This window comes from Pelecanus crispus, chromosome 1 (assembly GCF_030463565.1).
Source record: "Pelecanus crispus isolate bPelCri1 chromosome 1, bPelCri1.pri, whole genome shotgun sequence".
Classification (NCBI taxonomy): Eukaryota; Metazoa; Chordata; class Aves; order Pelecaniformes; family Pelecanidae; genus Pelecanus; species Pelecanus crispus.
Window position 1 is genome coordinate 80,484,803 of NC_134643.1, and position 115,403 is coordinate 80,600,205.

At 39.4% G+C, this 115,403-nt stretch overlaps 4 protein-coding genes across 4 annotated transcripts; 3 read left to right on the forward strand and 1 right to left on the reverse strand.

The window, feature by feature from the left end:
- The first annotated feature begins 2,871 nt into the window (after positions 1-2,871).
- On the forward strand, positions 2,872-9,728 carry UPK3A (uroplakin 3A). The gene is made up of 6 exons (XM_075727685.1): positions 2,872-2,926; positions 3,753-3,908; positions 6,592-6,871; positions 8,099-8,181; positions 8,645-8,777; positions 9,641-9,728. Exons 1-6 carry the CDS (start codon positions 2,872-2,874, stop codon positions 9,726-9,728), a joined length of 795 nt encoding a protein of 264 aa, XP_075583800.1.
- A 37,064-nt stretch (positions 9,729-46,792) lies between these two features.
- FAM118A (family with sequence similarity 118 member A) lies at positions 46,793-57,896 on the forward strand. The gene is made up of 8 exons (XM_075725347.1): positions 46,793-46,842; positions 48,055-48,307; positions 49,578-49,799; positions 50,421-50,549; positions 51,297-51,582; positions 55,014-55,046; positions 56,572-56,655; positions 57,703-57,896. The coding sequence occupies exons 1-8, from the start codon at positions 46,796-46,798 to the stop codon at positions 57,894-57,896; spliced, it is 1,248 nt and encodes a 415-aa protein (XP_075581462.1). The 5' UTR covers positions 46,793-46,795.
- A 2,844-nt stretch (positions 57,897-60,740) lies between these two features.
- SMC1B (structural maintenance of chromosomes 1B) lies at positions 60,741-98,743 on the reverse strand. Its single transcript, XM_075716797.1, has 25 exons — positions 98,635-98,743; positions 96,621-96,809; positions 95,969-96,081; positions 94,607-94,810; positions 93,992-94,230; positions 92,560-92,818; positions 91,000-91,140; positions 88,616-88,698; positions 87,386-87,593; positions 84,403-84,588; positions 81,869-82,048; positions 80,698-80,844; positions 79,949-80,086; positions 79,322-79,438; positions 76,057-76,163; positions 74,210-74,351; positions 72,076-72,221; positions 70,672-70,825; positions 69,152-69,250; positions 68,104-68,260; positions 67,199-67,353; positions 64,681-64,832; positions 64,364-64,433; positions 61,119-61,229; positions 60,741-60,851 (listed from the first exon to the last, which is right to left on the reverse strand). The coding sequence occupies exons 1-25, from the start codon at positions 98,741-98,743 to the stop codon at positions 60,741-60,743; spliced, it is 3,717 nt and encodes a 1,238-aa protein (XP_075572912.1).
- Positions 98,744-99,116: 373 nt separating this feature from the next.
- Positions 99,117-114,820, forward strand: RIBC2 (RIB43A domain with coiled-coils 2). Its single transcript, XM_075727568.1, has 7 exons — positions 99,117-99,233; positions 102,729-102,810; positions 104,369-104,713; positions 105,363-105,481; positions 111,817-112,044; positions 113,598-113,764; positions 114,739-114,820. The coding sequence occupies exons 1-7, from the start codon at positions 99,117-99,119 to the stop codon at positions 114,818-114,820; spliced, it is 1,140 nt and encodes a 379-aa protein (XP_075583683.1).
- Positions 114,821-115,403: the final 583 nt, after the last annotated feature.

Genomic DNA, 115,403 nt, shown 5'->3' on the forward strand with positions numbered 1-115,403 from the left:
CAAGATAATAATAGCTATGCAGATAAATAGTGAGTATCAACAAAGTACTTTAAAATGGGTCCTATGTTTTATTTGTTTTTTATTTGGTTTTGTTTTATGTGTTCTAATCTCTTTATTAAACACTGTAATGCTCTCTACATGGAGCTGGGCTTGCAAGTTGCCCATAAATTTTAGCTTGTGCAGTGGACTGGAGAGATGCAGCACAGCAGATTATGGAGGGTTATCTCCACTGTGCTCACAGCCAAGCACGTAAAGGTTTGGACTTCAGATCCTGGAGGGTTCCATATATTTCAGGGCCTTTCAGGTCTTCAGGCCCCATCCTCCCCAAACATGAGTTTCACACAGCCCTGGAAAGCCAGAGCTACAGGCAAGGTTTGTTCTCATGGAGCCATCAATCCAAACTCACTCTGGAGGCTTCTATGAATTACTCCAGAATTGCCCACAAGGTAACACAGAGCAAGAAAATTGGCATTGTTGCTTAAACAAAGACATAGGAATTTACATTGACGTCTTCACTTGTGCTTCCTTTAGGGAACTCTGTAATTATACTGAGGTTAAGTTTGATCGTGGTAACACCCTTTAAATCCAGACCAGCTCCCCTGACTTCAGTGGAGTTAATATGGATTTACACACGTGTAAGCAAGGATGAGATCTGGTCCTAATTTAGGACACATCTGTCAGCACAGATGGAGCTGAGAGAGTTTATTGTCATGTAAATTTTCTACCTTTGTTTGAGATTCTTCTGAACATGGAACAAACCCAACAATTTTAAAATCTTACAACATAGACAATATTATCCCCCCTTACTGTGGCCAGTGAATTCCACCAGAGCGCAAGATGGCCTTGTACTCAACTAAATCATGATGGCTTGAAAAATAACCTCATGAAAAATAATGGCTAAAATTGTCATCCTGTAACCACTTTTTAAGATGATTAACTTTCTGTGATGAGCAGCTCTATTGACATACTCCTGGCTGTTGTAAAATTAATTGCCTGAGTAACAGTTTGCATGACTGTAGCCCAAGGAGCAGTTTGCCACACTCTTCATCCAGGCAAGACTCCAAGAAGGCCATGCAGAGTTTTGCCTGAGTAATGAGTGCTGAATTTATTGCTTGATGGCTGTGAAACTAAAAAAAAAAAAAAAAAAAAAAATTGCTACCTTTAAATAAATTTTTTTTTGTGATTCTGGGCCTTAATCTGTTGATTTTTAAAACTGATATTCTTTTCTGTCACCTGTTTTGATGCTTTAGAAAGTCAAAGAGGGAGCAGCGCTTTCTTATAAAACTTGGAGGACTATTCTGTAGTACATGCAAGTGGCTTACATGCCATGAAATAGAATAAATCTTTTTCTCTGCCATCCAATATGGCCTGGTGCCTATTTTTTTTTTTTAATTAGGCAAATAATGTGTCTGTTTTCTGTCTTAAGGGAAAAAAAGCCACTGCTGATTACTCTGGGAGGGTTACTTGTCTAAGGAATTCAGAATCTGATTTTACAGGAATCACTGTTTAGAGAAAGTATTGATTTTATGATGGAGAAAGATCTTGTTGTTCTTAAGCTCTGCTCTTACTGTGGAGTTAGAAACCTTACAGGTTTTGTGCATTATTATATTGCTTTAAGGGATAAAAACACTCTTGAGGAGACCAGTACCAAGTTTGAACAACTAACCCCCCTAGTGTAAATGTTAAAAATCAGATTCCTAGGAATAAAAGACAGAAGGGCAAGATCTTTTCTGGCTTAATCTGATTTACCTGAGTATTTATGCCAGCACAGGCTTCAAGTGCATTGTAAAGTGAGAAGGAGTAATACAACTCATTCAATAGCAGTGCAAATCTAGGGTAACTCCTGTATTCAATAATATTCAATCCCTCAAAAGTAGTGTGAGAAAAAAGTCAAACCGAACACACTGAAGATGACATGCAGAATTTGAAACAAAATGACACACATATGGGGAGGAAATTGCATTATAATCATTTGATTACATATTTCAAACAGATTTCTGGGGCCCATGGCATATCCATAAAGGAGATGGGTTTGGTAATATAACTGTAGTGATATTAGTATAAATTTGGAGTTGCTGCAGTGACATCATGTTAGCCCCATTAATTCTATAAAATTTTGATGATGCTTTTGTTTTCCCCTCAGCTTATTTTAAAGGGGTGATTATTAATTTTGTAACCTGAGCTGTTACGTAATAGACCATTTGTAATGACAATTACTTATCAAGAATATTCTCAGCTGAACAATTCGGTACAACAGGTCAGATTCAGATTTCCCAGTGGTTTGCTCTTCATGTAGTTGCCCTGAATCACATTAGGGTTAACCAGAAGCAGAAGGCTTATGTTTTTCAGGATGTAACCCAGGAAACCCAATTCAGAAGGCAATTGTAACCTCTGTTAAGGCTGCCCAAATGTAGAGCTCTGATTTAGAACCACCCATGATGCAGACCGGATGTAGGGTTCAGATATTTGGCTCCAAATTTTCCCTACATGAGAAATTTCAAAAGTTTTTAGACAGAAGAAGGTAAAGAACAAAGCCACCTATTAATGACACAGGTGGGGAAAAAATACTTTTGACACCCATAACACTGCTGAGAGCTGTACTGATGCCCAGTATCAGGTGGAAATGAAAGCTGCAACACCCTTCCTCACCCAGGAGCAGATAACAGCTGGAGGGGGCTGATGACACCTGAGCAGGAGAGGCAATAAGCATATAGGGAGGTGCTGAGGGGGTGGGCAGCTCCTAACTACAGCGACCTTGTGGAAAGGAGCAGGTGTGGTTGACTTCAGGGAGGTGGATGTGGGAGCTCTTTAGTGGGGGCTCCCTCCCAGCATTGTCTTTCCTTTCGTGGCAGGTTTCTGGAGGGGTCAAGCATGTGCAGCCATTGGGTTGTATTCACCTTTTGCTGCTTGGGACAGCTGTGTGCAGGTAAGAGGCATCTATCTGCAGTCTCTTCTCCTTTTTTGTTGCTCCTCTCTTTGTATCTCTTCCCTTTCTGTTATGATTTATTTTATTTTGTCTGGGTGCCAACTTTCTGCTCTAGGGTCTGTATTGGGAGGGGAGTTTAGAGCTTCAAACATATATTCTGCTGGAAGATTGTTAAAGTGCCTCTACTGCAGCTAGGCTGGGAAGGAGGAGGAGCTGCTGAATCTCTCTCCTCGTTCTTAGTTAATGTTCCCCAGGAGACTGGAGATGGGATGAGCTTGTGCAGGGAGGGGGGAAGTGTCTGATATAAACTTTATTCTAATACCACTTGGTTTCTCCAGGGCCTCTCCCAGACAGCTTTCCTCTCTGCTAAATCTCTCACTCTGTATGTTAACAAGCCTGGTCTTAAAAACCTTAAGACTCCTTGCTACTAAAGGATTCAAGAACCGACTGTGCTGCTGCTTCTGGTGCTGCTGCTGGGGGGGGGCGGGGCTGTACATGGGAACCTAAAGATATAGGTTCAAGTCTCACATATAATGGGGCTTTGCCTTTGTCCTTCTGAGGTGATGTGACCAGTACGTTTGAGGACAACATCTCTTACCCCCCTCCCTAAATCCTTACATTCCCCATTTTGCATTAAAGCAAAATCCCGAACTCTCAAAGTTTCACTGGGCAGGTAGGCTGTTTCCTGCTCAGCTGCATTTCACATCCCCCTTTTATGCTTTAATGTTGTTTGTTAGCACTGCCAGATCCTCCCTTCTGAGTCACAGCTTGCAGGGGGAGAGGAGAAAGATTTTTCATATGCTTTTTTGGTAACTTCCTCTTCTAGATCAAAGCCTGAAGCCTCAGATTGCAGCCCCTCAGCTTGCTACAAACAATCCCACTCTCACTACAGTTGCTTTAGAAAAACCTTTCTGTATGTTTGACAGCTCACTGCGTCCAAATAAATCTTACATCATCTACTTGTATGCGATGAAGGAATCAGGTGAGTATCCAGCATTATGCCTCTCTGGGAGATAACTACATGATGTGGCCATTGCATGCAATTCTTCACAATTTGATGGGAGTGGGTCTGAATAGAGGAAAAGAGAAAAATCTGTAGCTGTAAGCTATTTACAAGCTGAGCCTCTGGTCTCTTTTTTTTCCAGGGTATTATTATAAAATATAATATAAAACCCCATAGTATTTCAATGGAGCTGATTAACGATAGCAAGTGTTAGTACTATGCTAGCTGACTCCCAGTGGGTATGGAGCAGCACTATCACCTACAAATGTTTGCCCAAATCTTGCTAATGAGTGGTGGTCCACAGCCCAATACCTTATCTTTGTCTAAACACAAATGCCTTGTATGAAAGCCTGAATTCCCCTAAGTAAACCTGCTGAGAGTACCCGGGTAACTGCTGCTGCTTGCTTCATAGTTAGGGTAGCCAGTCTTTTTTTTTTTTTTTTTTTTTTTTGTTTGGTAGACAAAGGCAAGTCATGCTAGACTTGTGGTCAAAGGTGCCTGGCCCACGGGTTCATTCATAAAATGAATTTCATAACTGCTTGGCAATGAAACATTGCTGGCAGTGACCAAGAGCTGCCTTCTCTGTTCCCTGCTGCTCTGGCAGACTGTTTTGAATGCCAGCTAGAGCTACTCTGTAAGCTGACAGAAATAAATTACTTCCTTATATCATGCCTTCTCCCCTGAAGGCTGTATGCAGCCTCCTTTTCTAAGAGGCACAGAGAAGAGATCTTGAGTGGGGCAGTAGAGAAACTGGCCAACACACAAATCGGTATAAAACTTCCACTGTTGATTGTTGCCGCTTTGGACAAGGTGGGAGGAGGAGGCCTTGGATGTGTAGAAGCCGTAACCAGAGACACCATCCCATACAGCTAACATAGGCAATTGTGAATGCATGGCCTTCTGAGACACATCCCTTGACTGAAGTGCACATCTTTACGTGTCTAAAACAGGCTATAAGTGTATTATAATTCTATAAAGGACTACTGATTTCTGTGTTAGAAATTACATCAACCACCCTACCTTCTTTAGATTCTGTGGAAAAAAGCTTCCTACACAGATGGGTGAATCTACAAAAGGGATATGTATATGTATATATATACAGAGAAATCTCTTCTGCTGCTTTTAAGGCAAGCAGATGCAAACTTGTTACTTGGCAGACTGGGAGGAATTCTGTTTGGATTTGTCTCTGGTCTGCAGAGAAGCACATTGGCTCACCCTTGGATGCCTCCTGGAGCAGGGAGAACAAAAATTTAAGAGAACTTAATTTTCTTAACACCTTATGTTCAGCTCTGCTGGTAAGGAAATGTGTCAGCATACTACAAAGCTGAGGGTGTAGCAAACTCTGAAGAAGTAATGTAACTTTTAGCTCTATTCTTGTTAATGTTGCTATCGGACTTGATCTATCTAGTAAAGTTTAAAAAAAAAACAACCAAACACCCCCCCCCCCCCCCCCCCCCAAAAAAAAAAAAACAAACCCACAAAATGAACTTGCTTAGGCATCAGCTCTTACTTGCTCACCAGAGCCAGGCTGAGTTATTGAAGTGGAGACTGGGAGAATAGGAAGACCCGGCTGTGAGAAGTATTATAATTTGGGGAAGCAAGCCTAAGAATAGAGCATGTCTTAGCTAGTATCTGCTTTCAGGTTATTGGCTCCCATTGAAGAGAGGGCTGTCGGAGCTCAACTAACTTGAGCACTGACCCTTAAGTTGTATTTCTAACCTGTGCTAGAAACTTTTCCCTTTTAAAACAGGTTTAATTTTGCATTAGATCATAGTTAAAGACTTCTTGTTACCAGCAGTTGCAAGAACTCTGCTCCAGGAGTGCAGCAGAAAGCTTCCAAACTGAAGTAGTTCCAAATGTACCACAGCTTTGGAAAAATGGGCATTCCTTCACTGCTGACAGCACTGAACAGCTGGAGAGGGCTCCCAAAAAAAAATTCAGCCTGCAGTTGCAGAACTTGGGAGCATCTCTTGGGACTTGTGCCTTGGCTTTCAAGCAGACAGGTTTGAGAGCTGCAACAGAGCTTCCAAACTGCTGTAGAGCTGGGCACAGATTCACACTTTGAAGCTGTGAGGACTTTCAGACTTTCTGAGGCATGCTGCCTGGAAGCAGTGACATGCCTGACTGGCCAGAAATGCAGACACCGCATCTGTTCATGCAGCCCCTACACACTGGTCTGCATACTGTGTGGTTCTGGGAGGTCCAGCTGCTCCATGACCAGAGGTCTAAGGGGTTTTGCTCCAGGAGACAGTAAAGTTGTGCCTCTATAGGAACTCTGCCTTGGCTATAGTAAGAAATCTGAAATGGCAGGATTTACTGGATAGTTATTGGAGCCACGTGTGGCATGGGGGAAGAGCAGCCTTTGCCACCCTCCTCCCTCGGATTCTCCTTGGAAAAGAGGAATTTGGGGAGGGTGGCTACTAAAAAGCATTGCTCTGAGACACACTGTGGATCCTTCATAGTTTCTGAGGGACAAGTGTAAAGAGCTTCATCAATAAATAAGGAGGAAGGGGTAAGGATCACTACACAGCCAAACTGGTAGATATTTTGTTTCCCTTTTGAGTGTTTTGGGATAGAAGAGCAAGTTGCCAAGTAAATATAGGGTGAAGGGAAAGGGCTGAACTAGTTCTAACAGCCTTGTTAAAAAACATCTCTCCTGCAGCAAGTGCAATAAGCTCCCTGGTGATGGACAACAGCAGCAAACCACTCGACAGCACCTTCCTACAAACAAGCGGGGGACAGCTTGGACCTTACAAGGTTGCCTTGTTCAATGCACCCAATTGTGCATCACCTCCCAGACTTGCTGATGTAGGAGATGTCAACAAAGTTTCTGATGTCCTGAAACAATACCTCTTCAGAGTTGGGGATGATGGGACTTGTTTGTATGACCCAAACTTCCTAGCTGTCTGTAACCCACCTCTTGCACCAGACACAACATACAGGTATAATTCTTATTTCCTACAAGGTGATTGCTGCTCTTAAAACACAATAGGAAGAAACATTGAGTCTGAAATGTTCCTTTGTAATGGTACGATGTGAATTACCAGTCCCTAACTGAAATACTCTATTGCAAGGGTAGTTATGAAGATGGCTTGGCTTTGGTCTAGCACCCTGCAGATGGTGCTCTATGGTGCCCTAGCAGTGGTGAGCTCTATCAGGTTAATTTCATGGAGCAGTAGGAAAATTCATGTGTGAACTGCTGGATCTATACCTATGTTGGAGTAGGTTATCCAGTGACGGTATCTGATTAGAAACTGCTGGTAGAAAAGGATTTTGACTGGAAAATGCTGTTGAGATTATTCACCATGTATTTTGTGTTAGATGATTTTGCCAAATTGCAGATGCGGATCTGGCTCTGCCTGCTTTGTTTTGATGGGATTCGGGGGAGCCAAAGTTCTCCTTGGTGTCCAGCTCCAGGAAGCCCCTAATGTTACTGGAGACTTCACAGTGAGGGCCAGGTGGCTTGCAGACTTGTCTGACCCCTGTTTTCTGGGGAAGCTGACTATCTGGGGAATTCGGACACCCTGACAGCTATTACCCAAACACTTGTTTTGCTGTTGCCAGCTATTTAAAAGTCATAGTAAAAATGGCAGTCACACAGAGCCACAGCTGCTGTGGAGACCTAATATGCTTCTGAAACAAAACACTATGGGCTCTTAGTTTTGCAAAAACTGTCTTTCCTATTCTGTCTCTTCAGGAAATTTCTGAAAACTCAAACTATTGTGGAATGGAAACTTAATTTCTTTGCCAAATCTGATGTTGGCCTGTCTCTTTGATACTCCTCTCTAGCAGGGAAAGTGCCAAAGATCTCTATTGTTGGACAAAATCTTTGACTTCCATATGGAAATCAAAAACACTTGCTGTCCTAAATAATAAGGCTCTTCACAACAGGGAACAGCAAGCTGGGAAAAACTGTTGTTGGAAATCTATCATCTGCCAAGGCTTACAAGAACAAAGGGCAAACTGTGCATGACGTAGCACAGAATGCTTTTCCATGATTAATTCTATTAGTTCTTTATAAGGTCTCTGGAAATAGCCAGTTACCTTTGTCTGTCTTCATCTAATGCTTTGACAAACCCTGAGGTCTGACCAGCTAATCCAGTAGCTTAAAAATACTAGCAAGGAAGCTCAAATTTGAAATACTTAATTTAACGCTTTTTCCCCCACAGGTTTAAATACGTGTTGCTAGATAGCACTGAAGGTATCATGAAAGACCAAAGTCTCTGGTCTGATCCAATCAAAACCAGAAGAGGTAAGTCTGTGGCTTTGCTCAGGTCTTCTGAGTAGTTGTTGCTTGCCTTAGGACACTATTGCTCTATGAGCAACACTTATTCATTTCCTACAGTTTTAACAATTTTGTCAGCCTTTCAATATTGGACTAACACTTAAATATGGAATATTTCTGTACTTTTGCATACTTCAAAACAATTCTTATAGTAAAGATAAAGTTTGTACATGCAGTTTCAGATTTGATGCGTATCGTGGTATCTGGTGCTGTTGACACTTCTCAGTAATACAGATACTTGTCATACTGGCTAACCTGCTGAGGAAAGCTTTTAAACTCTAAATGCTGACACTGAGTCTTAAATCTGTTTCCCATAAATCATTGAAGACTTCAGATATAGACATAATCTGTTTGCAGCTCCTAAATCACCAGCTTTTCCCTATTTGGCGGTGGTGTTCATCATAGAAACATTCTTTCCATGCTTTTCTAGTTAAACTTCCCTTGAAAATTGATACCTGGCCTGGTCGAAGGAGTGGAGACATGATTGTCATTACATCGATCCTAAGTGTTCTTGTGTTCCTTCTGCTTGCTGGCTTTCTTGCTTCTGTGTCCTCTGCTGTCATGTAAGTACTGCCAAACTTTACAACTTCCAGTAAAAGTACCTAAACCCTCACTCATAAGCCCCTTCTTTCCTATGGCTCCAAGCCACTGTTGTTGGTCTTGTTTGAGATGACAGACCAGATGGTGTCCTCCAAATTTTGAAGTTGGTAAAGGGAAAAGACTACTTTATCATAATCTTCCCTAAGATCAGCAGCTCTTGTACTTATTACACAGCCTTAGGCTTACTAGCTGCCAGACCTTAGTAAGGACTACTGGAAAAAAATACAGTAGAATTGCACATACTTAAAGCTTGTATATTCCTTCTTACATATCACAGCTTTCCATCTAGTCAGGAGTTTGGAAACTGTCTTAAGGAGTGCAGGCATTTGTAAAGATTACATAATGTCCTAATCAATGGCTTGATTTTAATTGATTTGCCTCCTCCCCAGGAGAAATAAGTTAGCCCTTTCAATTAATAAGTGAGGCTTTGCTGGAGCTCTATAACTCAACTAGTCTATGCATGTTCCCTAGTCTTCTGTGCCCCCTGCCCTGGGAAATCAATGAGGTCCAACTGATTCCTAAACTGAACTTTTGGAGGGAATGAACTAAACTTTAGAAATGGTGAGTATCAGGGCTGCTAACACCCACTTCTTTCATTCACTTGAAAATGATGCAAGTGCTCTGTATTCAGTTAGCTCTGCTAGGCTCTCCTGGATTAAAGATGTGGAAAGTAAAAACTGCTTTGCAAATGAAAAATTTAAAAACATCTACGGGCTTCTCTGATGCTAAATTATTTAAGCAGCAATCAGCCTTTGCAAAATGTTGTGACAGTAGGCTCCACTCAGTCTCTACTGGAACTTAATAAAGCCTTTCACTTGCTCACCAGGGGATCAGAAGAATCTTCTGCAGAGACAAGGTGCGTGTCTCAGACTATTCAACAAAGTGAACTGAGACCACAGTTAAGTGCTGAGTGAATGACCTGATTCAAGTCAAGGGTGGAAATGCAACTGAATTGCTACATGAGCTAGACCTATGGAACTGTCTCTTCTACTCAACACTAGTCCAAAACAAGCTACAGAACGCAACCAGGCAACTGAAGATAAATGGCAGAGCTGAAATAAGGACAACTTTTTTGAAGACTTGCAGTACATGATATCTTGTCTTGTCCTAATCAAATTGGATTTAGTTAATTGCCTTGTATACCACATATCAAATGCCTGGACTGAAGAAAGAATCTTCACGAGATCCTTCAACTTCAGTGGTGTGATCAGAGGTTGTCTAGCACATACATCTCATCTGGAGTAAGCGTTACTGCAGACCTCTCATCTGCTTCTCACGATCAGATGAACATGATGTCTCAGCCTTTCTTTATAGTAACTGATGAGGATTAAAGAAAAACAGGCTGCTTTAGAAAAAGATCTTCTTAGAAAAAACTAGGGATTAAAAGGTAGACAACAGGGAGCTACTGCTGCTGCCTCAGGATTTTAGCAACTATTTGTGTCATAAGACTGCCCTTTTTTTCCTCTCCTTCTCTAAAAGAAAGCAAGTTCTAATTGCCCTGTATGTAGCACAGTAATTCTGATCTCAAATACTTAAATACCCTCAAACAGCTTTGCAGGGATGAAAACTAAAAAAATTGCTTCAAAGAAGGTGTGTTCTTTCAGAGCTCCATACAATTTGCTGGTGGGCTAGTGAAGGGGAGATGTTGCTTTAGTGGGACACATGAATATATTCATTGTTGTCAGGCTTAGCCTCATTCCTGACCTTTACCTCAGGCAACTGCAAGTCAGCACTCTTCACATCTTAGTATCTGGGCTGGTGGGGTTTTTGAGCTAATTCTCTTCCTTCATTTCGTGATCTCAGTTGGTGACTACAAATAAATCTTTGCCCCAGGTTTGAGTTATGTACTGCTTTTTTCCATTGATGCCAACTCCTATATACAGTTTTGTGTCTACAAAAGACCTGAGGAAGATCCAACTTCAAAGCCCTACCCTATACCTCTTGAGTATGTAGAAGCAAATGTTCTATTGTAGCAAGCACTTGCTTGTGATAAGCACAGAGCTGCCACTGGTTAGTGTTGATGTTTTCCTAGTTTATCAGTAAATTTGTTAAACTGTCTCAGATTATAAATAAATAAGGATTCTGTTTTGACATATGTAGTTCACTATCACTGTCATGACTGGATGATCTCGCGCTGATACTTGTTTCGGGGAGTGGGACTTATTCTTTTCAGATTATGAAAATTAAACAGTTTTGTGTAAAGTCAAACATTGTCAGGATGGAGCGTTGAGATTGTAGGTTGGTGATTGCAAAATTTGCCTTCTTAAACTTCAGGACTTGGGCCCAAGAGATTTGTACATGAGCTCCCAGTGTTTGGGTATTCTAACTACAGCATGTTAAAGCTTGCCTGCTCCATCTTGGTTTCAGCTATGCAAGGGCTGGCAGGGAAAAGGGAGAAAGCACTTTAAGGGAGAGACGGGTGCTGTGCCTTCTGACTAGAAATGGATGCTGAAATACCTGGAATGATATTTTTCTGGGTTTTTGGCTATTGGTGCCTTCCCTGTAATTTTCTGCCATACAGGCTGCTGCAAACATCGTTCTGAGGTGCCTTCTCATTCATGTATTGGGTACTAACTTGGAAGCGATGGATATTTGAAGAAAAAGCGAGTGCGAATTCTAGGTGTGCAACGCTGAACATTAGAGTATGTGAGAGATCCTTGGAGTGTTTGCCTCCTTTATAAAGCCCAAGTAGTGCTTCATTGCTATAGAGGGCTCTAACTCCTTGCTCTGGACCTAGTGGAAAAGGAGGCTATCTACCAGTAGGATCAGTAAAATTAATAAAGCCAAATAAGTATCCTTTCAATGGCAGACAGTCCATATGTCATATTGGATGCCACAACAGTTAATTCTATTACTGGAATAAGCTCTCCTTCATTTTGTTTAAAGGGGTTGCTTGAGACTGTATGTCAGCATGTACAGCTATCATTTAAAACACAGCACTAGAATAATCCAATCTATTTTCTGCCAGTATCTATTAAGACATTCAGACATTTGCATCAAGCAGTTTGTCTCACTCAACAGATAACTGACTTTAGTCAGTTTAATCCTGCTAATGGGCCTAGTTGAATACCTTGTTTTTCTTCTTCTGCTTCTCTTATGTCTTTCATTTAAAAGTTCTTAACTTTATCTCTTTATGGAAAAATCCAGAATGGATTATTTTTAGTTTTGGGGTTTTCTTTTCCCCTCCACACAAATGAAGCAGAATTAACCATCTCAGTTGTTCCTATATTGCCATGCATACAAGCTTTGAGTTTTTTCACCTTAGCTTTTCAAAACTTCCCCAGTGTTCATAAGTTTGTGTGAAACAGAATTCTGCATTTCACCAGCTTCAGATCTTAGGACAACTCTTCCTTCCCATGTTCTTTGAGAAAGAAAAAGTCTAACATCATACGATTTTTATCAAAATTTCCTGTTGAAATATATTGTTGAAAATGACAACTCAAACTACTTTTTCTATGCAACCCTGCATTTAGACAGGGAGAACTATGCCTGGAGCAGCTTTAGCTTTTCACAGGATCTTGCATGTCAGTACCCATTCATTATGCTGTGAACTGTATTTCAGGACTGTGCCCAGAACAGGGTCACAACTACTTTTGCCTCTCCATAGGGCATTTCCATTGACCTAAATACTGACTTCGTTCTGGTCTGCTTTTGAATCCTTACTGAAGAAAGGGTATGAAAATTCCTGTTTGGAGCCTGTCAGAGGTATGTCCTGATCCTTATCCTGGTCATGCAGAAGAAATATAAGGTATCAATGATCAACAGCATTTCTTCAGTACGCAGACTTAAGAAAGAGAAAGGTATGGGGGTGCAAAAAGACTACATTAGGCTCTCTCAGGAGTTGTTGCCAACCTTGTCTGTATTTTTGTTCAGATATGCCTTTCACAGTCAGCCTGCCATGCTGAAGGAAGGAATATGTATGGATAAAACAAAAAGTTCCTGAGCCTTATGTATTTACATTAAAAACATTCCTGTATCAGGAATAGTGTGGCCAGCAGGAGCAGGGAGGTGATTGTCCCCCTGTACTCGGCACTGGTGAGGCCACACCTGGAATACTGTGTCCAGTTTTGGGCCCCTCAATACAAGAAAGACATTGAGGTGCTGGAGCGTGTTCAGAGAAGGGCAACAAGGCTGGTGAAGGGTCTGCAGCACAGGTCTTATGAGGAGCGGCTGAGGGAACTGGGGTTGTTTAGTCTGGAGAAGAGGAGGCTGAGGGGAGACCTTATTGCTCTCTACAACTACCTGAGAGGAGGTTGTAGTGAGGTGGGTGTTGGTCTCTTCTCCCATGTAGTCAGCAATAGGACGAGAGGAAATGGGCTCAAGCTGTGCCAGGGGAGGTTTAGGTTGGATATTAGGAAAAATTTCTTTACAGAGAGGGTGGTCAAGGATTGGAACAGGCTGCCCAGACAGGTGGTGGAGTCCCCATCCCTGGAAGTGTTCAAAAAATGGGTAGATGTGGCACTTGGGGACATGGTTTAGTCTAGTCTACCCTTGATTGGTTTAGGTGGACTTGGTAGTGTAGGTTAATGGTTGGACTGGATGATCTTAAAGGTCTTTTCCAACCTAAACAATTCTATGATTCTATTCTATGATTCTATGAACAGAAATGAAACAAAATTGAACAGCGATATTTGCTAGGTGTTTTCTAGGTATTGTTCCTCTGTTCCTAGCTGTTGCTTTGGGCACTGAATGATAGTTATCATTCCTTCAATGACCCTGCAAAATGTATTGAAAATGCTCATTGCAAGTGCTGCTATGTGGTAGAAAATAAAGATAAAAATCATGTCTGTGGAGAGAGTCCAGGAACCACTACTGAAGTCCTGCTTACATTTAAGACTTCAAGGTTGCACTTAGGTTTTTATCAGCGTTACATGTGATGGTTGTAACAAGTTGAACTTGAGATCACTTTTCAAGAGAAGCTCTAAGAAGACTTTGACCCATGCCTGCTGGTCTGCACTGAGATGAATGTAACCTTAATAACATTAAGTTACCAAGAGTATAGTAGTATACTCCATTTCTGATTATCTTCTACTTGGGTCCTGGTATTTCTCTGGGCAGAAAGTAATAAATAATACAAACTGTGCTGTGGAAAAACTAGTGCTGGGATGAGGTTATTGTACATATTTTCACCTGTACTCTAGGTTAAGATTCAAATGCCTAGTCTCCAGGACTGAAAAATAAATTTCATTCAATTCTCTTTGCATAATTCATTCCAGCATGGTCTCAGCTGAGGCCCTGGCAGAAATGTTGTTTTAGGCCTGTTCAGTAGATGGACTGACTGCATGTCCTGGTTTCGGCTGGGATAGAGTTAATTTTCTTCCTAGTAGCAGGCATAGTGCTCTGTTTTGGATTTAGTAGGAGAAGAATGTTGATAACACACTGTTTTTAGTTGTTGCTGAGTACTGCTTATGCTAGTCAAGGACTTTTTCAGCTTCCCATGCTCTGCCAGGCGCACAAGAAACTGGGAGGGGGCACAGCCAGAATAGTTGATCCAAACTGACCAAAGGGCTATTCCATACCATATGATGTCATGCTCAGTATATAAACTGGGGGGGGTTGGCCGGGGAGCAGCGATCGCTGCTCGGGAACTGTCTGGGTATCGGTCGGCGGGTGGTGAGCAATTGCATTGTGCATCACTTGCTTCGTGTATCATTATTATTATTATCATTATTATACTGTTACTATTAGCATTACTGTTTTACTTTATTTCAATTATTAAACTGTTCTTATCTCAACCCAGGAGTGTTTCTCACTCTTACTCCTCCAATTCTCTCCCCCATCCCATCGGGGTAGGGGGAGTGAGCGAGCAGCTGCGTGGTGCTTAGTTGCTGGCTGGGGCTAAACCACGACACTGCACTAAGATTCAGTATAGTTGAACACTTGTAGTTGTCCACTAGCAGCTATGTGACCCAACTTGTCTGTGGAGCTGCCTGAGCTTGTATGTGGAAGGAAAGTGGCAAAAAGAGTGAGAGCTAGACAAGATTTGTGTGGTTTCGAGCACTTCCTTGCTTGTGTGGTTTGTTTGGTCCTGGGGCTGTCTGCTGCTAAAATATGGCTGTGCAAGTCTTGAGTTAACTAAAAGACTCCTTTCTGTGCCAACTGTACTAATTTTTGTGAGGCATTTATAAGAATATTGTTAAACTGTAGTATACCAAATAAAAATAACTTTTAATGGAGGATAAATGAGCACAAAGATGATAAAGACATGAATATGGACAGATGTTATTTTGCATTTCTTGAACAGTGTGTGTTCATGAAGATAATGCCCTCTGCATCTTCAAACAAGTCTTTTCTGCTCCACTTTCACCAGGACAAATGCATAATTAATCAGAATTAATAGATGGGCAGGGTGAGGGAAGAGTCATTTCCTTCAGAACTACTTGTCTTTTATTCAGTAAGTGATTCTCCAGATTATTTAATTGACTGGTCATTAGTAACATTAGAGACTACAAAAAAAAAAAAATCCCTTCTAGATAAAGGAAGCAGCAGCTTGTTTGATTGTAACGTGATGTTTTGGGACAGACTACAGAAAATTAGCATTTTCAGAAGCTCATGGTAAGAAACTCTTATTATGCTCTCAGTTGTATGAGAACTGGGCTGGGAACCTGGTAGATGCAATATTTAATACTTTTTTTCAGTTAAGCTGTGGCATATAGCATTAGGTTGTTAGAATGCTGAAAGAACCATGGCCTGAATTAGCTTTGCTTTTGTTTAGCTTGGGCATAAATGCAGATCATTTGCTAGATATGTTTGGAACTGGGGAATGAGCCTGAGGAAAAGGATGCTAGTGAGAGCTATACTGTAAAGCAGTCACAGTACTTTTTATCAATATTTGTGATAGATCTGCTCAGCTGTGATCAGGAAACCTATCTCAAGATCAGGACCAAACTGCAAAAGGCAATTATCAATGCCTAATGGTACTGAGCATCTGTATAGTGCTGGATGCTTTTACTAATGAGCAAAGAACCTGACATTTCCTACTAGAAAGAGTTTACAGGCTTGTTCAGGAAAGAAAAACAATCAGTCAACAGAGTACAAGTTTGCCTGTGGGAGGAAAACTTGCTGTAGAAATTAGGTATTCAAAAATCAGTAGCGTGATTTTTTTTTAAGTAGTCTGAGCACTCAGGAGCTCTTATTTCTTTATGGTTTGTAATGTAAATGAAAATGAAATGTAAAAACCCCTCTGATTTTTTTTTTTTTTTTAATGTGTGGTACTTTCTCAGAAAAGTACTGACTTCCAAGTGTAGCTCTGCCACTGGTCACTGCACTGAGCCATCTTCATGGTTCTGACTGCTCTTTGTATATATTTTCCTGCTTCTACTGCTTAGTCCATGCCTATGTCACTACAGCCAATGTAGTAATGCATGCACAATGTTAAGGTCCATCACTCACTGGTGAATCCCTGTTTTGACCTGACCTACCCTCTGATGCTTGGAAACAGGACCAAGATGGAAGATGTTGGTCTCAGCAGTATATACAACCTTATTACTAAATTTCTTTTCTTTCAATTTATTTAAAGTGTGTGGGGGGGTGTCCCCCAAATTCTGGAAATTATTTGAGAATTCTGGCTGTAACTTCATATATAGCCTGTTGTTTCAGAGATGCTCATGTATTTTTTGTTCTGCTTAGAGGCATGGGCCTATCTCTGGGAAAAAATCTGAGTGCTGTTGCGATATAAACTATAACAGTGTGCTACTGAACTACTGGCACTAGTTTTTCTACTTCATTAGAGTTTAGTTCTGTCTTTGCAAGGTCACAGTCTGATGAGAGATCAAGATAACTAGCGGCTACAGAGAAAGTGTAACAGTATGGCACCAACACCCCCCAAATCTAAATCCTAATCAACTGTAGAAATGAGGTCTTGGCCCTAAGTAAACAGCTGTCTTCTCACTCCCCTCCCTTCCTGCACCTTGTTCTTTCTTACAACATCTGCTTGGGTAAGCTTGAGGTTTGGATGTTCTCAAGAAAAAAGTATGCTGGATATTATCTGACTGTGAAAAATAGTAGCAGGCTGGCAATTCTTTTATGTACAGTTCATGTATAGCTGAAGCTGATTGTGACCAAAAATTATTATAATCACCTGGCTGCTTTTCTGGGAGACAAGTTTGAGTTTCAAGCCATTCCCATTTGAACAAGTGTGCATATACTACACATCCTCTCCTGTACTTAGTACCATCTTTCACTTTCACTGGCACAAGTCTCAGCAGAACGACCAAGTTTCAAATGGTTTTTAAATGGCATTCAGACCCTCTTTGGCTATGCTTGGTAAAATGCACTGGCCTCCATATATGATTTATTGCCAGTCCAAACCCTGACAAAGTCAAGTATAATAAATTTCAATCCTAATATTGACAGTGCTCCTTGAAGAAATGCTCTGACCTTTTACGTATTTGTCTGCAGGGGCTACCTGCCTATCTAAGCAAAATAACTGAACTGAAGAGTGATCATGTCTCACACATATGGCTGTCTCTTGCAGAGTGATTCAGCTTTCACAGTAGGTGAGTCAATGTATAAAGAGCCTTTGAAATTGTTTGGCTTAAAAAATAATAGTTTGGTGTATGCTGAAGGCTAGGTAGAGTTCCCCCCCCCCCATATATAATATAAAATTCATGGATAGGCCTCTGAAGGGTTAAATTGAACCTGTTCTGATTCCTTGTTCTAAAGGGAAGTTTGCAGCAAGCACCTCTATACTAAGCCAGTTAAGATTCGACAGGAAAAGGATGGCAGTGTCAACACACTGAGATCACAATTACTATAAATGTCCTTTGGTCTGACATCATAAAGGTGATTTTAAGCCATGGTCTCATGTCTTGAAGTTAAAATGTATGAACAAACGTTGCCAATGGTATTCCAGATGTTACATCTACAAAAACATTTTTGCTTTCCTGAGAGATATGAGTCACGCAACTAAAAGTTGTTCTGAATCTGGGAGGATAAGAGTATCTTCCTTCTTTGCTTCTATCCAATGAATGTAAATCTATCCCTCTCCTATGATGCCAGCTTAACAGCCCCAGAAATACCTCTCAATTGATGGACAAGCTGGACTACTTCCCCCACTGTCCCCTAAACTGTGTTCAGTTTAGACAGTGTCTGTAGGTGCCCTTTTGTCATCTCAGCAGTAACAAATAACATTTGGGTTTTATACCATAATACACACCAAATTACTATTTGGGGGTTTGTTAAAGAATACGTTGTAACTGAGTAATTGAAATCTAGACGACAAGGAAATAGCAATAGTTTTTATATTCTGTAGTTTTTTAGTTTTTATATTCTGTAGCAATTCTTACATACCTAGTTTTGTGTGTGTCAACAGCTGTATTAGAAACTATCATTTATTTCCATTGAAAATAATTATTTGTAAGAGACGTTTGTATGCATTATAGACTTCACATACAACCAAATTCTAAGAAAACTGATCTGAAGTATTTCTACTGATGTCAAATTAACTAGCAAGCTGAAGAAGAAATTCTAGCACATATTTAAAAAGTAACTTGTACAATCGTTCTCATGGTTGCTCCTGATGGTACTAAAATCAATAATATTCACTTAATTGAATTATTCTGTATACATCCAGCTATAACGCATATTGAGCTTTCAAACTGCATAATAATAGCATACACTGAAGAACACGAAAGGACTGAGATGATATGTGACTAAAAAGAAATCATAAAAAAATCTTTTACTTTCCTAATAACTATGTTAATTTGGCCTGAATACAGGAGCTTCTTTCTTCTGAGGTAGCTTGCAAGGGTAAGCTTGTGAAAAGCATGTGCTGCCATATAACCATTTTCCCCAGTTCAAAAGGAATTCAACAGTAGAGACCTGAAGGTTTAAAAGCACTAGGATTAGTTTTCCTATGATGAAGGAAGGTGGAAAGGAAAGTTGTTTACAATCCCTAGTTCTGCATCAACAGGTTCAAGACTAAAAGTGGGTACAGAGGTATAAAGGTGTAGCATGTAGGTTTGCTATTTCTATTCACCTGAATAGTTTTATTTGTGATTTTAATATGAGACAGAGGTGGTATTATATTCTAGAAGTGTGATGTTTCTGAGGGTAATGCTTTGCTTCCTCATTTATCCACAAGCTAGTATTCATAAGCAGGATCTGTGACATTTCATTATCGTATTTAGTCATGTGGTGCTTTATGGCTAAAATGAAGCACCAGCTGAATTCAGTTAGTCTTTCCATTGTTTGTTTGGTGTTTTGGGGGTTTTTTTTAATAGGTCTTGTATCATGACTTTGGAGAATGATATATATTTTCTTCAAAACATTGTAAATTCTTTCCGGATGAAAGCAGTTATTTAAATACAATGGATTGTTATTATTTCCTTAATGGCATGACTAACTTTGGGATAGATTCTGTTCCACATTTGCTAGCATAATCCAAGCCAAATCTATTGAAGCCTTTCCATTTTCTCTGCATTTACACAAGCATAGCTTAGCAGCAAAATGCTTTCCAGGACTGCAGCCCTTTCTCAGGAAACATCCCCACTGAGATTTGCCTAAGGTTTGAAATATTATGCACAGTTGGAATCAGTTTATCAATATACAATTCATCCCACATCTCCTCCCACCCCCTGGCATCAGCACAACTGGCCAGAGCCCAGCCAGAGCACACAAGGATTAGTCCCATAGAAGAACATCACTCTGCAGTCTCACTGAAATGGTGGATCTGCTCTTGGCAGCCATAGGACAACCCTAGGGTTTATCTCAAATTTGGCTCAGGGGGAGGAATTCTCAGTTTAAATGCCAGTAAAGATTCATGAATTACTGATTGCATATGAGGCAATTACAAGAGAATATGATGGGGCTAATTCTACGTGTTCTTGTATCCCTCTTAAAGTCCAGTTTAATGAAGAGTTTGAGCCTGAACCTAGTTTTAAGCATGTGAGTATTGGAAAAAGACTTTCAATTCACAGAATTCTAGCAAAAGATATAGTTTTAATCAGAAATGTGTTTTCACAAGGGAAAAAAAGAACCTTAAAAGTGTCAATGAACATCAAAACACTTTGTCCATGTTGCTTGGGAGTTTTGGTTGGTTGGTTTTGGTGTTTTTTGGAGGGGAGGCAGAAATAATTTCCTAACCAGTTGAAATAGAGATGTAATACTCTTCTTTTATTAGATTTCCTGCCCATCATACATTTGTGTGGAAAATAATTTGCTCTAATGTTGCCTCTTATTTTCAGCATTGCCTTTCTGTCCACTAATGAACAAAATTATAGCACCAAGAATGGTTATTTCTTATGTTGGTCATATTCCCAGAAGTATTTCCCCCCCTCCCTTTTCAGTTTATACCCAACACCAGCAGCAGCAGCAGCAGCAGCTATGTTTGAAGATTCGATTGCTGCACCCCTCCCTTTTCAGTTTATATGCAACACCATCAGCAGCGGTAGCTATTCTTGGAGATTCAATTGCTGCACCAAGTACCTCATGTTTGTCCTGTTTATTTTTGGATTTGCAGGTGGTTTTGAACTTATTGGAGCATTACTGATCAGAAACATGGGAAAGTATTGCCACCCTTGTAAACACATTTCTGATCTTCACTGAGAGTCAAGGCAATGGGAGTGTCTTCCTCATCTATGACTTCTAGCAGATCGCCTCTACATGGAAAAGGTTAGTTCAATGTCTGTGTCCATCACACCTTGCTGCTTCAAAGGATTTAAGAGCTAGTTATAATTTGACAGCTTTCTTGCATACAGCTTGCAGTCTACCAGGAACTGGATGAAAACTATTTAGGTAATTTCAGACGTGAATGACTTCCCCTTGTTCCCAGTAGTATTCCCAGGTAAGCTTTAACTAAGAACATGCCCATAAGACTCTACAGTCATGTTCAGTGTACTATTCCGAGGTATCTACTGCTAAAATCATCGCTCTGTGTAGGAAGACTGTGGGATCATGCCAAAGCAATGCTAATCATTTACTGTCACAACATCAGTTGTCCTCATATTTAACCCAGTCCTTTTTAATGCATTGGTCACCAGTCACCTCACCCTGCATCCTGAGATCAGAATAGGTCTGTCTATGTATGTCTGTTCTTCATTTTTATCATTAAAATGCACAGTTAAACTAAGTTAACACCCTGCAATCTTTCAAAAAAAAAAAAAAAAAAAAAGAACAGCTGGATGCTATCAGAGGAATAGTGACTGTATGTCTTAGTCCGTTGGAGCTGCAAGCAGATGACTAGATCACTGATTAGGCCCTGGCCTGAGGTTAAGCTCACTCAACAAGATGTGAGAAACTACTGAACATGACATGAGAAATTGTTGGACATGACAGATAACAATGTGAGAAGCTGACAAAAGTTACAGATAGTGCTGTGAGGAGCAGCTGGACTTCACATGCAGTTAAAGGGGGAGTTACATGAGAAATGAACAAACTTCATGGGCGATTGCAGAGCAGTGCTGGGGACCTTTAGGGGAGCAGAACTTGGCGAGGTCATCTCAGTAGTATCATAAAGCCAAGATAACCTAGGAAATCATATCAGAAATTACACATTTGGGTATGTGTGTAGCAAAACTGGGACTGGTAGGAAAAAGTGAGACTACTTATTTAGGAGGGAGCTGAGCTGGAGAAAGGGATGGCTAAGAAACACAGAAAGGTCACTAAGGCATGCAGATACTGTGACTGGGGCTGTCCGTAGCTCACAGGCAGCACTGTGTTTGATCACTGCAGTTTGGAGCAGGACAATAAACCAAACCTGTTCTGATGTTGCCACGCATGTCAAGCCTGCTTCCACAGTTAGGAGAGCTGCGGTGCCTACCCTTGCTAGCTAGGAAACACCCAGGGCAGACAGATACTAGTTATCACTGTGTAGGAGCCCTTTCCAGGCCTGACAGCTTGGATTATGCTTTTCCCCCATGTCAGGGGGGATATAACATGTGACAGCTATCTTCAGCTGGCTTCCCTCCTTGTGCCAATGCTTACCCAGCCTCTGTTTGTGTCTCGGAGGAACAAAATGTATCCCAAGGGATGCTGCTTCCCCCCTGTGCTTTGACACCTTCAATGTCTATACAAAAGATCTCTTCCTACAGCCACCTTTTCCTGCCACTACTACAATTTATGTTGTGTCCTGAGCTAAGGCTTTCATAGTATAGTATAAATATTTTTTTGTGCTCCTCCAATTGCACAGTTAACACTTTTGTTTCCTGCTCTTCTTTGCAAGCTGTGATGGACATGAATCAGATGACATCTGTGCATAATTTCTCTACTACACAAATATACTCTTGGGGAGAATCCCAGTGTCTTGTGTTATAGCAGCTAGGGATCTTTTTTTTAAATGGACATTGATGGGAACTATAAAGCGATGACTGTTATAAGCTGTTAGGTGGGGCTCTTCCACAATCACATCCTTAAGTCATCATCATTTTAAATGTATTGCACCAGCCAAATGAAATCATAATATTGTTGTTTCATGTAACGTGTTTAGAAGCTTTTACCTCTTAAAAAAATAACCCTTATGATAGTACTGATGATAGGAAGGTACAAGGTTTTGTGGTAGACTGGTGTTATCTATTTGCCTAAAACTAAAACATCTTTTCCTGATTGCATTCAGTCCTTACGTAGAACTAGGAGATGTACTAGAGAATGATAGGAACGAGTAGTCCACAGGCAGTAACTTTAAAACAGCAGAACTGGTAGTAACAGAGTCAGTTCATTCTTAAAATCAGAGATGTTTTCTTGCTATACAGTCACAAATTGATACCTGAACACTCAATGCTCATGTATTACTATGTGACTAGGATATGTGGTTTTTTTTATGTTGCACCATTTCAGGTAAGTCTAAATTCTACCTGGAATGTAATGCATCAGCTTCACAAACATCTCTCTTCTGCCAAATATCCTGAGTAACAGCTTCCAACTTAAAGCATGTGAGATTTCCAGCCTAATTCCAAACACACTAAAGTCCATAGGAGTCTTTCTTATGATGGATGGCTTTAGACCAGACTCTTAAAGTGTCTTGCTGGTAGAGTGATAAAAAGGCTCCATTTAAATGGACAACCTAAAAACAGACTGAGTGAATATATTTAGGATAAACTTAGAAGCACAGGTACAGATTTAGGGTAAGTTTGAAAGTAATACCAAACATTTCTTAACAGGAAAAGAAATAGTGACAAATCTAACCCAAATTCTGTTTCCAAAATTCCTTCCTCTAAACAATGGTAAATTGAATCCTGTGCAGGGCTTTGATCTAAATTTTTCAAATGACTGATATCACATGGTCTTGCCCTTTTCAGTCTTCGTCTATTATAGCAATATTTGTTACTGTTTGGACTGGACTGACATAATATATAGAAAAAACATAATGCAGAGCTAATGCATAAAACAAATACAGTATGCTAATTTCATAGGACTCTACTAAAGTGTACTCTCTTTGGTCTTTCCCAGGGTTAAGTTCTTCATTTTGGATGAAGGAGCTACAATAAGTGCTCACAGAGATTGGCCAGTCTTTAGGATGATAATGTTATCTTTCAGCTGTGCTCATCAATTCTCTTCATTTGCCCTCACCTTGCACTAACCCCATACACACAGTACTGAAACCTTTCTCTAAACCACAACCTAACAAAATTTCTACCACTCTATTATACTTCACTTTGCATAACTGTGTGCTATACTCACATGGCAACATTGATTTTAGCCAGGGATCTGACTCCACTTGTACATCCATACTGGTAAAATAAAACATCACAACATTTTCTCTGGCCTTGCAGGCAAGTGATGCAGCACATGGCTAAATGCTTTCCTCTTGAAACAGAGGGGTCTTGTACATACTGCTGTTGGGAATGACACCTGACTAGTGCTGTCCCCCAGATTCTGTCTGGATGTTGATTTCTTTTTTTTTTTTTTTTTGAGTGTGCTATTTGTCATAAGCCAAAACTCTGCTGGGAACTAGCCCAGCAGTAGAACAGTATAGACAACCATGGGGCAGAGATCGGGTCCATAACTTGATCCTGCTTACTAGTAAGGTCACAGCTGGTAGTTATGACTGCATTGATATCCAGCATTGATTCCTGCCCATCCAAGCTGGTATGAGCTCAATCAACATCTTACAGCCTGCACCACAGCTCCTACTGCAGCTTAGATCAAACACAGAGGCCTTTCAGGTGTCACTTTCTCTTTTCCAGCTGCCTTTGTTCACAGGCAATAATAGTGTCTATATCCAAATTATAAGGCCCAGCTACATCCAGCTCTATGTTGAGGTGAGACCAATACCCATCCACTCTTCCCATCTTTCTTTTCTACAGGGAAAGAAAAAAAGTTTTTACAAAGTTATAAGATAAGGTATAAAAAAAAAGTTCTAAGATAAAAAATACAGTACTATATATATTATTATAACTACAATATCATTATATTATTATAATATATGTTATTATATAATATATTATTCTAGTTATAATATTATTATAATACATTGTATATAACATAATATTACAAGATTTTAAAAGAGTGATAAGTTTTTAAAAACTGGTAAGTTTTAAAAAACTGATAAGAGCTGCAGTGTGCCTTGCCAGTTCTCCAGTCTGTGGGATGAGAAACCATGAGTGTGTCCTGGAAAACATGTGCTTTGTGGCACAAATGTAGCCAGAGAGAGAAAAGCTGTGGAAGAACACAGAAGGAAGGCAAGAGCTGGAGGACTTCACAGGCTCAAGAGGTGACCCGTGCCCAGGGAAGCTGCTGACCCAAGACAGTGAGGAGCAGGACAGGAGGTTGAACACTGACAAAAATACATAGAAATTCTGAACAGCTTTTGCATCTGGGCAAGATTACTCCAACGGGTTGATGAAGAGACTGAATTTGCAAGACACACACAGAACACACACATGTATGTACATATGTATGTGGCAAACTTTTCTATCACAGTAGACTTCCATTAGAAGTCTGTACTGTAATTATTTTAGAGATAATAAAACTCTATTTTGGTTCAGTACTTTATTGATCTAACATTTTTCCTCAGACATCTAAAAGCTTACCTGCAGGCAATATATTACACTGGCTTAATTATACAGACTTTAAAACTGACTTAGTCAATCCACTGCAATATCTTAATGAAAGTAGTCTTAGAACAATTACATCTAATTTTACTAAAATAACCCTGAGTCCCTGCTGCATTGACTGAGTCCAATCTTACTAAGCTTAATTTCTGTAGCTGACATAATTCATCTAAAGACATACCTTCAGCTAAATTGTAATGAGTCTGAATGCATGAGTATTTAAATGCATATAAAATCTTACATTTAGACTTTTAAATACTGTTTATATTCTTACACTAAGATATAAAACCAAAAAAGGCAGCATTGAACATCTGCTGCACCTTCTTTAATGTCTTGTAGTTTTACGGTTTTGGGGATTTTTTGCCTTTTAGTGGTAAGTTTCACATTGGATGGGTCATTTGAAGAGCAAGTAGCAAGAACATCAGTGAGTGCTGTTCTGCTTTTTGTTGTTAGATGCTTCCTGTTGTTTGGCTTAATTGTAGCAACATCTCATGAAAGTAAAAAAACCTAAGCATAAAGCAGTCAAATTATGATTTCCTTCCAGATTGTAGGAACTGCAAATATAAAAGAACTGGGTTTGAAAATAATATGATGGGAAGAGTAGTATATCATGGAGGTAGCATAAAGAATTAGAAACAATGCAAACTGGGTAGTGAAGATGTGCAGTTTATGAAGTGTGTGCAGTGACAGTGTTTACCTCAATTCCTCATGGAAGAGATGAGCCAAATCAAATCTCTAGGCCCAAGATGAACAGTGATAATTGCTTTGAACATTCAATTAAAATGTCCTCTGGAGCATAATATGAAACTCACCATTAATTGAGATATTAATATGGGAGAAGGCACAACTTCTAATTTTTTGAGAAGTAGTGTTTCTGACAGAGACAGACTGGACTTTGCATCTCAGACTTCATACATGTATGATGTGTATTAGCCAACTATGAGCATACCATCCTGGGTATGTATCCTTTGCCATTCTATTTAGAGCCTTGAGTCAGAGGTCATCTGCCCCAGATTCAAGTCTGATATTTTGTATCAGTGGGGCCATTTATGATACACTGTAGTGGTGTCCAATCTTCAGAGTAGCTGAACATCAGTTATTCTGCTGACTCGGCTCTGCAGGCTCCTTACCAATACTTGAGAGCTGCAGGCCTCAGCCCATCTTCAAATCCAGACTTATAGCTGTGCTGTAGATGACCTGAGGAGTTGCCTGCTTCTTGTGCCGAATTACAGTATCATTTAATCTCCTAAACGTTCTGTGACCATTACCACTTGAAACACTTTGGCTGAGGCTACTTAGACTTCTCACATACCTCCTTAGTTTTCACCTGGAATAGTTTTTACTGCTTGTAGATCTGATCTCAGTGATTAGAATTTATTTTGGTCTTGTAACAGTTGCACTTGCATCTGAAAAGCTTCTGCTGTGATCTTAAGGAGGAAAGATGCTAAATAATTTTTGCAAAACAAAGCAATGCTGAAAAATGTTACAGTGATGCCTGAGTGAATAAAATAGCAATATTGCAAGCCTCTGCAAAATTCTGTAATAACTTTCATATAATGTATTGTCTATAATTAAGTAGAAAGGTACAGAAATCACCCTCAACTTCAATTGACCATTGTCAATTGAATTCTATTCTCAGTCCAACCCATGAAAGGCCCATTGAATTCATGGGACCTCACATGTTTAAGCACAAACAGACTATTACTTTGGAGTTGATCCAAAGCCTATTGAATTCATACAGAAAAAATCTGTATACATGCAGTGGACTTAAAATTAATCTCTTTCCAGTTTTTATCTTTCAGGAAATGAACTTTTCCAATACCTAAGAATTAGCTAAAGACAGTGACTGGTGATTACTGTCATAAAATGACAATGGTATATCAAAGTGCATGACAACCCACAATAAGAAATAAAAAAGAATTATGATAATAGAAATGTAGCTGTAGTTCTCAGATAACCCATACTGACGAAAAGGATGCTCTTCTAGCCTATGCCAGGGGAAAAAGAGCTCTGCAGCACTCCATGGAATGTGCTGACTGATTTAAAAGCAGTAAATACAATGTGAATTTAGCTTACACCGGAAATATATTAACAATGATCTATTGGCAAAGTTGTCTTGTTTCTAGTGATACCATTATTTACAATTTACTATTTCACTACTCTTAGATTCTCACTAGGCATTCACATTTTTAGCTGAAAAATGCACAGTAATCTACTTTTTATGATCTTAATAAATTATGATGTTTGGGCTTTCAACAAATGTGATTTCTTTTCCTACCTCTCTCACTCCAGTTTTCTTTTTTTTACCCCCTATTCTGGCCATTGCTTTGAGTGTCAAATAAAAATGAGTGATGTTCATAAGCTAAAGATAACCACAAATGCATCCTGATTCAAATTGCAGTAACACTGAATCTTGGTTGAAAGGAAGACTATTCTTTAACAAAGAAAAAAAAGATTCAAATTACTTCCTTGTACAGGTGAATTACTGAAGAAGCCAAAAACCATGTCATAAAACATTTAATAAGAAATGTTTAGTACTTTCTATATGCTTTCCAAATTCGGCTAGATCTGCTCAATACTTGAAAGTTACACCTACATTAAAGTGGGCTATGATTTTTTTTTTTTTTTTAAATCCTATGGAAGTATATTTACAAGCTAAAGTCCTTGTGTGTACGTAACTGCATATTCACACCTTGGGTGACCGCAGTCAGTAGTAGCCTAGGAAGTGTACTTGTGTGTGAGAGAGTCTGAGAGTACTTGGGAAAACAGTGATTGAAAAGCAGCTTTGACAAGCACTGTATCCCAGCTGGTAGCATCTGCTGTAGCATAAAGCATGGCAAAGGCATGGGTGAAGCAGAAGTTGGTTGTTATTACAAGTCTTAAATATAGATACATTTTTAAAACATGGTATAGAGATCACCTGAACTCTCCTACAATGCAGTCAAAACACCAGTGATGGGTCAGTTTTAGCCACCTATGACAAGTCTTGATACTGCCTTCTGTTTGATAAAGAAAACCTGAAGATTAGCCCTGGAGTACCCAGATAATTTATTTCCTTGGTGGTGAAGGCAGGGAGGCCTACCCAAAGCCAAAGGTGCAACTGACACTCATAGCACTGATCTGGAATCAGAGAAGTGGTGGTACCTAAAGATGGCAAAGATTTACTCGCACGTCACATGAAAAATATGGTCCACTTAGGTGCATAAATGTGCATTTTAGAGTCTGCAGGGAGGAAGGTGCCTCCTCTACTTCTGAGACTCACCCAACATTCAGGTGTGGGAGAGCCCAGCACAGTGATTTGGACAAGTGAGACCCACGTAGGACCATGGCATCTGTGCCAACAGGTGGAGCCAGCGTGTTGCCTGCTGGGGCCCTACTTTGTGCGCTGGGAGCCTGGGCACCTGCCCTGGATGGTGCAGCTGCTGCCACGAAGCAGAGATTTTGCAATGCTGGTGCTGAATGTAGCAGAGCAGGAGCATCTCAGTGGTTCTCACTCCGCTTAAAACCTAGGCCCGAGCTCTGCTGTCTGATGGCAAAGGCAGAGCTGGCTCTTAGTCACTTAAAAACTGTCACAGTTAGAGTATGTGACTTGGCTGAGAAAACTGCAAAGGTGATGAAAAGGCCTTCTCCCACAGAAGGCAAACAGAAATAGGGCACAGCAAAAGAAAAATAATGTAAGGTAAGGCAACAAGATTATTATAGATTAGAATGTATATGCAATAATATTACTGAGACCTAGAAGTAAGCTCTTATCAAGCCAATGGATGAGAGCGACTGAACTGGTGAAGGTGTGTTTGATGTGGAGGGGAAGTGAGGGGTGCTCAAGCCCCTTCTTTCAGTACGAAGGTGCCACTGCAGTTCCCAAGAACAGAGACTTTTTGAACAGTAGAGAGACCTAAAGTGTGACTCTGAAAAGGATAATCACCTGAAGGAAAGAATGTATTTTACTGATACAGCATAACTTTTCCCTTGCACCCAGTTAACTACAAGCACCTTTAGAAGTTTTTTGAGGCCTAATGTGAGGCAAGTTGTATTCTGTAACTTTCTAGAAGGATTAAAACAATCTAAGTTGTACTCTGTGGGAAGATCAAAGCAACCTAACTTTCTGTTGTAGTTGAGGCTTTATTCTATGTCACGTCCCCCTCATCTCATAGTCTACACGTATTCAAAGTGAACATAAACTGTTAACCTAACCACGGTGTGTGGAAGATACTTCCACACGCACGCGTACAGACCTTTGTTTCTGCACTCCTGTGCTGCACAGGAACTTGGTCCTTTGGAATACAGGTAGCCATGCTAGCACAGCTCTGAACGTGTAATGGTATGTCCTATTTCCCAGCTAATTCACAGGCCCGGAACCAGATGTGGCTGGTGGCAGGCCAGCTCAGAGTACATTTGCAAGTAAAAATCTCAACTACATTTGCTCTTGTAGATATACCTTAACATCATGCTAGTATAACTTTCTATACTACATACAGGATAACAGAGGCCAAAATATTTTATTTCAAGCAGATGAACTGGTTTTAGACCCAGGAAAGATGAGTAAAAGAAGGCACTGTAGCATTTCTTAGGCTTCAAGAAACTTTGATAGTTCAAAATATTGCCTTGGAAGTTTATACCTGCAGTCTTGCTAGCTTGTTTCTCTAGCGCTTTTAGGCGCTAACTACTTAGACCATTTTGAAATAAATCATACACAAGTCTACCTGTATACTGTTAATTAGTACCGGATCCTGGAGAGCAAAGAATTTCTCCAGAGAAGTCTAAAAGGTTCTCAATTAATAAGGAAATCTGCAGATATGTCTCTACTCAAAGTTAAGTCAAACAGGACTAAACTGTGTGGAAGAATCTGTGCAGTGCATAAAAAAGCCACACTAGAAGACAGTTAATTATTTGAATTTCATATAGATGTTTTTAATAAGAGCTAGCTGGGATTTTTAACGGTATAAAATACTACGCCTACAATTAGTGGCAAAATGTCCATTAGCTTCCATTAATTTAAGATTTCACTCTTTTTTTACCTCCAGATTTTCTTTCCTGTTTGTGAAAATGCATGGTGAACTCTATCTTTGTTGATGATTGGAAGGTTTGTCTACTATACAAGGTGAGAGAAGGGCACCTATCCTTCTTTTCACTGAGAAACTCGATACAGGGCATATTTCAACAGCTTTAGCAGAGTAAACCGCCAATAAATTACATGAAAGTATCAAACCCTAAATATTTACTAATAACCTGGATGATAGGATGCAGTATGCTCTCAGCAACTTTATGGACAACACCAAATTAGAGTGAGCAATCAATATACTGAGGGGCAGGGCTACTATTCAGAGGGACCTCGACAGGCTGGAAAAAGTGGCTGACAGGAACCTCATGAAGCTCAGCAGAGGCAAATGCCAGGTCTTGTGCCTGAGATGGAATAACCCCATGTAACACTCCAGCTTAGATGATCTCCAGAGGTCCTTTTCAACCTAAATGTTATGATATCATACTGTTTACATGCTCATATATATATACACACACACCAGGAACCAAGTGTGTATTGGTTTTGTAATACAGAAATAAACTACCCAAAAATGCACAATTATACAGTTAAAAATAAATATGGTACGAACAGAGTACATAAGCTATACAGTAGAGTTGCCACACATATAAACTATAATACAAAGTGCATCCTCTAAACAATTATTATCACAACACATGATCGGTTTTACTTTTCTCTGAAGACCATCTGACAGATGCCTCAGCTGCAGGGCATTATGCCAAGCAATGCCTAAAATGTCCTAGAAGTCATAAAGCACTTTGCACAGAGCTCATGTCTAAAGGGAGTTATTTCTGCTTGAATATGCAGTTATGGTTCCTAGGAACCATTAAGATACACAAGGCATCAAGAGTTGAACTACTTGTGTATATACTGTTGCCCTTATTTGCATTGTACAACATTTAAGAGATCCTCTCTTGTAAAAACAAGAGCTAATTGTGCTATCTGTTCTGCAGAGAGCAAACCTGGCTCAGACTGTAGGATGGCCCAGTGCTGCTTTGTTTGGTACCACAAAATCTGTTCCACACAACAGAGAAAAGCTCCAGATCCTATACCTAAAAAAGACTGATTTTTGCGAACTGCTGTACTGTTACACACCAGGTTATTAGTATGGAATTAAATAACATAAATGGAACACAAGATTCCCCTTATATTATTCAAGATACTTCACCCCAGGATGAAAAACATATTTACTTAAAGGTAAACATTTATATCATACATTTTATTACTTCAAGCCCATATATTCCTCTTTTTATTCCTCCACTATGTGAGAAACCTGGGGTATTGCATATGCCTGGCATGTTCCCAATGTTATGCACCATTTCCTAAGAAATGAAATATTTACGTCATTATTTACAAAGACTTATCTACAGTCAGAACTGAATCATCTGTAGCTGAAGCAGTGTATATTGTTTCAGTTACAATGCCCTCTGGGCACTCACCCTGCAAGTCCTGGATTTGTGCCTAGAGAAGCAGTGGGTTCTGGGAGAATTTTAAAACCACTTTTGAGCTGTTGGACAACAGACAAGCAAGTAAAATTTTAAAATGCATTTAGTTAACAGGATAGAACTCCAGGAGAAGTTTAAATTTTTTGTTACTGGTAGTGTTCTAGTTTGATTTGGTAAGTTATATCCTGCATCAGCTTCATGCATTACCTATACCAACCTTGCTCACATACAGCAGAAGCACACGCATTTTCAGTACACAATGCATATTATTACTGATCAGCTGAAAATAGGTGTCAGGTAAAATATCTCACTGTTTCTTTCTGGCAGAAGTTTCTTCACAAGTAATCTGGAATTTCTACATTGTCTCTATTCTGTGGGCTATCTTTTTTATAATAGCACTGATAATAACATATATGGTTAAGTTTTCCCACCACTTTCCATTAAAGAACCCAGTCTTTAGCCTCTTTATGATCTTCCCAACATCTAACCATTCTGGCTGATGTTTTGCAATAGGCTAAAAAGTACTCCAGAAAAAAGACTTAAACAATTCAGCACTTTCTAAGAGCAAGGCTAAGGAAAATAATTTGGTTTGTCCCTGTTTTTTCCCCTTGAGTGCCCGTAGCACTTCAGTGTTTTCTGCCAGGAGCTTGAAACTTCATGTGAGAGAGAAAGTGAGGGGAAAAGGCATAGCATATGTGCAGAGTAGGAATCGCCTCACCTTCTTCTCCTCATAAAAGTAAACCGTAACAAGCTAAAACATATTTCAATACATTCCCATGTGGAGAAGGCTAAGCAAGTCCCCAGTAAGACCTAGCAATCTTCCATCCTGTCATCCGATTCTGCTCTCACCTTTCAAGTGACCCCCTCTCCAAAATGGGGAAAGAAGTGCCAGCTGGAGACACCAGAGGGGCAGCAATGGCTGCCGGCGGCAGGGGCAGTACAGCTGTCACCAGCACTGGGCCCAACAAATCCAGCAGCCCGGGGGCCAAAGGCGAGGCAGCCCCAGCCCTGCCCTCCTCTATGGGCCCTGTGCCCAGCTCCTGCATAACCAGCTTCCACTTGACAGTATTGGGGGGGGGCTCTTTTTCGGGTGTTTGGGATAAGATAGGGCTGAATATACAGGCATCTCCTGGAGAACTGGGGGTGAAGCAGAGCTCGGGGGCCGCAGGGCGGGCTGGCTGGGACCCTGCTTCCCAGGCGGGAAGGGACGGCCGAGGCAAGATGGCGCTGCTGCGGCTGGGGGAAGATGGCTCCTCGGGACTGCCACCGCCCAGGCGCCAGGCTGGGGTGTGGGTGCTGGTTTTCAGGCAGATCAGCACAGAAACAGTGAGGGGACTAGTCTCATAAAATGCCGTTTTCTCCATTAAGAGAAAACCACTCCCAGCTACGTACCCCTCTCTAGCCTGCTGCGGCGGCCGAGCCCATCCTGATAGGAGAAGGGTTGAGTTTTCCTGAGCGCAGGCAGGAGAGCCGTGCAGGCCGACCCGGGCCCCAAGAGGCAGTCACCAGCTGTGGTGGGCAGGGCCCGCAAGCTCTGGACCCGCAAATCTCCCAGGGCCCAGCTCAGCCATCAAGCCCCCAGTGCCCCTGAGGGGCTGGCGGCTGCGGGGGGCAGCTCAGGGCCACCGTGCCCACACCTGCCTATGGCCTCTAGCTGGGAGCTGGTGGCCACTGTGGCTGAAAGCGTACCACAAAACAGCTGAGCCCTGCTGGGGCAAATAGTATCCGCCAATATCTGGGCCAGGAGCTTAACTGCACTTTTATTTTTCAGCTTGACCACCCGAGGAAACAGGCCAGCTCCTCCAACAGCTCTTGAACCTGCTGGGCACCTCCAGCCAAATTTGAGTGAAGTGTGGTGATCTCAAAAGATAATTAGGATTCCACTTAATTAGCAGCCATGGTAGCAGCTGGGCAGAGGTAAATGCCTGGCTTTAGGGAAGACAGGCAGAAATTGTTACCTCTTCCTTGGCAGCAGAAGCAGCATGAATCTGGCTTTAAACCAGCAGCTGCACTGGTATAACTAGCCATTGGAAAGGCACCAATGTATAGGAGAGCAGGTTTGTTAGTTCTGCTGGATAACAAGTAATTTATTGCAATTTATTTTCATCTGGTGAATCGAAAAGGCGTTTCATTGACCTGCGAGGTCAGTGGTAGCTGCTTTCGTTTGCCGTTGCACCCTATGCTACGGACCAGGGTTTGCCGGTAGGTGGTTGCATGGAAGGGTTTGGATGGGTCATGAGATGTTTCCCACAGGACCTGCCTGATCCCCCGGCTAAGGCCATGGCTGGGGTGGTGGTGGCCTTGGTGGCCCCGGTGCAGTGCATGCTGCCCCTTTAGACTGGGAGATAGTTCGCAGCTGGGAAAGCCCAGCTCCTGCCTGCAGCAGGTGTCCATGGGCCTTGTCCTGTTCCCCACCCTGAGTGGGCTGTGAGCGAGCCACAGAGGGTGCCTCGCCTCACGAGTACAGCTGGGAGGCTGCCCTTCCCTGCAATGGTTGCTCAAGGCCTGAGGTTACACTTGCAAGATTTCCTAAGGGTGATCTTGTCTCCGTAGCTAGGTGACTGCAGAGGAGGGAGGAAACCATTTGGTTTAAATGTCTCAAGGGGAAAAAGTGCATAATGGGTGAGGAAGGAAGAGATAAGGGCAATACAGCCTGCTAAAACTGGGATTGATTGGTAAAACTACGCTGAAGGGAAGGTTGGAGAGTGATTGTGAATGGGATTTATGGAGCAAACAGACCAGAACTAGGCAATGGGGGGAAAGGGAGGCTGAAATGTGTTGTGCCGAGTAACTAAGATGGGAAGAAACCATGAACTAGGGTGATAGCAGAGAAAAAGAAGAGGGGATAGCCAGATCTAGGTGTCTGTAAGTAAAACAGAAGGATGGACTCTGTGACTGTGAGGGAAGCAGATGCCCGTGATGGGCAATGAGCCTGGGGAAGAAACAAGTCTGGCCGGGAGCGAAGATGCTCAAGGAAAAGGGGGTTGTTGGGCACAAAGAGCCAGAAAAGGGACAAAGTAGGACTGCACCTCATTGTGCAAAGGAAGGACAAGAAGTAGGGTAAGTGCTGAGGGATAAGGAAAGAGGAAACTGGTGAAACTATATTGAATGTACTAAGAATCAATGACTTTCTCAAAATGAGAGTACAGCTGGCTGGGTAGAGAAATCAATATTGTAATAGGAAGAATGAGAAACATAGATGGAACTAGGGACAAAGGATCAACTTGGAATAGAGGCAGGACTCTCGAACAGACTGGCAGGAACAGAATGGAGGTGGTGCTGTGTGCATAAAATTGGAAATACAGAATATAAAATGCTTCCCTGCAAACCTGAACAGGAGCCCAGGGTTCCTGAATCTCACCCTTCCTCTGCTGTTGCTGGTACCTGTGAAACCCACAGGGAAAGAGCTCCACCCATCACAAGTATCTGTGTATTTAGAGCATGTTAACTTTTCTCCTATTATCAGTTCCTTTCTTCACTTAGGTGACAAAGGTCCTTGAATTGCTTCTAAAGTCCTGGTCCTAAAAACACATAATGGAATTTCATCTCTTTGTCTTTTACTAACATTACACTCATAACAGTGTTAAAAGAACGCTATGGCTGCAAAGTCAAGTTAGTTAAGAGTGGAAATCTGTATTACGGATATTTCTGCAATATTAATTTAGCATCTTACTTATAGGTGTTATGGTACTGTCTTGAATTACATAGTCACAGATTATTTCTTCCACATGCTTCTGTCTCTGCAGATGAATCAGATCTGTATGCCAGATAACACCACTGCTTTGCATCAAACAAGGAATGAAAAGAAAATTACAATCTCAAAGTTCAGGCAGCCCATCCCCGCTCAGGAGGTAGATTTAGTCTCTTCAACTATCATAGAGTTCTTGTGCTAATCTGGACAAAAACACCTCAACAAAAATTTTTAGTGTGATCAGTAGTACCTTGTTCTTTGTTATCCGAGTGCAAAGTTTGAGGATCCAGATCTGATTTGGACAAATACTTAACACTCCCAGCTACCGCTGTAGTCAGTGGAAACTGTGCTTTGAATATTTAAGGTACTATAAAATGCAAAGCAGTAGAACAAAACAGATTCTAGTAATTTAAAAACAGGCAATCAAATTAATAAATATCATTTTACTTTAATTTCTACATGCATCATTTTTTCTCCACCAGTGACAGAGATCATATTTCCTCTAATCTCACACAACGTTTAAAAATAAATGACAAGACATTATATAAAGAGAATATTTAATTGTAAATAAATAAGTAGCTTCATCTTCAGCAATGGTTTAGAGAATCTGCACTACATTAAGCACAAAGTTGTACATTTGACAATAATGAGAAAAATTTTTGAAGCAAGCACCATCCATCCTATGTACTAAATGACAGAGAGGTAGGACAGGGGAAAGAAGTCTGAGTTCCTATAAAGTAGCATCATAATGCAAATCCATGGATCCATGGTGAAGCAAATCAGGGATGCACAGGCTATGTTTACTTTTATATTTCCTGGCTTCTTAGCATTTGGGCTTGAACCTTAGTGTAATGTTCTTTAACCCTTTTGCAAGTGATTTATTTAAATTTGCTTATATTAACGTACAAACCTTGCAGTAGGTTTCTTCAAGTTAGTCTGTAATGCTCCTCAGCCTCTAGTTAAATAGTTTATTCTGCTCACTTTCAGTCACTTGAAATAAATTACCCTTTTTATATTAAGTATATTTACATAATGCTTTCATTCCGAAGCATTTAAGTCAGATAGTGACTGCTATGCCCACCAGTGCAACTCAGCTTCCTACTGTTTAACAATACAGCTAAAATATAGAACTGGACTTGTAAACCCAAGGGATTCTTTCTAAACCTACTATGTTCCTGTATAAAATCACGGAACGGTTTAAGCATGTGGACAGGAGGTATCTAATTAAAACTACTAGAGGAAGTTAAACAGAACTGAACTATTCAAATAGGGATTTGGCTAAGTGTCCTGGTTTCGGCTGGGATAGAGTTAATTTTCTTCCTAGTAGCAGGCATAGTGCTCTGTTTTGGATTTAGTAGGAGAATAGTGTTGATAACACACTGATGTGTTAGGTGTTGCTAAGTACTGCTTACACTGGTCAAGGACTTTTCAGCTTCCCATGCTCTGCCAGGGGCACAAGAAACTGGGAGGGGGCACAGCCAGAATAGTTGATCCCAACTGCCCAAAGGGCTATTCCATACCATATGATGTCATGCTCAGTATATAAACTGGGGGGAGTTGGCTGGGGGGCAGCGATCGCTGCTCGGGAACTGGGCTGAGTATCGATCGGTGGGTGGTGAGCAATTGCACTGTGCATCACTTGCTTTGTATATTATTATTACTATCATTATTATATTGTTATTATTACTACTATAATTTTACTTTATTTCAATTATTTAACTGTTCTTATCTCAACCCAGGAGTTTTCTCACTGGTACTCTTCCGATTCTCTCCCGAATCCCACCGGGGCAGGGGGAGTGAGTGAGCGGCTGCATGGTGCTTAGTTGCTGGCTGCAGTTAAACCACGACACTTAAGTCACAAGTATTAACACTTACACCAGTTAAGTTTCTGTGTCATCAGAAGAACAGCACAGTTTGTTGTTGCCTTCCTTGAATTTGATTTTAGTACAGGCAAAAGAAAGATCGTACTGACTTACCTATGGGCACCAAATTCCATGTACACTAACTGTTGTTTTGGATCCCCTTGCCCAAATACCAATTTCTGTAGCTTCTGCTATGTAACAGGAAGACAGCCCACAATAGCCCACAGACTCAATTTGATCTTTCTGCGATTAACAGCCCTGCATTACTACAACACATTCTGATGCTTTTCCAGGAAGTATTTCTGGGATGCTTGTCTTTGCAAATATTCTTTATAAACGTTAACCAGGCAGATATTTGTGGTGTGTATACCCTTATGCTGTCTAGTCTAGCGATAAGACAGATTTTCTTTTTTGTTTCTACAGATCTTTTGTTGTAGAAAAAAAAAATCAAAAGACTGGCTTTTTAGTTTGCCGAGAAGTTGAAGAGTAAAATATAAAAGGCAATGGTTCTTTGTACTAAAACTCTTTGAAAAGCTTTAATTACAGGGCTTGTTCACTTCAAGACACCAAATCAAATCTTAGCCTTTTATGTAGCAGTAATAAAATGCCACTGCACCGGCTTTCTTCTGGCTCTGGCATCTCACAGTGTGCAGTGACAGTATTTGCTCTAGCTAGCAGGTGAGGAGATACTGAGTGAAAAATGAACAATGAGCCTGAGCGAGATTGAAATCTTGGGAAATTTTTGTTACTCAAACCTTTTAACTCTCTTACCTTTCCACAAATAAACCAGACTAACACCTAGGTGAAACCACCTGGAGGTATCTGGATTTTCTCATAAGGAAGTTTTTCAGCCTCAAACACCCTGCATAAGTAAATTGGTTTTGATTTTTTTTTTTCATCTCTACTGCTAAAAGTCACTGTAAGGGATGTAGCATCCCAAGAGAAGGCAGCCTTTTATTAGAAAGCTGACTTTTTAAAAGTTACCCATAAACTAACTAGCATTTGCTATAATCAAGATTGCATTAGTAGAATAAACCTAATTTGACTTTTATTGTTTCTTATTAAGAAAGGAATTCTGGGGAGAGCCATATATTGCAATATGAGTCAGTACTGGAGTTGATAACTTGCACAATAAATCCAGTAAAACTGGAGATTATGGAGCCTTTTATGCCTCATCTAGTTAAAGAGACTTGGAGCCAGTTAATAAAATAGCAGACTGAAACTTTCTTACAGAGATTTCTTATTGTAGTATATTCTAGTAAAATATTAAAACTCAGAAGTAACCTAATAGCTTTTTTCTTTTGTAGAATGCAGGACCTTCATATTATAACTTTTCAAGCGTTTATGGGTTACATAGTATTCAAGTAGTTAAAGCTGAGGCCTGAAGACATTGCTACGGTAATTAGGCTCAAATGTCTTCTTTCTGTGATACAGTACCTATGAGTTTCTGCACGAAGGCCCAGATTCTCAAATGAAAGAATGGAAGGTACAAGAAGGACATGGAACTGCTGGAGCGGGTCCAGAGGAGGGCCACAAAAATGATCGGAGGGCTGGAGCACCTCTCCTACAAGGCCAGGCTGAGAGAGTTGGTGTTGTTCAGGCTGGAGAAGAGAAGGCTGCGGGGAGACCTTATTGCAGCCTTTCAGTACTTAAAGGGGGCCTACAGGAAAGATGGGGACAATCTTTTTAGCAAGGCCTGTTGTGACAGGACAAGGAGTAATGGTTTTAAAGTAAAGGATGGTAGATTTAGACTGGATATAAGGAAGACATTTTTTGCAATGAGGGTGGTGAAGCACTGGAACAGGTTGCCCAGAGAGGTAGTGGAGGGCCCATAGAATCCCTGGCAACATTCCAGGCCAGGTTGGATGGGGCTCTGAGCAACCTGATCTGGTTAAAGCTGTCCCTGCTCACTGCAGTGGGGTTGGGCTAGATGACCTCTAAAGGTCCCTTCCAACCCAAAGCATTCTATGATTCTGTGATTCTAAAGTAAGTATCCAAATATCCCTGGGCTGGGATCTGCAATCTTTATTGGAATGATAGCATACGTTATAGCAAAACACTTTGTAACAACATGCGTTAAATGGGATTCGTAACCCAGATCTCACACCAAAAATCATATATGATACATAATATGGTTTTCATCTGTTATGTTAATCCAAGTAAGTGTAACGTAAATGTGGTGTAACGCTTCATTTCTCTTTAGGCATACTACAGGGTACAAGGCATGGCAGCTGGCTGATACAAAGAACTTTGCTTCTTAAGTAAGATTTCATTTGGCTTGCATTCCTGGACTAAAGTGATATATTCGCAGCTTCCGATGTAGACTTGGTCCTGACTTCACAGGAATTACAATTATAGATAACCTCAGCTATATTCCCAAATTAGCAGTTAGGCTCAACTATTTAAGCTACAGGAGAGATCGTATCACCAACCACCTACAAAGCAACGGTTTACTAGAAAATCCATGAGATCTGTTCAGTCAGTAGCATTATCATGCAAACAATTCCCCAGTTGATCAGTACATCAGACAGCCAGTCTGACTGGCCACTGCAGGGTCATGGGGTTCCTGTCCTCAGGGCTTCTTTTTGCTGCAGTTCAAGATAAGTCCAAGATCTTAAGCAATGCTTTTCTACTGCACTTCTGCACTGCATACTGGACCCATGTGCTAGTCACCTTTATAGCTCTCTGCTTGCTGATCTGTTGATTGTGTTTTTAAGCTTGTTAAATATATGTCGAGGTAGAACAAGTAGCCATTGGACCACAAAAGCCCAGCCAAGCAAAAAAAAAAAACCCTCAGTACTTAGTACTGCATCCGATATGTTCTAACAGAGCAGAGTAACACCCCTACTTTTGTGCCGATTTTATGCATATTTTATTTCTGCAAATACTTTGGCAAACATTTTCAACATCTGGCATTTGATAACCAAGAAAGACCTTTATGCCAGTTCACCCAGTTCACCAACATGTTCTTAAAATAATATTCCCAAGGTTCATTTCTCTGACCTAGCTATGTTTTTCACTAAGCAGCAACTTATTCAAGCAAAATTTGAGTATTTGCAACTTCCTGTCTGGCTTTCTCTCTGCCCATTCTTTACAGTAATATGCTTGATTTAAATCTGTTCCTTCCAGTCTCTATAATGTTTTATTTCCTTTTATCTTTAGTCAGTTACACTCCATAGTTTCTCAAAGCAAACTCATATATTCAGACTTCATTATAAACAGTTCAAACTAAATTCAAGGTCAGAAAGACTTCATCTAACAGAGTTAATTTCCCCCATCATTTGCCCTTTTTAATATATATTTTTTTCCACATATGACTACATGGAAATGATTACACTCTCACTGAAGCTAATGTTACTGGGGTCTAGAAAATGGATTTGAATTACAGGAATTTATTATTAATCCAATAATTATTAATTTAATAATGGTTAAGTATTGGATTAATTTATTGGGGGGGAACCCATGGTAAATGAATCAAACGAGTTGTGTTTAATCCTAAAAGGGAGCATACTATAAAATTATATTCTGGCATTTTGTCCTGTATGCAGTGCAGAGTCAAATCTACTATTAAAGCTTATACTGCTATTCAAAAAGACCTCAAAAAAAATTCCTAAGAAGCTGTAGCTTATCATCTCTTCCCTGTCTCACTGAAAGCACGGGACAGCAGCAGCAAATCGTATGCATTGAAGAATACTGACTGCGATTCAGACAGTGTGGGAGAGGTAGGTGCAAGGTAATGCAGAACTTGCGTGCAGTTACGCTCTGTTAAGTAAAAGTTGACTGTAGGGAGACCTTGTTGGTATCTGTCACTGAAGATCCACTTACCACTTGGCAACTTTAAAAATAAGCGCTAGCGTACACCTGCAGTTACATACAGAATTATTTTGCCGATCACATCACTCTGAAGGGCTTATACACATACAGTGCTGGAAGTAAAAATTAAAAGGTCATCTTTGAAAATTAATCTCTGTGTTCAATCATAGGTAAACGCTAAGTGAACTGACACTGGCTTTTGAAAAGATAGTTTGAATTTCTGATAGTATCTTTCTTCTTCAAAGCATTTTATACATTATTCTGTTCACAAAGATGACAAACTAGTAAGATCCAGTCAGCTCTGAGGTAGAAAAAGGTAATCACCTACCAGGGAGTAACTAGCAGTTCCACTGTGCATGCAGAAGGAATTTTATCTCAATCAACGGGGGCAAATTGGCTTCCTGCTATGAAAAAAATTAAGACACGAGTTAGTTGGTGTCTTAAAGATAATTTTCAGCAAGATAATTTTCAGCAAGCTTGATAAACTTTCATTACGAGTTTTACTTGTTTTCTTTCAAACCAGCCAGTTCTGGCGTAACGTAAGCTAGGGTTTACTTTATCATAACTTATTAAACAGTAAGATGTCAAAAGCAAATCAGCATTACATCTCAGTGCATAAAACCACAGCTGAATAATCAGACACATTGCCTCTTCCAGACAAAACCAACCAGCTGCATTTCTTATCCTGATTACATCACTTCGAGTAATATTTCCAAAGTCTGCAAGAAAGCCCAAAATAAGCAACTGAATTAACGTATTATTTAGTACACTTGGAGAAACATATGAATTTACTATAATATGAGAGAGAAATCTTAGGTTGAATCAAGTGGTAAGCTTCCGCAGTTATTTCTTTCAAAATATATGTTCTACCTCTCAGAGTTTCTCAATTGTAGCAACAGCATTGGCTTTTCTTTGTTGCTTCTTGAAACAAACTCCTTCCTGTTTCAAAGCTTACAGGTTTCAACACACTTCATCGTCCTCACTGTGACTTTTGCTACTGAACTTTATGCCAATTTTCTTGTAATGGTGTTTCCTTGTCTCTCATGTACAGTTTGAATAATAACAAGGAAATATAATGAAAAATAATACATTGTTGACTCTTCTTGCAGTTTTGGAAAACTATACTAAACCTCCTTTTGATTATATTTCATATGGCTACTTTTGGACCATATCAGATTGAAAAGTATTGATATTCTTTGTCCTTAGTGACTTTCCTAATGCCTTGCAAGAGCTTATGTAATTTATTATTGTTGTGAGTACTGTTGGGGTTTTTAAATAATAGTTTTGCAGCCTACGGATATAAAAGGAGCAACTTACAGGAAAAGGTAGTAACATTTATCAGATGAATTGATTCAGATTAAAAAATGGAAAAGCTTTAAAGGGCCTTTCTTCACAAATATTTCCTTTCATATTACTTTTTAAATAAATGCAAAACAAAGAAGAATAGTAGGAATTCTGAATCAGGGTGGGTCTGACCTTGAGTCTCAAGCTCAGGAAAATATTTAGCCAGTCTTTGTGACTTCTATCTACAGCTGACAAAATATTCTAAGATATTCAGCAAATAATTTAGTAATACATTCCAACGTTATTACAACACAGTGTCAAATGGCATTCCAAGCTGGATTTCCCACACAGTTACTGGAGTTTAGGGAGCAGAATATCACCTGGTTCTTTTAAAACACAAGATCGTTGACCTTCAGGGTTACTGAACCCTAAATATCAGCATGTTAAAATACCTTGCTGGCTGACTGACAGTAGCGAAGGGTGAAAGGCAAAGAGCTAGAAGCATTGCAGAGCTTCTTCAACTCAACCATATTTGAGTTTTCAGGTGAGACTGTAGTTACATTCTTTCCTCTCCCTTCCTGCTCTCTCCGATCCTATCCTCCATCTTCCTTACCACTATGAATATGATTCTCCAAGTGTTTGTTAAGCCTTTCTAGGGACACTACAATACAGTCAAAACAGTGACAAAGTAAGAACTGATGTCTAGGGAATATTACACGGACAGTTCACAAGGACACAATGTTCTTACACAAACTGAAAGTTAGTGAAGTCAGCACGGTCAACACAACTATTCTTGCCAAAAGTAACACCAGACACAGAGTAAAACCAGTGGGTTTATGTTTCATCTGTAAAACTGGCCATCCTTGCCAAAATTCTTCCTAAAATGATACTAGAGTATCTATATGTACAGAGGAGAATGTTCAAATCTATCATACAGGCATGCAAAACCTGTGAATCCTGCTTGTACCCCAAAACAATAGAAGTGACTGACTAGAGAAACAAAGAAAATCTTTTAAGACCTATGTTTGGGAAGCTTATACCAACAAGTACTTCAGGTGGTCAGAAATCTCTAAAATGGTACCATGAACTCCAGTTAAGAAATTAAAATCGGAGAATGACCTATTTTCAACACAGTTTTGCAGCTGGCATTTGGGGGTACCGTTCTGCAGGAGTACCCCTGGGCACAGTTAGCAGCCTTTCCATACCCGACTGCCCGGTCTGCACGCGTAGCTGCCTCCTCTCGTGAGGTGGTCTCGTTAAACCCACAGCCCTGCTAAGCAAGCTGGGCACTGCTGTTAGCAAACAGGGTGGAACTGAGCTGAAGAGTGTGAATCAAATGCCTTGATAAGCCATGGTGAAGGAACTTTGAGTTTTTAGAGATTAAAATTTTGTAAGAAGCTTTTTTAAATCTTTTAAAAAAAGAAGTAGTTTTAAGAGATTAAAGATTAATTAAAAGAAAAAAAAAAAAAAGAAAAGAAAAAAGGCAATTTGAAGAGGAAAGCCTTGGCTCTTGGTTTTCAGACGTGAGCACCGGGCTGCGCTGCCGTCGCTGGCGATGACCCAGGCCACCCGCTGTTAACACATCGCCGTATTACGTCTAATTATGCCTCGGTCAGCGCAGACAGCCCAGCCCAGCCTTCAGCAGAGGCACGGAAGGTAGCACTACAATCTCCTTTCGCTGTTGCTGTTTCGCGCTCTCATCACCCTGATACTTCTCATCACCACTACTTCTGCCACCTGTAAGTTTTCATGGCGCTAACCCCCTTAATCTTCACGTTTCCCAGTTCCTTTTCTCCTGGAACTGATAATCGATTCTTCTGTTTCACGCAGGCTCCTAGACGGCTAAGTTGTAATTTTGCCTGTAAAGACTTCCAAGCGTTTTCAGGGGTGCGTGAGCGTTACCCCGCTCCGTTTTACGAAGAAAGCGAGACGTCGGAGCGCGCACCCTCTCACCCGGCGTTGCCCAGCTCGCCGGGGTGGTGGGGGGTGCGGCTCCGTTCCGCGCCGCTGCCGCCCCGCCACCGCCCGGGTGCGAGTGACACGGCTCGCCTTTGGCAAGCGGATTTTAATGCGGCGAGTGCTGTGCTGCCCCGCGGGGCTAGCCGCACGGCATCGCCAGGGGCTCCCGCCGGCGCCGGGCCGGAACCCTCCTCGGCCGGAACCTTGCTGCTGGGGCGGCTGTTTCCTAGCCGGCGGGGAAAGCTTTGGGGAGGGGACGGCCCGGCCGGCGAGGCGGGGCGGTCGCCGCCGCCGCGGGGGTGGCGGTGTGGGGGCGGAGCCTCGTGCCGCTGGCCCCGCCCCAGCGGCGCGCGGCGGGGGCGGGGCATCGCGGGGCCGCTCCCATGAGGTAACGGCGCCGGAGCCCGGCCCTGAGCCGGCGGGGCGGGGGGGGCAGCTGTCACCGCTCGGGTCCGCGCCTGGCGTCGCCGCCATCCCCCTCCCCGCCGCCTCCAGAGCCATCTCCCCCGGGGCGACAAGGCCGGGCCGGGCCGGGCCGGGCCGGGCCGGGCCGGGCGATGGCGGCGCGGGGCGCGTGCTGCTGAGCGGAGGCAGGGCCGGCCGGGCCGCCCGGGCGGGGCACCCGCGGTTCCCGGGCGGGTCGGGCGGCAGCAGCGGCAGCGACAGGGTCTCGTCTCCAGCCCCGCCGGCGCAGGCCGGGCCGGGGGAGCGGCTGCGCTTGACTCACCGGTGAGGGAGGAGGAGGAGGAGGAGGAGGAGGATGTGCCGCCGGCCGGCTCTCGCCACGCCCGCGGGCAGCGCTGAGTAGCAGCGGTTCAGTTCCCGGAGGGAGGCGGGGGATTTAACTCGGCAGCAGCTACTGTCCTGCCCAGCCCGCTGCTGCCGGGCTTTTTCCCGGAGAATCAGCGGGCACGGTGCGGTGGGTAGGGGAAGAGGCTTTCCTTTGCCCGCTGCTTCCGTCGTGGTGAACATTTTAGGCTGTTTGCCTGTATTAAACCGCCTGGAAAAAATCGTTTGGTTCAATCAAAGCGTTGACTTGACGTTGCATTCAGCGAATAGAGCTCTTCTTTCATGGGTAGATCCTTAAAACTTATTTTCTTGAACACGAATTAAACACAAAATTCGAATTTGTTCTGACGAACCCTCCTTGTGTTTGGGGTAAAGACCCGGCTGCCATTCAGCGCTCTCAGGCGTACCTGGATTATGGTGGGGTCCCATTTCCAGGCTGCCATGAGGAAAGGTTGAAAAGCAGCTGCGTGCCTTCGGTTAGTCCAGTGTGTCTTTTTAAAAGTAAATCAGTCGTAAATGCTGGTGGCCAGGTCCTCTGTTTCTCTGGGTATGCTCATCGAAGAGGCGTTTATTACATCTATTAAGAGAATGTTCAAGGCTAGTCACAATTATTCAGTACTCGGAGGCATGGAGAAATTTGAACATCATTTGCAGCCATTTAGCTATTAATGGGTTGGTGATAATTGCTGCCACTTATTTGCACAGCTTCTGCTTCCAGGAAGCAACTTGAAGGGACAAAAGGAAACAAGAAGGTGTAAAATGTTGGTTCTGACAGCATCCTGTGGCGAGATGCTTATTTTATTAATTTTGGTCAGTTACTAATGTAATTATTCACGCTTTCCTGGGGAATCCTTCCCAAATACTTCGCTGGATGGGGTTATAAAATAATACAATCTTTTTCGGAATAAGTTGCGCTTCCTTCATGTGTTGTTTTTGCATTGTGAACTCATAACTTTTCCATATATAAAGGAATCTTTTTCTCTAGATTTTGAAGTGTTTTGCTCTAGGTAGGTTATAGTTCTGAATCTTGAGTGTGCTAATGTTCTTTGGATGATAGTATGGTATCTTTGTAGGATGCTGTCAGTGAAGGAAGGGAGCGTGGAGAAAATAAACATTGCAAGAAGAAAAGATTTTTCCACTTGAAAAGACATCCTGGGTGCATTTGCAGAAGAGATCTGTGTGTTTTCCTCAGAAATGTTGATGTCCCTCTATCATAGGGTGGGGTTTTTTGGTTTTGTTTTTTTTTCTTTGGGTTTTTTTTCTGGTCAGATGATCTCCAAACCTAGGCCTCTTGCTTCCAAATTAGCTTCCAGCATGTGAACCTGAGAGCTGGCAAGTAGTCTTATGAGCCATGGGGTCTGGCAGAATGCTTATTTGAGGAATTAGGGTCTGCAGTCTCCACAACCACAGGCTAAGATATGTTTCAAAGCCAAACAAAAAATACATCCTTATAAAAAGAAAACCAAGAATTAATGTAGTAAAACTTGGGGATTTCTGAGTGATGATAGTGTAGCCAAATTCTCTTGCAGTCCTTCTTATGCTTTAGACATAAGATAATATAGATGATGCAGAAATAAGTTTTTATTTAAAATACTTGCCAAGAAAAAAGTCTTTTCATGTTACGTGGTCTGGTAGAGTAGCCAGGTGGCTAGCAGAGGGCCTCTCATGATCATTATGTGTTGCAGAAGTCTGGTTTCCACAAACTTGGTTGAATCAGCTGATTATTATGAAAAAAATAAATTCAAGAAATGCATTCGTTTACTTGAAAATAATTAACATTTTAGTGGGTATGATAAAATTTATCTCGAATTCAGACACAAGTGTTTTTTAGCTGCATGAATAGCTGTATCTCTGTTAGCTTCAAAATGTCAATCGACGGAGCTTAAATGGAGCTGTGGTAGGTTTACACACTCGTGCTTTGTCAGCTTTGTTTCTGTTGGTGCGTTGCTTAACTGGGATGTGACATACAGAGCCTTGATTTTAAAATACTTGATAAGAATAAATACAAAATGCTAACAGTAATACAGATGTATTTAAAAAAACAGGCTTTAATTTTGGCCTTTTTTAAGGTAGAAGCATTAAGAACTTTTTATTTTATTTAGGGCTCAGAAATGGATTCATCAGAACAATCAACAATTAGAAGTGAGCAGAAATCCAGGTAACTTGGGTTGCAAAGGTTATACAAAACTGTCTCTTAATGAAAATCTGAAAACACAGTGGAAAGACATTACTGAAAACTGGATACGAGAACAGCATAATGCGTGAAAACTTGAAATGATCCCAGACGCTAGTTTCTCCACTGACCGACTGCTTCATACGCAGTTAAGCTGTTTGTGAGGAATAAATAATGGAATTGTTGAGAGGAAACAATTTGTGCTGAATGTAGCAGGAAGGCATGGGGATTATCAGCAACATATTCTTTGTAGGCATTAGCTAGCAACCTTATCTACAGGTTTATTAATTGCTTTGCCTGAGGCCATTTCAAGTTAAACATTATCGTTTTAGCTAGATAGCTTCAGCTGATTGTGAAGTAAGAAGTGTTAAACATCCATATTACCACATTAACAGGAATTAAAAATCTGTAAAGGTAGTTTTGACAGTCAAAGGAATTCTAGGGTTCTGTGTTACTGAAATCCTTGTTTGTATACAGTGAATTCACTGTATGGTTTGAATGCATTTTCACTTCTTTGCAAAGTAATCACGAAAGCCAGAGTTGCTCAACAGCTTCTTGTGCTGGCTTGCACAGTGAATACTGACGTTGAACCAAATATGCCTTTGAGAGTAATCTGTAGTTACTAACATCTGAATAGTGGGCTAGATGAACCCTTGATCTGAACAAGCATGACTGTTCCTATGTTCATGTATCCTAAAGTGAGGACAAATGAGAATAAAAGATACTGCTTTTTCCTAGAAAAGCAAAAATTTGTTTCTTTGAAATATTGTGACTTGTCCCTTTGAAATAGTTCTACTTGCTCTCAATCAGACCTGTATTAAGTAAATTGTGGGACAGTCCTTTGCTTTTTTCAGAATTTCTTTTGAAAGGGTGTTTGGCTAGCCCAGTGGACTGAAAATTGGTAATTGCCAATTTGGATCTCAAAGACATTAGTGATTTTAAGTTGTTGCCATTTTTTGGCTTACATTAATTGTGCACACTTACTTGTCTATAATGACAATAAGACTTAAGTTGGTTTGGGGAAGGCTGTGAACTGCTGCCGATACCATTTTTCTGCCTAAAAATGGAGAACTCTTCCTTTTGGCTAGTTAGTATTTTGCACAAGTGTTATAGGACTTCTTGAGTCAGTCGTGAGATCTCCGGACAAGTTAGAAAATGCACTGTAAAAGATGAAGATTTTTGTTTTCTGTTTTAAAGAAAATTCTTAAAAAGTCTAGTAAGAAAGCAGCCTCGGGACCTTCTTCTTGTAATTGGAACTGGGGTAAGTGCTGCAGTAGCACCAGGAATCCCAGCACTGTGCTCTTGGAGAAGCTGCATTGAGGCTGTAATTGAAGCAGCTGAACAGCTGGAGGTGCTTCATCCGGGAGATGTTGCTGAATTTCGTAAAAAAGTAATCAAGGATAGAGACCTGCTTGTGGTTGCACATGATCTCATCAGGAAAATGTCACCAGTAAGTATGCTTATAACTTATACTGATTTTTAAAATTATTATATACTTTTTATTTTGTTGTCAACAAAAATTCTTTTCAGTTTTTTAAAACTTGAAATTTTTCTGGTAAAAATTGAAATTTTGATGGTAATCATACAGCACACTGTACGTTTTGGAGAGGCTAAAAAAATCCTTGTTTTTTAGTGTAAGTAAGCTTTTGTCATAATTAATGCAGACAAGAGTCCTGACTATTAAATATCCACCATAAGGTTTCTTGGAACTGAAAGAGGAGTTTATAGCTCTGCTAGCTAAAACTAGAGATACCCTGAAAATACAGGTAGAGCTTGACCCTACCAATAGCCTTAAATCACACAGACTTAATCACTGCTGTAGCTCACACTTCACTGAAGACAGTCCATACATGCCCAGTTTCTCAGCCGTTCATCTTAGGTTCCAGAGATTTTCACATTGTGTTAATAGATTTGCCAAGTCTTCTAGTTAAAGTAATTAGGGTGACATACATACTGCTAAGTTGTAGGATGTGTTGAGCGTTTTGCAACGTGTTGAGCTTCTCTACAGGTGAAGCGTAATAACCTCTCTCTTTTGGGAGGAGTCTGTATGTGTGGTTAGGCTTTGTAGCAGATTTAATGATTACTACATTTTCTCAACCAGGAAGGGAAAAAATAAAAAAATTAAAAAAAAAAAAAAAAACAAAACAACCCTCCCTTAATAGTATATCCCGACCTCTGAATCCAGGGAATGATAATTTTAGTACACTAACTGATTTTCAAAGCAGTAAGAGCATACTGAGAAAGGTGAGGTTTCCATGTAGTTAGGCCAGTAACTATATTGGGCTTATAAACAGACATTTGTTCTGTGTGCAATACAGTTTATTGAATAGGAAGCCTGTATATTTTACAGAATTGTTACATGTTCCTGTCAGTCTCGGCAGATACTCTGGGCAAATGCAGCCTATGCTTTTAGGAAAGCATACCTTCATGTTTGTTTAGAAGTGACAAGTGAGGATTTAACTGTAGCAAAATAGTTCTGGTTTATTGTACCTGTATTACTAGCTTCCTTGAGAAAACCAGACTATTTGAGCTACAGTAAGTGGAGGCAAGAGCGCCTGAATAATTTGTTTTTGATGGTTTTGTACATTCAGACCTTTTATGCTTTGTATACTATGTAAGCTCTCTTTTATTAAGTGGGCAAATGATGTGGGTTTTCTGTTGGAAGCAATTATAATGGTGCATGTGGTCTTTATGAAGTGTTCATCTTTTTCTTTCTTCAGCGTACTGGGGATACGAAGCCCAACTTCTTCCAGGATTGCTTAATGGAGGTGTTTGATAATTTAGAACACCACATTCAGAATCCTGTTGTTCTGCAATCGATCCTGAGACTCATGGAGAGAGGCACAATGGTTCTGACTACAAACTATGATAATTTACTTGAAATATTTGGTCAGCAACAGGGTAAACCTATGGAATCTCTAGACTTGAAAGATAAGGATAAGGTATGATCAGAGCAGTAAAATTTTTAGTTTTCTTATAAGAGAAGGCAGCTTGTAAGTTTCATTGAAAGACGGTTTCCTGTTTAAAGAGTGTCAAGGTTAAAACTTCTTAATTGGTAAAGCGTGCCTATAAGCTAACAGCAGATTTTTTTTTATTTTACGTGTCTTTTTATTCTGAATAATCTGATAACAGTTACCAAAGAAAATTTCAGTGACATGCTTATTAACCAATTCCCCTCCACTCCCTGGAAAAAAAAACACAAACTTTTAACTTATGTGAAGTAATTGTAACAATTGTAAATATGATTTCACCTAGCTGGTAGTTAATTTGCTGTTCATATCTTTTCTGTCAGCATTGCTGGAACTTGCTGCTTGGTTGAATGCTTGTTTAGACCAAAAAGCCAGAGATACCTTCAGTATCAGCAATCACCTGTTTATTATAATTTAAAGTAAGCTGTGTAAGTAGTAATTAAAATTATCTCTTGCTGCAGAAAAGTGCAAAAGAAGTTATTTCTGCTTTAAGTGGTTTTATAAGTTAGGACAGCTGTCCATTTTTGCAGAATCTTGGTTACTGTAGTATATTATAGTATAACAAAAGAACGTAACTTGCTTGATTTGCTTTAGGTTCTTCAGTGGGCAAGAGGTCATATAAAATACGGAGTTCTTCATATTCACGGCTTATATACAGATCCCTGTGGAATGGTGCTAGATCCCTCGGGATATAAAGATGTTACTCAAGACCCTGAAGTCATGGTTTGTGTGATCTTTAAAATTTTTACCTTGTTTTGCCAAACTGTTTTATTATAGTCACTGCATACACATTACCTAAGGCTAGGCTTTTGTCAGACCATATAGATTAAATAGTTGGGGCCCAGAAAAATGGCAGTATTATTCAGAAAGCCAGCTATGTTGCTAGGGCAATGTATGCTCTTGTATACTGCTTCTTGGTAAATCACAATCAAAACCCTCATCTATATGGCATAGTTTTAGAGTTCTTTGTATTTATGTCATGAAAGAACGTTAGCCCCAAAATGCTAGAGACCAGAACAAGGATTCATCACCAGCTGATTGCTTGGATTAATTTTTTAGGGGCTTAAGTTGTTACTAGCTCTGGATCCTGGACTTAATCGCCTGTCTTTGGTATTTTAAGAAGTCAAACATTTGGTCAAGAATATTAGTTTTCCTTATTTACAGATTGATCTAACAGGAGCCTAATATTCTGTCATCATAATTCTTTAAATTTAAAATTCCCTTACTGGAAATACTTACATGTGTACTTAATTTTGTATGATACCTTTGATTTTGAATATAAATTTTTTTGTAGAAACAGTGCTTATGAAATGTCAGTTTGCCCTGATCCTAAAACATATGCTTAATTCAGTTCAGTAGTGATGTCTGCTCTACTTCTTCTTTTAAGTCTGACATATTTTAAAAGTTCTTACCTTGGCCTTTTGACTACTGAAGTAAATGTGGCTCTTGTGTGTTTACATTTCTTAACAGGAAGTTCTTCAAAATTTGTATCGAACCAAGTCCTTTTTGTTTTTGGGCTGCGGAGAGACTCTGCGTGATCAGATATTCCAAGCTCTTTTTCTTTATACTGTAAAGAATAAAGTGGATTTAGAACATTATATGTTGGTGCTTAAAGAAAATGAAGACCACTTTTTTAAGCTCCAGGCAGATATGCTGCTGCATGGAATAAAAGTAGTGTCCTATGGGGACTGCTTTAAACAATTCCCAGAGTATGTACAAGATCTGGCTGCACAGATCTGCAAGCAGCGAAGTCCAGGTAACGTATCCTTTTTAATAAGAAAATTTTGAGTAGGTACATAGCAGGATGCCATGTCTGAACAATCAGCAGTTGGTCTGAGGCATTGACCTCATGCATAGCTAGCGGTAGGCCTGTGCAGCATCTTTGCTTATGAATGGCATGCTGAGTTGGAACACGTTGACAAATTGTAACCAAATTTCTTTCTGTAAGGTCGCTGGATTCTTGCAGATTTAATCTTTAATTCTGAATTTGTCTTTTTGTTCGCATTCGGTTAAGTTTACTTTGTGTATTTTTTTTGTCGTGAACTACTCCACTATATTGAGTATTATGTTATATGAAATACAACATGTCAGTAAAAGAGACTAAAAGAATTGAAGGAATTAACTGGTGGGATAAGCTGGTTGAGCCACAATATCTGATTAGGCACAGAGCGGGGAAATTAAATCAGTACACCCAATAGTGCTTGGCTTGACACAGTTAGGGCTAATGGGGGGAAAACCTGAGTGTGAGGATAATGGTTTGTGACAATAAAATAGAAGAGGCTGTGGAATAATATTCCATTTGTGACAGTGAATGGCATTCTGTAGAGGGTGTTTAATGCTGAAATGGGAAATAACTCTATACCTTTGCTGAAGGTAACAGTCCTGCATCGATGAGGAGTTAAATTTTACTAATTAGGTCCATTCACCTACTTCCCCCCTGCTGTCTCCCTTTCATCCTGTTGTCTCTCAACTCATAAAATTCCTTAGCTGTAACAGTGAGAGCCTTTAATAGAAAACCAGGGAAAAACAACAACTGTTTGTTGAAGGAAAGAGATTTCTTTAATGTTTGCCAAACAAGGACAGTTCTACTATGGCTTATCCAGAGAATTGAGGAAAATAACTAGCGTAAATGACCTTGGGAAGAATACTGTTTTGCAGCTATTTTATTTATCATGTCAGTGAAACTCTTTTGTCTAAAATTACTCCTAAGTGGTGCACAACAGGAACCTTCCCCTTGTCTTCCCTAAAAGAAAATTGCAGGTGTATGCCCAAATTATGTAATGGTTTCTGTAACTGGACGAATATTACATTTAGACTGGATTAGATTTTTCTTCCTGTGAAGGCTAGAAAAACTATTCAGCACAGCATCTAGGTTTCAGGAAGTTTGTCTGCAGTGTAGACACCTAGAAGTAAGTTGGGGTGCAGTTTCAGGCACTGAACTAGCCTCAGCCTGGTACTTTGTTCTTTGACATGCTACTGTTGATGGACGTACTTTTCATAGTCCGAGCAGTGTCTAGAGCCTGTTGAGTCTGCAGTATCCAATTTATTGCAAAGCAGCCATTGATTTCAAAACAGGGTGGAAGATACATTTACATAAGCTCTAAATGGAAATGACTGCAAAATTGGACTATAATGCTCCCCTTCCCGTTCAGTGGAATTACTGATTGGCGTAATACTTGCAAGAAGAGGGACCTTTTCTGACTTCAAAATCTTGTTGATCTCATTTACAAGTCAAGATCCCAAACATAACTTTTCAAATGTGCATAACTGCTCTTTATGTTACCAAACTGTCAGATTTCATTTTTTTCATGCTTATTTACAAACTCTCCTTTAAAAAATAGCAGAAGGAGTTTGTTAAAAGGGTTACATGAAAGAAATGAGAAATGCAGGCTCTGATCCTGATAGGGGACTTCAGCCACCTGGACATCTGCTGGAAAAGCAGCACAGCGACTGCAAGCAGTCCAGAAAACTATTGGAGTGCATTGAGGATAACTTCCTAGTACAGGTGATGGAGAGCCCCACCAGAGGAGAAGCGCTGCTGGACCTGTTGCTCACTCGGAGAGGTCAAGGTTGGAGGTAGCCTGGGCTGCAGCAATCGTGCCCTGGTAGAATTTTCAATCTACAGATGAAGTTGCTAAGCCACTACCCATCGTATTTGAAAAGTCGTGGCAGACTGAGGAAGTTCCTAGTGACTGCAAAAGGGGAAACATAACCCCCATTTTTAAAAAGGGAAAAAAGGAAGACCCGGGGGAACTACAGGCTGGTCAGTCTCGCCTCTGTGGCCAGCAAGATCATGGATCAGATCCTCCTGGAAACTATGCTGAGGCACGTGGAAAACAGAGGGGTGATTGGTGACAGCCAGCATGGCTTCATGAAGGGCAAATTGTGCCTGACAAATTTGGTGGCCTTCCATGACGGGGTTACAGTGTTGGTGGATAAGGGAAGAGCGACTGACATCATCTTCCTGGACTTGTGCGAAGCATTTGATGGTGTTCCGCACAACGTCCTTATCTCTAAAATGGAGAGATGGATTTGATGGGTGGACCACTTAGTGGATAAGGAATTGGCTGGATGGTCGCACTCAAAGGAGTTGCGGTCAACGGCTCAATGTCTGGGTGGAGACCAGTGACAAGTGGCATTCCTCAGGGGTTGGTATTGGGACCAGTATTATTTAACATCTTTGACAGGGACACGGACAGTGGGCTCAAGTGCACCCTCAGCAAGTTTGCAGATGACACCAAGCTGTGCAGTGTGGTTGACACGCTGGAAGGAAGGGATGCCATCTATTGGGACCTTGACAGGCTTCAGAGTCTCATGAAGTTCAACAAAGCCAAGTGCAAGGTCCTGCATGTGGGTCAGGGCAATCTCAAGCACAAATACAGGCTGGGCAGAGAATGGATTGAGAGCAGCCCTGAGGAGAAGGACCAGGGGGTGTTGGTTGATGAGAAGCTCAACATGACCCAGCAATGTGCGCTTGCAGCCCAGAAGGCCAACTGTATCCTGGGCTGCATCAAAAGAAGCGTGGCCAGCAGGTCCAGGGAGGTGATTCTCCCCCTCTACTCCATTCTTGTGAGACCCCACCTGGAGTACTGCGTCAGCTCTGGAGCCCTCAGCACAGGAAAGACATGGACCTGTTGGAGGGGGTCCAGAAAAGAGCCACAACGCCAATCTGAAGGCTGGAGCACCTCTCCTATGAGGACAGGCTGAGAGAGTTGGGGTTGTTCAGCTTGGAGAAGAGAAGGCTGCGAGGAGACCTTATTGCTGCCTTTCAGTACTTAAAAGGGGCCTACAGGAAAGATGAGGAGGGACTCTTTATCAGGGAGTGTAATGACAGGACAAGGGGTAATGGCTTTAAACTGAAAGAGGGTAGATATAGATTAGATATTAGGAAGAAATTCTTTACTGTGAGGGTGCTGAAGCACTGGAACAGGTTGCCCAGAGAAGCTGTGGATGCCCCATCTCTGGAACTGTTCAAGGCCAGGCTGGATGGGGCTCTGAGCAGCCTGGTCTAGTGGAAGGTGTCCCTGCCCATGGCAGGGGGGTTGGAACTAGATGATCTTTAAGGTACCTTCCAGCCCAGACCATTCTGTGATTCTAAATACAACCTTGCTGTTTTGGGCTGTTGCATAAAAGTATAAAAACTTTTTGGATGCTAACTTCTCCTGTTGCTCTCTTTCACTTGTCTAGATGCTGATCGAGTGGACAGCACAACACTGTTGGGTAAGTAACGTTCTTACTGTCACAGAAAGTTCCATAATCTTGTCAGAGAGATAAAAATAAGTTTCTTATTTACAACGTAATTAAATGATTATTGTGCAGCGCTCTGATTTAGCTCTGAAAGTCTGCTTACAGATTCTTTTTTTACCCTCATTTTCTTTCTGTGTATTAGCAAGTAACTATTGGATTTCAGCTGTCAATAAAATGACAAATGATAGAATGGTAGTGTTAGGTTAATGGTTGGACTTGATGATCTTAAAGGTCTTTTTCCAACTTAAATGATTCTGTGATTCTATGATAATGGAAAAGCTCCAGAAAATGTATATAAAAAAATTATTAATGCTGCTCAGAGTATTCTAAGGTAACATTAACATCCATGAGGTTTTGGCTTAGATTTCCAAACATACATTTGGCTATTCTGAATGCCTTCCCTAAGAAGGTATAGAAGAGTGAATCTCAAGCTTAAGCATGTAGTACTGAAGGTGAATTTTTGGCTAAGCGTTGTTCAGGTATCTTTGTGATACTTCTGTGAATAAGCAGAGCAATAATACATTCTAATTTATGGTATAAAATAGCAAAACTTCCCTTTGAAACACCATTTCAATTTAAAAAGATTACACTTCTAAGATATTTGTGCTGCTGCTGCAAATAAAATTGTAGAAAAGTATCATTTCATTATTGCATATAAGAGTCTTTGGCACTACAGGAGATTAAAAGCCCCCACTTTTTCACAAAAAGTACACAAGGTCCAAGATAACTTGTGGGCAGGTGTAAAGTCAGAGATTAATTTTGTAATTCCAACTAGATTTTAAGCTTATCTGTCCTTCAGGTGAGTTCATAAATCCCTTTTTCGGTAAAGCATAATTAGGCATCAGTGGAGATGAAACCAAAAAGTTGAGCACAATTTCTTCCAGTTCCACTTCACATAAAGCTCCTTTACTAACTTATTAGCATCTTCCTTACAAGTAATTTTAGCACACATTTAGTTGTATTTAGGAATACCTAGTAAGTTTTTAAAAAAAAAAAAAATTCCTTAACAGAGACTTGTATAATACCCCTCAAAAAATATATTTAGAATTTTAACTGATGGATGTCCTGATTTTTGAAGGAATTTCCCTTCCATTCATTTTTACTGTCCAGGTATGCTGTTTATACTTTTCATCAGTAGGTCACACCAGGAATTGTTTTCCTCTGAACAAGGGATCCAGACTTTTTAAAGAAGTGTCTCACCTGTGAACTCCACAGGCATTATCACACAAAATGAGTAATTATTTTCTTCAAAAGGCAGCTGTATAGTTAGCTACTTCCCATTTTTTTATGGTAGTACCAGGGCTCAGTGTTGGGGAAGAGCTCAAGATCACTGAACTGGTGCAGACTTTCAGTGGGGTTAGTGGTATAATTCAGAATCCAAATACAAGAACCACAGTGGACCAGTATTGTTTATTTTAATATTTGGTGCTTGCAATAAAAAGTATTCAAAGCAGACATATGTAGCAACATTAATTTCCCCCCCGCTTTCCCTCCACAGGAACTTCGTGTGTGGACTGTGCTAAAAGGAAGTTAGGAGAAAATGGCACTGACTCTCCTAAGAGAATCAAGCAGTCAGAGAATGGTATACCCACTATTTAATGGGAAAAACAAACAAACAAACAAACCCCAACAAAACAAACCCAAAACCCAACACAGAAGCTTTTTAACAGTAGGTGTTTTACATCTGCTGCATGGAAAGTTTTGAACTGAGCATTTCCATGATTTTAAGTGGAACAAAAAATTGTGCATCTTAGCCTTTTCTTCTCTAGAGCTGGAAATGTGTGAGGTCTGTAAAGCTCGAGAGTCAGACTAGTCACTCCAGTGACTGAAACTGTATCTGCAGGGTCAGTTAGAAGCAGGTGCAAGTTTTCTCTGCCTGTGCTTCAAGCCAGTTGGACCAAGCTCTTACCAAGGTGAAACCACAACAGAGGTTATGTTTGCATCTGTCAGAAATTACTTTTGGCATACCTGCAACTATCTGTTAGTTGCCTTTAAAATGAGGGGGTTTCTATTCTTTTCTCATCAGCTGAACTGCAGTTAGGCTGCTGGAGGCTGAACTCTTCAGGGGTCTGTCAGCACAAGGCTGCTCGCAAGCTTCTGATTCGGATCCCTAAGCTGTTAGAACAGGAACTGTCATTTCACGTTTATAGAACCTGCATCATAACCTGCCTATCTTACACTTTTAGCATGAGTATTTGTTTTCATTTGTCAGTCTATTAAGGCACGAGAAATCACATGGGGAGAAAAAGATGTAATAGTAATGTATCAGCAAGGACATACCATGTGTACATGGGGGCTTACTGACCTATTTGCAGTGTATTTCTATGGAAATATTTTAAGTATTGTTTAAATTGTAGAGTATGCTGCCAGTTATCTCAGCAGATAATGGATAGTCTTAATGCAGCAGAATTAAAACCAGTTAGTATCTAATTATGTATCTGTAGCCAATTTCTAGTGGGTAAGTTGGACTTCAGTTGAACTAATCAAACAATTAAGGTTAGGCACTGCATTAACTCTTTTTTTCTGAGGTGCTGTTACTTCACCTACCACTGAATTGTCTCAACACTAAGCTGACATAATTACTGGTCCAGTTGCTAACAAACACTGGTAATCTTCTGCAGTTTTCTAGTCAGCTGCCTCTCACCTCACTGTCTGCAGGAGAGCACGTTCAGGACCATTCTTTGTTCTGATACTGGCACATTTTTATCTGGCGGTCCCGGAGGGTTGCTTCAGTCAGATTTCTGTGCTTATGTTCCCTGTGGCTTTGATCTCTTACACCTTCTGAGATCACATCACACTATAATGAGGTTTTACAGGGAGTAGAAGTGATGGGTCTGTCCTGTGACCTTCCTGTCTGAATTGTGGTATGTCCCATGTCACAAAACCAATTTCTGCTTGTTCTCTGGTATGTATGTGTGTAAAATGAAAAGTTTAAAAGTGAGGTGCCTGCTTCTTTCTAGACTTATACTACTGAGATGGGTGGAGTTTTTGTGGCGTGGAGGTCTTTGTCCCTGTGCTGAAGTTGGTAAAGATCTGAAGATGTTTTGCCTAGGAAAGTGATCTGAAACAGTGCATGCACACTGACTCTTGTCTCTTCTATGCCAGAAGAGACCACTGAGTCGTCTTTCATGAGTGACAATCTGGAAACCATACTTGGGTTTTAGTATGCGATATAATTGCTAAGGACCTCAACTGTCAGTTCTCAAGGCTTCAGCTGTGTTTTTTAAAAGGTAAAAGTCAAAAGCAAACCCAGCCTGAATATAGACCATACTCATCCTCTCCTTTTGAGAGTCTGTATTTATGCATATATAATGTTTGAAAATGAAGTCTTTTAGCATCATGTATAGCATTATCTGTAAGACACTAACCTCCAGTCAGCATGAATTGGCTGTTTTGAAAAGTGATCAGTCATGCTATTTTGGGTGCTGATGTATCAGCTTAAAACACTTAAATTGTTGCTGCAAGCTGCAGCAAAATTAATCAGACGAGCTGAGCTATTTATGACCCTGATTACTGCAATTACTTAAGCCCAACCTTAAAGTCATGCAACTCCTCATCTTGTGCCTGAAGTCAGATGCACATTAGGAAATCACATCCCCTCCCTTTGGTCAGGATCACCTTACACCTAGCATTGGTGATTCTTCCATTTTGTAGACACAGCTGAACTGCAACTTGTACAGCAGCCTCCCCTGACTCAAATGCTATTTACTTGTATCCTGAAAAACAAATGAGTAAGGGGTTATTTTCATTCCTCACAGTAAGAAGGTAAAAATGCCTAGCTTTAGTTTTGTTCTCCCCCCACCCCTCCCAATCAAAGAATGTATTTTAGTCATCTTAAGGATGGGATTGCCTTGCAGCTACCTCAGGGTTTAAAACAGTCGAAAGGGACAGAACCTGAAACTTGTCTGTTCCATTTATCTGTTAAGTGAAAGAGTAACTTGTTTAAGGCCCTGTTCAAATTATTACCTAAGTATTGTAAAAGAACTAACTGTACACACTGGCATGTTAAATGATGTTTGCTGATTCTACTGTAGATGTCTCTCTACTTAACTTTTTTTTTTTAAAATGGGAGTGAGATACTTATTGAAAATAAACTTGTTGACCATTTATTATCCTGTTTTGTTCAAGCTGTGTAATGAAGGTGATATGACATCTCTGATGACGGTGTACACTCTTTTAATAAAGTATTTAAAGCCAAATAGACCATTCTTCTATAGTAGCTAAAATGTATAGCTTTCACCATTCTTCAGACTGTTCAAGTCTTTACTGTATTTTTCAACCAACTGTTCCTAGCAAATGGTCAAAACCACACAAACCAACCCAAAACTTCGGTATTTGCAATACGCAAACTGATGTGGGTCAGTGAGCTTTGAAAATCACTGGAGGCTGCTCTTCTATTGATCCTTCACACTACTGTAAGTATTTCCACATCTGTCAATGGATTCTGAATTAAGGGACTAACTAGCATGACTCACGCTCACAAGTAAATAATTTTATTAAATAAAGTGTGGCAGCAACATAAGTATTTCATAAACATCCGTCTACAGTATAAGTGGGCACATTTACATTGTTGAAGTGTTCCCACAGGAACACATTATCTACCGCTCACATGTCATTCCTTCCTTACACAGTAACCCCACATGTCTAGACATCATCAGTTGTGTGCAACAGGCATGGTTGCAAGGTGGATGTGTATAAGCAGCACAGTGGGTAAAAGGAAGCTGGTGTACGAACACAAAAAGATAGAATTATTATGAACAACCATAAACCAAGTAAAGTTCTTCAGCATACACTGAGGTAAAACACAAGCCAGATGAAGTGATTCAAGCTCTCTCAAACAGTATTCTGTAACCAACTTCATTAACTTTGCTGCTTAGATGAATCATGGCCATCAAAATAAACTTGACTTTACTGGGACAGCTATGTAATAACAATCTCAACTGCAAACCAATATACTATTTTCTAAGGCTGCTACCTGTATGGCATCTGACGCACCTGTTTTATTCTTTCCACTTTTGTATGGGGTAGAATACCTCAAAGGTGACATTTTTCCAGGTTAGGTCACACCTACAGAGATGCGTCGTGAGCTTTTGTAAAGTTAACTCATATTTTCATAACGTTGCAGTGGAAGAGTGAAATCTTACTGGGCATCACAAAAGATAATGGGCAGTTTCCAATATCTTCTTGTTTTAAAAAACAGGAAATAATCCTATCTGAACGCAAATAGATGCAGCTGCAACACTAAAGAGAGAGATTGTAAAGGTCTCGACCAGTGGTAGCATGCATGTAAACAGTGCACTGGAGATATGGCTAAACACACTACTTTTCGTAAGAACAGCGAGAGGCTTATTCTTTGTGATCGTGTGCTTATGTGAACCTGTAATCCTTCACCTTAAGGCAAAAAAACCCTCAAAACATTTGAAGAGAAACCTCTGCATACCAGAATGTACGCACTTCAATAACCACCTCTGGCTATCTCTTTACTTGTTAACGAAACTGTATCAATGAGTAACAGTTACTTCCTTCAATATTTTAGAAAACTGCTTTGCTGGAAAGATAAACATTTCTCTATCAACCTCTAATAGCCACATTCAAACTCAGATTTGTAACAGTCAGCTGTAAACACAGTTCTTGCTGTTGTCACCTGGCCCTGAAATCATCCACGCTTTATTCCAAAACCGAACTGCGTTTGTGCTTCTCTGTTCTTTCCTGGTCATCGATGTCTGGATACTCGGTAAGATCCAAAGTCAGTACTCGACTGAACATAAAGTCATCGTGCTGAGAAGAGGAAGGATCATACAATTTAAAACATTTCTGTTACCTGAAGTAAGTAAATGACTACGAGATACAATAATGAGTTTGAGTTACCAAAACTGTCTCTTCATTGAGCCAGTACCTGCACTTATTTCTGAACACAAAGTAGTTCAAATCCAGCAATGCAATTATGTGCATGATTCACTGTAGTAACTCTTAAGGTGTAAATCAGTACTTCCACAAAACCCAGCACGTATTATTTAATAAAATTTGGTAATAATTAATTGTTACCTCTGGACACACTCCAATCAATGCGTCTGCTTTGGAATAAAACTCTTCCTTTAGAGAAATAACTATCATTTGAATCTGTTCATGTGCCTGTTCTCTAATGAAACTTGATACCTTTGGAAAGAAGCCAAATATTTCAGTAAGTTAGTTCTGGCAGACTTAAACCATGCTCTAATCAGGGAGTGACAAGGAAAGAACTGAACTACTTTAGCTGCAGAATTCAGTAATTCAGTTATGAAATAAGCAGGACAAAATGAGAAATAAACTGGTCTTAAGACAGATACTTTGCATGTTCTGAAGACAACCTCTCAGACTCGCTGCTTTTTGAAAATGCGTAAGAAATTAATCATTCACTCCAACGAATACAGCTATGGAAAAAGGCCAGTGCCAATTAAAAATATTTTACTTAATGTAATTACAAAGGAAGGTGGAAATTCCTGAATAAGGGAAAAAAGCATGAAAGGTTTGTTACTGGCTGTATACTAAGATCTTAAACATGTATTAGTTTGCTGCAGACAGCAAAAATTTTTTTCAATGAGCTGCAAAATAGCAGTACAAATACTAAGTTATGAGTTGGTGACTGAGCAGGCAGTATCCCACAATATAAATTCAATGCTGAAAAAAGGAAAACCAGTACATTTTTAATTAGACTTTTGTCTGCACAGTTATAGCTATGTGATACTGAAGTAATTTTTTTAATGGAAGAACTGCCTTTAGTGAGTTACATAATTCATATTCATTTTACAGTATAACTACAAGTAGATTATTGGGTATCTGCTTTAGTAAGTCCTTAAACTGAAAGAATAGAAAGAAAAAGACTTAGTTCTAAGCATAAAACCTGGATACCAGCGAGTACTAGCAACATACAATTTTCTACATACCACTGTTGCTCACTTGCAATATTTAAATTCCTCTGTCTGAAATTTTTGGTGCTTTCCACTAACAACGGCATCTTACAGGTAAGGAAAGGGATATGAAAGACGCTGGGAGTAGGGAAATATTAAGTGAATTATACTTGCAGATTGCTGCAATTTTGCTTTTGCTCATTCTGCAGTTTAAGACACTTTTCACGTACGCTTAAAGAATAACCTAACTCTCCTTATAACAACACCTAGATAGATGTTGAAGCCAACTGAAGGAATTTTCTAGGAAACCACTATTTTGTCACCCTCCTCCTGCATGACATGGGCAGCTGCTCTCTAAGCGTATGATACATCACTGCCTGTATCACAGGCTGCCTGCTTCGTGCTGCTCAGGTGAAAAGAGCAGCCCGTTCAGTAATCCTGCCTCAAGCCCTCCACGCTGCGTCTTGTTACGGCCGCAGCAGGCAGGAGAAGGACTGCGGAAGGGCAGTAAGCCAAAGGGGATGTTCTGGACAGGGGCTATGCAGCTGGCATGCCCCTGCCTGAGGGGAGCCGGGCATCTCTAGCCGTGAAGGTTACAAAACAGGTCGAAGCCCAATTCAACTTCAAAGCAGGAATTCAGCATGCTTCCCAGTCAGATTAGATGAGCCCCAAGGACTCAACCAAAGGCTTAATGTAGACTGCTAAGGCAATTTCAGGGTTAACACCAATGTGTAATATAATCCACATTTAATAGCTCTTTGGCCATGAAGTGGTATTTATGGATGTTATTTTTATAAATATACATTAGAGCAGAATTTGCAATACTTGAACTTTCTGGATTAATGTTCTTTGTTTTCTTAAATATACACCTTAAAAACATACATTATTGTTGCTGATGTGTCAAATGAAATGTGATACTTCCAAACTGTAAAAATACTACCAATTGAAGGTTGTAAGCCTAGTAACCATGTGCCTAACAACTGCTAACATGACTGTCTTTTGTGGGCTATGAATGTGATTTTTATCTGAAGAAAAGTAAAGAAGATTTGAAATGTTTGAATTGAGAAACCCAGCTGCATGAAAGAAAAAATCAGCTATTCTTTGTTTATAGTGTTCTGAAGAAGAATGGTGCTTAGCATATTCTTAGGTATAAAGCGGACATCCCTTCTGCCAGATGTGTCAGAATGAGCCTACTCAGAAAGGCAAACTGCAGCAAAGTGCCTCTTTGTGTCCCTCATCAGCTGCACTTATGCAGCATTTGTAGTCTCTATGGAAAGTTGATAACATACTGGAAATCATGAACTTCATGGAATGTGTACGTAATTGATGGCTGGTGCATCTATAACTGCAACAGGAACTTATGTGGATAAACTGAAGTCATCCAGGTAATGACCTGAAATTTTGTAAGGCATGATCTGGGACCCCTGCCCAGCTCCAGACATAAGCATGGAGAATTTTACATTCGTATCTGAAAGACCATCGCAGAAGTCTGCAGAGATAGGAAGTACTAATCACCTAATACACTGCAGCTTTGAGGAAAGGCAAAAATGTGAAATTTAGCATTAAATAGTGTAATAGCAGACAAGAAAGACAGTAAAGGAAAACTTGGAGGCAGCCTGTGTAACACTAAGTCATCAGCCATGATACCTTTGAGTCCACACACATGTTCCTTAAACATGCCTTGGGATATAAGACATCTCTTTTTGATTCCTCTCCTACAGGCAATCTCCTTGTATTGAGTCTCCTCCTCCCAGAGGCTGACATCTACAGTTGGCAATCTTTACTGTTTGTGTTCTATCGTAAGTTTTTGTTACAGTGAATAGTTATTAGCAAAAAGGGAAAGAGACATTGAGAGGAGGACAGGAAGCTATTTTAATCAAGCAAGAATTCATGTGACTAAAATAGTGGGAGTGATAGCCCTTAATTGGTGTTAATGTAAAAATATTTAGTAGGCCAATTCTATAAAATAAATACTCCAGTGACAGAACTACTTGATTTCCAACATCCAGATATACTCCTTTCTGCTTCTTAGAGGTAAGGGAACTCAAAGGCCATAAAAATTCCAACCAAACCAACCCAACCAGCAATTCACAAGTGACCTTCGTGTCAGATTGTACCACATATGGTCATGTGGCATACTTTCACACTCCTGACCTATTTTTCTCAACTTCACAGTTTGAGGACTGATTAAAACACACTTAAATTTATGAATTTAAACCTAGCCCTAGTCTAACATCTCATACAACCATTATTTCAGTCCTAAACCCAACATATTTTAAAACAGGTTAAGACAGTGTAATCAATCTCTTTAACCCAACCACCTGTAATGAAAAGTAGCCATCCTTCTACAAAAGATATCGTTATATTGTCGATAAAAGGGTAAGACAAAAGGGACCAACTTACTTTATCAATGTTTGTGTTATCCAGGGCAGCATCTATCTCATCTAAAATAAAAAAAGGTGCTGGCCGAAAACTGTAGAAGACAAGACAGTATTTTGCATTTAGATGCAAAAATGTTAATAAACATTCTAATTACTCTAGAGATTCACTTACTCTATCACAAAATTTTTGTAAGAAGTAATGACAGGTAAAGAATAAGGACTTTAGTAGTGTTTGAATGCTCTATTAGCAGATTTTTTTAACATGTTTGTAAGTGTAACACTATCTTTCTGCCACTTACTCAGCCACATACTTGGATAATACCATAGTATTTCTTTTACCTGTGTATAGCAAACACAAGAGCCAGAGCTGCCACAGATTTTTCACCTCCTGACAAACTGTCCATTGGCATAAAGCGTTTTCCCGGAGCCACGCAGTTAAAGCCAATGCCTTCCAGATAAGGCTCCTCAGGATTTTCAGGACTAAGGAATGCCTAGAAACGCATACATTTAATTATTAATAGTGACATTTATAAAATTATTAGGATGGGTATTTTTTAGCTTTAAATACTGACTGAGCTAGTGTTGAAACTGGTAAGTTAGCTTCATTTGCAGGAAACACCTGTTCACCTATACTGAAGAGCAGCACTATAAAATTTCCCAGTGAATATGCCTCTGTTAACGAACCATGAGCTAGGAGGCTAATTAACTAAACCATTTTGGAAATGGCTCCACATACTTGTTATACAAATTTTCAACTACTAAATAAACATGATTTTATCCCTTTTATGTAATTGCTTTGATTTTTTTTTTAATTATTAAAATTTTAGATGTCAAAAGCAGTTTTCTTTTTTTGTCTGGAAGTAAACATACTTTCAAAATTACACCTTTTTGTGAAAGGTTAGTTCTACAAAATCTAGCTTTGAGCTGGAGAAAGATTTTAATATAAAAAGATAAAAGCAAAATTTCCATAGTTGACACTCATTTCAAATGGCTCCTCTTGGATCATAGATGCAGTGAAGGAAAAACAAAACAAAACACTACATGTACTTTGATTTAAAGTAATTTCTGTGGTAAACAGTCCTGGCTATAAGATATAGTGCTTGCAGTATCTATGTTTTGTTGGAGGTACGCATATTTTCCTCTTGTTCTCTGCTGAGAGAATGCCCATCATTGTTATTACAGTGTTCTTCAGGCTGTAAATATGTCATTGTAAATACCTTGCAATGCAACTCCCAGTTCTATGCCACTGCATATATCTACGCGAGATATATGCAAGATGAAGTTTTCAGATGTATGGACACTGTTAGTAAAAATCATCTTGTAGCTTACTAGGGTACATCAAGGTATGAAAGGAACAACATTCCTCTCTCCACAGAAGAAGAATGGAAGAAAACTGGCGGTGAACCCAGCAGTGAATCTGTACGTACAATTTCTTAGGCAGTAGTTTCTTTTAAAGTACTTTTAACTTCTAAAGTGTGCTGATGAAATGAGCAATATATTCAGTGCAGGAATGTTCTGAGTCCAGAATCTCTGGAAGTTAAACTAACTCAATCTAGCAAAGCTTCTCTTTTTTGGACTGGATAGTAAAGCATTATTAATAAATGTTATTAATATAATAATATTAAGAAATATTAATTTTAATATTAAGAAACTGTCATGTTAAAAATTGTTAAGGTTGCTTAAAAAACATCTGTTCAAACTGCAACCTAGGCCACCTCCTCTGATGGCAAAACTCAGAGCTAACCCTTGCCTTGGCTAACCCGAGCAATCGCCACACACAGAGCAATCATTTCTCTTCCAATGCAATTAGACCAGCTTCCTTCAGCCGCTATGTTAGCGCCTAGTAGGCAGTTTTAGCTTCCCAGCTAATCACAGGACAATCTCTTGACCAGGTTACCACTAGGGCTCGCATCAAGGCACAGCGTCACAAACCTCAGAAAGCAAGCACGTAACTCATTATTTTTGGCAATACATCTGGAAAATACTGGTTGTTTCAGAGTGATGCAAAGTCAAGACCTGCCTGATGTTTAGTCTAGGGGAGAAGGTATGTGCCCAGTAATCACGAAGAAAGAAATGCTTTATTATCCTGTCCAACCTAGAAGCGGAAAGGATATATTTAAAGATCTTTAAGGTGTTCACTGAGTATCTGACCCTGAGGGAAAACAAAAATCTTTAGTTTAAGACATAGGAGAGTTCAAGCCTGAGCCCTTCAAACATTCAACCATCTACAAAATCTGATGTAACAAAAGCATTTGGGAGTTTCCTCTTGACTTTTGGCATTAATACTGGAACACTAGCAAAGATTAATACAACTGTGACAACTTTTCTACAGGTTTCTTAAAAGTTGCAAACATATTAAGTCTATCTTTTCAAAATATTTATTTAAGTGGGGTATACAGAGCTTCAAAGCCTCATACAAAACACTAGCACTGACATAGTGATTTATGATTTTTAGTTTTATCCACACTAACAATTAAGTATTTTTAATTACTTATTGGTATCACTGGATCTGTAAACCAATGTTAGTTTTGAATGAAGTACTCTAATACATTTCACATTTGTGTCATGATAATTTACAAATCTGCTAAATACAAAGAGTAAAACTAACCCAAACTAAGTAGTTCCCAATTTTGTTAACACTTTAGATCACATCTCTCTGTCTAAAGTCAAGCATGCTTTGGCATATTACCTATTCCTCCTCTGACCCTAAAATTCTGAAGTCTTTATTATTTGTGTCATTTTCTTCTTCAGGACTGAAACTGTCTTTGGAAACTAGAAGTACTACTAAGTTCTCTTATTCTAGATAACAAAGCATCAAGTAGGCCTTTTAAGCTAAGCACCTAAGAACATGACACACCTGAGCACTACTGTTTCTGCAAAGTTTCTTGTAGATCTGATCAATAGCTACGGAGGCATGCTCAAAGCACCGGCTAAAAAGCTCGTATCTCCTTTTTTTCACCTGTTCAAATTCTTGCTTGCATGTTCTGGCCTCCTTTCTGCTGGTCTCAAAAGCTATGAAAAGAATTACTGAAATTACTCCATAATAAGCCTCTAAGCAAATACACAGAACAAATATATGTTGTGTACCATAACAAGCATCAAGGAAAATATTTATTGCAGAAAAAGGTTTTAATGCACATACAAGGAGCGTACCAATATTATGAGTTTCCTTCCAGATTTCAAATGGAGGCCCCAAAAACTGAATAGTTGGGATGTATTCAGTCTGCTCTATGCCATATTTGCCTGGAGCAATGAACAGAATTCTTCTCCTAATTCCTTCTGTAAGATGGGTAGCCTTAAGCAGCACCAGCATTTACCTGTTACAGCTTCAGAACTCCTTGGTTTTCTTAATATGTTAATGTCTGCAATGCTCTTTGAGGATACCAATAATTTTGCAGTAATGTTCTGGACAACACATATATGTGCCTTCAATTATTTAAGAAAAATATAAAGAATTTCATGATTAAAGTCAGTAATTTTTAGAAAACAAGTAAAAATACTTTATGGTGTCATTTGGCCAACAAAGTATCTTTCCAATCATTCAAACTGTATTTCAATAAACTACTGCAGAGGAAAGTATATGTTAATAAATTGTTTACATATAATTAAAAAGACAACTGAGGATAAACACTTGAGCACAAAAAGTATCTTAACATCTGAAAGAAGCAAAGCCAGCAGGACCAACCCCAGAAAGAGGAACTTCAATTAGGGTGAAAACTCTCTCAGTCACAAAAGAGATTAATATGGAAGACTCAGTGTTACCGTCTGTTGACTCTTGGAACTTGTCCCGGGCTATCTGTAATTTCTCTACTGCTCTCAGGTTTGGAGCAGCTGTCTTCATTAAAGTAGTCTCTTTAGATTTTATTTCCTGCTGCATCTGGTTCAGATGATCCTCTATATCTTTATCAGACTCTAGGTCCTAAAGAAAAAAATAAAAATACTAGATGAATAAAATTTGCTTTTAGGCCAAGACATTTCAACATATACGGCAAGCACTCATGGTTTCTGGAAGAAGTACTCCACTCATCTAATAGCTTTAACTGGAAACACAACAAAACAAAAAACTCCACTCAGTCTTAGTTCTCAGAATAAATTTACTAGGTCCTAAGCACTGTTCCACAGGACCTTTAAAAACAGACAACAAATTCTCTTCAGCCTAGAAGTCTGGGTTAAAATACAGCACAGGATGAGGATTAGCTGGCTTCACTACTTGATTTGTAAAGAAAACCTCTGAAGACAGGTTCTCGATTAATTCTTCGAGACAAGTTCCAGTGATGACAGATTCATCCCTTGCTCTGTACCTAGCCTCTGACATTTAATCATTTTCCTTATGATTAAAAAGGAAAAACAAAAATTTACAAAGAACTCCTGAGAAAACATGACCTAATGGACTGTTACAGAGGGACGTATGGTAAGTCTCAGTCTCTGAAAATACTACAGAGAGAAGGTGGTACAACCACCGTGGCAGCCAATCATTGTTTCTAGAGTTTTGAGTCATAACCTATAGTGTTGGAACTCTAAAGGAAAAATCAGAGTTACATTTACTATTTCTCCATTCTATTTTTATGGTTTAGGTAAGCTTTAAATTAAGTTTAGTTATATGGGAAATGTGACCTATCCAGAAATCCTATACATTAGTGGTACATATGATTGCAAACCAAAACTCACACATACATGCACTTCAGCTTAACAGAGTTTTTAGTGAGTTTCATTTGAAGACCAGGGTGAAGAATAAATAATTTCAACAAACAAAATATTTTAAATAAAATAAAAAACTCAATCTCTAATAATGTCAAGCAAAAAAGATTACCTTCAGGTCTTCTGCTAGGCCGCTGTAGTCTATCTGAATTGCCTCTTCCCTTTCATAGATACTTGATGTAGTCTGAGTGCCTTCTGTTTCAGTTCCTAGCTATAAATACAAAGGACATTCCAGTTCAGAAATACGACAGTTAACTTTTAGACTGTTAAAACAATACATTAAAAGGATACAAAATGAGCAGACAGTGGTAGCATGGTATGAGATAAACTTATTCCATAGCCTCTCCCCTAGCCAAAATGGAGTTAACAGTTAGTTAAGATCTTTTGAGTCTAATTAAAACATACACCTTTTAAATGAAGATGAAAACATCTGCTAATTTCAGTTTGAAGCTAAGATGAAAGCAGCAGTAATTTATTTCTAATATATTTACAACAATGTGCATACTGTAAATCTCCTGATTGGAACGATTTACGTTCCCATGATAATTCAATCCCCTTTCAAGGAAAGGCTCGGAAGTGTGTTAAGTCGAGGCATTTCTTCCATTCAGGTGGCCTCAGAAGAAACGAGTAGCTTCAATTCTGTATGTATCTGCTTGACACTGTAAGCCTGGATTTCAAACAGCTACTTTCACCTGAATGAAACACATGCTGCACGTCGTTATCAGTCCCTTTCCCACCAAGATTCTTTCTCAGAACCAACTCTTACTGGTCTTCTCAGTGATATTAATTAGGAATCTAAGTAGTTATTCTACTGCGCACCTCTTTCATCTCTTCCTTATTCATAAACAGCAAGAGCTGATCTGCCTACGTACTCTGATGATTAGCAGTTCATGTCCTCTCCCTTCAAAGACTGCCCACCTCACTGCCTTCTTTTTGTCTTCTGACTCACTCATTCATACCTATCCCTCCAGCAAAAGTACTTTTTTTAAGGAATGGGTTCAGCAAGACTCCTTCCAAGTTCACAGACTTGTCACAAGTCCTTCAAAACCCATAGCTCTTTTCTTTTGTGACAGTGGAGAAAGTTTAATTTCCCTCACAAAAGGTATGCTGAAAAAAGAGGGTAGACTGAGAAAAATAATGAAGGTCAATCCTCTGATATCAGGAGTATTTCTGTTTTAGTCTATCCCTGATTTCTGTGAATATCTACGTCTACTGAAGACAAAAGGATGATTTTAGACAGCATTTATATTATGGATGATTAACCAAATATTATCTCAATCCATATACATGCCATATTTATTTACATTTCTGAATTGACCCCTGTGTGTCCTCTTACATATGTGTATCTAGAATACTCCTTCATACCAATTTTCTTGTACCACAGCGATTTTACATATTTCACAGGAATACATTTCAAGCACAAGCAAAAATAGCTGCAAACAATATTTCTGTCTACAAAAATGAAAATCCTTCTCTTGAATGGATGAGGCCTGATCACATGAAAACAATGTATTTATCATAACATTACTATGCAAGACAAACAGTCCTGTAAGGAAAAAATAAATATCTTTAAATTCAAGACTGAATAATTGCTCCTCCATGATATCTATCTTCTGTAAACATTTTAAGTACCTCTACTTCACTGATGTCATCCAGTGATCCAGACAGGAGCTTTATTTTCAAGTCCTGCACCTTGCATTCAAGAAGCATATTATGTCGTCTTAATCTTTTATCTTCCAGAGAGGTTTCTATAGCTGTAGCTTCCTTTTGCAATTTTGTAGCTTCCCTACATACACAAAAGGCACAAAACAACTAAAGAGCAGAAGCATCGCTGCCAATAACATCCACAGCCATACAGCATGAAAAACAGTTACCAAGCACAAAGAGGGCTTTCTCCTCTGTAATCCCCATCAAACATAAAGGAAAATGGTACTTAACTTCTTCCATCCCCTTCATTCTCCCAGATTATTCAAGAGGGAGCTGGGAACCACATGCTATTCTAGCACGCAAGCTAACACTCTGCTGTTCTGTATTAACTCTTAACTATGCCACAAGGTAAATGCTAGTAGTACGGACACAGTTTCAGCATATTGCCAAGTTCATGCTTTAGCATGTTCAAATACCCACCTTTCCTAACTACAACTCAACTCTGTTCTGTCCAGCTCTGCTGAACATGTATGGAGAGTTGATCCTTCTAAAATTTAATCAAGTATCTTTTATCATTACTCTACCTGAAATACACCTTCATTCTTTGCAACTAATTCCCTTGATAGCATCAAGTTGCTAAATGAGGCAGAGACATGTCTTATATTGTTAAAATTACACACTATAAAATTAATTAGTAGGCATACAATCTGTGAGTTTATATAGTATTTCCACAAGTTTATCCAGCCATACTGTGCCAACGTGTCATTTTTTTTTAAACATAAAGACAACTCCTGATTAAGAGACATTAAACACATCAGTAATAAGCAAGCATAAGAAAACTGAAGTATAAACAGTGCCCTAATCAGCTGATTTAAAAGAACAGTAAGGACAGTACAGCAACCTAAAATTACTATTAGTTTAAGGCAACCAGCACTTGAAAGGCCTGGAGAAAAAGAGAACACTGAAATCAGGAAAAAAAAAAAATTCTTATCAATTGAACCAACTGTACAACTCAAAAATATGAAACTACCAGCAAACTTAATATGTCCCCCCAATCAAGTTGTAAGCTAATACATACTTGTCAGAAATCACTACATATTTACCAGAAATCACAACAAGACCTAAAACTAGACAGATAATAAGATAATGTTATTCTATATGGTTTATAGGATGGCTCTCATGAAATAATCTTGTTCACATTACTTTTGGGAACCACATACTGAGTTAGAAATACTTTTTAACTAATGTATACCGTAAATGCAAATTACCATGTCTCTAATAAATCTTTCACAAGAAGAAATAAGAAGAGCAATTAAAACATCTGATCACTAAAACTCTTCTAAATATTATCACATTAATAGTTTTCCCAGGAGTACAATTAGTCATTACCTATTAAGAGTTAGCAATGTCTTTCTCAACTCTTCAACTTCATTTTGGGTTTTTACAACCTCAGATTTATGAGCACTTAATCTATCCTTAAGATGCTTCTGCTCCTCCACGATTTCATTCACTTTTTTTAGAAGCTTTTCCTCATCCTGCATAGAAATATTTACATTTTTAACCTTTCACCAAAAATCTTGATATGGAAACTTTATTATACAGAAAGAAAGAGTTAAAGTTTAAACCTGTTGCAATACATTCAAATGCATTACAGCACAAAATCTGAAAGGCACTGGGAAAACAGCCTGTCTTATACAGAGGAAAATCCGGATGTTTTGTACACACAGACACAGCCAGCTCCAGATCTGTGACTGTACCGAACCAAACTATAAAGCCATCAAACAAGGTAGGGATCCTAGGATGCCTGCGATCTGTAGGCTACTCCTTTTTCCTCAGTTAGTCCCTTAGCCCTGCAAGAAGGATCCTGTCTGCTGTACAACATATTTAGCAACACCTAAGATAACCTGAAATCCTTTAAAAAGTACTGTTCATTAAAGAAAAATCCTGAGGTAATCTGCAGAGAACAAAGAATCTGTGGAGGTACTCTAGAAGAGTCTTCCCTTATTGTCCTGGTTTCGGCTGGGATAGAGTTAATTTTCTTCCTAGTAGCAGGCATAGTGCTCTGTTTTGGATTTAGTAGGAGAAGAATGTTGATAACACACTGATGTTTTTAGTTGTTGCTGAGTACTGCTTATGCTAGTCAAGGACTTTTCAGCTTCCCATGCTCTGCCAGGTGCACAAGAAACTGGGAGGGGGCATAGGCAGAATAGTTGATCCAAACTGCCCAAAGGGCTATTCCATACCATATGACGTCATGCTCAGTATATAAACTGGGGGGGGTTGGCCGGGGAGCAGTGATCGCTGCTCGGGAACTGTCTGGGTATTGGTCGGCGGGTGGTGAGCAATTGCATTGTGCATCACTTGCTTTGTATATTATTATTACTGTTATTATTATATCATTATTATTATCATTACTATTGTACTTTATTTCAATTATTAAACTGTTCTTATCTCAACCCAGGAGTGTTTCTCACTCTTACTCCTCCCATCCCATCAGGGCAGGGGGAGTGAGCGAGCGGCTGCGTGGTGCTTAGTTGCTGGCTGGGGCTAAACCACGACATTTATATAACCCATACCACTGCTAAATTGCTAGAAATTAGGTGTTAGAATACAGTAAACCTAACACTACGTGCTTGAAGACACAGTCCTTAAGAGACTAGTATTATGGCAACCTAATCAACACTTACTGCTGTTGCAGCATCTGAACAAAGTACCTTCAGAATTTAATACAAACAATCCTTCTCCAGGACAAAAATACCTGAATTTGCTCAAAGTCGTATTTCAGAAGAATTACGCACACAGGCATAAAGACAAATATGTTTTCATGCATGACTGAGTAAGGTTCTATTGTTTTTCCTCAGTATCAGAAATTCTAATGTTAAAATGATGCATGTGGGGGGCTTTTGCCCACTTTGGGGCAGTTTTACATTTCACACTTGTTTTTTATTCAAAACACTATTACACATCTTTTCTCCTTCACTTTCCAGTGCCCCACAAGCACAGTTTATTTAACAAGCAACATTAACACAACAAAAGATTACTTATTAATAAAGAACACTATGAAGGAGGAATCCATACATATTGCTTCAACTAAAAATCTAAATTAGTTTTCATAAAATAATTCTAAGTCTATTAGTGGCCGTGAAGCACCTTAAAGATGCAAAGCACCAGAGCTGTATACTATTACTCATAAAATCTTCTAAAGAATCTCAGCCACATGCTACTAGTTTTATCCGTAGTCATATGCTCCCTCTTCACATAAACACAATATGACACTGTACATACAGTAATCCCAAATTTAATTTTTAGTAAGCTTATTTTTAATAATTAGTAAGTACCCTAACATGACAGGTTATTCCAAGGTTAAAACAACAATATGCAACTGCATTTTTTTTAACATTTATGAAGTCAACACTGAATTAAGCCCTAGAATTACTCAACAGCATCAACTATGTTTATTCAAACTTGTAATTCAATGCATTCTTTCCTCTCAGTCACAGAGATATGTATTTTTTACAGTTACCTTCTGTAGCCCGATGATCTCCGCTTCATCTTTATGAATGGTCTCCCTCAGCTTGCTGACTGCATTTGTTAATTTTTGCAGATGATCACGATTATATTCCAGCTGAATGTTTAGTCTTGTCTTCTGATTTTCAAACTCCAGTCTAGTCAAAGTACAGTATTTCAAACCAACACTTACAAAGCAGGCTACTAACTGTGATTTTAAGCTATTACAAAATACATTTTCACTTTGACTCTTTACATAGCATTTTAATATCTTCTATGCGAACACAAAAATTTGCATACACTTGGATCATTGATTCCACTACACCACATCCTGTGGATATACTGCAAGTTAGAAAAATACAGTGGTAGTAGTTCAAAACATACAATATTAAGATACAGTATGGCCATATTCAAAATGGAAAGTGACACTAGAAGTTCAAGTATCTCAGTATGAATGATGTACCTGTAAATGATGCAGATAGATACAAGCTGGGCAAAAGCTACACTGATGTTGTCTATTTATCCAATACCTGCTCTCCCTGCTTAGCATCTGCAAGCCTTCTAGTCAGCTGGCAGGTTCTTTATGATATTCAGATAAACATATATATCTCATTTGGGAGATGGCAATTAAGCATGAGACCAGAGCTTTTTAAGTCATATACAGCCTTGCTTATCTCTCAATTGAGACCTGTATTTGTTCATAGGGGTACAACGGCAGAAACTTCCTCACATACTGCTGTGAGAAAGGACTGAAGTAAAACTGAGCGGCTGTCTACAGAAAGGTCTCCTCTCAGCTGTTGCTGCCTGCCCCTGAGCTTTGAGCTTTGCAAATGATTTACCCCTAGTGATGCATCTGTTCAGGCAAAAGGATTGGCACACCACCAGCTACAGGCTCTTTAGACCCGGGCAAGAAGAAACCATAGCACAGGCTTACAGGACTAATGATGGCAAGTTAGGGCACAAGCAAGGCCAAGGCTGTATGTGCAGTGTAGCATAAGGCCATGCAAAAAGCTCCTCTTTTCATTGTTCTGTTACTAACTTCTTACACTTCCCCAGACTTAGTTCTTCCAAACATAAATAAATGATCAAATCACTTCAGCCAGCAGGTGCTTTAACTGAAACTGAATGCACTGCACTACTACCTCACTGCAGACCTAGCCAAAAACCTACAGTTGGACCAGTTTCTGAAAACCAGTCAGTGAGTCTCTTAGCAGCTGAAGAGATAGCTGAAAAGAAAATGGAGTTCAATGCTAGCCATTACACTACTCATGTAGAAAAGGTGTACTTTCTATAAATAATGTCAGGAAATGCACAAACTATCATCTGCCTGACAATGCCTGTAGTACAACCACACAAGTTCATATTAACATTCTCTTAAGATATAAAACTGTGGTCCTGTGACATGTGCCTGTTTGAGAGGAATACCAACTGAGGTTGCCTGTGAGAAAATTAAGATCCCGTTTTCCTTAAAAGTATGTTGCTATACGAAATCACTGCATCTTACACCCAGTTCTCCTTTAAGATTTCTGATACATGAGTGAGCCTTCATGTCATCCTCAATTTGTGATAGAGCCGTTTTTCAATGTGGATTTTAGAAAACTATTCTTTGCCTTATCTTTCTACACTAGTGCTACCAAGATAGTTAATTTTACCTTTCAAGTTCGTTGCAAAATGTCACTGACCATAACAATTATAACTGTCCAATAAACCCAAACCATGGCTGTGCAACCTCATCTTTGCAGTGATAACATAACCTTTTACAGTCTTCTAAGTTTTGTGGTATTTTCTGTGATGGAGTTACCCATTTATGAGTGTGCCCAATCTAATACAAACTACTTTGTACATTTTGATTACAAATACCACCTTCTCTTATCAATCTCCTCTTGCTGTCTCACATGTTCTTGTTCATACACACGAATATTTTCTATACCAATTTCTTCACAGAACTCCTGGAAAACAGCATCTTCAGCCTTTGAATAAAGAGAAACGGAGCAAAAAATGTTTATACTATTTTGGCACTCACAGAAGTAAAACACATAGACAATCACTTCATGCAACACGCTGGATTTTCAAGGTACTGTAAGAAACAGCAAACTGAACTACTGAGAAGTAATCTGTACTTGACATTTTCAAGTAACACTTACAGTACAAATGCCAGATACAAGGCATATCATCTGCAACAGGTAACTCTTATCTAAGCTCTTATTGACAGCACCTGGTCATTCCAAAGACAAGTCAAGTCATCACAGTGTAACCAGCTTCCCTGGTTCTGTCTGTGGTTCCCAGTCAACTGAAGAAGAGAAAGCTGAATGGTACACAAGACACTAATCAGATACACCAGGTTTCTTGGTGTAGCTCAGTTCTTCATTTTAATCCTTTCAAGTGATCCATAAATATTAATTGCTACATTCCATTTATAGCAAAGCCACAGCAAAAAACCTGCTACACAATCTCTCATTTCCTAATTACACAGTATATACACTAACAAAAGCTTCAGCTAAAAACAGTTCTAAAATTTTAATGAAAAATTTAAGAAGGCAAATAAGTATGGTGCATATAGCAGGACTGAACAAAGAAATAGCAACAGTCTACAGCATTTAAAAGGAAACCAAATGGACTGAACAAAATTTTAAGAGAACTTTACAGGTCAAAACCCAGTATTGTTTATAGTATTTTGGTATGCAGGCTTGTTTAACCAAATACTACATCAAATCAAGTTGTACTATTCAAGTAACACTATTCGGAAACTGGTTATCAGCCTCCATTTGTGGGGTGTTTTTTTTTGGTTGGTTGGTTGGTTGGTGTCCGTCCGTCCGTCCGTCCGTCCCCCCCCCTACAAGCAAAAGAAAAGTTCCCTGGATCTGGAATTCTTACAGCCTAAACATCAATGACTTTCTCAGATGACGCGTATCTACACTCCCTTGTGCCTGTACCACAAGTAAAACACAGAACATGCAGCAGTTTTGGCTTCTTTTTACATGCAGAATTCCAGTCATAGATTAATCGAACAAAGACTGACAAGAATGGTTCAGAGGCCAGGAACACGTTACACATGTGCTATACACCTCAAGTAACTCCAGACAGTGGTGAGGAATCTCTCTTTCTCCAAGAATCTACATTTACACAAGCATCTAGGTGCAGGGCTGTGAATCTTCCACATAAAACTGCAGCACCACTTTTCCATAGTTTGTACCAGATTCCTTTGTTTGAAACAAGGCAGCCTCCAGAGAGAAGTACAGATGAGGTGCTTATTTTACAGAGGCCAGAGTTATTGTCTACTCTAGCAGAACACAGTATGAAACCCCTCTCGGTACCAGACTAGGCTTTACTACTATTTCACTTCACCAAATGCCTTCAGTCTCTTCACAATAACCATGCTTCTGAATTTGTCAGCTGTCTCTGTATGAACTGTTCTGCGGACTATCTGAAGATCAGAGAATGATAGGGAAAATGAGGTATGAGATGGCAGAACAGTCTACAGAAAAAACAGCTAGGAGACCTAACTGTTGGATCACGTATCATAGAGAACTTTTCCTGTTGCTGATTAAAAGTGGAAAGGAGCAGGTTCTAATGACAAAAGCTGTTTAGAACCGTAACAGATAATGAACTTGGACAGGTGGGGATAGCACAAGGTCCCTAAGCTCTGCATCAGCTACCCCTCAAAAAAGAGGGAGAGCAAAGAAGACTCAACTATATCATAAGCTGGCTCCACCTTCCATGAATTGGACTCTAAATGAATGCAGGCATACAACAGTCTTACAAAAAACCCCAAAAAACCAAAACAAAGCCCCAAACCACAACATCCAAAAAACCCAAAAAACCCAAAATACCTCTTCCCCCAAAAAAACACCCACCCAAACAAACAAAAAAAAACCCCAAAACAGTGGAATGAGTCATTTGCTGACAGTCATCATGCACACCTCAACCATTCTCCCTGGGTAATCGGAGTGCACAGAAAATAAAAGTACAGATATTGGCTACTTCCCAAGAAGAGAAAGGAATCTTCACACTGTGCTGCTCTTTATCTACTTTTGTAGTATATAGTGGAGTAACAGGTCATCACCTAGACGTGACACCTGTAGGGTTCAGAACAAAGCAGTCTAGCAGCACTGAGAACTGTTCTCAGCTCTAGAAAACTGATACAGAGCTCTCTTCCTAATGGCATGACCGTGCCTGATCTGTTCTGCCTGTGGGTTGCAGAAGTGGTGGACCTTCTTCCAATGAAAAGATACTGATAGAGCATTTCCATGTAGACACTGAATGGGTCCTACTATGACTGCAATGAGAATGATTTTTCAGGATAGTCACCCATGCAGAGACTGTCTACCTCGTGGGTGCACTGATTACTGAGATCTGCAGATCTTGCGAGTGCATCTAGACAGTTTAGTGTACATACATGCTGTCACAGATCCACATTGGCTAGGAAGACTTCATGCCAAAAGACAGTTACAGTCTGGTCATGCAGTCAGACTGTAAATTTATCTCTCCACAAAAAGGAAAGATCCTGTAACTACAATTTCTTACAAAGAACCTGGACATTAGAGTCTGAGAAAGAACAAGCTGAGATTTATCAAATTCTACCCTCAGGTCATGAAAGACCTAGACAGTATTTTTCTGGGATTTGACCTACAGTGAAAGTTTGCACTGACAGTTCTAAAGCTGTGAACTTTGACGGATTGTCCCTGCTCAGTACTACAAAGAGTAAGTCATATTTATTAGCAGAGCAGGAAAAGGTGGGGAAAAAACAACCCATCTTCTTCAAACTCAAAATTTTTCTCCTATGTCAAATGAAATTACAGTGTATATATTAAGCAAAGCTTCACCTAATACCAAGACGTAGATTGATTTGGTTGGTTGGGTTTGTGTTTGGCACATAAAAGTCACAGTATTTTGATTTTAAGGTAATTGATTTGCAAAGCTTGATACATATATACTAACATCCAAATGCATTTCTGTTCACAGTTACTTGGTAAGAAAGGTGGGAAGATTGCTGGAGTAACTTAACAACCCTTGTCGACAAAGTAGTTTACAAAGTTAGAAGTTGTCCAAGTTCTAAGTCAGCAGGAACAGAAAGAAGTTTCCGTAGTATAACAGCGTAAGCTGACAGCACTATGACAGAAGGCATTACCTGATTGATTTTTTCCTGAAATTCTTCTATTTTTTCTTTTCTTTGTGCTACTGCTTCATTCAGCATATCATGCTGAGACTCAATATTTACCAGTTCACTTTCCAGTTTTGATTTTTCCTATGTAAAAAGGAAAAATATGGTAATTTTCCTTAATAGAATGGTCAACTTTCTAGAAGTTGAGACAGTTCTGTTCCAGATTAACTGTATTTTTCTCATGAAAAACATTGAATATCTTCTTCTCAAATGCCACTTACTCACTATTATTGCTGATTTGCATACAATGATTACAACGATCACAGTTAACAGGTAGAAAAGCAAATCACATAAGTATCATTTAAAGTGCTTTTTGACTTACAGACTTCTGAAGGTTACTAAATGATAAAGCAAGCTTACTAGAAGTTAAAATTTAAAACCTACAATAGAAAAAGCTGCATGTAAATTATTTTGTAATCTTGATTTTTATATTTTATTAATTCCTCCATCATAACTGCTGTATGTAAAACTTAAACTGAATTTAAAAAACCCCAAAACTATGTAAGGAAGTAGTAGTTACTTCACTGGTAATTAGAGCTTAGGTAAAAAAATACAATTATTAAACATGAAAACTATAAAGGCTTAGTACTATACCGTGTAGAGATTAGCGAGATGTTTCTTTTTAATAAGCTCTAATTCACTCTGCGAATATTTAAGTCGTGTCTGAATTCCGTGGCATTGAGCACGCAACTGCTTCAAGTCAGTCTCCTTACGTTTGATCTTCATTAAGTCCTAGAAAAATAAGATTACGATGAGAGAAAAAACATTTTAAACAAAAGGTAACTTATTTGGAAATTACTCATTTTTCAGATCTACACACTACGTAAAGCTCACTGACATAGGCCCCATTCAAGGTAAATGCCGATACCATTGGTCATATTCAACAGTAATTTTGCAACAGATTTATTTCTCAAAAGAAAGCATACGCTTGCAAATTCCTAAATTCCTGCTCTATCCCTCTTCCAAAATAACTAGAGGTATGACAAATAGTTTTACACCGACAGGTTTTGGTCTGTGCAAATATTTTCATGTTGACAGAATGTATCACTAAAAGTCTTCAGGTACTTTGAACCACAGCTCTTTTTTCCTTTAAGGAAGTTGTATCAACAGTGCTGTCCTGGTTCTCTACCTCTGTGATATGTAAACCAACCCACCAGCTAAAGACAGAGACCCACAGTTGATTACTATTAACTAGAAGAGGATAAACAGCTACTATGTCTTGTCTGCATTTTCTAGAAGTTTTGAAAACCATCTTTTTAGAAAATCATCTTCCCATAGCCGAATTAGACACAACTTTTACTCCTTTATGCCTTTTACAGTTAAGTGCTTTTTAAGAGACCAACCTTTAACTCATTAATCAAGCTATCTCTTCTTTCTTTCATTTTATTAATTTCTTTATCATCCCAACATCTAGCTTTAAATCTTAAATCACTTGATCCTCCAGAAATCACTCCAGATTTCAAAAATAAAGTTCCATCAAGAGCCACTGTCTGGAAGGGGAAAAAAAATTAAAACCAAATAAATCTGAACACAAAGCAGCCAAAATATCCCATGAACTAGTGCACCAAGATATGGTAGTTAAACAAGCAACAACCACATTTTAGTTGGACTCCAATTACTTTTTCCTGTTCCAAACCTGCTAAAATGAGATACACGAAGCCACAAAAAAAGCCTGCTGTTTCTTGGCACTAGTCACATTTTGGTATTATTTCAACTGATCAGAAAAGGAAATGAAATTGTATTATTTTCTGGTCTTCAGGAAATTAATCAGAGACATTTGTGTATACACTGGCAACTTAGAAAGTCAGGTCTGGCTCAGTAGAGCAAACCAAGCAATGTGATGATGGAGTGAAGGAAATCATCTTGTTTGTAAACAGAAAGTGTAAATTTTAGTAAAGAACATGGGTGGTTTTGTGACTTAACTTTATTCCAAGTAAATATGATTTCACCTTCAATTTAACACTGTTTTAATTAAGATTTTAAAAGGTTTACTAAGTGCATAAAAGGGCTCTACAGACTGTCTACAGCAATAGAGATATGGATAAGAAGAAAGAACTGCAGGAGAGACAGAGGAGCTTCCAGTCTCAACACAGTCTACACCTACAACTAAGAGATTCTGTCAGATATTTTAAAGAATTTCGGAAAGCATTTCTTCATAGAAAAGCTAGCAAGATAAAAGTTTGTGTTTTTAAATCAGACAGTTTTAAGAGCAGGATTATCCCTCCTTCCCCCTCCTCCTTTTCATCATGAGGACCATACCAAGAAACATATTTGGACACTAGCAACCCTCAAATTTGCCTGCTTTTTCCAGAAAATCACTTAAACATACTACCAGAGGAAAACATAACCATGTGAAATATCTGGCGGTTTATTTACGTGGCAATAGACTAGACAGACTAGTAACATTCTGTGTTTATCTGCAATACTTTGTGGAACGTTTAGAGAGGAATTATTTAAATGGCATCAAATACATAACTGCAATGAAAACATACGCAACAAAATTCAGCTTCTTACTTTTAACCTCACTGGTCCATCAAATGCTATTTGTTTTGCTTCTTTAACTGTTTCACAGACCAAGCCATTCCCACTCACAAACTGAATCACTTTTTTCAGTGGAGCAAATGGAGTTTGTACAACATCCACCATCATTTTAGCTCCTTTTATCTCTCTCAACTTTTCGTTGATTGGTCTAACCTGTAAAGCAAATAAGCGGTGTTTAGAATCCATGTTGTAATAGCAAAGCATGCCCAAATCTGAGTGGTCTGGGCACAGGAGGTACAGATCAACAGAATGGGGGTCTCAGTTGCTCTGTTTTCATATTCTGTGTATACTGTAGTCCTTAAATCTGTATAGCCTATTTCACTGTGCGTGAAATGCAAGTACACTAATGCATGTCGTATGGGGAATAAACAAGGTGAGTTAAAGATCTGTGTGCAGTTGCAGAGCTACAACCTTCTTGGCATCAGGGAGACATGGTGGGATGGCTCCCACAACTGCAGTGTTGCAATGGAAGGACAGAGGCTCTTCAGGAAGGACAGGCTGGGAAGGCAAGGAGGTGGAGCTGCCCTATATGTGAGAGAACAGCTGGAATGCACAGAGCTCTGCCTGGGGAAGGATGATGAGCCAACTGAGAGCTCATGGGTAAGGACTGAAGAGAGAACTGGTAAAGGTAACATTGTAGTTAGGTGTCTGCTACAAGCCACCTGACCAGGAAGAACAAGTAGATGAGGCCTTCTACAGACAGCTAAAGGCAGCATCACATTCACAGGCCCTGGTCTTCATCGGGGACTTGAACCACTCCAATATCTGCTACAGGGACAACACAGCGGGACGTAAGCAATCCAGGCAGTTCCTGGAAAGCGTTGATGACAATTTCCTCACCCAACTGACAGGGAAGCCAATGAGGAAAGTGCTCTGCTAGACCTCTTACTCACCAACAAAGAGAGGCTTGCCGGGGATGGGAAGGTCAAAGGCAGCCCCAGCTGCAGTGAACATGAGAGAAGAATTCAGGAGCCTGAGAGGAGGGAGCAGGGCAAAAGGCAAGCTCACAACCCTGGACTTCAGGAAACAGACTTCAGCCTCTTCAAACATCTGCTCAGCAGAGTCCCATGGGATAAGGCCCCAGAGTGGAGGGGCCCAAGAATGGTGGTTAATATTCAAGGATCACCTCCTCCAGCCTTAAGAGCTAATATCCTAATGAGCAGGAAGTCAGGCAAAAATGTCAGGAGGCCTGCATGGATAAACAAGGAGCTCCTGGCAAAACTCAAACACAAAAAGGAAGCATACAGAAGGTAGAGGCAGGGACAGGTAACCTGGGAGGAATACAGAGGCACTGCCCAAGCATGCAGATATGGGGTTAGGAAAGCCAAAGCCCAACTAGAATTGAATCTGGCAAGGGACGTCAAAAAAATGGCTTCTGTAAGTACATAGGTGACAAAAGGAAGACCAGGGAAAATGTGGGCCTGCTGCTGAATGAGGCAGGGGATGTGGTGAGACAGGATATGGAAGAGACTGAGGTACTGAACTCCTCCTTCACCTCAGTCTTTACTAGCAAGACTAGCCTCCAGGAATCCTGGGTTCCAGAGACCAGGGGAAGAGTGTGGAACAAGGAAGACATACCCTTGATGGAAGGGGATCAGGTCAGGGAATGCTTAAGCAGACTGGACATACATAAATGCATGGCCCCTGATGCACTGCAACCACCAGTGCTGACAGAGCTAGCTGATGTCATTGCAAGGCCCCTCTCAATAATCTTTGAATAATCACAGCAACTGAAAGAGGTGCCTAAGGACTAGAGAAAAACAAGTGTCACTCCTGCGTGACAAGAGCAGGGCAAGAAAGAGGACCCAAGGAACTACAGGACAGTCAGCCTCACCTTGATCCCTGGGAAGGTGACGGAGCAACTAATCCTAGAAACCATTTCCAGGCACATGAATGACAGGAAAGCCTTGGAGGAGTAGTCAGCATGGATTCACCAAGTTGGTCATGCTTGACCAACCTGATAGCCTTCTACAATGAAATGACTGGCCTGGTAGACGAGGGCAGAGCAGTGGATATTGCCTACCTAGACTTCAGTAAATCTTTCAACACTGTCTCCCATAAGATCCTCATAGAGGAGCTGATGAAATATGGGCTGGCTGAACAGACAGTGAGGTGGACTGAAAACTAGCTGAACAGACAGGCCCACACGGTGGTGATTGGTGGCACAAAGTCCAGTTGGAGGCCAGTAACTAGCCATGTCAATACTGGGACCAATCCTGTTTAACATCATCATTAATTATCTGGATGATGGGAGAGAATGTACCCTCAGCAATTTTTGCTGAAAACACAAAACTGGGAGGAATGGCTCATATGCCAAATGGTTATGCTGCCATCCAGAGGGACCTCAGCAGGCTGGAGAAATGGGCTGACAGGAACCTCATGAAGTTTACCTCATAAGTGCCTTGCCTTAACACTTAAGCCTATTTTAGTCAAGCTTAAACGAGCTAATATTAAGATTTACAAGTGTATTAACTTGCTGATGACAGGAAAAACAAAAATGTACTTACATCAAGGTAATCCAAAGCAAGAAAAGTTTCAGGTTCAGCTCGTTCTTGTTTTAGGAACCGAATGCAATCTCTTGCTGTTTTTTCAGTGGCAACAACAATAGCAGTCATGTATTTGCTGAATACCTTGGTAACAGCAAGCTGGTATTTTTTATGAATAGGATGACACAGGTCAAGCAGTCTTCCAAACTGAAGATAAAAATATAGAGAAATATTAATATGTTACTTTAGATATTAAATAATACTTCTGCATACAAGATACTTAAGTAGTAAGAGGAAAATCTGTTATCTGCCAGCTGCAATCTCTTACAATGGCTGTACATCGGAAAGAATAGAAACTGTAGCCATCATCAATCCAAATTGCAAAGTATGCTTTCAAAATCTGAAGGGATTTATTTTTTTTCCCTGAGGTTACAGTTACATATCAAAATGTTTTACTCAGAATCTCCAGCACACACTTCTAGAAGCACAAGAGAGTGACAATAGCAAAGTTAGCTAAGGATCTTTTTTGGAGAGAAAGAAAGAATCTAACACACAATAAGATCTTTGAATGACAATAAAAAATAAATAGAACTGTTAACTGGAAAATGGTAGCAGGAGAGGCACTGTTCTAGTTTCAACCCAAAAAAGAAGTTTCTGCTTACTTTAGTAGCATGAAAAGAATAAAAACCGCTTTTCTTGTATTGCATAGTCCAAACAATCAAGCCTGTTTTGCCATACATTGAAATAACACCTCCACAGATAAAACTAATTAGTTCTCTGCTGTACAGGCTCCCTAAAGATCTTCCTTTCCACTTCTGTAATTATAGCTACAGTTGAGGTTTCCCTGAATGATTAAGGCTACTAGTACAAATTCTGAACATTATAACCTGTGACTTCATGCAAGAACAATCTTTCTGCTTGTTGACATATAACTACTTGTCTCCTCTTGCATATCTACAGTTTTATCCTTATCAAATTTAAACAAATGAGAACAGGAAGACAACTGGCAAGAGTCGTATGTGATAGGTCATTCACAGTATTGTCTCATGAATGATATAACTGAGATAATTTCCAGTAGATCAAATCATGGCCTACTATGATGAACTTTCCTACCCTTCTGTTGACAAATGTTTTCCCTTTTCTGAAAAACAGTTGAAGCAAGGATAATACCCAAACCACAAAGGTCTTTATTTAGTTTCCTGGTTTTCTCACATGGTGTCATCTACTTGGATGTTTCTATCTGCAGATCAGACATGTAGCGTTTCAGACATGCAAAACTATACAGAGGATTATATACTTTCAGACACAGGCATTTAAGTCCAGATGGAATGCCAGATTTCTGTGAAAACAAATATTGACAGCCCAACTGAATCTCTAACAATAGCAATCTTGCCAATTAAAACTACCAATGCAGGAATGTTGTTTTGAAAATTAAACTGTAAAAACTGTAATCAGCTGCAAAATTCACTTTGTTGATCAGACAAATACATGAAAATGCACACATCACTCATATAGTGGAATCACATTACTGCATGGCTATTTCAGTACCTGGAATGTTCACCAACCATTACAAGAATGTTTAAACAGAAGAACAGAAGCTTTAAAACGGATGTAAGAACTAGATATTTAGAAGCAGCACACCATTTTTTGCCTATGAAATCCAGAAGACCAACACCAAGATTTCCTCCAGTTCTGCCTGAGTACTTAGTGGACCAGAACATGAAACGTGTCATGACCCTTCCATCCCGAGACTTTAATTTAGATCATGTTCAGTCACCTGGAATTAGTACACCAGAGTGTAAGGAGCAACTCAGAAGCAACTCTGTTGCCTCATATGCTGGTGTTGGGAAAACTATTGCAGGAACAAAGGTAACTGAAGCAGATACTGTTAAGATGTCTGTAACTGGACAGTTCATGTAACCAGTTCGACATCTAGCTTTTATTTGTTAGAAGCCATCACATGTGTAAATATTCTTAAATTTGCAGCTCCTGAAGGAAAAATGACAGAGAAGATCCTGAACATCAGCTCCCCCTTAAGCCAGGAAGGTATTGCCAGTCTGATCCAGTTCTTTTCAAATGGGGATACAATGCAAAGAGTGAGCAAAAACAGGTATGCCAATCATCTTTTTGATTTTTTTGGAACGTCTTGTTAACATGGATAAAAAAATTCTGAGATTTGCCAGATTTTAATCTGGTTTTGCAAAAGACAAAGAAGCAAAGAACAACTGAAAATATTTTTTTTTTTTAATATTCTTACGGCAGCACTAGAAAAGCAGAGACATGTCACCTTCCCAACATTAAAAAAAAAAAAAATTCGCAGCTTGTACATCTCAACTGTGTATCAAAAAGGATTGATTATACTGAGACATACTCAGAGACCAACTATTCAATTGATTAGATTTATTAAAAAGTTCTTATTTGGAATAGCTTCCAATGTTGGACTAAACATTTTTAAGTGTCAATAAAAAGTGTAAATATGCCTCATAAAACAATCAATGTCTGCTGACAATTCAGAATCAATACACAAAACACTTAATGGCATTACTGAAGAGTAATTTAAGTAAAACATGGTAACTGATAAGCAAGGACAGACCATCTGGTAACATAAAAGTCTCTTGTACCTAAGCAAAATTGTCCTTTGGAAGAAGTATTCTTTCTGGAATGAATGGTCTCACAGCTAACCTTCCCATTCATTTGTTCAAAATAAGTAAGTCAAAAACATGTTTGACAGAAGAAAACAAAACCAAAAAGAAAAAAGAAATAAATGAAACACCACAAAAATCACACAAGCAGTAATCTGTCTATTTCTGCAAACTGTGACAAATAATGACAGTATATGCTACCATTCTTTCAGTAATGCTATTTCACCAAGTACACTCAAACAAGCATAGTTTAGAAGAATATTCAAGACAGTCCAATTTACTCTAGCTGCTTACTCAGTCTAAGGCAGAACTCTTAAATCTTAATTCTAAAATAAGGCATTTAAATGAGGCCATTCAATTACCACAGAATCCGGATATAGTCTTTTGAGACTTTCCAGGATCTCTGCTCTCATTTGCTGACGCCTTCCTTCATGGTAATCAATTTTGGCATTCTGCAGTTCACCAACTATTTTGCTCAATTCTTCATTCACTTCAGCCATTCGTATTGTTGAATTTTCAATTTCCTTAGTTAGCACTTCCTCTTGCTGTTTTTTCTCTGTTAATGATTCACTTTGAACAGAAGTAAAAATAGGAAAGCAATTTACTATTTCATTTATACAAGATTTTTAGCTTATAAAATTGAAGTCATTCTGTGGCCAGACTATGAAAATCATGAAAGACTTTAAGTATCTATAACAAGCTACTTTTTATACAAGTTGCATTCTATACTATAAGCTATTTCTAAGGTTTCAAAATTTAGTTCAAGTGAGAGTTTTTGCCTATGTAACAACGCAACCACGCTGTTTTATCTTCTATCAATAAGAGGTCTGATATTGTAAAACTAAGAAGGACTGAGAATTCTCATGCAAAATTATTACTCATTTTACACACTTACCAAAATCACTAAGGCTCTACCACACTCTACTGCAACTACTTAATTAAAATAATTTTGCATCACACCAATCACAATGGGTCTGCCGCTCCCTCTTTATGGCACAACTTTGTTCAGTTCACAGACAGCCTTAAGCCAAAGCACACATTACAGATGCAAAGGAAAAGACAGGTTGGGAAAAAAAATCTCTGGAGACCACCTACCCTGACCTCCTGCACAAAACACAGGCTAATGTCAAAGTTAGTTCAGGTTGCTCAGTGAAAGGCTTATATACCTTATTCAACAAAGAGTGAAAATCAGGTAGAAGACAAGACCCAGGAAGCAAGAACTGAGCTGTGCTCCTAATACACAACGTAAATATTAATGCTTTCTAGAGCAGCACAACTACATAACTGCTCTGTTCTCTGGCTCAGGATTTGTACACTAATAACCCCAAACCCTACCCGTAGTGATGTAATTTGCACACCTACAAGAAATCAGAAACAATTATAAAACTGGTTTCAAACAAAATATGAATGAGTCATCATACTTGCTGTTTTGACAGCTTAAGTAACTGAAATATTAATTAGAATTAGTAAGAACTCGAATTCTTATTTAAATTTTAAAGAATAGAAAAGGATTAGAAAGAATAAGAAACCTGCTGCATTAATTTGAAAATATACGCCAGAAATCCAATTAGATTTTAATTTTTTAAACATACGTGCATATCTTGACATATTCTTCCAACTTCTCTATTCTTTTTTTATGCTCTTCAATCTGTTCCACAATGTGTTTTATGTTTTCCTATGCAATCACAAATAGAATGTGTTAAAAACAAACCAGAAGAGAACAACAGTTTCATAGCAAGATACAAAACTCTTAATTCAGAACAAGTACTGAGACAGATCTTTTCTTCCTTGTTGGTATTTCATGCTGAAGTAATACCATCCCTTTTCCAATAGCAGATGCCAAATTGCACCATGAATAACAAAGGGAAAGTATTTTATCAAGGCCATTACTGGATTTTTCATGTTCGGCTACCATTGAGAGAAAGCCTCTTCAGCACAGAGAATCATGACGCCATCAATTAAAACAACTTTAAACACAGAGTTAGTAAATTATAGGTGTTAAAACAAAAAAGGTACTTTTCTTGGCCTGAGATTAATAGATGCTTTTTCCTAAGAAGGACACATGAAGAAGTTGACATAGCAGTTCCAACCCGATGCAAAATCGTATTAAAAAGCAAACCAGCAGTGAAGTAAGTATTTTCAATCACTCAAGTTGAATAAAAAGACATTAACTAAAGCAAATGGAAGGAAAAAAAAATGTTGTTACCTACACATTTTATTAAGCCTTAATTTAACTTCTGAAATCCTTGTGACCTTTTGAATACCTCTAGGTATTGAATACATCTAGGGATGGAGAGTCCACAACCTCTTTGCGCACCCGCTTCAATGTTTGACTATCCTTGAGATTAAATAGTTTACCTAATAGCTATTCAGAATTTCCCGCGTTCTAAGTTGTGCCTGTTGTCTCCCATCCTATCACTCTGCACCTTGAGAAAGAGTGTGGCTCTATCTTATTCGTGCCCTCCCATTAGGTAACTCTGCAGACAGCAATAAGGTCTCCCAGTCACCCCTCCTTCTCCAGGCTGAACAGATCCAGTTCTCTCAGCATCTCCTCATAAGCCAGGTGATCCAGCCCCAGCCATCTTGGTGGCCCTCTGCTGGACTCACTCCAGCATGCCAGTATCTTTCCTGTACTGGGGAGCCCAGAACTGCACAAAGCATGCCAGATGTGGTGACATACATGCTGAACTGTGAGGAGTGATCACCAAGTGTCAGTAGTACAGATAAGTAATGCCAACTCTGAATGGTCAGACATGCATTTTATGAACTCTCAAGTATCCCTTATTTCCTTCTCAACAGTACAATGACTTGCAGAGTTTTAGAAGCACAAGCAATAGGATTTATTTTACTTTTAGATACTAACTAGGTTTTCCTGGTAACTAGTACTTCAAAAAGAAAAAGTAGTATTGTATCAAGAGCAACTGGATGTACAAGTATTAACTTAGGTATCATGGCAAGGATGGCTTTACATCCTTATAGATACACAGTAAAACACAGGCTTTTCCATACAAGCAAGTTTATATGTACAAGAATGAGGTGTTAGGAACTCTGGAACTGAAGAATCCATCAGATGAGACTTTACAAGTTTTCTGAACATAAAGAGGCTTCTCCAAACCTTGACTCCGTAACTAAATGGTGAAGAAATGCATGTTGCCTCTCTAACTTCTTAGTAGACAACAAAACTACAAGATTAGCATAGTTAGAGGGAAAGAAAGGTAAAAAACCAAAACACCTAATAGGACAAGGTTTTAGCAAAAGACAGATTGTCAGCTGAGCTTCTGTCCTTTCCACTTCTATCAGAAGCATCATGTGAAGTTAACAATGAGTTGGGAAATAATTTTTCTAGAAGAGAACATCAGGCATGGTGACCAAGTCACAGTGAAAAATGTAGGTATCTTATTATTACATGTTTAGATCTGCAATGATAAAAGAAACCAGAAACAAAATGACAACAATGACTTGTATTCATATCAAACACCCTGCCTCTTAAGTGCAATGGAAGAGTGGACACCAAGGAGATTTTTTTCCAGCTACAACACACTAATACACACAACTGACCTTAAAAACACCTCAACAAAAAGGTAGCTGTGATCAAAATGAACCTCTAAAGGGTGTGAGTACCATACTGATATACAACAGCTGTAGGACATCTCAAAAAGAAAAACTACACTTATAAAAACAGGAACAGATTACAGTTAAGCATATGTTCTGAGTAACTGTAAAATACTAGAGCCAAAGCTTTCAAAACCAAATCCTCATTGTGGGCCCACGCAACCATTCTCTGAACAAATTTAGAAGCCATTTTGCTAAACCTGTTGCAATATGAAAACTGAACTAACGCTTGCAATGTACCTCCTTTGCTGAGGATTTGTTGATGTCAAAGCATTTAACACATTTGCGTAGACATCTATACCAGAGGGAGGGGTAGAGAAACATTCTTCTCCTTAAAACATCAATTCTAGCTTGATACAAATACCTCAACTTCTTTTTTCTTCCTCCGATTAAGTTTCAGCCTTTCTTGATCTCCTTTTTCCTCCCAACGAAGTTTTTCTAGCTGCTGGGTCAGGGTAGCTACTTTCTTTCTCGCTATCTCCTTTAGCTCTTTATAGCGCTCCAACTGGAGAAATAACATTAAAAAAAAAAATTCACTCCACTGAAAGTGGGAAGACTCCTGTTGTTACAGCCGCAATTAGTAATTGCTACTTTATCATAATTAAGATAATGAAAACCACCCAATTCTCCAGAAGACCTTTCTAGCTACTAATTACATTATCAGAAGTTACATTTCATTAGAGAAAGATTCAAGCCACAGCTTACACTTAATAGTTCTTGCCTACAGTCTTGTTTTAGACTTCTAATGACTTATTTTTCAGGAAAGTTTATAAAGTTTACAGCACTTCATGGTTAATCTTAAGGTTAACAGGAAGTTTTTGCACAGCCCAAAATTAGTGCACGTTTTGGTATTTATAATTACAGCATTCTCACGTTATCAGATTTTTTTTTTTTAGGTGAACATATAAAACAACATTTTAAACAATTCTGCAAAGTTATGACTAACTGACCAAACGCCTCTAAAGTGCACAGTAGGAAGACTCGTAAACTAAAAGAACAACCCTGCAGGTTCTCCATTAATTGATCATACACTATTTTAAGGAAGAGACAGAGGAGAAAAGCAGCTAGCACTTAAGTGTCTCTGGCCATATGGTTGCAAAGAAATGTGAATTCAGTGTAAAGTGATGCAGTCCTTTCCTTCTAAACAACTTAAAGTAGCTCACAAGTCAGCTACCTGTTTTAGATTCTGACAGTAAATGGTACATATGCTACCAAGTCTTGTCTGCATTTTTGGTGTCATCTTGTTTTTTCCTAATTGAAGACATATTTCTGTACCTCAGCTGATAAGCCATTTCTCAAAAATTACCCTCTCACCCTGAGACCCTACTGGATGTTTTCTATCCTACCCTCCCACAATGTTCCATGTGGACTTCCATGAAGAAGGGGAAAAAAAAAAAAACCCAAACCAAAGAGAACAACCTAACTATGGAAAATTACATGTAGCTATAATCCTAATCCACCGATGACAGTCCCTGTGTACAACCCTTCTGAAGTTTCCATCAAATTCTTTTCAACTTCTTGTTCACTGAAAATTCACTGCTTCCTCTAATAAGGTATCTTCTCACATTGCTCAGAAGGTGCACTTCACACCTCATGAGAGATACTTACCATTTCCAATTTCACAATGGTAAATTTCTAAATCTCTGTGCAATTTAGAAGTGTTCAACATCTGGCACTTACGTGAGATCTGATTCCCCTCCCCCCAGAAGGGAGACAGCCCACTTCCCCAAGAGGCTGCACCATCATTTCTCTTCATCTAATGAAAAGGTCTCTAAATAAAAGTTATAATTCTGTTTTTGTTTCAGCTCAACAGCCAAAAGACCATTAGAAATTACAGGTTACTGGTGAAACAATGGTTTCTCCATCATTGGTGGGGATTTTTGCACTTCACTAGCAAACAATAGTTTTCGACCTCTCAATTCACCTGACTTTCTTCCAGTTCAATACGTGTTGCTCTCTGCAATAACTCCTCTTCAGTTTTCTTCTCAAATGCTCTCCATGCCTTCTCAATATCATCCAATTCTCTCTCTAGTTCTTTTATGTTCTGCTTTTCCTTATCACAGGATTTCTCCTTGTCCCTTAGAGATTTTTTAGACATTTCTACTTTCTTGATTTGGTAGGAAGTGTTTTCCTTTGCTTTTATATAGAGTTGTCTCTGCTGAATCAGCGACGCTTCCAGAGTCCTAAAAAAAAAAACAAACAAAACAAAACCCACCCAACTAACCAAACCCAAACCAAACAAAAACCCCACCCAACCAACGACCACAAAACAAATCCAAAACCACACCAAAAGAAAAACAACCCCCTCCCAACGACACATGCAAACTATCAGTTGTCAACTGCAAGGTTACATACCCACAGGTGATTTTTTTTTTTTTTTTATATCTACTGAAAATAGCATTTTAAGAGGTGAAGCATAACCTTCTAAAAAATTCAACAGCAAACAGGTGATTGTCCCCCTGTACTCGGCACTGGTGAGGCCACACCTGGAATACTGTGTCCAGTTTTGGGCCCCTCAATACAAGAAGGACATTGAGGTGCTGGAGTGTGTTCAGAGAAGGGCAATGAAGCTGGTGAAGGGTCTGCAGCACAGGTCTTATGAGGAGTGGCTGAGGGAACTGGGGTTGTTTAGTCTGGAGAAGAGGAGGCTGAGGGGAGACCTTATCGCTCTCTACAGCTACCTGAAAGGAGGTCGTAGCGAGGTGGGTGTTGGTCTCTTCTCCCAAGTAGGTAGTGATAGGACGAGAGGAAATGGGCTAAAGCTGCGCCAGGGGAGGTTTAGATTGCATATTAGGAAAAATTTATTCACGGAAAGAGTGGTCAAGCATTGGAACAGGCTGCCCAGAGAGGTGGTGGAGTCACCATCCCTGGAAGTGTTCAAAAACCATGTAGACGTGGCACTTTGGGACATGGTTTAGTGGGCACGGGGGTGTTGGGTTGATGATTGGACTGATGATCTTAGAGATCCTTTCCAATCTTAATGATTCCTAGTTTTTACTTTCATTATAAATAATCCAGCCACTGAGCCAGGAAACATGAAATTGCTACTCTACCCTTAACTGGTTTAGTGATGGACTTGGTAATGTTAGGTTAATGGTTGGACTGGATGATCTTAAAGGTCTTTTCCAACCTAAACAATTCTATGATTCTATTTATATAATTAAATCACTGACAACCAGGGCATCGTGGTGGAGGTGAAATCAATGTCTAGATACTACTTTAACTGCTACAAACTGACTTCCATAGCTTTGGGATATCACCCAACTGCTTTAACAGGAAATGCATGCCTGCCAGGCAATTCCCAGTGCAGACTATGCTTTAACTCAACTATCAGAGAATCTCATTGGAAAACCTACTTCATTTCTCTTTCCATGTGCTGTTGGTCCCTGTTTTGTACACCAAGCACTTTTTTCTTGGCTCTAAATGCATCTTCTGCTGTAGAAAGAGAATCTTTCTTGATACTAGCCTCCATATTCTTTTCATCCAAACTTTGCTTCAGAAAGTCAATGTTTTTTTCATTGTGATAAAGCCGGAAAAGCTTCAGCTGTATCCTTTCTTCATCCAGTTCCTTGAGGAGCATCTGGTAATGATCTGCCTACCAACATTAAAGTTTTATTTATGGTTTATAAAAAGGATTTTTAATCACTAGCAGTCTAATTTCAAGTCCAAAGTGATGTCAGATGATGTACCAGTAGCTATAATTCCAGTAATGTGCACTAATCATAAAACTTAAACATGTAAGTCAACACTTAAATTAATTACACTGGTAAATCTACACTTCCATTTATTTAGATATTATATGTAGTCCTCTATCCTTTCACATTATACTAAATTATTATATATTATACCATACTGAAAAACATACTAGATGAAAAACAACAGGTTTTTTTAAGAAAACCTGTATTTAAGTTCATAAAAAGATGCAAAAATCTGAGATTTTAACATGCAAAAGAGGAATAACTTTGAGTTACCTCCTCTTTCTCTATCTTTGCTTGTTTCCGTTCTGCTGCAACACTTTTTTTCTTGTTATAATTAAACTGTGCATCCTCTTCTGCTTGCTGCATTTTCTTCTTTTTTCGTTCATAGTCTTCAGCATATTCCCATGAATTACTGATTTGTTCAAAAAGTTGAGTTCTCTCCTTTGGCTTCTTCATTGCAATTGATTCCACTGTTCCCTAAAACAAAATTGAAAAAAAAAAAAAAGCAGCACTGTAGATCATTATGTTGTCTAATGATGAATTTCTTCTCTAAGAGAATATAGTACAGATTTATCTCCTGAGAGAGAGATATATGGTTAACAGCACTGGATGGAAATACTTTTAGATTCATACCCAAGCAAAGGTTTAGTACCAAAAGGAGTATCACCTAGCCACCTCACCTAATTAAATGACATCACTAAAAATTTTAGAATGTCAGATACAGTCTACGAAAAAAACCTTCAAACTAAATCAACCTGCACAAATCACTGAGCAGTATCAGAATGACAAAATTAAATCGTTAGTCTCTTTAAAGGAACCGAAACTCATTTTCAATGCAAAATAAACCAACAATCCCTCCCTCATATTTCAAAAGCAAGACAGCTCAAATCAGTGCACCAGGAGATTACGTAACTCCCAGAGTTAATGGGCACAGAGTTTTTGTCCATGCATTAGCAGCTCAAATCTTCACTGATCTGAAGGAATTACCATTTTCACTAAAGTGTAGGAAATAAGTTTATGCTACTTGTATGGTGGGCAAATGCCCTCATCAAAGAAACTATTATCACAACAAGAATCCATATACAGCGTTTCTATAAAAGGGAAAAAACAGTTCTTCCTTGGGAATTTTCCTCAGCAACTGTAAGGAAGACAATCCTGTGAAATATATTCATCATAAATACATGATTATTTCTGACTTATATCATTAAATATTTGTGAACTAATAACCCCGTAGGATTTTCAGTTCCTCAACCTTAACAAAAAATCCTACAAATTTTCATGCATCTTGACTAATAGGAGTGTTTTAAGATGAAATTATCTTTTCCTGACACTCCTGGAATTTAACACACTAAACATTTATAAATAGAGACCCACATTTTCTTATATACTCTGAATAACACAAGTACTCAATTTCTTCCAGATTAGCTTCTTTCTTACCAGTGCAGTCATGTACACACAAAACCCATTATTTCTATTTGGCAGTCTTGTAATTCTTGGCTGAGGTCAGGAAAAAAAAATGTATTGGCTTGAAATTAGCTAAAGGTGCCCTCTTTTTGTTCAAATAGGTAACACTGTATTCCTATGAAAGAATTTCAGAAGCTTTTATATTGTTGATGAAGTACCTTAAATGCTCACCTGGAAAATAAGACAATTCCTAGCTTTGACAAGTATGCCTATTTTTTCAAGCTCAGATATGTAAGTAGATCGGCTGACAGATTTATCATTGAAAAGAAATTCAGAACAACTACCTAAAGGAGGAAAGAAAAAGAATACTATAAAATGGCTAAACCACAAAATCCATAGGGAAAGAACAAAACTAGTGGAATAATTAACTGAGCAATTTCCTCAAAGAAGAAAATAGATTTCAATTATTCCCTTAGTCATTTCAATAATTTTTCTGTATGAAAATTCTAGTTGCAATACTTCCAAAAGGTATTGACAGATGCATAAGTGCTCCTGCCTGCAGCAAGGTATCAGACCCCATTTTCTAGAGCCTACACCATCTACATATTCCAAGTGAAAATCTACAGATCGAAGCATGAAGCAAAGAACATATATTAATCACTTGTTTAATTTTTAACTTTGCCTCAGTATGTTTTTTCAATTTTAACACTTGGCTATCAAAATGCTACTGAAGGACTATAAGAAGTATTGCAATACTTGTGGGCTTAATCCACCCAAATACGAAAGAATATTAGGCACCTGAAATTCCAAGTTGAATATTCCCGGTCTCCGTTTTTTATTAATCAGGCAACAGAAAGTACATGCAACAGAATCTTCTACGTACCACGAATATTTCTTGAAAATGTTTTTTCTTCCCCATCATCTTCGCAATATACTATCTTTACACTAGCTGTAGAAGAAACCGGTTTTCCAACATGTGCTCCATGAATAAGTTCTCTGATACTTTTAACTCGCAAATTAGCTATCTTTTCACACATCACAAAACTAACAGCATCCATTATGTTAGATTTTCCTTTAAAAAAAAAAAAAAAAATTGCTTTGACATGGCAGAAATGAAGGGATGCATTTGATTAACAATTAACTAAGAGACATATACATAAATGCAAAGATCTTTATTAATTCTATTTTTAATTCTATATTTCATTGAGGAAAAAATATTGTACATAATAAATAATTTTTTTCTAAAACGTAACACACTGGCAGCAGATAAGCCTGTCTGTAATAAAAATCATCACAAAACCGGTTTGTTATTTGTCCAGCCTTGCTGAACAAATTTTTCTTACATGTGAATCTCTAGAGGTCATTACTTAAACTGAGCAAGCAACATCATAATCCTTACTCGGTCATTTCCTTTATATAATGCAATCAGTTAGGTTTGCTGAATAAGCACCCTATCATATAACTAGAACTTTTCCACTAGAACTCCAGTGTTCTAAAGAACACAAGTACTTTCCCAGATCCAATCACCACAGCAATAAAGTTCTCTGATCACACTCCTTAGACAAAAATTCTCTTCATTGAATCCTCTTTTTGTTTTTCCCCTTTAGTCTTGAGCATTGACAGCTTAATTATTTTCTGCCTTCAACCTTGCTACTTTGGCAATATTTGGACTTATTCTCCAAAATATCAGAAAAGGAAGAATACTAGTGGGAAAACAGATAAATAAAAAACTCAATTCAGAGATTACACAATAGTTACAATTCTTCTCCCCAGATTCACCTATAAAATGTATTCAGATTTAACTGGAAGAGTACCTGGAAAAAGTATCGATAATTTTTAGACTTTCCAATACAGAACAGTGGGTATAGGATGATTAAGAACAGGATAATAATGCTAAATAATAGTTATTTACATTCACAGATCTCACTTCAATTAGATAAGCGAAGAAACAACAGGATCTAAAAATCTAAATCATAAACTAAATCATTAACAGACTGAGGAAACTAAGACCGAAACTAAGACCAAATGCTAAGCCCATCCTTGTGGCTCTTTGTTAGGACAGCCCTCACCTCCTATCATATTGTTCTCTGGCAAATAAAAGATAAAATGACATTTGTTGAATGGAACTTTCAGAAGAAGTGAATCACATTTTAGAAAGTTGCAGCACCCACAGGATAACAACGTGGAGTCACATCTACAAACGAAAGCTCTTGCGGGCTAAACTACAAAGCAATTGGCACCCCACAAAGCTACCACCTCTTTCCCAGAGGCATTTACTCATATGGCAAAGGCCACAGACTCAAATCAAGAAGCAGCTTTCCGTTGCTACAGTTTACAACCCAGGTATTGAAGTAAAAACATCTTGATGTGACCTTAGTAAGCTGAGCTACAAACTGGAGTGGCAAAGGCGAGGTGTCCTGTTTGCAAAGCACTCATTCTACAAGGGCTGGAAAGATAAGACAACTAGAAATGGAAATTCCTTCAAGCCCTCCACCTCTGTCCTTCTGTGCTGGAAAAATCTGTACTTCCAGTTAAAGGAGCAATGGCAGATGAGGAGCCTCCAAAACTTTGCTTCTGCTGCCATCTCCTCAGGTGCACATGAAGAGATTTTAAGCAGGCCCACGAATCTTTACTTCCCCTCCACAAAGCCCTGCAACCCTACTCCTCCACAGGCAAGCTACCACCACCCTCCCCCATTCAGTGCAGCCATGCTGGCCCTATTCCCAGGCCTGCACCGCTGCTGCTTCCTCCCCGTCAGGCCTGGGGCCTTCACAGAAAAGACCCGGCCAAGACCCCAAAACTGAAACCCCAAACCCGACAGCTGTAGCGGAGAAGTGGGGCCAACAGCCTGCTGAGCACACACACCGACCCCCCCCCCCCCCCCCCCAGCCTGCTACCTGATCCATTGGGCCCGATGATGCAGTTGAACCTCATGAAGGGGCCGATAACCTGCTCCCCACGCCACGACTTGAAATCCTTCATCACCAGCAGCTTCAGGTAACCCATCCCCGCAGCAGTGGGCAAGCAGGAGCCGACACCGTCAGACCATGAACTTCCTTCTCCCCGCCGCCAAGATTCAAGTAACCCACGAGTATCTTTTACTGTTTTGCCTCCCGGGGTTGGGGAAAACTCCCCCGGCCCGCGCCCCTCCCCCGCCGCCCGCCTGCCCGCCTCGCGCCTTGCGGCCACGCGCCCTCGCCACGCTGGGGCGGCGCGCGCGCGCGGAGGGGGCGGGGTAAATGAGGAAGGGGGGGCGGAGCTGCCGTTCCCATGGCGACGCCGCGTGTTGTTCTGCCGGCCGGCAGCCCTTACCCCCGCTCCGCTCCGCTCCGCTCCCCTCCCGGCCAGCCCCGGCGGCCGGTTCCCCGCTTGGCGGGCCATGAGCGGGCTGGGGCGGCAGCGGGAGCTGCAGGAGGCTGCCGCCCTGGAGCGGCGGCGGCAGCGGGAGCTGCAGCGGCAGAGCCGCATCTTCAACGCGCGAGTCCGCACCATAGGGGTGAGGGCGCGGCGGGAAGGGATGGCGCCGGCCCCCGGCCCCCAGGTGTTCTGAGGAGACCGGTCTCAAGCGGGGGGCGACCCTTAGGGCGGGGCAGAGGCGGGGGCGGGAGGCAGCCGGCCCGCCCAACGGCTGCGGGGAGCGCGCGCCTCGTGAGCGTGTGCGGGCGCGCGCGGTTCCAGGTGGCGGGGGGACGCCGCCATGTTGCGTCCTTTGGAGGGCAGGGGCGCTTTTGAGAAGTTGGTGGTGTAAAGCGAGTTGAGAGTCTCTGGGTATCATGAACAGTTGGTGTTGGCAGCCGTCCCTGGGGAGTGTGGGTTTCCGAGGGAGCGTGAGGGGGATTTGTGCCTTCCCTGCTGTAGGGTTCGAGGGCAAGATTTCATTCTTCCTTAACACGAAAAAAAGATCAATGTCTATCTAGGAGTTTAACTTAATCTAGTACGCTTTGCTTTGGGGTAAGCCAGAACCTGCAGAGACAGCTTGCGCAATGTGGCGTTAAATGAATACGTGTTTTTTACCTCTCTGCTCTGCTGATACTTTCCTCATCTGCTTGATTCTGACTAGAAGCGACAATCTGAGGGAGGTTTATTGTTGGAAGGGGTCCTGCAGCTGGTCCCTCTTTTGCATCAGGCAAAATATGACAGATCCATCAGGCCATGTTTACGTGTATGGATTTAATTGATATGTCTCATTTTTCTTGGGGTGGATGTCAGAATGTGAATGCCCTTTAGTCTGTGGGGATGATAGCTTCAGCCTGGTGGGTTTTGTCTAGAGTCATCTATGTAGTTTGCACCCTGAATGTCAGGAAATTATGTTGTATTTTATACCTATTTAAATTTTGCATGCAGTAGTTCATTTAATCTTCCTGTAATGTGTCCAAAGGCCCATGTTAAGACTCCATGTGTGTGCATGGAGGGAGTGTGCTGCGAGGTGAAATAAGTTTAAATTTTGCTTGTAAAGTCTTTTGAGTACTCTATGCTGATGCATATATCATGTATAAGCGCCATAGCATTAACTAGCGTAGAACCAAATTTAGAATTGATGAAAATAACTCCAGTCTGTTGACTTCATTGGACTGGTAGAATTGTAACATATGTCAATTTGATCCGTCTTGTCTCAGGTACTGAAACGTGTCTCATGTCAGTGGAAGGGTATCTTCACTTTATCTCTGACAGCACCTTGGATTTATTCTTGTGACTTACGCAAGAGTCATCTTAGTTGCATAGCAAAAGTAGCAGTTTCCACTTCATGAACAGCACAGGCTGTCCATGTGATACAGCACCCCGACGCATATAGTAGCCAACAATATACTTAAGTGGAAGGAGCCAATAACCTTTTTTAACAGATGTGATGGGTATAGTAAGAGAGTTCAACTTTCTTCATCAGGAAACACATAATTTCTCTGCAAGAAGGCTTTTCTAGAGCCTTAAGAATTAAATGTAAAATGTAAGTTCTCAGCTAATGATAAATCAGCATATCTCCGTGTATTGTACTGAGCAATACTGAACTACGCCATCTGAAGGTCTTTCTCATACTTTCGCAGAACTATCAGGTTTTGATAGATCCATTTACATGAGACAAACATCTAAAATGAAGGCGAGCCCATTGGAGGAATTTTGTAAATATTTGATTAACATCATTCAATGTACCTTATTCATTGGCTGAACAATGACTGCTGACAGAAGGGGCTATTCTTGTGCTTTGAAATTATGCCAAGTCCAAAGCATGAAGAGTCAACAAATCTATACAGAGATATACTATATCAGTATTTCCAATGTGGGTTTAGATTATTTGCTTTCTCCCTCTCACCAGTTTAGCTGAGCGGCTGTCTCTGACAAAATTAAAAAATCAAGGCAGTATTTGACTTGGACACCACAAATCCTTAAGCAGGGATTGAGTAGTTTAAAAATATGGAGATAATATACTGACTGGAAAGCAGAATGGGAACCAGGATTTAAAATTTTTTTTCTTGATTATTACTAGTTTTATTATTACTTTAACTTCTGTATTTGTTTCCTCATCTGAGTAATGGAAAAGTAAGATACTGCTCTTAAAGATAGGTTTAAGAATTTATCCTCAGTAACAAAACAGTTCAGATGAGTAGTCCAAATGAAATACTACTTTCCATTTATATATGAACTATTATACATAAATGGAAGTAAATTAGAAATTAGCTGCTTCAGACTGTTCATAGTAAGGGATTTGTTATTTTAATGCTTGAAAGTTAAACCTGTAGCTTTATGTGACTAGGAATGGTTGTTTTAGGGATGTATTCCTGTCAAGTGAAAGCTGTTAAAATGGTAGAGAGCTGATAGTGTAACTGAATTTGCACACAAGTCAATACATTGACTTAGCTGTATTATTGCCAAAAACTACTAATGGACTCATACTGAAGTTCTCTTAATGTTTCCTATAGTTACATTGAAAGCTTGATTTCCCAAATGAGTTGATGTGTAATGCCCATGACACCACTGGTTTTGGACAATGATACCCTGTAGAATTCTTTACAGTTTCACCCTTGCTTACAGATGTACCTCTTTGCCTGATTGATATAGTCAGTAGTTCTTTACAGCATTAACAATGTGTATTTTCAGCCATGATCTGTTTAGGTCTTTCTGTCTTGATCTGAATAGTTTTTAGGCAAAGAATATCAAAATAGTTTGCCAGATTCTTGAAGAATTGTTGTTTTTTGATAAATCTTTTAAAGATATTAAGTGACTTGACCAGTTTAAAAAAAAAAAAAGTCCAGGTTTCTACCTATTAATTTGCCACCTTCTGTCAACAAATATGGGACCCGATTCTTTTGCCTAAAGTGTAGGTGGCTGCTGCCATTTGGTGATATGCCTTGGGGTATTATGCCTTGCTCAGCTACCACTCTCCAGGGATATGAATATTATGTGTTGTATCTGTCAGCTCATTGCAGATGTCTGCATGTATCTCAAATGGCACCCAATATTCCATTTTGGCAACTACATGAATCCTACTCTCTATCAGATGAGTGGAAAATTTCTTCCCATTCCCCATTATTTCTTCAGTGTACTTTTAGTGAACCATCTATACTTTTTTCAAATCTGAACTATTACAACTTACTGTCATCTTAACTGTCAAAATACTTATCTGCTTTATAAATTAAAGCAGAACAACAAGAAAAAGTAAAAATGCCTGCTATAATGGGGGAAACGTATTCTGTGTAATGCAGCTTAAAATGTTTCTATTTATAGCTCTATATATCATGTAAATGTGGTGTTTTGTTCTGATTCGGTGCAAGAATATACCTATCATTATTAAAACAAAGCAAATAAACAAGAATATTGCTGTTTCTGGATTTTCTTTTTACATTACCTATATTAAATAGTGATGTGTATACACTGTGTTGGTAGTGGTTTTATATCTATCTTGTACAACTGTGAATCAATGTAGCTAGACAAGGTGTCTCTTTAATTGTTCAAACATAGTATCTCTTAAAGAGCTGCTTTTTTTTTGTTGTTTTAATAGGTTGATAAAGAGGCATTGGATACCCAGGTCAAGGATAGGAAAATTCAAGAAGCAGCTGAAAAAGCACGAAATGAAGAACTGGGTATATTCGTAGATACTGTTATATTTATAGATACTGTTATATTTCTGTGAAGAGTTAAATGTAATTTACCATCTGTTTCCTGCTTTCTTTTTCCCTTTGTGTATTCCAAACTGCTACATTTATTTCCAAATGGAGCCTATGTCCTTGAATCTTCCTATATAGCTCTATCTATATAAATCTATCAATCAAGATACATATATATAAGCACAATTGTAGGCTTTTCTCTAAATTCAGACATACAAACAATACTATAATGTGTAGTCCTATTTATAGCATGTTCATACATTTGCATTGGTACAGTATGTGTTTTCCTCAGTATCTTAAGATTTATATTGACATGATTAAACTGGTATACATTTCCTAATAGGCTGGGATTTTCAGTGTTTTCTTTTAATAAATGTCAACAAATAGCATTATTTAGAGACCTGAAGCTATGGGAGCATTTTAAAAAAACTTAATACTGTTCTATTCTCAATAGTAGTGGCAAATTTGTTTGATTGCTTTCTTGTAGAGTAAACCCATGTTCTGTCTGGCCATTTTTCAATAGAATATATGGATTCTATAGATTCCTCGATATATTATTATTGCTAGAAGCATGAGTCATGTACAGCAGAGCTGTAAGTAGAAGCCATTGCTGAGTCAGAACACGTAGCCACACAAATATTTCAGCTGCATCCTCTGACCTCAAAACCTTTTGTGGCCCTTTGTGTTTGGAATGCTTTCCTGTGGTATCATGTGAAAACGTCCCACAGACTGAGCTCTCTGTGGGTTTCAGGAAGAGCTAGAATGGAGCTGCTGACTTCCATGCTGTGCTGCTAAGGCTGCTTGTGATTTTCCTGGCAATTCTGTCAGACTCTGACTCCTAGGAAACTGCCAGAAGCAATGTGTAGTCTGGCAACAGAGGACATGATCTTTTCTTGTGAATTATATTTAAATGGCTAGTTTTGGCTAGGGTTCTTTTGTCATTTGTTTGTTTTTCTTTAAAACTGAATCAATTACAGCATTTTGGTGAAAAGGGCAAGAGCTATTAAGCTCTTTGAAAACTGTTAGTACCAGCCAATTATTTTAGTGCTATGATTAGAAAAATAATTGGGACTATGAAACAACTATCTATATTCCTTTCATTGGGAGCCTGATTTTTGTTTTGTAATAAGCAACTTTAATGTATTTCAGTTGTAACTGTAAACTAAGAGTAAAGGGGAAGAATTGGTATACAGTACATTTCATGTGTTACTGCAAGTTTTAATCAAATGAAACCTCATAGTTCTATAAGTATTTATTATTGTCTTTGTTCCACATGCATATATTTCATTGTAACATTAATAAGAGAATTGACACCTAAAAAAACTGAAAGTATTTTGTAAGTAAGTATTACTAATGTTAGAGTGTTTGCTGGGCTGGTAGTCATAGATCAAATAGTCCTTCCTAAGGTATAAAAGTTTGAAGACACATACGCTATTTATGCCCCTTCAGAATTTTATTTTCTATCTTACATATGCACTTCCATGACACATGCACTTGTAAGAGTTGTATTTTCATTGTGTTCATTTTTCTCTAGCTAATGAAATGAAGCAAAATGACAAGATCATGTGTATGTTAGAAGAACGACAGAAAAATGATATCAGAAACATAAATAAGGCTATCGGTGAATTTCAGAAGAATTTTCAGAAGCCAGAAACAAGACGTGAATTTGACCTGTCTGATCCGCAAGCCCTAAAGAAGGATAGACCTGCTCGACTTTCAGACAGTGATCCTCGATGTACTGTATCTGGCTTGCAGAAGTTTATGGGTGAAGACTTAAACTACAATCAGAGGATGAAATTTCAAAAGGAGCAGTTAAGAGAGTGGTCTCTTCAGCAGCAGAGAGACTGGAAAAATGCATTAGCTGATCAAAAATTTGCAGGTAACAAAAGAAGTTATTATGGTTTTAATCTGCTTTTTCTGAAATTCTGATGTATCTGACAAAAATATGGTATATTGTGTCAGTTTGACATAGCAGTATTTTAGTATATTCAATAATTAAGTTTTAGAAATACTGTAGCAGTTTTTACTTGACAAGCTCTAATGTATTCAATATCTCACTTAAGAAATCTATGTTTAATGACATGTGATGATGGTAGTATTACCTAGGTTTCATTTCTGTTTTACACCCCAAATGAAGTATCAGAGCATTCTGAAAAAACATGTTTTGCATGCTAGGTGGTATGTTTACTTCATCAGGCCAAATTGTCCAATCTTTACTGGTCTAGAGCAGATGAAGTGATACTGGTTTTTCCTTTTCTAGCTTGTCATGAAACATTTTTTCTGCAATACTTAACATACTTTTTCATTTTAACTTTGTCTGACTGTTAAGACAAGACAGGTTACATAATAAACTGATTTCATGAGTCACCTGAAATTCCAAGATGGAAAGCTTCAGTGGTAGGATTGGGCAGTAGTTATGTAATTCAGCTTACTGTATCTGTAGGTGCTCTCTCTCCCTCTGTGTGGCTTACTCATATGGCACATCACGTCCATGAATATTGACTAAATTTAATTTTAATCTAATTTAGATGATCTTTATGACAAGAATAGGATTGAACTTGACCAAAAGACTACGGAGCAACAGCGAAAAGAAGATGAAAACAGGCGTGCTGTTTGTGCAGCTACTAAAGATTTCAATAGAACCCAGGTAAATTAATATTGGGTTAGTTTGTTTTTAAAAAAAGTGGAGACACAGAAGGAAAATAAGATGTGCAAAAGTACAGTGAGTAATGATGTTTTACAGAGGTTTCTTAGCAGCTAGCTTCCAAGGTTGTTTCAGTAATTGGAAGATAGAATTTATTAACTTTTTCCTCTCCAAGGATCTAGCTATCCTCCTCTATCTAGTTACCCTCTGTCAAAATTCTTCCTCCTGGTTCTCAGCTTGCTGGCTAGAGGGCAGCAACAACTCCCCAGTCTCTGAGAGACTTCTAGTCTGTAAACTGGGATACAGCAAAAGCCTCCCATGCTTCCGTCTGGTTTTATATCAGTTGTCAGATAATCTTAGCTGTGTCTGCTTGCTTTTCTTTTTGCTTGTGTGGAAGCATTACTACCAGTAGCTTTTTGCTTTATTGCTTATGTTAATTCCCCACAACTGCTGTTTTTGGCACTTTGGCTGCTTCCTTGGTATTTGTGTACGTGTCTCTTGGTTGTTTACCAAGCATGCTTTGGAACCTATTGAAACATGACATGAGCCTTTCTCTATCCGTCTTAGTACCATTATCTGTCATGCTCCATTTATTTGTCTTACTGCACAGACTGTTTTTTTCCATTCAGCTTATACATACAGCTCAAAGGGCTATGTGGATGCTATTAATTTCGTTAAACTATATTTGCTGTGACTTAGCTTTAAATTTATGTAGTCACATCAAAATAAGCCACATTAAAATTACCTACATCAAGTATGGTGTCTTTTGGTTTAAGTATATAAGCGTGCAAGTCTTTGTGTAAGTGTTGCTTGAACCTTTAAGGGCACATTTGGCATATAATTTTGTTTATAGGTAGCCAAAGGTAATTGAAAAGGCTTTTGCTGCTTGGAGTCATGGCTACTGAATAGTACTTTATATGAATAGCCACAAAAGTACCTTAAGTGGCTGGTGCACTTAGGGTAGCAGTAATATCCCAAATAATTATTGTCATACCAGTTGATCCCACATAAAAATTCCTGAATTTGTGACAGGGTTTGAGGATGGGGTAGGAGGTTTGTGTGTGGTGTGGTTTTTAATGTTTGGGCATATACACTCTACTCAGCAGGTGTGCATATTAAATATGTAAAAAAGTCTTGCTTTGTTTTTTCTAACATAAGGGCATGATAATGGAGGTTGGGGCAACAGTCTCCTCTTAGTTCTTATTGTCCGTTGCTATGTTGTATAGGTTGGAGTTACAGCTTGCAGTTCTTTTTCTTTCTTTCTGAGGTAGGTAGTTAAGTTTACTTTTTTTTTTTATCATGATACTGTTTTCAGCTTTTCCTTTTTTTTTGCTGAATAGTTGAGAAAAGCTCTTCTTTTTCCCTTAAATGATGTGCTGGCACAGTTGCTGCCTTCCTTTATTAAACATGCAAGCCACAGATTTCAGGTTGCCAGGCCTTTCAGTGATGTTGTCTTTAAAAGAAAGCCATGCTACAGAGGGATTTTCTGTACATCTTTTTTCGCAAGAGAGAAAACCAAGGCATTCAGCCTGAGAATGAACTTCACAGAAGAAATCTCTGTATCTGACCTCAGATGCATTGAACAGGAGTCTGCAGCAGTTTCAGCATTCTAAGTAACCAGTTTGAGGACCTTAACATCTTGAGGGTGCAGTCTCACACTGCGTTTTGCTCTACGCACATCTGCTCTACCTGTCAGTGACTGCTAAACGAGTAACTCCCTCTTCCCGTTCCCTAAGTTTCATTCATATTTTTTTTCTGCTGTCTCTCTTGGAGTGCATCTAATGGTCATGAAGCTTCAGGATGTGTTAGATAATTTCTCAAATCCGAAAGAATATGAACTCTGGTCTAGAATGAGTGACTGCTAGATCTGATTGGGAGGAGTGAATGCACAGTCTGAGGTGGCAGTAAAGGAAGGGAAAAAGCAAACCCACCCTTTCTAAGGCAACTCGCAGTTACTGTAATTTGGATAAAGTATAATATGGGAATGCTTCTTCAGAGAAGAAGAAACTTCCTAGAATTTGGCTTTGGATCAATCATTGTCTCCATGGCCATCATCTGTAGTTCTTATGGTTGCCATAGGGGATGTAAAGAATAAGTTTAAAAAAAAAAAAAAACAAACCAACCCCTCAAACTAAAAACAAAATAAAACCCAGCAAGTGGTGTACTCCAGGAGAAATATGTTTTGGTCAGTCTGCTAGTTGGTTAGTAAAGAATCCTAGCAGATGACTGAAGGTATGGTGTCTCTGTTCATCATAGCCTGCCTTCATTGCAGGATTTGATGTTGCTGCCCCTGTGACAGTGGTTCAGCTTCCTCCACTTACCACAACACTGTTGCCAATGACTTTATTGCTGACAGGCTTATTCCTAATGGTTCTTTTTGTTCTTCTGGAATTAATTAGCAGGACAATGAATTGATTATATATTTGGTACCATATTTCCCAGTGGTGAAGTATCCTGTGCTGTAAACATTTTAAGTGTGTGTAGCATCTAGAAAATTAATGCTATCCTTCGTCTCAGATTTTCTCTCACCTAGGTATGTGTTAACCAGAACTGCCAATACTGCTTTTGTCCTTGGTATAAGAGAAGACTTCTACTAGCTTAAACTGGCAGTTTTTCCTGCTGAAATCATTCATGCATAAGTAGTAACCATTTTAATTTGGCAAGCCAGGTAACAGAAATGAAGGCTACCCAGAATCCTGACTAGAATACATATTTTTCACTTCTGTGTGATTCCGTAGCAGAATCTTACTGTTGTAGAAAGAGGTTCCTCGCTAAGGGTGGTAACACTTGGGAATGCCCAATTTAGCAGTACAGTCATAGATATACCGATTGTGAAAGAGTCTTCTTGCTTTATATAGCACAGGACTTGAATCCTCTCCAAGCCACTTTGTACGTAATGCTAAGAAAATGAGAGGATGTGATTACAGAGGATCTCTAATTTAATGACTTCATATTTATAGAGTTGTTAACAATCTTATAAACCTTATGCCTTTAGAATTTATTCCTGGGCATACCACAACAGCTTGATAGTTTTCCTGATAATGCTGTTACTGTGGACATTTGGTGGCATTATTCTGGTTCCTTTTTCACTCAGCATTATGCTGTTAAGAGCCAGCAGCCACTTCAAAGAAATAGCTTTTCAGCTTTGAGTAAATTATGTATTTGTATTAACTGTGGAGCCTTTTTTCACCTGAAATGAAATACCTGAGTGCCTAAATGTAGAAGAACGGTAACTTTTTAACATTCTATGAAGTGTGCTGTGCAAATAGCTTTTATCACTTACATCCTATTCTTGATATTTAGTGTCTGGAATCATCAATATTTCAACATTTTTACCACATTTTCAGGCATGAGGAAACATAGTGCACGTACTGATTTTTAATAGACCTTGCTAAGCAGATGTTCCTAGCTTGAATGTGCTGGATGTGCAATTCTTTACTATGAGATAAGTATCTGTATAATACAGACAAAGGAATTGTATTTACTCTACAGATTAATTACACTTCTTTCACAAGTTCCTAAGACCCTGGATAGGTCACTCTGGTCATCTGTGAGCTCTGTGACATAGTGATAAGGACTTCAGAAGCTGTGCATTCCTTTAGTCCTGTGTTGGCAGCAGTTAGTTCCTCACACACTCGAGACTTGGTGTTATTCTAAGCATATGAAGGCCTGGCCTCGTCATACTTCTATGTGCATTTCTTCTTTTGCTTTATGACTTGAATCAACAGTGAAAGGAAACATTTAGTAGTAGGGAAGATATATAATGTTGGATCACAAATCAACATAAATGAAGGAGCATGTATTTGTGCATCTGTGTGTGGTTTGGTTTTTTTTTTTTTTTTTCCCCCCATGCTACACCAATGAATTATGTTTTGTTAGGGATTTGACTTGATAGGTTAAATGTGATGCATTTTCCAAATTTAAAATCTTGCTTTTGTAGCATCATTAATCATTGCATAGTAGTGCTACATGCATGGCTATGCACAGAGCTGGGAGTTTCCCCAGTAAGGTTCCCAGGCAGCTCAGAAAATTTAGGCTCTCCCTCTGAGAAGGTTAGGGTTACAAGGTCTAAGTGCCTTTTTGCATCTGTTGCTAGATCACAGTGGAATGGCATTAATAAAGTGATCTAAATAAAAATTACATGTTTTAATTTTCAATAATTCTTCATCATAGGCCAGTAATTATATGAGGTCCATCCATAATGACTTTCTGTTAAATGTGATTTACTCTGGAGCATTTTCAGAACTAAAAATAACTTCTCGATTCATAGTATTAATAAGCTAGAAGTGCATACACAAATACTGTGGTTCAGTGTCCCAAAAATATCAGATGATTGAAAATCTTTGGGGTTGTTTTCTTTCTTTTTTCTTGGAAATTGTAATGTCGTAGTTCTTCGCAAGTTATTGTTGACTCTTCTGGAGGAAAAAAAAAAACCTCCAGGGAAACACATTTTGGATTAAAAAAATTGCTTTAAAATTCTGGTAGAAATTGTACTCACTGACTTCAGTGAAATGAAAAAGTGGCCTTTAGTTTCCAACGTATTATTCCATGTTACAATGGCCAGTAATTACTGGGTCTGAAGTTGACGTTTTGCCACTTGAAATTTGATTTGCTTGAGGTTTTTGAATTTGTCTAAAAGTAGACATTTCTTTTCTTGCTCTAGAGTAGAGCGTACGTTCCTGTTAGATGGCTGGTAAGTATTTTTGAATATGAGGTTTTCTGTATCATCTAAGTTGAATTGTGGCTTAGCTAATTTACAATTTCAAAAAAATTAATTTATCTTTTATTAGTTTGTTTGCACATCAAATACTTTTGTTATTTTAATGAAAACCGCAAGGCTGTCTTCAGCCATGGAATTTGTTAATCTAGGATATGGTACTTAGTATTACTTGTTATTTCTTCTTCTGTCCAATCCCGGACAGGTTGTTGTCTGTGTTTGCTTGGAGCAAATAGAAGTCGCTCTTTGGCAGTCTCCAGGCCTGATGCTTGGGAGAACTGCTGTCATCCAAACTCAAAGTCCATAGATATAAATGCAAAGATAAACCCAGGTTAGCAGTCTCCTCCGGTGGCATAGATCACTGTGCTTGCTGAGTTAGGATTCTTCTTCATAACATTTGCAAAGGAACAGGTTCCCACACATTTGTCTAGGTAGTCCTGTCACTCTCAGTTGTTTCTATCTTCTAGTTACTCTGCCTACTAATTTTCAACTTCACCTTATATGCCACAGAAGACTATTTTACCTGCTATGACTTTCTTGATGCATAACCATTTTTTCATTTGTCCTCATCCACTTTATAAAAGCGTGTGTGCCAACCAGTGAGCTACTAATAGGCAAGAAACGTACAGAGCTGTTCTACTTAACTCATAAAGAGAATATTCTCAAGCCAGTGATTTTTGAACAGAGCACAAGACAATCTTGGACAAACTGGAGACATAGGTATGCTGCATATGCAAGAGACAGGTCTGGCAACCTCTGCTCTTTGTGCCCTAGCAAGAAGGAGGTTACCTATCCTCTGTCCAGATGGAAGCCGGCATTGTGCATTGTTCCAGATGGTTTAGTTTACATGTTACAGAAGAATGAGACAGGATTAGAAATGGATGACCCACAGCATTATCGTTCTGCTTCGAATTAGTTTACTTAGTCTAATTCTTCTTCGGAAGGTAATTACTTTAAAGTGAAATCATCATATTTGCTTTTGTTTTGTAAGGAAAAAATATTCTCTGAATAGGTGACTATGACCTTATAGTGGACATTAGGAACAGTGATTTCCACAGGAAATGTATATTATGATTTCTAATACTACAGATATATTCACATAATATGATTTGAGTTTGCATTTTGTATCAGCAAAGGGAACAGATTCAAGGTTGCAACTTCAGGCTTAATACAGGCTTCTCCTGTCTGTTTGTTTTGAATGCTTAACCGTGTTCTCCATGTAGATTTAATAGGTAATATGTATCAAGGCCAGTGATTCAAGATCGTAAATTTTTTTCGTAAATTTCTTCCATATGGTGTCTGGCCTCCAAATATCAACTGGCATTTGCTTGTGGATAAATGTGAAATTATTTTTTATTTAATTCTGGTATTTATTATAAAACAAAACTATTTTTCCCCAAATTACTTGCTGTGTGTGATATGACAACATTCAAGAAATGCATACTGTTAGATTTTTTGATCTTAGCCAACAGGACCATGATCATAATATTTGTATGTGATGTTGTTGACAGCTGTATGCAAGTTGGAAAGAAATCTGTTGTGATGTGCTAACTTTGTTGCATCCCTTAGTTAATATTTTCTCTTGGAAAAACTGTCAGTTCTCTCCTTTCACTGAATTTAGGCTGCTGAACTAGCTGAGAGAAAGAAGTTGGAAAAGTATCAAAACATGAAAGATGACATGAATGAAATTTCCAGCCTCCTTCAAGGAGACTTACTTTCTGAAAACCCTGAACAAGCAGTCAGTTCCTTTGGTAGACACCGTGTGATCACAGACCGATGGAAGGGAATGAATCAGGATCAGCTGATGGCAATCCGGTACTCTCAACAGCAACAAGTTCTGGAGAAACTGGTATTTACGCTTACATGCACATTCTGTATTCCTGGTTGTAATAATATTATAGACAATATGTGTAGAAGCAAATATTATTGTTTGCCCTGCATGTCCTGTTAGAAGACTGTGTTTTCCATTGATCTGAATTGTTCCCAAACTTCAGTCAATCAAACTGAACACAGTGTCTCTGAAGCAGCTGGGAAATGTCATGGAGTGGCAGGAGTGGGCTGGAGCCCTGGAGTTGGGCTGGGAGGATGGCTGCTGTGGAGCCAAGGGGCCTGGGGGATCTTGGCGCATGGTCCGTGGTGGCCCAGCTGAGGAGCAAGGTCCTGCACAGCCCAAAAGCCAGGCTTCATGGTGCAGTTTAGGACTCAAGACCGCATGAGCTGCCTGCAAGGGATGAGCAGGAGCGGGCTGCTCCATAGGGGAAGAAGAGCCAGGACCTGAGGATGAGAGTAGGGCAGGCTGGAGCAGTGTTCTCATGCTCAAGGGTACTCAAGCAAGACAAACAGAGCGGGTCCAGTCATCCTGCTCATGCATATTTCATAGTCTTAAAAGTTCATGAATGCAGTGGAATTTCCTTTCTATCATCCCACACAACTATGAGCCATGCTCTGGGATACATTACAATAGAGAAACTAAATACTGCTAATAATTGCTGCTCTAAAGGTAGATGGAAGTAGGCAGCCAAAATGATGAAATCTACCCTTCCTAGGTACTCATGAGTTACAGGTCTAGGTATTGTGAAGTAGGAAGCTACTTACCTTAATCAGTGCAGAGGCTGGATTCATAACAGCTGATGCATAGCTGTTTAATTTTATTTTTTAATCCCTACAATGCTGTATGCTACACTATGTCTTATCTACTGCTGTTATTAAAGCTGAAGATAGAATTGTCATTTTCCTGGCTCTCCTATGATCCTAAAGTGAACCCATTTGGGTAGTTAATGAAATGAGCCCCACCAAGAAAAGTGAGTTTTTTGCTTGCCTGGTTTCTTGAATCAGTTCAATGTGATGTCAGACAAGAAGTGAGGAAGTGGTAGTATAACAGGGGCAGAGGGAAAAAAACAGTTTGGGTCTACTCATCTGTTGGTGTTGGTGGCTCAGTTATTACAGTGAGTTAGCTGTATTATAAGCCATACTGATGACTACTAACTTCTGACCTCAACAAGTTACAACTCTTGCTAACAAGAACTTTAAAAAAAAAAAAAAAATCTGTTTTGCTGCTCTGCATTTTTAGAGCGCTCTAATATGTCAGAAAGAAATAGTAATGTGCTGATTAACTTCTGCCAGGCAGCAGATCCTAATTTTCTTAGCTTGTGCAGAGGTAGAGTCTGCCTTGCCCCATGGAAAAGGATAGCTTTCTCATCTGCAGTATCTTACTTCTGCCTAATGCATGAGCTCCTGCCCATGCATTAGAAGTGCTTACTTTTTCTCCCTATTTCAAATGCTACCCCTACTGTTCTGTAAAGGCAAGCAAGTTTGTTTGGATGAATTTACCAATCAGACTTTATACATACTGTTTCATCTTTCAACAAAGAGAAAATGAAGCTTTTATTTCCACTGCTGTAGAGACTAAAAGAGGAAGAACGCCGAAGAGATGCTGAATGGGACAGGCAAAGTATACAGGCTGCACGAGCGCAGCTGGTTTTAGAGCGGCATCAACAACGACAGAATCGGGAATGCCGCCAAGCTTTAGATAACGTAAATGCAGAGCTATCTCGGGAGCAGAAATCAAAGTAAGTACCAAAAGAGTTTTCTTCTTTTCAAATAAAACTCTTTACCATTAACACAATAGCTTGGCTTTTAAAGAGATTTTTAACTTGTATTATTTGTTACTTTTTTAATACACTTGTTACAAGGGTTGTTTTTTTTTTAAATATCAACAATTCAGCTTAAGTGTGTTTTTCAGTTCAAAGAGAGGTTATGATTGTTACTGACTTACAGGTATGGATTAGTAGCTGGAATTCTTAAAAGTGTTCCACTGACAACAGAAGGTTTATATAGATAGCAAAATAGAGAATAAATACAATTAACTGTTCAGAAAATGATATTATCAGGTGTAAAACAGTACTTGTTTCTTAAATTTACCTTCGTTTTTTGAAACAAAAAAAGGATGGGTATCCACTGACTTCAGTCAAACTGCCAGTTTCTGATAGCTCAGGGTTAAGCTAATGGCACAAACAGAGCTTTTCCATTATGACAAAACCAGATGATTCTTTAGCTAACCACTGGACATGTCTTGGTGGACAGGTCTTATGTCTGCTCTAATGGGAAAGAAGGAAGATGATATGTGAAGGAAAAAAAAATCAAACCAAGTGATTCAGTCTTTCAGGTTTTGGGTCATTTGGTTTTTTTTTCCTTTTTCTGTCATCATGCATGCATGCATACATTTTGCAAAAGAATTTCCAATACCTGATGCTTTCCTATTATGAAAGCAAAAATTTGGAATTGTGTTAATTTAGTGTTTCACTGTGAGATTTTTGGAAGGTTATTATAGTGTGAAAAAGTTTGCTATATTGCGATGTGGCATACATTTTTGGAGAAAAAGATCTAGTTATATTTAATTCAATTTCTAATAATTCTGAATTTTACGAGAATTTAGGAGTGTTTATGCCTTACAGCTTTTTAGGTTTCTCAGGTTACTTCTATATTATAATGATAAAACATTTACTAACTGCTTTTTTTGTTGGTTTTTTTAATTTATTGCTAGGAACATTTATCTTAAAGAAGAAGCATATTCAAATTTTCCAACAGGCCAGTATTATGCACAGTTTAATACAACTAGCCGATGACATTCTGGATACATCAACCTGAAATATACAGAAGTATGTAGACATATTAAAATTTTTAATTGAGCAATCCCATGTTTTATTATTTTTTATCTGCTCCCTACCCTGTTCAAACAGCATACTCAAACTAAATGACAGTCTGCTAGGCTACATCTGTTCTAAGAGGAGGAAACCACTGTAATAATTTTTTAACTTGATTATTTTTCTAAAAAGTACTAGTAGATTCAATAGTAGGTTGTTTGACTCTTGTGTCTCAAGCTTAACTGTAATATTTACATTATCCATGCTTTCAGAAATCAATTTCTGGAAAGGAATTACAACTTAAAATATAATGCTACTTAATGCATCCTGGTCAGAGGGGAATGTTGCCTGACACAGATCACAGGTGATGCACACTTAGCAGATTCTATAGGACAGAAGAAAGATGACCTAGGCAGAAAGTTTTGTGTGGGTTTTGGTTTTTTTTTTAAAGCAAAAAAAGCAGGACACAAAAGAGGAAGAGGAAGAAATGGACAAGTTGGTTCAGAAGTACTGCTTTTGTTTCCTGAATAGTAGGAATAAGAGGAGAAGATGGGGATATTTACAA

Bases quoted from the DNA above. Each gene is read 5' to 3' on its own strand.
- FAM118A (XM_075725347.1), top strand. From the start codon at position 46,796: ATGGATTCATCAGAACAATCAACAATTAGAAGTGAGCAGAAATCCAG. The intron at 49,800-50,420 runs GTATGATCAGAG...GATTTGCTTTAG, and splicing joins ACTTGAAAGATAAGGATAAG to GTTCTTCAGTGGGCAAGAGG. The intron at 50,550-51,296 runs GTTTGTGTGATC...ATTTCTTAACAG, and splicing joins CTCAAGACCCTGAAGTCATG to GAAGTTCTTCAAAATTTGTA.
- UPK3A (XM_075727685.1), top strand. From the start codon at position 2,872: ATGTGCAGCCATTGGGTTGTATTCACCTTTTGCTGCTTGGGACAGCTG. The intron at 8,182-8,644 runs GTAAGTCTGTGG...ATGCTTTTCTAG, and splicing joins TCCAATCAAAACCAGAAGAG to TTAAACTTCCCTTGAAAATT. The intron at 8,778-9,640 runs GTAAGTACTGCC...CTTGCTCACCAG, and splicing joins TCTGTGTCCTCTGCTGTCAT to GGGATCAGAAGAATCTTCTG.
- RIBC2 (XM_075727568.1), top strand. From the start codon at position 99,117: ATGAGCGGGCTGGGGCGGCAGCGGGAGCTGCAGGAGGCTGCCGCCCTG. The intron at 105,482-111,816 runs GTAAATTAATAT...CACTGAATTTAG, and splicing joins AAGATTTCAATAGAACCCAG to GCTGCTGAACTAGCTGAGAG. The intron at 112,045-113,597 runs GTATTTACGCTT...CCACTGCTGTAG, and splicing joins AACAAGTTCTGGAGAAACTG to AGACTAAAAGAGGAAGAACG.
- SMC1B (XM_075716797.1), bottom strand. From the start codon at position 98,743: ATGGGTTACCTGAAGCTGCTGGTGATGAAGGATTTCAAGTCGTGGCGT. The intron at 64,833-67,198 runs GTGTGTCATGTT...ATGCGTTTCTAG, and splicing joins GCAGAAACAGTAGTGCTCAG to GCATTCCTTAGTCCTGAAAA. The intron at 64,434-64,680 runs GTAAAAGAAATA...TGTCTTCTACAG, and splicing joins CTTGTGTTTGCTATACACAG to TTTTCGGCCAGCACCTTTTT.